The sequence below is a fragment of the Leuresthes tenuis genome, unplaced genomic scaffold, assembly GCF_036924035.1.
Source record: "Leuresthes tenuis unplaced genomic scaffold, fLeuTen1.0.hap1 SCAF_11, whole genome shotgun sequence".
Lineage (NCBI taxonomy): Eukaryota > Metazoa > Chordata > Actinopteri > Atheriniformes > Atherinopsidae > Leuresthes > Leuresthes tenuis.
In genome coordinates, this window is record NW_027325365.1 from 32,994,236 (window position 1) to 33,138,414 (window position 144,179).

Sequence of the window (144,179 nt, forward strand, 5' to 3'; positions counted from 1 at the left end):
TATGGCCTTCCTGCAGCCAAACACCTCTGATCTCGCTTTTGATGATGTAAGGTTTGGCATTCAGACCTTGCTTCACCTGCTTTTCACCAAATATAGTCGGACATTCACACCTTCTTGCAGCCGAACAACTCCGCTCCCTTATTTGATTGTGTACAGTCGGGTATCTTAACCTTTTCTTACCCGCTTTTTACCAACTATGGTCGGACATTCACACCTACTTACAGCGGAAAACCTCCGCTCCCTCTTTTGATGGTGTATGTTCGGGCATTCGAACCTTTTCTTACCCGACTTTTACAAACTATGGTCGGACATTCAAACCTTCTTGTAGCCGAACACATCCACTCCTGCTTTTGATGATGTATAGTTGGGCATTCGAACCTTTTCTTACCCGCTTTTTACAAACTATGGTCGGACATTCAAACCTTCTTGTAGCCGAAAACCTCCGCTCCCTCTTTTTGATCATACATTGTCGGGCATTCGCACCTTTTCTTACGCGCTTTTTACAAACCATGGTCGGAATATCACACCTTCTTGTAGCCGAACACCTCCACTCCCGCTATTGATTGTGTACAGTCCGGTATTTTAACGTTTTCTTACCCGCTTTTTACCAACTATGGTCGCACATTCACACCTTCTTACAGCGGAACACCTCCGCACCCTCTTTTGATGATGTATGGTTGGGCATTAGCACTTTTCTTACCCATTTTTCAGTAATTATGGATGGACATTCAGACCTTCTTGCAGTCGAACACCTCCGCTCCCTCTTTTGATCATACATTGTCATGCATTCGCACCTTGTCTTACCCACTTTTTACAAACTTTAGTCGGACATTCAAACCTTCTTGTAGCCGAACACATCCACTCCTGCTTTTGATGATGTATCGTTGGGCATTCGCACCTTTTCTTACCAGTTTTCCAGTAATTATGGGTGGACATTCACACCTTGCAGCTGAACACCTCCTCTCCCGCTTATGATCATGTGCGGTTTGATATTCGAAAATTTTCTTTCATGTTTTAAAGCAATTATTGATGGACATTCAAACCTTCTTGTAGCCGAACACATCGACTCCTGCTTTTGATGATGTATGGTTGGGCATTCGCACCGTTTTTTTACCCATTTTTCAGGAATTATGGGTGGACATTCAGACCTTCTTGCAGCCGAAAACCTCCGCTCCCTCTTTTGATCATACATTGTCGGGCATTCGCACCTTGTCTTACCCGCTTTTTGGAAACTATAGTCGAAAATTCAAACCTTATTGCAGCTGAACCACCTCCGCTCCCTGTTTTGATCATGTATGGTTTGGCAATACTACCTTTTCTTACCCATTTGTGAGTAATTATGGCTGGACATTCACACCTACTTGCAGCCGAACCCCACCTCTCCCGCTTTTGATGATGTATGGACCGGCATTCTTACCTTTTCTAACACATTTTTCAGCAATTATGGTTGGAGATTCACACCTACTCACAGCCGAACAACTCCGCTCCCGCATTTGATGGTGTATAGTCGGGCATACTCAACCTTTCTCATCACCTTTTTGCAAATTATGATCTGATATTCACACCTACTTGCAGTCGAACAGCTCTGCTCCCGCTTTTGATTATGTTTGGTTGGATATTCGAACCTTTTCTTAACTGCTTTTTACAAACTATGGTCGGACATTCAAACCTTCTTGTAGCCGAAAACCTCCGCTCCCTCTTTTTGATCATACATTGTCGGGCATTCGCACCTTTTCTTATGCGCTTTTTACAAACCATGGTCGGACTATCACACCTTCTTGTAGCCGAACACCTCCGCTCCCGCTATTGATTGTGTACAGTCGGGTATTTTAACGTTTTCTTACCCGCTTTTTACCAACTATGGTCGGACATTCACACCTTCTTACAGCGGAACACCTCCGCTCCCTCTTTTGATGATGTATGGTTGGGCATTAGCACTTTTCTTACCCATTTTTCAGTAATTATGGATGGACATTCAGACCTTCTTGCAGTCGAACACCTCCGCTCCCTCTTTTGATCATACATTGTCATGCATTCGCACCTTGTCTTACCCACTTTTTACAAACTTTAGTTGGACATTCAAACCTTCTTGTAGCCGAACACATCCACTCCTGCTTTTGATGATGTATCGTTGGGCATTCGCACCTTTTCTTACCCATTTTCCAGTAATTATGGGTGGATATTCACACCTTCTTGAAGCTGAACACCTCCTCTCCCGCTTATGGTTATGTGCGGTTTGATATTCGAAAATTTTCTTTCATGTTTTAAAGCAATTATTGATGGACATTCAAACCTTCTTGTAGCCGAACACATCCCCTCCTGCTTTTGATGATGTATGGTTGGGCATTAGCGCCGTTTTTTTATCCATTTTTCAGGAATTATGGGTGGACATTCAGACCTTCTTGCAGCCGAAAACCTCCGCTCCCTCTTTTGATCATACATTGTCGGGCATTCGCACCTTGTCTTACCCGCTTTTTGCAAACTATAGTCGGACATTCACACCTTATTGCAGCTGAACCTCCTCTGCTCCCTGTTTTGATCATGTATGGTCTGGCAATACTACCTTTTCTTACCCATTTGTGAGTAATTATGGCTGGACATTCACACCTACTTGCAGCCGAACCCCACCTCTCCCGCTTTTGATGATGTATGGACTGGCATTCTTACCTTTTCTAACACATTTTTCAGCAATTATGGTTGGAGATTCACACCTACTCACAGCCGAACACTTCCGCTCCCGCATTTGATGGTGTATAGTTGGGCATACTCACCCTTTCTCATCACCTTTTTGCAAATTATGATCTGATATTCACACCTACTTGCAGTCGAACAGCTCTGCTCTCGCTATTGATTATGTTTGGTTGGATATTCGAACCTTTTCTTAACTGCTTTTTACAAACTTTGGTCGGACGTTCACACCTTCTTGCAGCCGAACACCTCCGCTTCCGCTTTTGATGATATATATTCGGGCATTCAAACCTTTTCTTACCCGCTTTTTACAAACTATGGTCGGACTATCACACCTTCTTGTAGCCGAACACCTCCGCTCCCGCTATTGATTGTGTACAGTCGGGTATTTTAACGTTTTCTTACCCGCTTTTTACCAACTATGGTCGGACATTCACACCTTCTTACAGCGGAACACCTCCGCTCCCTCTTTTGATGATGTATGGTTGGGCATTAGCACTTTTCTTACCCATTTTTCAGTAATTATGGATGGACATTCAGACCTTCTTGCAGTCGAACACCTCCGCTCCCTCTTTTGATCATACATTGTCATGCATTCGCACCTTGTCTTACCCACTTTTTACAAACTTTAGTCGGACATTCAAACCTTCTTGTAGCCGAACACATCCACTCCTGCTTTTGATGATGTATCGTTGGGCATTCGCACCTGTTCTTATCCATTTTCCAGTAATTATGGGTGGATATTCACACCTTCTTGCAGCTGAACACCTCCTCTCCCGCTTATGATCATGTGCGGTTTGATATTCGAAAATTTTCTTTCATGTTTTAAAGCAATTATTGATGGACATTCAAACCTTCTTGTAGCCGAACACATCGACTCCTGCTTTTGATGATGTATGGTTGGGTATTCGCACAGTTTTTTTACCCATTTTTCAGGAATTATGGGTGGACATTCAGAACTTCTTGCAGCCGAAAACCTCCGCTCCCTCTTTTGATCATACATTGTCGGGCATTCGCACCTTGTCTTACCCGCTTTTTGCAAACTATAGTCGAAAATTCAAACCTTATTGCAGCTGAACCACCTCCGCTCCCTGTTTTGATCATGTATGGTCTGGCAATACTACCTTTTCTTACCCATTTGTGAGTAATTATGGCTGGACATTCACACCTACTTGCAGCCGAACCCCACCTCTCCCGCTTTTGATGATGTATGGACCGGCATTCTTACCTTTTCTAACACATTTTTCAGCAATTATGGTTGGAGATTCACACCTACTCACAGCCGAACAACTCCGCTCCCGCATTTGATGGTGTATAGTCGGGCATACTCAACCTTTCTCATCACCTTTTTTGCAAATTATGATCTGATATTCACACCTACTTGCAGTCGAACAGCTCTGCTCCCGCTTTTGATTATGTTTGGTTGGATATTCGAACCTTTTCTTAACTGCTTTTTACAAACTATGGTCGGACATTCAAACCTTCTTGTGGCCAAACACATCCACTCCTGCTTTTGATGATGTATAGTTGGGCATTCGAACCTTTTCTTACCCGCTTTTTACAAACCATGGTCGGACTATCACACCTTCTTGTAGCCGAACACCTCCGCTCCCGCTATTGATTGTGTACAATCGGGTATTTTAACGTTTTCTTACCCGCTTTTTACCAACTATGGTCGGACATTCACACCTTCTTACAGCGGAACACCTCCACTCCCTCTTTTGATGATGTATGGTTGGGCATTAGCACTTTTCTTACCCATTTTTCAGTAATTATGGATGGACATTCAGACCTTCTTGCAGTCGAACACCTCCGCTCCCTCTTTTGATCATACATTGTCATGCATTCGCACCTTGTCTTACCCACTTTTTACAAACTTTAGTCGGACATTCAAACCTTCTTGTAGCCGAACACATCCACTCCTGCTTTTGATGATGTATCGTTGGGCATTCGCACCTTTTCTTACCCATTTTCCAGTAATTATGGGTGGATATTCACACCTTCTTGAAGCTGAATACCTCCTCTCCCGCTTATGATTATGTGCGGATTGATATTCGAAAATTTTCTTTCATGTTTTAAAGCAATTATTGATGGACATTCAAACCTTCTTGTAGCCGAACACATCCCCTCCTGCTTTTGATGATGTATGGTTGGGCATTAGCGCCGTTTTTTTATCCATTTTTCAGGAATTATGGGTGGACATTCAGACCTTCTTGCAGCCGAAAACCTCTGCTCCCTCTTTTGATCATACATTGTCGGGCATTCGCACCTTGTCTTACCCGCTTTTTGCAAAGTATAGTCGGACATTCACACCTTATTGCAGCTGAACCTCCTCTGCTCCCTGTTTTGATCATGTATTGTCTGGCAATACTACCTTTTCTTACCCATTTGTGAGTAATTATGGCTGGACATTCACACCTACTTGCAGCCGAACCCCACCTCTCCCGCTTTTGATGATGTATGGACTGGCATTCTTACCTTTTCTAACACATTTTTCAGCAATTATGGTTGGAGATTCACACCTACTCACAGCCGAACACTTCTGCTCCCGCATTTGATGGTGTATAGTTGGGCATACTCACCCTTTCTCATCACCTTTTTGCAAATTATGATCTGATATTCACACCTACTTGCAGTCGAACAGCTCTGCTCTCGCTATTGATTATGTTTGGTTGGATATTCGAACCTTTTCTTAACTGCTTTTTACAAACTTTGGTCGGACGTTCACACCTTCTTGCAGCCGAACACCTCCGCTTCCGCTTTTGATGGTATATATTCGGGCATTCAAACCTTTTCTTACCCGCTTTTTACAAACTATGGTCGGACTATCACACCTTCTTGTAGCCGAACACCTCCGCTCCCGCTATTGATTGTGTACAGTCGGGTATTTTAACGTTTTCTTACCCGCTTTTTACCAACTATGGTCGGACATTCACACCTTCTTACAGCGGAACACCTCCGCTCCCTCTTTTGATGATGTATGGTTGGGCATTAGCACTTTTCTTACCCATTTTTCAGTAATTATGGATGAACATTCAGACCTTCTTGCAGTCGAACACCTCCGCTCCCTCTTTTGATCATACATTGTCATGCATTCGCACCTTGTCTTACCCACTTTTTACAAACTTTAGTCGGACATTCAAACCTTCTTGTAGCCTAACACATCCACTCCTGCTTTTGATGATGTATCGTTGGGCATTCGCACCTTTTCTTACCCATTTTCCAGTAATTATGGGTTGATATTCACACCTTCTTGAAGCTGAACACCTCCTCTCCCGCTTATGATCATGTGCGGTTTGATATTCGAAAATTTTCTTTCATGTTTTAAAGCAATTATTGATGGACATTCAAACCTTCTTGTAGCCGAACACATCCCCTCCTGCTTTTGATGATGTATGGTTGGGCACTAGCGCCGTTTTTTTACCCATTTTTCAGGAATTATGGTTGGACATTCAGACCTTCTTGCAGCCGAAAACCTCCGCTCCCTCTTTTGATCATACATTGTCGGGCATTCGCACCTTGTCTTACCCGCTTTTTGCAAACTGTAGTCGGACATTCACACCTTATTGCAGCTGAACCTCCTCTGCTCCCTGTTTTGATCATGTATGGTCTGGCAATACTACCTTTTCTTACCCATTTGTGAGTAATTATGGCTGGACATTCACACCTACTTGCAGCCGAACCCCACCTCTCCCGCTTTTGATGATGTATGGACTGGCATTCTTACCTTTTCTAACACATTTTTCAGCAATTATGGTTGGAGATTCACACCTACTCACAGCCGAACACTCCCGCTCCCGCATTTGATGGTGTATAGTTGGGCATACTCACCCTTTCTCATCACCTTTTTGCAAATTATGATCTGATATTCACACCTACTTGCAGTCGAACAGCTCTGCTCTCGCTATTGATTATGTTTGGTTGGATATTCGAACCTTTTCTTAACTGCTTTTTACAAACTTTGGTCGGACGTTCACACCTTCTTGAAGCCGAACACCTCCGCTTCCGCTTTTGATGGTATATATTCGGGCATTCAAACCTTTTCTTACCCGCTTTTTACAAACTATGGTCGGACTATCACACCTTCTTGTAGCCGAACACCTCCGCTCCCGCTATTGATTGTGTACAGTTGGGTATTTTAACGTTTTCTTACCCGCTTTTTACCAACTATGGTCGGACATTCACATCTTCTTACAGCCGAAAACCTCCGCTCCCTCTTTTTGATCATACATTGTCGAGCATTCGCACCTTTTCTTATGCGCTTTTTACAAACCATGGTCGGACTATCACACCTTCTTGTAGCCGAACACCTCCGCTCCCGCTATTGATTGTGTACAATCGGGTATTTTAACGTTTTCTTACCCGCTTTTTACCAACTATGGTCGGACATTCACACCTTCTTACAGCGGAACACCTCCACTCCCTCTTTTGATGATGTATGGTTGGGCATTAGCACTTTTCTTACCCATTTTTCAGTAATTATGGATGGACATTCAGACCTTCTTGCAGTCGAACACCTCCGCTCCCTCTTTTGATCATACATTGTCATGCATTCGTACCTTGTCTTACCCAATTTTTACAAACTTTAGTCGGACATTCAAACCTTCTTGTAGCCGAACACATCCACTCCTGCTTTTGATGATGTATCGTTGGGCATTCGCACCTTTTCTTACCCATTTTCCAGTAATTATGGGTGGATATTCACACCTTCTTGAAGCTGAACACCTCCTCTCCCGCTTATGATCATGTGCGGTTTGATATTCGAAAATTTTCTTTCATGTTTTAAAGCAATTATTGATGGACATTCAAACCTTCTTGTAGCCGAACACATCCCCTCCTGCTTTTGATAATGTATGGTTGGGCACTAGCGCCGTTTTTTTACCCATTTTTCAGGAATTATGGGTGGACATTCAGACCTTCTTGCAGCCGAAAACCTCCGCTCCCTCTTTTGATCATACATTGTCGGGCATTCGCACCTTGTCTTACCCGCTTTTTGCAAACTATGGTCGGACACTCAAACCTTCTTGTAGCCGAACACATCCACTCCCTCTTTTGATGATGCATGTTCGGGCATTCGAACCTTTTCTTACCCGCTTTTTACAAACTATGGTCGGACACTCAAACCTTCTTGTAGCCGAACACATCCACTCCTGCTTTTGATGATGTATGGTTGGGCATTCACACCTTTTCTTAACCATTTTTCAGTAATTATTGGTGGACATTCAGACCTTCTTGCAGCTGAACACCTCTGCTCCCGCTTTTGATGGTGTATAGTCGGGCTTTCGAGCCTTTTCATCCCCGGTTTTTACAAATTATGGTTGGACATTCAGACCTTGCAGCCGAAAATCTCCGCTTCCTCTTTTGATCATACATTGTCGGGCATTCGCATCTTGTCTTACCCGCTTTTACAAACTTTATTCAGAAATTCACACCTTACAGCTGAACCACCTCCGCTCCCTGTTTTGATCATGTATGGTCTGGCAATAATACCTTTTCTTATCCGTTTGTGAGTAATTATGGCTGGACATTCACACCTACTCCCAGCCGTACACCACTTCTCCCGCTTTTGATGATGTATGGTCCGGCATTCTAGTCTTTTCTAACACATTTTTCAGCAATTATCGTCAGACATTCACACCTACTCACAGCCGAACACTTCCGCTTCCGCATTTGATGGTGTATAGTCGGGCATTCTCACCCTTTCTCTTCAGCTTTCTGCAAATTATGATCTGACATTTACACCTACTTGCAGTCAAACAGCTCTGCTCCCGCTTTTGATTATGTTTGGTTGGATATTCGAAACTTTTCTTTACTGCTTTTTACAATCTTTGGTCGGACGTTCACACCTTCTTGCAGCCGAACACCTCCGCTTCCGCTTTTGATGGTATATATCCGGGCATTCGAACCTTTTCTTACCCGCTTTTTACAAACTATGGTCGGACATTCAAACCTTCTTTTAGCCGAACACATCCACTCCTGCTTTTGATGATGTATCGTTGGGAATTCGCACCTTTTCTTACCCATTTTTCAGTAATTATGGTTTGACATTCACACCTTCTTGCAGCTGAACACCTCCTCTCTCGCTTATGATCATGTGCGGTTTGATATTCGAAAATTTTCTTTCATGTTTTAAAGCAATTATTTATGGACATTCAAACCTTCTTGTAGCCGAACACATCCACTCCTGCTTTTGATGATGTATGGTTGGGCATTCGCACCGTTTTTTTTACCCATTTTTCAGGAATTATGGATGGACATTCAGACTTTCTTGCAGCCGAAAACCTCCTCTCCCTCTTTTTATCATACATTGTCGGGCATTCGCATCTTGTCTTACCCGCTTTTTGCAAACTATAGTCGGACATTCACACCTTATTGCAGCTGAACCTCCTCTGCTCCCTGTTTTGATCATGTATGGTCTGGCAATACTACCTTTTCTTACCCATTTGTGAGTAATTATGGCTGGACATTCACACCTACTTGCAGCCGAACCCCACCTCTCCCGCTTTTGATGATGTATGGACTGGCATTCTTACCTTTTCTAACACATTTTTCAGCAATTATGGTTGGAGATTCACACCTACTCACAGCCGAACACTTCCGCTCCCGCATTTGATGGTGTATAGTTGGGCATACTCACCCTTTCTCATCACCTTTTTGCAAATTATGATCTGATATTCACACCTACTTGCAGTCGAACAGCTCTGCTCTCGCTATTGATTATGTTTGGTTGGATATTCGAACCTTTTCTTAACTGCTTTTTACAAACTTTGGTCGGACGTTCACACCTTCTTGCAGCCGAACACCTCCGCTTCCGCTTTTGATGGTATATATTCGGGCATTCAAACCTTTTCTTACCCGCTTTTTACAAACTATGGTCGGACATTCAAACCTTCTTGTAGCCGAACACATCCCCTCCTGCTTTTGATGATGTATGGTTGGGCATTAGCACTTTTCTTACCCATTTTTCAGTAATTATGGATGGACATTCAGACCTTCTTGCAGTCGAACACCTCCGCTCCCTCTTTTGATCATACATTGTCATGCATTCGCACCTTGTCTTACCCACTTTTTACAAACTTTAGTCGGACATTCAAACCTTCTTGTAGCCGAACACATCCACTCCTGCTTTTGATGATGTATGGTTGGGCATTCGCACCTTTTCTTACCCATTTTCCAGTAATTATGGGTGGACATTCACACCTTCTTGAAGCCGAACACCTCCTCTCCCGCTTTTGATGGTGTATATTCGGGCATACGAACCTTTTCTTACCCGTTTTATACAAACAATTGTCGGACTTTCACACCTTCTCTTAGCTGAACATCTCCGCTCCCTCTTTTGATTGTGTACAGTCGGGTATTTTCACCTTTTCTTACCCGCTTTTTACCAACTATGGTCGGACATTCACACCTTCTTACAGCGGAACACCTCCGCTCCCTCTTTTGATGATGCATGTTCGGGCATTCGAACCTTTTCTTACCCGCTTTTTACAAACTATGGTCGGACACTCAAACCTTCTTGTAGCCGAACACATCCACTCCTGCTTTTGATGATGTATCGTTGGGCATTCGCACCTTTTCTTACCCATTTTCCAGTAATTATGGGTGGACATTCACACCTACTTGCAGCCGAACACCACCTCTCCCGCTTTAGAGAATGTATGGACCGGCATTCTTACCTTTTCTAACACATTTTTCAGCAATTATGGTTGGAGATTCACACCTACTCACAGCCGAACACTTCCGCTCCCGCATTTGATGGTGTATAATCGGGCTTTCTCACCCTTTCTCATCATCTTTTTGCAAATTATGATCTGACATTCACACCTACTTGCAGTCAAACACCTTCTCTCCCGCTTATGATCATGTGCGGTTTGATTTTCGAAAATTTTCTTTCATGTTTTATAGTAATTATTGATGGACATTCAGACCGTCTTACAGCGTAGCTCCTCCGCTCCCTCTTTTGATGGTGTATGTTCGGGCATCCGAACCTTTCCCTACGCGCTTTTTACAAACTATAGTCGGACATTCAAACCTTCTTGTAGCCGAACACATCCACTCCTGCTTTTGATGATGTATGGTTGGGCATTCGCACCTTTTCTTACCCATTTTTCAGTAATTATGGGTGGACATTCAGACCTTCTTACAGCCGCACACCTCCTCTGCCGCTTTTGATGGTGTATAGTCTGGCTTTCGAGCCTTTTCTTCCCCGGTTTTTACGAATTATGGTTGGACATTCAGACCTTCTTGCAGCCGAAAACCTCCGCTCCCTCTTTTGATCATACATTGTCGGGCATTCGCACCTTGTCTTACCCGCTTTTTACAAACTTTAGTCGGTCATTCGCACCTTACCCGCTTTTGGCAAACTATGGCCTTCTTGCAGCCAAACACCTCTGATCTCGCTTTTGATGATGTAAGGTTGGGCATTCAGACCTTGCTTCACCTGCTTTTCACCAAATATAGTTGGACATTCACACCTTCTTGCAGCCGAAAACTTCCGCTCCACCTTTTAGTGTTCTATCACACCTTTTTTTTCACCGCATTTTATAGATTATGGTTTCTAAATTCTCAACCACTCTCATCCGAAGACCTCTCCTCCCGCTTTTGTTAATATATTTCAACTTTAGTCGGACATTCACACCTTCTTGCAGCTGAACCACCTCCGCTCCCTGTTTTGATAATCTATGGTCTGGCAATACTACCTTTTCTTACCCGTTTGTGAGTAATTATGGCTGGACATTCACACCTACTTGCAGCCGATCACCACCTCTCTTGCTTTTGATGATGTATGGACCAGCATTCTTACATTTTCTAACACATTTTTCAGCAATAATGGTCGGACATTCACACCTACTCACAGCCGAACAACTCCGCTCCCGCATTTGATGGTGTATAGTCGGGCATTCTCACCCTTTCTCATCAGCTTTTTGCAAATTATGATCTGACATTCACACCTACTTGCAGTCGAACAGCTCTGCTCCCGCTTTTGATTATGTTTGGTTGGATATTCGAACCTTTTCTTAACTGCTTTTTACAAACTTTGGTCGGACATTCACACCTTCTTGCAGCCAAACACCTCCGCTTCCGCTTTTGATGGTATATATTCGGGCATTCGAACCTTTTCTTACCCGCTTTTTACAAACTATGGTCGGACATTCAAACTTTCTTGTAGCCGAACACATCCACTCCTGCTTTTGATGATGTATGGTTGGGCATTCGAACCTACTTGTTGCCCGCTTTTCATTAATTTTGGGTGGACATTCACACCTTGTCGCAGCCAAACACCTCCGCTCCCTGTTTTGATCATGTATGGTTTGAAATTCGCACCTTTTCTCACCCGCTTTTTGCAAACTATGGTCGGCCATTCACAGCTTCCTCTCCACCATACTTGTATGGTGGGATATTCACACCCACTTGCATCCGAAGACCTCTGCCCCCACTTTTGTTGATATTTAGTCAGTCATTCGCACCTTACCCGCTTTTGGCAAACTATGGCCTTCTTGCAGCCAAACACCTCTGATCTCGCTTTTGATGATGTAAGGTTGCGCTATCAGACCTTGCTTCACCTGCTTTTCACCAAATATAGTCGGACATTCACACCTTCTTGCAGCCGAATACTTCCGCTCCACCTTTTAGTGTTCTATAACACCTTTTTTTTCACCGCATTTTATAGATTATGGTTGGAAATTCTAAACCACTCTCATCCGAAGACCTCTCCTCCCGCTTTTGTTAATATATTTGAACTTAAGTCGGACATTCAGACCTTCTTGCAGCTGAACACCTCTGCTCCTGCTTTTGATGGTATATAGTCAGGCTTTCGAGCCTTTTCATCCCCGGTTTTTACAAATTATGGTTGGGTATTCAGACCTTGCAGCCGAAAACCTCCGCTCCCTCTTTTGATCATACATTGTTGGGCATTCGCACCTTGTCTTACCCGCTTTTTACTAACTTTAGTCAGAAATTCACACCTTATAGCTGAACCACCTCCGCTCCCTGTTTTGATCATGTATGGTCTGGCAATACTACCTTTTCTTACCCGTTTGTGGGTAATTATGGCTTGACATTCACACCTACTTGCAGCCGAACACCACTTCTCCCGCTTTTGATGATGTATGGTGCAGCATTCTAGTCTTTTCTAACACATTTTTCAGCCATTACGGTCGGACATTCACACCTACTCACAGCCGAACACTTCCGCTCCTGCATTTGATGGTGTATAGTCAGGCATTCTCACCTTTTCTCATCAGCTTTTTGCATATTATGATCTGACATTCACACCTACTTGCAGTCGAACAGCTCTGCTCCCGCTTTTAATTATGTTTGGTTGGATATTCGAACCTTTTCTTAACTGCTTTTTACCAACTATGGTCGGACATTCACACCGTCTTACAGCGGAACACCTCCGCTCCAGCTTTTGATGGTGTATAGTCGGGCATTCTAACCTTTTCTTACCCTCTTTTTGTACTGATTGCTGAAGATTAAGTTGTTCTTTCTCAAACTACAAAATTTTTTTAATTGTTGAAATTTGATTGGAAGTGGATAAATAAGGAGGACAAACAGTTTTAAGTCAGGCTGATAGAAGGAATTAATTTTATAGCAAAATCTGTACTTCGTCATATGTCGAGAGATGCTTATTGCTGAAGAAGTTCTATCTCATTCTACAAAGTACAACGTTGTTTATCGTTGAAACTTGATTAGACATGAATAAATATGAAGGACAAAGCAGTCTTAACTTGGTTTGAGTTAAGGAATTCGTTTTATAGGAGAATCCGAATTCGTGCATAACTCGTAAAATAGAGCTTTTTTTCGGATTCCTGAAGAATGAGTCTGGTTCTTTCTCATAATACAAAGTATGTTGTTTATTGTTGAAACTTCATCAGAAGTGAAGAAATAAATGAATGCCTATCAACAAATGTGGGATCTAAACTCTAGTGCTTCCTCTAAAATAATTTCCTTTCTCAATTCAGAAATGTGTGTGTAAGTCACAACACCCGTGACACCAAAACGGCTTTCTTTGCTCTCTTTTCTCTACACTCTGCACTGTTAGCACACATACCAAATCAGAAAGGCTTTTTTCTCTCTTTTCTACATTATGGACTGTGGTGACACAAAACCGCTCTCTCTTTTTTTTTTTTTGATTGTGTGCCAGGGCGTTGTCTCACGTATTAGATTATGCTTAAGATACGAATGGGTTTATCAGTCACATCAGAATCCATACATACTGATCCTCCCGTAATAAAATGGTCGGATCTTATCAAACACACTTTGTTTCTTGTGACAATCAAGTCAGCGAAACAGCGTATACACGTCAAGACACTGAATCAAGTTTGCCACAAGAACTCATAAGTTTGGCAGTATGGCTCTGCCGTCAGCAATCATACACCCATTTTATTTTCGTGAGACATGTGCAGGCACCTGTTCATCTACTGTTCTATCACTATGAATTAGTTTATCTACTATCAATAAGGATACTTCTACAACTACTATCAAAGTATGTCCGGACTTCTTATGTTGTCAGTTGCTATATATGAATAAGTGGGTAGCTACTGACAAGCATTAAGCATGTCACACAGCCCAAATAAATAACATTTCAGGACACACCACACAGTTAACAACCACAGTGAAGCGTGTCAAAGCCCAAACATGTAACATTCAACAGGACACTTACACAACACATTCAAATCAAACAGTCAGACAACATACAAGAACATATACCCCAGCCGGCATTGCTCCCTGCCTACTTTCCTACAGCTCACTATATGTGCGCACACCTTTATTCACAAACTCTTCAACTTATACTCTTTTACCGAAGCTGCTACAGCTTGATTGGCCGAATACCCTTAGATCCTATTTCGGTGAATTTGACATCTGCCTTACATGTAACAGATTAGCGGTTTAGAAGTTTTAATTTAGTTTGAGAGAAGGAATTAATTTTATAGCAAAATCCGAAATCGTGAAGATCTCATGAAAGTAAGCTTATTCTCGGATTCCTGAAACTTTAGATTTGCTCTTTCTTTTACTGCAAAGTACAACGTTGTTTTTTTTGTTTAAATCTTTCTAGACATGGTAAATATGAAGGACAAAGCAGTTTTAACATAGTTTGAGTGAAGGAATTCATTTTATAGATAAAATCCCAAGAGTCTGCTGAGAAAAGAGAGTGAATGCGAAGTAGACTTTAAGACGGCTCTGGGAGCGAGCCGAGTATGGGCTAACCGGGAGAATTGCTTGAAAGAAACGCAACACCGAATGAGCGGTCAGAACAAAGCCTCAATAAGGCAAGGCAGCCATCGAATAGGGCCCGATTGTTCCTACTTGGTCAGCCGAGGAGCAAGGGGGGGGAGCAAGCGTCTCAACCAAGCACAGCTTACCATGGGGAAGGTGGCTATTCCAACTAGCCTGATGCCCTGCTCCCGCAGTGACGGATAATCGTACTCTGGTTTCTCTTCATAACGTACAAGTCTTTTGCCTTTTACTAAAAACTTCTGTGGAGAGCAGCACTAATGAGTTGTTTCTATTTTTGGCAGGCTTTACCTATGCGGGTGAAGCCCTTTCTGTCTGTGCAAAAGAAATCTTTTTACTGTGCAGAGTGACTTCTCTGAGTAGAGTCGCCTTACTTGTTGCGACTGTGCCGATGTTGCTTGAATGGTGCTCGCTTGAGCGTGCGGGAGTGCAAAGTTATATCAGTTAAAAGGGCTGAAGAGTGCTCAGTGCAGCGGGTGGGCGGAGGTGCAAAGTGACACTCTGGCCACCTATGGCCATAAAAAGAACACCGCTACAAGTGCGCAATGTGCCAGGAAGGGCCCTCGGATGTGAACCATTGGACAGTTATCGCTTCTCGGCCTTTTGGCTAAGATCAAGTGTAGTATCTGTTCTTATCAGTTTAATATCTGATATGTCCTATATACGAGGACTACATATTAAATGTATTTTTAGCAATAGGATTTGAAATTGGAGCTTGCTCAGTGCAGCGGGTGGGCGGAGATGCAAAGTGACACTCTGGCCACCTCGAAAACCGAGGTTACATCCACTACCAGGGGCAGCCCAAGCTCTGCCGCAAGTGCAGTGAGCATGGGCACCTGGTTGAGGCTTGTACCAAGGTGATATGTGGGAAGTGCAGAGAAATTGGGCACACTTTTGGAGAGTGTCCAAATGGCAGGAAATGTAATCTCTGTGGAGAATTAAATCACCTCTTCAGAGATTGCCCTAAATCTTTTGCCAACAAATTAAAGACGCTAAAGCCACAGTCAAGCCAACAAAGAGAAGGACCAGAGGTGGCAGTTGGTGAACAAAGTGAAGAGGTTGACCCAATAGATTCAAACTTGCCGCAAAAAGCTTGGGTTGGAAGTGAGGAGCATAAAGGGGTAGGGCCTGTAGAGGCCTCACCACTCAGTGCTTAAGTCTGTGAGAATTCACAGGCAGAGGGTGGAGATACGCTAAATGAGGAGGAAGAGCAGACAGGTGAGTCTAGTGAAGATACTCACCTCCTCGAAGGTCAACAGCCGAAGAGGACGGCATCTGAGTTGTCCTCTGATTCCCCAGTGTTATCAGAGAAGAGGGGAAGGGTTAGGTCCCTTTCAGACAGTTCTTCAGTGGAAGAACCTAGAGTCTTCCCCTCCGACTCACAAAATGAGGTCTCCTTTTTAACTTTAGCTCTGCAATCAACCCCCAGGGACTCAAAGTTAAATGCAACATTGCGTCAGAGGCCAACACTGAGAGTCCGAAAAGGAAATATAGATCACCCTACTCACTTTTCACCTAAAGAAATGAAGGAAGAGATAGTTTCCCAAGAAATAACCTGAGTGTGTAATTTGTTTTGATAACTTAGAAAAACAAAAATGACATATCTACTTTCCTTTATCCTTTTAATGGTTCTCACCTTCTCAACACTAAATGTGAGAAGTGTGAAATCAAAGACAAGAGCCCAGAGTATTTTATCCTTCTTAGACTCCATAAAATCAGATGTGTTTTTAATACAAGAATGTGGACTACCTTTTTTAAAAAACCAGAGACAATGGGAGGAAATGTGGCCCCATTTATCGATATGGAGTGGCTCAAATCAAAATAAAAATGATGGTGTGGCCATTCTAATTAAAAATCTGCATGTTCTGGTGAAAGGTAGCACAGTGGTGAGAGACGGACGGGCACTTTTAGCACACTTGAATTTTATGGGGCAAGACTTTAACCTCTTAAATATTTATGGTTTCAATGGAAAAAATGACAGGTATGACATTTTAGAAGATATACAGCTTTACATGCTAGGGCAAGTACCTTTAGTTGTAGGAGGGGATTTTAACTTTATCTTGAGCAGAAAAGATAGAAAAAGAGCAGGGGGAGATTTTTAAATGGATAAGACTTCGATTTTACTTCAGGGCATGTGCAGGGATTTTAAGCTTACTGACTGTTTTAAAACCATGCATCCCAGAGAGGAGGGCTTCACCTGGTTTAGTCATGATGGCACCAGAGCCTCTCGCATTGATTATTTCTTTACTAGAGATTGCCCACCCACTGATGTTAGATTAACCCCTGTTTTCTTTTCAGACCACCTTATGCTCTCCTGCACCCTTTCACCCCCTTCTGGTGTGACGGTAGGAAGTGGTCTGTGGAAACTCAACTGTTCCCTGTTGGAGGATGAAATCATAGTCAGTCAGTACAGGGAATGTTATAAAGAGTGGCAAACCCTTCAAGACCTCTACGAAACACATGCACAATGGTGGGAAATGGTGAAGGAAACGACCCAGACTTTTTTTAAACAGCAAGGTAAACATAAAAAAAGGAAAGAGAACAGATGTATGATGGGACTACAGAAACGCTTACAGCGCTACTTTAAACTAAATCAGTGTGGCATAGACTTTAATGAAGAAATCAAAGATGTCAAATAGGAAATGTCAGTTTTAGCAGAAATAAAGAGTAAAGGAATTTTTGTAAGAAGCAGGGAGCAGGAAATTGAGGAAGGAGAAACATGCACATGGTACTTTTTTAAGAAAGTTATAAATAAAAAGGAGTGTATTCAAAATCTAAAGAGAGAAGATGGGTTTTTAACAAAATCCACACAAGAGATGATTGAAACTCTACATACCTTTTATAGTAACGTGTACAAAGAGAAAGCAGTGCACTTGGAAACATCGGCAGAAATTTTAAAATTCGTTGACAAAACCGTAAAAGAGAATGCACACTTGACACAGGATTTTACTGCTTTAGAGTTAAAAAAAATGCCTAACAGGTTTTAAGAGAAGTCGAGCTCCGGGTTTAGACGGGCTTCCTGCAGAATTCTATCTGACCTTTTGGGACCTTTTATCATCAGATATTTTAGATGTTTTTAAAGATTTTGAAAAACTCGACCGACTTCCTGACAATTTTAGAGTGGGAATAGTGACTCTACTTTATAAAAAAAATGATAAGACTGACCTAAAGAATTGGAGGCCCATCACACTTTTAAACTCTGACTGTAAACTTTTTAGCAAGGTTTTAGCGACACGGATGTCCTCTAGTTTAGAGGAGGTAATTCACCCAGACCAGGCTTGTGCCATCTCAGGGAAACAACTCACCGACAGCCTCGTACTGATTCCAGACATCATTGATTAAGCTAGAGACAGAAACACCCGGCTTGTCATCTTAAATTTAGACTTTGAAAAAGCTTTTGATCGGGTCTCGCATCAATATCTCTTTCAGGTGTTGCAGCCATCGAATAGGGCCCGATTGTTCCTACTTGGTCAGCCGAGGAGCAAGGGGGGGGAACAAGCGTCTCAACCAAGCAAAGCTCACCATGGGGAAGGTGGCTATGCCAACTAGCCTGATGCCCTGCTCCCGCAGTGACGGATAATCGTACTCTGGTTTCTCTTCATAACGTACAAGTCTTTCACCTTTTACTAAAGACTTCCGTGGAGAGCAGCACTAATGAGTTGTTTCTATTTTTGGCAGGCTTTACCTTTGCGGGTGAAGCCCTTTCTGTCTGTGCAAAAGAAATCTTGTTACTGTGCAGAGTGACTTCTCTGAGTAGAGTCGCCTTACTTGTTGCGACTGTGCCGATGTTCAAAGCGGGAGTGCAAAGTTGTTGCTTGAATGGTGCTTGCTGGAGCGTGTGGGAGTGCAAAGTTATACCATTTAAAAGGGCTGAAGAGTGCTCAGTGCAGCGGGTGGGCGGAGGTGCAAAGTGACACTCTGGCCACCTATGGCCATAAAAAGAACACCGCGACAAGTGCGCAATGTGCCAGGAAGGAACCTCCGACGTGACCCAGTGGACAGTTATCGCTTCTCGGCCTTTTGGCTGAGATCAAGTGTACCGAAAATAAGCTCTGTTTTACGAGTTATGCACGAATTCGGATTCCTTAACTCAAACCAAGTTAAGACTGCTTTGTCCTTCATATTTATTCATGTCTAATCAAGTTTCAATGATAAACAACGTTATACTTTGTAGAATGAGAAAGAACTTCTTCAGCAATAAGCATCTCTCGACATATGACGAAATACAGATTTTGCAATAAAATTAATTCCTTCTATCAGCCTGACTTAAAACTGTTTGTCCTCCTTATTTATCCACTTCAAATCAAGTTTCAACAATTAAAAAAAATTTGTAGTTTGAGAAAGAACAACTTAATCTTCAGCAATCAGTATAAAAAGAGGGTAAGAAAAGGTGGAAATGCCAACCCTACATCACTAAAAGGTGGAGCGGAAGTATTCGGCTGCAAGTAGGTGTGAATGTTCGACCATAATTTGTAAAAAGCGGGTAAGAAAAGGTTCGAATGCCCGACATTATATTAACAAAATCGGGAGGAGAGGTATTCGGATGAGAGTGGGTTAGAATTTCCAACCATAATCTATAAAATGCGGTGGAAAAAAGGTGTGAATACCCCATAGAACACTAAAAGGTGGAGCGGAAGTGTTCGGCTGCAAGAAGGTGTGAATGTCCGACTATATTTGGTGAAAAGTAGGTGAAGCAAGGTCTGAATGCCCAACCTTACATCATCAAAAGCAAGATCAGAGGTGTTTGGCTGCAAGAAGGCCATAGTTTGCCAAAAGCGGGTAAGGTGCGAATGGCCGACTAAATATCAACAAAAGTGGGGGCGTAGGTCTTCGGATGCAAGTGGGTGTGAATATCCCACCATACAAGTATGGTGGAGAGGAAGCTGTGAATGGGCGATCATAGTTTGGAAAAAGCGGGTGAGAAAAGGTGCGAATGTCAAACCATACATGATCAAAACAGGGAGCGGAGGTGTTTGGCTGTGACAAGGTGTGAATGTCCACCCAAAATTAATGAAAAGCGGGAAATAAGTAGGTTTGAATGCCCAACCATACATCATCAAAAGCAGGAGTGGATGTGTTCGGCTACAAGAAGGTTTGAATGTCCGACCATAGTTTGTAAAAAGCGGGTAAGAAAAGGTTCGAACACCCGAACATACACCATCAAAAGAGGGAGCGGAGGTGTTCCGCTGTAAGAAGGTGTGAATGTCCGACCATAGTTTGTAAAAAGCGGGTAAGAAAAGATGAAAATACCTGACTGTACACAATCAATAGCGGGAGCGGAGTTGTTTGGCTACTAAAAGGTGTGAAAGTCCGACCATGGCTTGTAAAAAGCGGGTAAGAAAAGGTGCGAATGCCCGACAATGTATGATCAAAAGAGGGAGCGGAGGTTTTCGGCTGCAAGAAGGTCTGAATGTCCAACCATAATTTGTAAAAACCAGGGAAGAAAGGGCTCGAAAGCCCGACTATACACCATCAAAAGCGGGAGCGGAGGTGTTCAGCTGCAAGAAGGTCTGAATGTCTGAATTATGGGTGGTCTGAATGTCCACCCATAATTACTGAAAAATGGGTAAGGAAAGGTGCGAATGCCCAACCATACACCATCAAAAGCAGGAGTGGATGTGTTTGGCGACAAGAAGGTTTGAATGCCCGACCATAGTTTGTAAAAAGCGGGTAAGAAAAGGTTTGAATGCCCGAACATACACCATCAAAAGAGGGAGCGGCGGTGGTTCACCTGCAAGAAGGTGTGAATGTCCGACTAAAGTTTGTAAAAAGCGGGTAAGACAATGTGCGAATGCCCGACAATGTATGATCAAAAGAGGGAGCGGAGGTTTTCGGCTGCAAGAAGGTCTGAATGTCCAACCATAATTTGTAAAAACCGGGGAAGAAAAGGCTCGAAAGCCAGACTATACACCATCAAAAGTGGCAGAGGAGGTGTTCGGCTGTAAGAAGGTCTGAATGTCCACCCATAATTACTGAAAAATGGGTAAGAAAAGGTGCGAATGCCCAACCATACATCATCAAAAGCAGGTGCGAACCTTCTTCTCAAACAAGAAGGTTTGAATGTCCGACTATACTTTGTAAAAAGCGGGTAGGGAAAGGTTCGAATGCCCGAACATACACTATCAAAAGAGGGAGCGGAGGAGCTCCGCTGTAAGACGGTCTGAATGTCCATTAATAATTGCTAGAAAACATGAAAGAAAATTTTCGAATATCAAACCGCACATGATCATAAGCGGGAGAGGAAGGTGTTCGACTGCAAGTGGGTGTGAATGTCAGATCATAATTTGTAAAAAGCGGGTAAGAAAAGGTAAGAATGCCCAACCATAAATTATCAAAAGTGGCAGCAGAGATGTTCGGCTGGTATTTATCAATGTCCAGATAGATTTCAACAAAAAACAACGATGTACTTTGCAGTAAAAGAAAGAGCAAATCAAAAGTTTTAGGAATCCGAGAATAAGCTTATTTTAATGAGTTCTGCACGATTTCGGATTTTACTATAAAAATAATTCCTTCCCTCAAACCAGGTGAAAACTGCTTTGTCCTTCAAGCAACATTGTATTTTGCAGTAGAAGAAAGAGCAACACTGGAGGATCAGGAATCCGAGAATAAGCTTCTTTTCATACGTTCTGCATGATTTGGGATTTTATGTATAAAATGAATTCCTTCACTCAAACCAAGTGAAAACTGCTTTGTCCTTCATATGTACCCATTTCTACATATATTTCAAGCATAAACGTCCTCATATTACCCTGAATGAGAAAGAACCACAATTGTGATTAAGCCACACGCCCCTTTTGAGGAGTTCTGCATGATTTGGGATTTTATCTATAAAATGAATTCCTTCACTCAAACTATGTTAAAACAGCTTTTATCTTCATATTTATCAATGTCTAGATAGATTTAAACAAAAAAAAAAACAACGTTGTACTTTGCAATAAAAGAAAGATTAAATCAAAAGTTTTCGGAATCCGGGAATAAGCTTATTTTCATGAGTTCTGCATGATTTGGGATTTTATGTATAAAATGAATTCCTTCACTCAAACCAAGTGAAAACTACTTTGTCCTTCATATTTATCAATGTCTAGATCGACTTCAACAAAGAGCAACATTGTATTTTGCAGTAGAAGAAAGAGCAACACTGAAGGATCAGGAATCCGAGAATAAGCTTATAGTCATACGTTCTGCATGATTTGGGATTTTGCTATAAAATGAATTCTTTCACTCAAACCAAGTTAAAACTGCTTTGTCCTTCATATTTATCAATGTCTAGATCGATTTCAACAAAGAACAACATTGGATTTCGCAGTAGAGGAAAGAGCAACACTGAAAGATCAGGAATCCGAGAATAAGCTTATCTTCATACATTCTGCATGATTTGGGATTTTATGTATAAAATGAATTCCTTCACTCAAACCAAGTGAAAACTGCCTTGTCCTTCAAATTTATCAATGTCTAGATCGACTTCAACAAAGAGCAACATTGTATTTTGCAGTAGAAGAAAGAGCAACACTGAAGGATCAGGAATCCGAGAATAAGCTTTTTTTCATACGTTCTGCATGATTTCGGATTTTATGTATAAAATGAATTCCTTCACTCAAACCAAGTTAAAACTGCTTTGTCCTTCATATTTATCAATGTCTAGATCGATTTCAACTTCTACTGCAAAGTCCAATATTGTTCTTTGTTGTAGTAAATTTTTCAGTAATTGGTGGACATTCAGACCTTTTTGCAGCTGATCACCTCCACTCCCGCTTTTGATCATGTATGGTCTGGCAATACTACCTTTTCTTACCCGTTTGTGGGTAATTATGGCTTGACATTCACACCTACTTGCAGCCGAACACCACTTCTCCCGCTTTTGATTATGTATGGTCCAGCATTCTAGTCTTTTCTAACACATTTTTCAGCCATTACGATCGGACGTTTACACCTTCTTGCAGCCGAACACCTCCGCTTCCGCTTTTGATGGTATATATTCGGGCATTCGAACCTTTTCTTACCCGCTTTTTACAAACAATGGGTGGACTTTCCCACCTTCTTGTAGCTGAACAACTCTGCTTCCGCTATTGATTGTGTACAGTCGGGTATTTTAACCTTTTCTTACCCGCTTTTTACCAACTATGGTTGGACATTCACACCTTCTTGTAGCGGAACACATCCCCTCCTGCTGTTGATGATGTATAGTTGGGCATTCGAACCTTTTCTTACCCGCTTTTTACAAACCATGGGTGGACTTTCCCACCTTCTTGTAGCTGAACAACTCCGCTCCAGCTTTTGATGGTGTATAGTCGAGCATTCTAACCTTTTCTTACCCGCTTTTTACAAACTATGCTTGGACATTCAAACCTTCATGTAGCCAAACACATCCCCTCCTGCTGTTGATGATGTATAGTTGGGCATTCGAACCTACTTGTTGCCCGCTTTTCATTAATTATGAGTGGACATTCACACCTTGTCGCAGCCAAACACCTCCGCTCCCTTTTTTGATCATGTATGGTTGGACATTCGCACCTTTTCTCACCCGCTTTTTGCAAACTATGGTCGGCCATTCACACCTTCATCTCCACCATACTTGTATGGTGGGATATTCACACCCACTTGCATCCGAAGACCTCTGCCCCCACTTTTGTTGATATTTAGTCGGTCATTCGCACCTTACCTGCTTTTGGCAAACTATGGCCTTCTTGCAGCCAAACACCTCTGATCTCGCTTTTGATGATGTAAGGTTGGGCATTCAGACCTTGCTTCACCTGCTTTTCACCAAATATAGTCGGACATTCACACCTTCTTGCAGCTGAACCACCTCCGCTCCCTGTTTTTGCAATACTACCTTTTCTTACCCATTTGTGAGTAATTATGGCTGGACAATCACACCTACTTGCAGCCGAACCCCACCTCTCCCGCTTTTGATGATGTATGGACCGGCATTCTTACCTTTTCTAACACATTTTTCAGCAATTATGGTTGGAGATTCACACCTACTCACAGCCGAACAACTCCGCTTCCGCATTTGATGGTGTATAGTCAGGCATACTCACCCTTTCTCATCAGCTTTTTGCAAATTATGATCTGATATTCACACCTACTTGCAGTCGAACAGCTCTGCTCTCGCTATTGATTATGTTTGGTTGGATATTCGAACCTTTTCTTAACTGCTTTTTACAAACTTTGGTCGGACGTTCACACCTTCTTGCAGCCGAACACCTCCGCTTCCGCTTTTGATGGTGTATATTCGGGCATACGAACCTTTTCTTACCCGTTTTTTACAAACCATTGTCGGACTTTCAAACCTTCTCTTAGCTGAACAACTCCGCTCCCTCTTTTGATTGTGTACAGTCGGGTATTTTCACCTTTTCTTACCCGCTTTTACCAACTATGGTCGGACATTCACACCTTCTTACAGCGGAACACCTCCGCTCCCTCTTTTGATGATGTATGTTCGGGCATTCTAACCTTTTCTTACCCGCCTTTTACAAACTATGGTTGGACATTCAAACCTTCTTGTAGCCGAACACATCCACTCCTGCTTTTGATGATGTATGGTTGGGCATTCGCACCTTTTCTTAACCATTTTTCAGTAATTATTGGAGGACATTCAGACCTTCTTGCAGCTGAACACCTCCGCTCCCGCTTTTGATGGTGTATAGTCGGGCTTTCGAGCCTTTTCATCCCCGGTTTTTACAAATTATGGTTGGACATTCAGACCTTGCAGCCGAAAATCTCCGCTCACTCTTTTGATCATACATTGTCATGCATTCGCACCTTGTCTTACCCACTTTTTACAAACTTTAGTCGGACATTAAAACCTTCTTGTAGCCGAACACAACCACTCCTGCTTTTGATGATGTATCGTTGGGCATTCGCACCTTTTCTTACCCATTTTCCAGTAATTATGGGTGGACATTCCCACCTTCTTGCAGCTGAACACCTCCTCTCCCGCTTATGATCATGTGCGGTTTGATATTCGAAAATTTTCTTTCATGTTTTAAAGCAATTATTGATGGACATTCAAACCTTCTTGTAGCCGAACACATCCACTCCTGCTTTTGATGATGTATGGTTGGGCATTCGCACCGTTTTTTTACCCATTATTCAGGAATTATGGGTGGACATTCAGACCTTCTTGCAGCTGAACACCTCCGCTCCCGCTTTTGATGGTGTATAGTCGGGCTTTCGAGCCTTTTCATCCCCGGTTTTTACAAATTATGGTTGGACATTCAGACCTTGCAGCCGAAAATCTCCGCTTCCTCTTTTGATCATACATTGTCGGGCATTCGCATCTTGTCTTACCCGCTTTTTACAAACTTTAGTCAGAAATTCACACCTTGCAGCTGAACCACCTCCGCTCCCTGTTTTGATCATGTATGGTCTGGCAATACTATCTTTTCTTACCCATTTGTGAGTAATTATGGCTGGACATTCACACCTACTCACAGCCGAACACTTCTGCTCCCGCATTTGATGGTGTATAATCGGGCTTTCTCACCCTTTCTCATCATATTTTTGCAAATTATGATCTGACATTCACACCTACTTGCAGTCAAACACCTTCTCTCCCGCTTATGATCATGTGCAGTTTGATATTCGAAAATTTTCTTTCATGTTTTATACTAATTATTGATGGACATTCAGACTGTCTTACAGCGGAGCTCCTCCGCTCCCTCTTTTGATGCTGTATGTTCGGGCATCCGAATCTTTCCCTACCCGCTTTTTACAAACTATAGTCGGACATTCAAACCTTCTTGTAGCCGAACACATCCACTCCTGCTTTTGATGGTGTATGGTTGGGCATTCGCACCTTTCCTTACCCATTTTTCAGTAATTAAGGGTGGACATTCAGACCACCCATAATTCAGACATTCAGACCTTCTTGCAGCTGAACACCTCCGCTCCCGCTTTTGATGGTGTATAGTCGTACTTTCGAGCCTTTTCTTCCCTGGTTTTTACAAATTATGGTTGGACATTCAGACCTTCTTGCAGCCGAAAACCTCCGCTCCCTCTTTTGATCATACATTGTCGGGCATTCGCACCTTTTCTTACCCGCTTTTTACAAACTAGGGTCGGACTTTCACACTGTTTAGTAGCCGAACAACTCCGCTCCCGCTAATGATTGTGTAGAGTCGGGTATTTTCACCTTTTCTTATCCGCTTTTTACAAACTATGGTCGGACATTCACACCTTCTTACAGCGGAACACGTCCGCTGCCTCTTTTGATGGTGTATGTTCAGGCATTCGAACCTTTCCTTACCCGCTTTTTACAAATTGTGGTCAGACATTCAAACCTTCTTGTAGCCGAAGACATCCACTCCTGCTTTTGATGATGTATGGTTGGGCATTCGAACCTTTCCTTACCCGCTTTTTACAAATTGTGGTCAGACATTCAAACCTTCTTGTAGCCGAAGACATCCACTCCTGCTTTTGATGATGTATGGTTGGGCATTCGCACTTACCCATTTTTCAGTAATTATGGGTGGACATTCACACCTTCTTGCAGCTGAACACTTTCTCTCCCGCTTATGATCATATGCGGTTTGATATTCGAAAATTTTCTTTAATGTTTTCTGGCAATTATTGATGGACATTCAGACCTTCTTGCAGCTGAACAACTCCGCTCCAGCTGTTGATGGTGTATAGTCGGGTTTTTCGAGCCTTTTCTTACCCGGTTTTTCAAATTATGGTTGGACATTCAGATCTTCTTTCAGCCGAAAACCTCAGCTCCCTCTTTTGATCATACATTGTCGGGCATTCGCACGTTTTCTTACCCGCTTTTTACAAGCCATGGTCGGACTTTCACACCTTTTAGTAGCCAAACAACTCCGCTCCCGCTATTTATTGTGTACAGTCAGGTATTTTCATCTTTTCTTACCCGCTTTTTACAAACTATGGTCGGACATTCACACCTTCTTACAGCGGAACACCTCCGCTCCCTCTTTTCATGGTGTATGTTCGGGTGTTCGAACCTTTTCTTACCCGCTTTTTACAAACTATGGTCGGACATTCAAACCTTCTTGTAGCCGAACACATCCACTCCTGCTTTTGATGATGTATGGTTGGGCATTCAAACCTACTTATTGCCCGCTTTTCATTCATTTTGGGTGGACATTCACACCTTGTCGCAGCCAAACACCTCCGCTCCCTGTTTTGATCATGTATGGTTTGACATTCGCACCTTTTCTCACCCGCTTTTTGCAAACTATGATCGCCCATTCACAGCTTCCTCTCCACCATACTTGTATGGTGGGATATTCACACCCACTTGCATCCGAAGACCTACGCCCCCACTTTTGTTGATATTTAGTCGATCATTCGCAGCTTACCCGCTTTTGGCAAACTATGGCCTTCTTGCAGCCAAACACCTCTGATCTTGCTTTTGATGATGTAAGGTTGGGCATTCAGACCTTGCTTCACCTACTTTTCACCAAATATAGTCGGACATTCACACCTTCTTGCAGCCGAACACTTCCGCTCCACCTTTTAGTGTTCTATGGGGTATTCACACCTTTTTTCCACCGCATTTTATAGATTATGGTTGGAAATTCTAACCCACTCTCATCCGAATACCTCTCCTCCCGATTTTGTTAATATATAGTCGGGCATTCGAACCTTTTCTTACCCACTTTTTACAAATTATGGTCGAACATTCACACCTACTTGCAGCCGAATACTTTCGCTCCACCTTTTAGTGATGTAGGGTTGGCATTTCCACCTTTTCTTACCCTCTTTTTATACTGATTGCTGAAGATTAAGTTGTTCTTTCTCAAACTACAAATTTTTTTTAATTGTTGAAACTTGATTTGAAGTGGATAAATAAGGAGGACAAACAGTTTTAAGTCAGGCTGATAGAAGGAATTAATTTTATTGCAAAATCTGTATTTCGTCATATGTCGAGAGATGCTTATTGCTGAAGAAGTTCTTTCTCATTCTAAAAAGTATAACGTTGTTTATCATTGAAACTTGATTAGACATGAATAAATATGAAGGACAAAGCAGTCTTAACTTGGTTTGAGTTAAGGAATCCGAATTCGTGCATAACTCGTAAAATAGAGCTTATTTTCGGTACACTTGATCTCAGCCAAAAGGCCGAGAAGCGATAACTGTCCACTGGGTCACGTCGGAGGTTCCTTCCTGGCACATTGCGCACTTGTCGCGGTGTTCTTTTTATGGCCATAGGTGGCCAGAGTGTCACTTTGCACCTCCGCCCACCCGCTGCACTGAGCACTCTTCAGCCCTTTTAAATGGTATAACTTTGCACTCCCGCACGCTCCAGCAAGCACCATTCAAGCAACATCGGCACAGTCGCAACAAGTAAGGCGACTCTACTCAGAGAAGTCACTCTGCACAGTAACAAGATTTCTTTTGCACAGACAGAAAGGGCTTCACCCGCAAAGGTAAAGCCTGCCAAAAATAGAAACAACTCATTAGTGCTGCTCTCCACGGAAGTCTTTAGTAAAAGGCGAAAGACTTGTACGTTATGAAGAGAAACCAGGGTACAATTATCCGTCACTGCGGGAGCAGGGCATCAGGCTAGTTGGCATAGCCACCTTCCCCATGGTGAGCTTTGCTTGGTTGAGACGCTTGTTCCCCCCCCTTGCTCCTCGGCTGACCAAGTAGGAACAATCGGGCCGTATTCGATGGCTGCAACACCTGAAAGAGATATTGATGCGAGACCCGATCAAAAGCTTTTTCAAAGTCTAAATTTAAGATGACAAGCCGGGTGTTTCTGTCTCTAGCTTAATCAATGATGTCTGGAATCAGTACGAGGCTGTCGGTGAGTTGTTTCCCTGAGATGGCACAAGCCTGGTCTGGGTGAATTACCTCCTCTAAACTAGAGGACATCCGTGTCGCTAAAACCTTGCTAAAAAGTTTACAGTCAGAGTTTAAAAGTGTGATGGGCCTCCAATTCTTTAGGTCAGTCTTATCATTTTTTTTATAAAGTAGAGTCACTATTCCCACTCTAAAATTGTCAGGAAGTCGGTCGAGTTTTTCAAAATCTTTAAAAACATCTAAAATATCTGATGATAAAAGGTCCCAAAAGGTCAGATAGAATTCTGCAGGAAGCCCGTCTAAACCCGGAGCTCGACTTCTCTTAAAACCTGTTAGGCATTTTTTTAACTCTAAAGCAGTAAAATCCTGTGTCAAGTGTGCATTCTCTTTTACAGTTTTGTCAACGAATTTTAAAATTTCTGCCGATGTTTCCAAGTGCACTGCTTTCTCTTTGTACATGTTACTATAAAAGGTATGTAGAGTTTCAATCATCTCTTGTGTGGATTTTGTTAAAAACCCATCTTCTCTCTTTAGATTTTGAATACACTCCTTTTTATTTATAACTTTCTTAAAAAAGTACCATGTGCATGTTTCACCTTCCTCAATTTCCTGCTCCCTGCTTCTTACAAAAATTCCTTTACTCTTTATTTCTGCTAAAACTGACATTTCCTTTTTGACATCTTTGATTTCTTCATTAAAGTCTATGCCACACTGATTTAGTTTAAAGTAGCGCTGTAAGCGTTTCTGTAGTCCCATCATACATCTGTTCTCTTTCCTTTTTTTATGTTTACCTTGCTGTTTAAAAAAAGTCTGGGTCGTTTCCTTCACCATTTCCCACCATTGTGCATGTGTTTCGTAGAGGTCTTGAAGGGTTTGCTACTCTTTATAACATTCCCTGTACTGACTGACTATGATTTCATCCTCCAACAGGGAACAGTTGAGTTTCCACAGACCACTTCCTACCGTCACACCAGAAGGGGGTGAAAGGGTGCAGGAGAGCATAAGGTGGTCTGAAAAGAAAACAGGGGTTAATCTAACATCAGTGGGTGGGCAATCTCTAGTAAAGAAATAATCAATGCGAGAGTCTCTGGTGCCATCATGACTAAACCAGGTGAAGCCCTCCTCTCTGGGATGCATGGTTTTAAAACAGTCAGTAAGCTTAAAATCCCTGCACATGCCCTGAAGTAAAATCGAAGTCTTATCCATTTAAAAATCTCCCCCTGCTCTTTTTCTATCTTTTCTGCTCAAGATAAAGTTAAAATCCCCTCCTACAACTAAAGGTACTTGCCCTAGCATGTAAAGCTGTATATCTTCTAAAATGTCATACCTGTCATTTTTTCCATTGAAACCATAAATATTTAAGAGGTTAAAGTCTTGCCCCATAAAATTCAAGTGTGCTAAAAGTGCCCGTCCGTCTCTCACCACTGTGCTACCTTTCACCAGAACATGCGGATTTTTAAATAGAATGGCCACACCATCATTTTTATTTTGATTTGAGCCACTCCATATCGATAAATGGGGCCACGTTTCCTCACATTGTCTCTGGTTTTTTAAAAAAGGTAGTCCACATTCTTGTATTAAAAACACATCTGATTTTATGGAGTCTAAGAAGGATAAAATACTCTGGGCTCTTGTCTTTGATTTCACACTTCTCACATTTAGTGTTGAGAAGGTGAGAACCATTAAAAGGATAAAGGAAAGTAGGTATGTCATTTTCGTTTTTCTAAGTTATCAAAACAAATTACACACTCAGGTTATTTCTTGGGAAGCTATCTCTTCCTTCATGTCTTTAGGTGAAAAGTGAGTAGGGTGATCTATATTTCCTTTTCGGACTCTCGGTGTTGGCCTCTGACGCAATGTTGCATTTAACTTTGAGTCCCTGGGGGTTGATTGCAGAGCTAAAGTTAAAAAGGAGACCTCATTTTGTGAGTCGGAGGGGAAGACTCTAGGTTCTTCCACTGAAGAACTGTCTGAAAGGGACCTAACCCTTCCCCTCTTCTCTGATAACACTGGGGAATCAGAGGACAACTCAGATGCCGTCCTCTTCGGCTGTTGACCTTCGGGGAGGTGAGTATCTTCACTAGACTCACCTGTCTGCTCTTCCTCCTCATTTAGCGTTGCTCCACCCTCTGCCTGTGAATTCTCACAGACTTAAGCACTGAGTGGTGAGGCCTCTACAGGCCCTACCCCTTTTTGCTCCTCACTTCCAACCCAATCTTTTGGCGGGAAGTTTGAATTTATTGGGTCAACCTCTTCACTTTGTTCACCAACTGCCACCTCTGTTCCTTCTCTTTGTTGGCTTGACTGTGGCTTTAGCGTCTTTAATTTGTTGGCAAAAGATTTAGGGCAATCTCTGAAGAGGTGATTTAATTCTCCACAGAGATTACATTTCCTGCCATTTGGACACTCTCCAAAAGTGTGCCCAATTTCTCTGCACTTCCCACATATCACCTTGGTACAAGCCTCAACCAGGTGCCCATGCTCACCGCACTTGCGGCAGAGCTTGGGCTGCCCCTGGTAGTGGATGTAACCTCGGTTTTCGAGGTGGCCAGAGTGTCACTTTGCATCTCCGCCCACCCGCTGCACTGAGCAAGCTCCAATTTCAACTCCTATTGCTAAAAATACATTTAATATGTAGTCCTCGTATATAGGACATATCAGATATTAAACTGATAAGAACAGATACTACACTTGATCTTAGCCAAAAGGCCGAGAAGCGATAACTGTCCAATGGTTCACGTCCGAGGGCCCTTCCTGGCACATTGCGCACTTGTAGCGGTGTTCTTTTTATGGCCATAGGTGGCCAGAGTGTCACTTTGCACCTCCGCCCACCCGCTGCACTGAGCACTCTTCAGCCCTTTTAACTGATATAACTTTGCACTCCCGCACGCTCAAGCGAGCACCATTCAAGCAACATCGGCAGAGTCGCAACAAGTAAGGCGACTCTACTCAGAGAAGTCACTCTGCACAGTAACAAGATTTCTTTTGCACAGACAGAAAGGGCTTCACCCGCATAGGTAAAGCCTGCCAAAAATAGAAACAACTCATTAGTGCTGCTCTCCACAGAAGTTTTTAGTAAAAGGCAAAAGACTTGTACGTTATGAAGAGAAACCAGAGTACGATTATCCGTCACTGCGGGAGCAGGGCATCAGGCTAGTTGGAATAGCCACCTTCCCCATGGTGAGCTGTGCTTGGTTATTGCCTTATTGAGGCTTTGTTCTGACCGCTCATTCGGTGTTGCGTTTCTTTCAAGCAATTCTCCCGGTTAGCCCATACTCGGCTCGCTCCCAGAGCCGTCTTAAAGTCTACTTCGCATTCACTCTCTTTTCTCAGCAGACTCTTGGGATTTTATCTATAAAATGAATTCCTTCACTCAAACTATGTTAAAACAGCTTTGTCCTTCATATTTACCATGTCTAGAAAGATTTAAACAAAAAAACAACGTTGTACTTTGCAGTAAAAGAAAGAGCAAATCTAAAGTTTCAGGAATCCGAGAATAAGCTTACTTTCATGAGTTCTTCACGATTTCGGATTTTGCTATAAAATGAATTCCTTCACTCAAACTAAATTAAAACTGCTAAACTACTAATCTGTTACATGTAAGGCAGATTTCAAATTCACCGAAATAGGATCTAAGGGTATTCGGCCAATCAAGCTGTAGCAGCTTCGGTAAAAGCGTATAAGTTGAAGAGTTTGTGAATAAAGGTGTGCGCACACATAGTGAGCTGTAGGAAAGTAGGCAGGGGGCAATGCTGGCTGGGGTATATGTTCTTGTATGTTGTCTGACTGTTTGATTTGAATGTGTTGTGTAAGTGTCCTGTTGAATGTTACATGTTTGGGCTTTGACACGCTTCACTGTGGTTGTTAACTGTGTGGTGTGTCCTGAAATGTTATATGTTTGGGCTGTGTGACATGCTTAATGCTTGTCAGTAGCTACCCACTTATTCATATATAGCCACTGACAACATAAGAAGTCCGGACATACTTTGATAGTAGTTGTAGAAGTATCCTTATTGATAATAGATAAACTAATTCATAGTGATAGAACAGTAGATGAACAGGTGCCTGCACATGTCTCACGAAAATAAAATGGGTGTATGATTGCTGACGGCAGAGCCATACTGCCAAACTTATGAGTTCTTGTGGCAAACTTGATTCAGTGTCTTGACGTGTATACGCTGTTTCGCTGACTTGATTGTCACAAGAAACAAAGTGTGTTTGATAAGATCCGACGATTTTATTACGGGAGGATCAGTATGTATGGATTCTGATGTGACTGATAAACCCATTCGTATCTTAAGCATAATCTAATACGTGAGACAACGCCCTGGCACACAATCAAAAAAAAAAAAGAGAGAGCGGTTTTGTGTCACCACAGTCCATAATGTAGAAAAGAGAGAAAAAAGCCTTTCTGATTTGGTATGTGTGCTAACAGTGCAGAGTGTAGAGAAAAGAGAGCAAAGAAAGCCGTTTTGGTGTCACGGGTGTTGTGACTTACACACACATTTCTGAATTGAGAAAGGAAATTATTTTAGAGGAAGCACTAGAGTTTAGATCCCACATTTGTTGATAGGCATTCATTTATTTCTTCACTTCTGATGAAGTTTCAACAATAAACAACATACTTTGTATTATGAGAAAGAACCAGACTCATTCTTCAGGAATCCGAAAAAAAGCTCTATTTTACGAGTTATGCACGAGTTCGGATTCTCCTATAAAACGAATTCCTTAACTCAAACCAAGTTAAGACTGCTTTGTCCTTCATATTTATTCATGTCTAATCAAGTTTCAACGATAAACAACGTTGTACTTTGTAGAATGAGAGAGAACTTCTTCAGCAATAAGCATCTCTCGACATATGACGAAGTACAGATTTTGCTATAAAATTAATTCCTTCTATCAGCCTGACTTAAAACTGTTTGTCCTCCTTATTTATCCACTTCAAATCAAATTTCAACAATTAAAAAAATTTTGTAGTTTGAGAAAGAACAACTTAATCTTCAGCAATCAGTAAAAAAAGAGGGTAAGAAAAGGTGCAAATGCCAACCATACATCACTAAAAGGTGGAGCGGAAGTATTCGGCTGCAAGTAGATGTGAATGTCCGACCATAATTTGTAAAAAGCGGGTAAGAAAAGGTTCGAATGCCCGACTATACACCATCAAAAGCTGGAGCGGAGGTGTTCCGCTGTAAGACGGTGTTAATGTCCGACCATAGTTGGTAAAAAGCAGTTAAGAAAAGGTTCGAATATCCAACCAAACATAATCAAAAGCGGGAGCAGAGCTGTTCGACTGCAAGTAGGTGTGAATGTCAGATCATAATTTGCAAAAAGCTGATGAGAAAGGGTGAGAATGCCCGACTATACACCATCAAATGCGGGAGCGGAAGTGTTCAGTTCTGAGTAGGTGTGAATGTCCGACCATAATTGCTGAAAAATATGTTAAAAAAGGTAAGAATGCCGGTCCATACATCATCAAAAGCGGGAGAAGTGGTGTTCGGCTGCAAGTAGGTGTGAATGTCCAGCCATAATTACTCACAAACGGGTAAGAAAAGGTAGTATTGCCAGACCATACATGATCAAAACAGGGAGCGGAGGTGGTTCAGCTGCAAGAAGGGGTGAATGTCCGACTAAAGTTCAAATATATTAACAAAAGTGGGAGGAGAGGTCTTTGGATGAGAGTGGTTGAGAATTTCCAACCATAATCTACAAAATGCGGTGAAAAAAAAGGTGTGATAGAACACTAAAAGGTGGAGCGGAAGTGTTCGGCTGCAAGAAGGTGTGAATGTCCGACTATATTTGGTGAAAAGCAGGTGAAGCAAGGTCTGAATGCCCAACCTTACATCATCAAAAGCGAGATCAGAGGTGTTTGGCTGCAAGAAGGCCATAGTTTGCCAAAAGCGGGTAAGGTGCGAATGACCGACTAAATATCAACAAAAGTGGGGGCGGAGGTCTTCGGATGCAAGTGGGTGTGAATATCCCACCATACAAGTATGGTGGAGAGGAAGCTGTGAATGGCCGACCATAGTTTGCAAAAAGCGAGTGAGAAAAGGTGCAAATGTCCAACCACACATGATCAAAAAAGGGAGCGGAGGTGTTTGGCTGCGACAAGGTGTGAATTTCCACTCATAATTAATGAAAAGCGGGCAACGAGTAGGTTCGAATGCCCAACCATACATCATCAACAGCAGGAGGGGATGTGTTCGGCTACAAGAAGGTTTGAATGTCCAAGCATAGTTTGTAAAAAGCGGGTAAGAAAAGGTTAGAATGCTCGACTATACACCATCAAAAGAGGGAGCGGAGGTGTTCCGCTGTAAGAAGGTGTGAATGTCCGACCATAGTTTGTAAAAAGCGGATAAGAAAAGGTGAAAATACCCGACTCTACACAATCAATAGCTGTAGCGGAGGTGTTCCGCTGTAAGACGGTGTGAATGTCCGACCATAGTTGGTAAAAAGCGGGTAAGAAAAGGTTAAAATACCCGACTGTACACAATCAATAGCGGGAGCGGAGTTGTTCAGCTACAAGAAGGTGTGAAAGTCCACCCATGTTTTGTAAAAAGCGGGTAACAAAAGGTTCGAATGCCCGAATATATACCATCAAAAGCGGAAGCGGAGGTGTTCGGCTGCAAGAAGGTGTGAACGTCCGACCAAAGTTTGTAAAAAGCAGTTAAGAAAAAGTTCGAATATCCAACCAAACATAATTATAAGCGGGAGCAGAGCTGTTCGACTGCAAGTAGGTGTGAATGTCAGATCATAATATGCAAAAAGCTGATGAGAAAGGGTGAGAATTCGGGAACGGAAGTCTTCGGCTGTGAGTAGGTGTGAATGTCCGACCATAATTGCTGAAAAATGTGTTAGAAAAGACTAGAATGCTGGACCATACATCATCAAAAGCGGGAGAATTGGTGATCAGCTGCAAGAAGGTCTGAATGTCCACCAATTACTGAAAAATCGACTACAACAAAGAACAACATTGGACTTTGCAGTAGAAGAAGTTGAAATCGATCTAGACATTGATAAATATGAAGGACAAAGCAGTTTTAACTTGGTTTGAGTGAAGGAATTCATTTTATACATAAAATCCCAAATCATGCAGAATGTATGAAAATAAACTTATTCTCGGATTCCTGATCCTTCAGTGTTGCTCTTTCCTCTACTGCGAAATCCAATGTTGTTCTTTGTTGAAATAAATCTAGACATTGATAGATATGAAGGACAAAGCAGTTTTAAAATGGTTTGAGTGAAGTAATTCATTTTATAGCAAAATCCCAAATCATGCAGAACGTATGAAAATAAGCTTATTCTCGGATTCCTGATCCTTCAGTGTTGCTCTTTCTTCTACTGCAAAATACAATGTTGCTCTTTGGTGAAGTCGATCTAGACATAGATAAATATGAAGGACAATGCAGTTTTCACTTGGTTTGAGTGAAGGAATTCATTTTATACATAAAATCCCAAATCATGCAGAACTCATGAAAATAAGCTTATTCTCGGATTCCGAAAACTTTTGATTTAATCTTTCTTTTACTGCAAAGTACAACGTTGTTTTTTGTTTAAATCTATCTGGACATTGATAAATACCAGCCGAACATCTCTGCTGCCACTTTTGATAATTTATGGTTGGGCATTCTTACCTTATCTTACCCGCTTTTTACAAATTATGATCTGACATTCACACCCACTTGCAGTCGAACACCTTCTCTCCCGCTTATGATCATGTGCGGTTTGATATTCGAAAATCTTCTTTCATGTTTTCTAGCAATTATTAATGGACATTCAGACCGTATTACAGCGGAGTTCATCCGCTCCCTCTTTTGATAGTGTATGTTCGGGCATTTGAACCTTTCCCTATCCGCTTTTTACAAACTTAAGTCGAACATTCATACCTTCTTTCAGCTGAACACATCCTCTCCTGCTTTTGTTGATGTATGATTGGGCATTCGCACCTTTTTTTACCCATTTTCAGGAATTATGGGTGGACATTCAGACATCCGCTCCCTCTTTCGATCATACATTGTTGGGCATTCGCACCTTGTCTTGCCCGCTTTTTACAAACCATGGTCGGACTTTCACACCTTTTAGTAGCCGAACAACTCCGCTCCCGCTATTGATTGTGTACAGTCGGGTATTTTAACCTTTTCTTACCCGCTTTTTACCAACTATGGTCGGACATTCACACCTTCTTACAGCGGAACTCCTCCGCTCCCTCTTTTGATGGTGTATGTTCGGTCATTCGAACCTTTTCTTACCCGCTTTTTACAAACTACGGTCGGATATTCAAACCTTCTTGTAGCCGAACACATCCATTCCTGCTTTTGATGATGTATGGTTGGGCATTCGAACCTACTTGTTGCCCGCTTTTAATTAATTATGGGTGGATATTCACACCTTGTTGCTGCCAAACACCTCCGCTCCCTTTTTTGATCATGTATGCTTTCACATTCGCACCTTCTCTCACCCGCTTTTTACTATGGTCGGCCATTCACAACTTCCTCTCCACCATACCTGTATGGTGGGATATTCACACCCACTTGCGTCCAAAGACCTCCGCCCCCACTTTTGTTGATATTTAGTCGGTCATTCGCACGGTCATTTTGGCAAACTCCCGCTATTGATTGTGTACAGTCGGGTATTTTAACGTTTTCTTACCCGCTTTTTACAAACTATGGTCGGACATTCAAACCTTCTTGTAGCCAAACACATCCACTCCTGCTTTTGATGAAGTATGGTTGGGCATTCGAACCTACTTGTTGCCCGCTTTTCATTAATTATGGGTGGACATTCACACCTTGTCGCAGCCAAACACCTCCGCTCCCTGTTTTGATAATGTATGGTTTGACATTCGCACCTTTTCTCACCCGCTTTTTGCAAACTATGGTCGGCCATTCACAGCTTCCTCTCCACCATACTTGTATGGTGGGATATTCACACCCACTTGCATCCGAAGACCTTTGCCCCCACTTTTGTTGATATTTAGTCGGACATTCGCACCTTACCCGCTTTTGGCAAACTATGGCCTTCTTGCAGCCAAACACCTCTGATCTCGCTTTTGATGATGTAAGGTTGGGCATTCAAACCTTGCTTAACCTGCTTTTCACCAAATATAGTCGGACATTCACAACTTCTTGCAGCCGAACACTTCCGCTCCACCTTTTAGTGTTCTATGACACCTTTTTTTTCACCGCATTTTATAGATTATGGTTGGAAATTCTCAACCACTCTCATCCGAAGACCTCTCCTCCCGCTTTTGTTAATATATTTGAACTTAAGTCGGACATTCAGACCTTCTTGCAGCTGAACCCCTCTGCTCCCGCTTTTGATGATGTATAGTCGGGCTTCCGAGCCTTTTCTTCCCGGTTTTTACAAACTATGATTGGACATTCAGACCTTCTTGCAGCCGAAAACCTCCGCTCCTTCTTTTGATCATAAATTGTCGGGCATTCGCACCTTTTCTTACCCGCTTTTTACAAACCATGGTCGGACTTTCACACCTTTTAGTAGCTGAACAACTCCGCTCCCGCTATTGATTGTGTACAGTCGGGTATTTTAACCTTTTCTTACCCGCTTTTTACCAACTATGGTCGGACATTCACACCTTCTTACAGCGGAAAACCTCCGCTCCCTCTTTTGATGGTGTATGTTCGGGCATTCGAACCTTTTCTTAACCGCTTTTTACAAACTATGGTCGGACATTCAAACCTTCGTGTAGCCAAACACATCCACTCCTTCTTTTGATGATGTATGGTTTGGCATTCGAACCTACTTGTTGCCCGCTTTTCATTAATTATGGGTGGACATTCACACCTTGTCGCAGCCAAACACCTCCGCTCCCTGTTTTGATCATGTATGTTTTGAAATTCGCGCCTTTTCTCACCCGCTTTTTGCAAACTATGGTCGGCCATTCACAGCTTCCTCTCCACCATACTTGTATGGTGGGATATTCACACCCACTTGCATCCGAAGACCTCTGCCCCCACTTTTGTTGATATTTAGTCGGTCATTCGCACCTTACCCGCTTTTGGCAAACTATGGCCTTCTTGCAGCCAAACACCTCTGATCTCGCTTTTGATGATGTAAGGTTGGGCTATCAGACCTTGCTTCACCTGCTTTTCACCAAATATAGTCGGACATTCACACCTTCTTGCAGCCGAACACTTCCGCTCCACCTTTTAGTGTTCTATGACACCTTTTTTTTCACCGCATTTTATAGATTATGGTTGGAAATTCTAAACCACTCTCATCCGAAGACCTCTCCTCCCGCTTTTGTTAATATATTTGAACTTAAGTCGGACATTCAGACCTTCTTGCAGCTGAACACCTCTGCTCCTGCTTTTGATGGTATATAGTCAGGCTTTCGAGCCTTTTCTCATCAGCTTTTTGCCTCCGCTCCCTCTTTTGATCATACATTGTTGGGCATTCGCACCTTGTCTTACCCGCTTTTTACTAACTTTAGTCAGAAATTCACACCTTGCAGCTGAACCACCTCCGCTCCCTGTTTTGATCATGTATGGTCTGGCAATACTACCTTTTCTTACCCGTTTGTGGGTAATTATGGCTTGACATTCACACCTACTTGCAGCCGAACACCACTTCTCCCGCTTTTGATGATGTATGGTCCAGCATTCTAGTCTTTTCTAACACATTTTTCAGCCATTACGGTCGGACATTCACACCTACTCACAGCCGAACACTTCCGCTCCTGCATTTGATGGTGTATAGTCAGGCATTCTCACCCTTTCTCATCAGCTTTTTGCATATTATGATCTGACATTCACACCTACTTGCAGTCGAACAGCTCTGCTCCCGCTTTTAATTATGTTTGGTTGGATATTCGAACCTTTTCTTAACTGCTTTTTACCAACTATGGTCGGACATTCACACCGTCTTACAGCGGAACACCTCCGCTCCAGCTTTTGATGGTGTATAGTCGGGCATTCTAACCTTTTCTTACCCTCTTTTTGTACTGATTGCTGAAGATTAAGTTGTTCTTTCTCAAACTACAAAATTTTTTTAATTGTTGAAATTTGATTTGAAGTGGATAAATAAGGAGGACAAACAGTTTTAAGTCAGGCTGATAGAAGGAATTAATTGTATAGCAAAATCTGTACTTCGTCATATGTCGAGAGATGCTTATTGCTGAAGAAGTTCTATCTCATTCTACAAAGTACAACGTTGTTTATCGTTGAAACTTGATTAGACATGAATAAATATGAAGGACAAAGCAGTCTTAACTTGGTTTGAGTTAAGGAATTCGTTTTATAGGAGAATCCGAATTCGTGCATAACTCGTAAAATAGAGCTTTTTTTCGGATTCCTGAAGAATGAGTCTGGTTCTTTCTCATAATACAAAGTATGTTGTTTGTTGTTGAAACTTCATCAGAAGTGAAGAAATAAATGAATGCCTATCAACAAATGTGGGATCTAAACTCTAGTGCTTCCTCTAAAATAATTTCCTTTCTCAATTCAGAAATGTGTGTGTAAGTCACAACACCCGTGACACCAAAACGGCTTTCTTTGCTCTCTTTTCTCTACACTCTGCACTGTTAGCACACATACCAAATCAGAAAGGCTTTTTTCTCTCTTTTCTACATTATGGACTGTGGTGACACAAAACCGCTCTCTCTTTTTTTTTTTTGATTGTGTGCCAGGGCGTTGTCTCACGTATTAGATTATGCTTAAGATACGAATGGGTTTATCAGTCACATCAGAATCCATACATACTGATCCTCCCGTAATAAAATCGTCGGATCTTATCAAACACACTTTGTTTCTTGTGACAATCAAGTCAGCGAAACAGCGTATACACGTCAAGACACTGAATCAAGTTTGCCACAAGAACTCATAAGTTTGGCAGTATGGCTCTGCCGTCAGCAATCATACACCCATTTTATTTTCGTGAGACATGTGCAGGCACCTGTTCATCTACTGTTCTATCACTATGAATTAGTTTATCTATTATCAATAAGGATACTTCTACAACTACTATCAAAGTATGTCCGGACTTCTTATGTTGTCAGTTGCTATATATGAATAAGTGGGTAGCTACTGACAAGCATTAAGCATGTCACACAGCCCAAATATATAACATTTCAGGACACACCACACAGTTAACAACCACAGTGAAGCGTGTCAAAGCCCAAACATGTAACATTCAACAGGACACTTACACAACACATTCAAATCAAACAGTCAGACAACATACAAGAACATATACCCCAGCCGGCAATGCTCCCTGCCTACTTTCCTACAGCTCACTATGTGTGCGCACACCTTTATTCACAAACTCTTCAACTTATACGCTTTTACCGAAGCTGCTACAGCTTGATTGGCCGAATACCCTTAGATCCTATTTCGGTGAATTTGACATCTGCCTTACATGTAACAGATTAGCAGTTTAGCAGTTTTAATTTAGTTTGAGTGAAGGAATTCATTTTATAGCAAAATCCGAAATCGTGAAGAACTCATGAAAGTAAGCTTATTCTCGGATTCCTGAAACTTTAGATTTGCTCTTTCTTTTACTGCAAAGTACAATGTTGTTTTTTTGTTTAAATCTTTCTAGACATGGTAAATATGAAGGACAAAGCAGTTTTAACATAGTTTGAGTGAAGGAATTCATTTTATAGATAAAATCCCAAGAGTCTGCTGAGAAAAGAGAGTGAATGCGAAGTAGACTTTAAGATGGCTCTGGGAGCGAGCCGAGTATGGGCTAACCGGGAGAATTGCTTGAAAGAAACGCAACACCGAATGAGCGGTCAGAACAAAGCCTCAATAAGGCAAGGCAGCCATCGAATAGGGCCCGATTGTTCCTACTTGGTCAGCCGAGGAGCAAGGGGGGGGGGGCAAGCGTCTCAACCAAGCACAGCTCACCATGGGGAAGGTGGCTATTCCAACTAGCCTGATGCCCTGCTCCCGCAGTGACGGATAATCGTACTCTGGTTTCTCTTCATAACGTCTTTTGCCTTTTACTAAAAACTTCTGTGGAGAGCAGCACTAATGAGTTGTTTCTATTTTTGGCAGGCTTTACCTATGCGGGTGAAGCCCTTTCTGTCTGTGCAAAAGAAATCTTGTTACTGTGCAGAGTGACTTCTCTGAGTAGAGTCGCCTTACTTGTTGCGACTGTGCCAATGTTCGAAGCTGAAGTGCAAAGTTGTTCCTTGAATGGTGCTCGCTTGAGCGTGCGGGAGTGCAAAGTTATACCAGTTAAAAGGGCTGAAGAGTGCTCAGTGCAGCGGGTGGGCGGAGGTGCAAAGTGACACTCTGGCCACCTATGGCCATAAAAAGAATACTGCTACAAGTGCGCATTGTGCCAGGAAGGGCCCTCGGACGTGAACCAGTGGACAGTTATCGCTTCTCGTCCTTTTGGCTGAGCTCAAGTGTAGTATCTGTTCTTATCAGTTTAATGTCTGATATGTCCTCTATACGAGGACTACATGTTAAATGGATTGTTTGCAATAGGAGTTGAAAAAGGAGCTTGCTCCGTTCACTTCAAGCATCGACCCATTACTGCAGTGCCGCTGGGAACGGTGCGCTCTTCTCTGCTCTTGTGAAAAAGCAAACAGCGGTGCAGGATGGAAGTTTCAGGGAGCCCAAGATGAAACTTTCTTTTAGTCTGCTGAGAAAAGAGAGTGAATGCGAAGTAGACTTTAACACGGCTCTGGGAGCAAGCCGAGTGCGGGCTAACCGGGAGAATTGCTTGAAAGAAACGCGACACCGAATGAGCGGTCAGAACAAAGCCTCAATACGGTGTTCCCGTGGTGTTTTTGTTGCTGCCTTGTCTTTTGCACAGAGTAAAAGACAAGGCAATTTTGTAGTTTGAGAAAGAACAACTTAATCTTCAGCAATCAGTATAAAAAGAGGGTAAGAAAAGGTGCAAATGCCAACAATACATCACTAAAAGGTGGAGCGGAAGTATTCGGCTGCAAGTAGGTGTGAATGTCCGACCATAATTTGTAAAAAGCGGGTAAGACAAGGTTCGAATGCCCGACTATATATTACCAAAAGCGAGAGGAGAGGTCTTCGGATGAGAGTGGGTGAGAATTTCCAACCATAATCTATAAAATGCGGTGAAAAAAAGGTGTGAATGCCCCATAGAACACTAAAAGGTAGAGCGGAAGTGTTCGGCTGCAAGAAGGTGTGAATGTCCGACTATATTTGGTGAAAAGCAGGTGAAGCAAGGTCTGAATGCCCAACCTTACATCATCAAAAGCGAGATCAGAGGTGTTTGGCTGCAAGAAGGCCATAGTTTGCCAAAATGACCGTGCGAATGACCGACTAAATATCAACAAAAGTGGGGGCGGAGGTCTTCGGACGCAAGTGGGTGTGAATATCCCACCATACAGGTATGGTGGAGAGGAAGCTGTGAATGGCCGACCATAGTAAAAAGAGGGTGAGAGAAGGTGCGAATGTCAAACCATACATGATCAAAACAGGGAGCGGAGGTGTTTGGCAGCGACAAGGTGTGAATATCCACCCATAATTAATTAAAAGCGGGCAACAAGTAGGTTCGAATGCCCAACCATACATCATCAAAAGCAGGAATGGATGTGTTCGGCTACAAGAAGGTTTGAATATCCGACCGTAGTTTGTAAAAAGCGGGTAAGAAAAGGTTCGAAAGCCCGAACATACACCATCAAAAGAGGGAGCGGAGGAGTTCCGCTGTAAGAAGGTTAGAATGTCCGACCATAGTTGGTAAAAAGCGGGTAAGAAAAGGTTAAAATACCCGACTGTACACAATCAATAGCGGGAGAGGAGTTGTTCGGCTACGAAAAGGTGTGAAAGTCCGACCATGGTTTTTAAAAAGCGGGTAAGAAAAGGTGCGAATGCCCGACAATGTATGATCAAAAGAGGGAGCGGAGGTTTTCGGCTGCAAAGTCTGAATGTCCAACCATAATTTGTAAAAACCGGGGATGAAAAGGCTCGAAAGCCCGACTATATACCATCAAATGCGGGAGCGGAAGTGTTCAGCTGCAAGAAGGTCTGAATGTCCGACTTAAGTTCAAATATATTAACAAAAGCGGGAGGAGAGGTATTTGGATGAGAGTGGTTGAGAATTTCCAACCATAATCTATAAAATGCGGTGAAAAAAAAGGTGTTATAGAACACTAAAAGTTGGAGCGGAAGTGTTCGGCTGCAAGAAGGTGTGAATGTCCGATTATATTTGGTGAAAAGCAGGTGAAGCAAGGTCTGATAGCCCAACCTTACGTCATCAAAAGCGAGATCAGAGGTGTTTGGCTGCAAGAAGGCCATAGTTTGCCAAAAGCGGGTAAGGTGCGAATGACCGACTAAATATCAACAAAAGTGGGGGCGGAGGTCTTCGGATGCAAGTGGGTGTGAAAATCCCACCATACAAGTATGGTGGAGAGGAAGCTGTGAATGGCCGACCATAGCTTGCAAAAAGCGGGTGAGAGAAGGTGCGAATGTCCAACCATATATGATCAAAACAGGGAGCGGAGGTGTTTGGCTGCGACAAGGTGTGAATAACCACCCATAATTAATGAAAAGCGGGCAACAAGTAGGTTCGAATGCCCAACCATACATCATCAAAAGCAGGAGTGGATGTGTTTGGCTACAAGAAGGTTTTAATGTCCGAGCATAGTTTGTAAAAAGCGGTTAAGAAAAGGTTCAAATGCCCGAACATACACCATCAAAAGAGGGAGCGGAGGTGTTCCGCTGTAAGAAGGTGTGAATGTCCGATCATAGTTGGTAAAAAGCAGGTAAGAAAACGTTAAAATACCCGACTGTACACAACCAATTGCGGGAGCAGAGTTGTTCGGCTACAAGAAGGTGTGATAGTCCGACCATGGTTTGTAAAAAGCGGGTAAGAAAAGTTGCGAATGCCCGACAATGTATGATCAAAAAGAGGGAGCGGAGGTTTTCGGCTACAAGAAGGTTTGAATGTCCGACCATAGTTTGTAAAAAGCGGGTAAGAAAAGGTTCGAATGCCCAACTATACACCATCAAAAGCGGGAGCGGAGGTGTTCCGCTGCAAGAAGGTGTGAACGTCCGACCAAAGTTTGTAAAAAGCAGTTAAGAAAAGGTTCGAATATCCAACCAAACACAATCAAAAGCGGGAGCAGAGCTGTTCGACTGCAAGTAGGTGTGAATGTCAGATCATAATTTGCAAAAAGCTGATGAGAAAGGGTGAGAATGCCCGACTATACACCATCAAATGCGGGAGCGGAAGTGTTCGGCTGTGAGTAGGTGTGAATGTCCGACCATAATTGCTGAAAAATGTGTTAGAAAAGACTAGAATGCCGGACCATACATCATCAAAAGCGGGAGAAGTGGTGTTCGGCTGCAAGTAGGTGTGATTGTCCAGCCATAATTACTCACAAACGGGTAAGAAAAGGTAGTATTGCCAGACCATACATGATCAAATCAGGGAGCAGTGGTGGTTCAGCTGCAAGGTGTGAATTTCTGACTAAAGTTTGTAAAAAGCGGGTAAGACAAGATGCGAATGCCCGACAATGTATGATCAAAAGAGGGAGCGGAGGTTTTCGGCTGCAAGGTCTGAATGTCCAACCATAATTTGTAAAAACTGGGGATGAAAAGGCTCGAAAGCCCGACTATATACCATCAAAAGCGGGAGCGGAGGTGTTCAGCTGCAAGAAGGTCTGAATGTCCGACTTAAGTTCAAATATATTAACAAAAGCTGGAGGAGAGGTCTTTGGATGAGAGTGGTTAAGAATTTCCAACCATAATCTATAAAATGCGGTGAAAAAAAAGGTGTTATAGAACACTAAAAGGTGGAGCAGAAGTGTTCGGCTGCAAGAAGGTGTGAATGTCCGACTATATTTGGTGAAAAGCAGGTGAAGCAAGGTCTGATAGCCCAACCTTACGTCATCAAAAGCGAGATCAGAGGTGTTTGGCTGCAAGAAGGCCATAGTTTGCCAAAAGCGGGTAAGGTGCGAATGACTGACTAAATATCAACAAAAGTGGGGGCAGAGGTCTTCGGATGCAAGTGGGTGTGAAAATTTCACCATACAAGTATGGTGGAGAGGAAGCTGTGAATGGCCGACCATAGCTTGCAAAAAGCGGGTGAGAGAAGGTGCGAATGTCCAACCATATATGATCAAAACAGGGAGCGGAGGTGTTTGGCTGCGACAAGGTGTGAATAACCACCCATAATTAATGAAAAGCGGGCAAAAAGTAGGTTCGAATGCCCAACCATACATCATCAAAAGCAGGAGTGGATGTGTTTGGCTACAAGAAGGTTTTAATGTCCGAGCATAGTTTGTAAAAAGCGGTTAAGAAAAGGTTCAAATGCCCGAACATACACCATCAAAAGAGGGAGCGGAGGTGTTCCGCTGTAAGACGGTGTGAATGTCCGACCATAGTTGGTAAAAAGCGGGTAAGAAAAGGTTAAAATACCCGACTGTACACAATCAATAGCGGGAGCGGAGTTGTTCAGCTACTAGAAGGTGTGAAAGTCCACACATGGTTTGTAAAAAGCGGGTAAAAAAAGGTACGAAAGCCCGAATATATACCATCAAAAGCGGAAGCGGAGGTGTTCGGCTGCAAGAAGGTGTGAACGTCCGACCAAAGTTTGTAAAAAGCAGTTAAGAAAAGGTTCGAATATCCAACCAAACATAATTAAAAGCGGGAGCAGAGCTGTTCGACTGCAAGTAGGTGTGAATGTCAGATCATAATATGCAAAAAGCTGATGAGAAAGGGTGAGAATGCCCGACTATACACCATCAAATGCGGGAGCGGAAGTGTTCGGCTGTGAGTAGGTGTGAATGTCAGATCATAATTTGCAAAAAGCTAATGAGAAAGGGTGAGAATGCCCGACTATACACCATCAAATGCGGGAGCGGAGTTGTTCGGCTGTGAGTAGGTGTGAATGTCCGACCATAATTGCTGAAAAATGTGTTAGAAAAGGTAAGAATGCCAGTCCATACATCATCAAAAGCAAGAGAGGTGGTGTTCGGCTGCAAGTAGGTGTGAATGTCCAGCCATAATTACTCACAAACGGGTAAGAAAAGGTAGTATTGCCAGACCATACATGATCAAAAGCGGGAGTGGAGGTGATCAGCTGCAAGAAGGTCTGAATGTCCACCAATTACTGAAAAATTTACTACAACAAAGAACAATATTGGACTTTGCAGTAGAAGTTGGAATCGATCTAGACATTGATAAATATGAAGGACAAAGCAGTTTAAACTTGGTTTGAGTGAAGGAATTCATTTTATACATAAAATCCGAAATCATGCAGAACGTATGAAAAAAAGCTTATTCTCGGATTCCTGATCTTTCAGTGTTGCTCTTTCTTCTACTGCAAAATACAATGTTGCTCTTTGTTGAAGTTGATCTAGACATTGATAAATATGAAGGACAAAGCAGTTTTCACTTGGTTTGAGTGAAGGAATTCATTTTATACATAAAATCCCAAATCATGCAGAATGTATGAAGATAAGCTTATTCTCGGATTCCTGATCTTTCAGTGTTGCTCTTTCCTCTACTGCGAAATCCAATGTTGTTCTTTGTTGAAATCGATCTAGACATTGATAAATATGAAGGACAAAGCAGGTTTAACTTGGTTTGAGTGAAAGAATTCATTTTATAGCAAAATCCCAAATCATGCAGAACGTATGACAATAAGCTTATTCTCGGATTCCTGATCCTTCAGTGTTGCTCTTTCTTCTACTGCAAAATACAATGTTGCTCTTTGTTGAAGTCGATCTAGACATTGATAAATATGAAGGACAAAGTAGTTTTCACTTGGTTTGAGTGAAGGAATTCATTTTATACATAAAATCCCAAATCATGCAGAACTCATGAAAATAAGCTTATTCTCGGATTCCGAAAACTTTTGATTTAATCTTTCTTTTATTGCAAAGTACAACGTTGTTTTTTTTTTGTTTAAATCTATCTAGACATTGATAAATATGAAGATAAAAGCTGTTTTAACATAGTTTGGGTGAAGGAATTCATTTTATAGATAAAATCCCAAATCATGCAGAACTCCTCAAAAGGGGCGTGTGGCTTAATCACAATTGTGGTTCTTTCTCATTCAGGGTAATATGAGGACGTTTATGCTTGAAATATATGTAGAAATGGGTACATATGAAGGACAAAGCAGTTTTCACTTGGTTTGAGTGAAGGAATTCATTTTATACATAAAATCCCAAATCATGCAGAACGTATGAAAAGAAGCTTATTCTCGGATTCCTGATCTTTCAGTGTTGCTCTTTCCTCTACTGCGAAATCCAATGTTGTTCTTTGTTGAAATCGATCTAGACATTGATAAATATGAAGGACAAAGTAGTTTTAACTTGGTTTGAGTGAAAGAATTCATTTTATAGCAAAATCCCAAATCATGCAGAACGTATGACAATAAGCTTATTCTCGGATTCCTGATCCTTCAGTGTTGCTCTTTCTTCTACTGCAAAATACAATGTTGCTCTTTGTTGAAGTCGATCTAGACATTGATAAATATGAAGGACAAAGCAGTTTTCACTTGGTTTGAGTGAAGGAATTCATTTTATACATAAAATCCCAAATCATGCAGAATGTATGAAGATAAGCTTATTCTCGGATTCCGAAAACTTTTGATTTAATCTTTCTTTTATTGCAAAGTACAACGTTGTTTTTTTTTGTTTAAATCTATCTAGACATTGATAAATATGAAGATAAAAGCTGTTTTAACATAGTTTGAGTGAAGGAATTCATTTTATAGATAAAATCCCAAATCATGCAGAACTCCTCAAAAGGGGCGTGTGGCTTAATCACAATTGTGGTTCTTTCTCATTCAGGGTAATATGAGGACGTTTATGCTTGAAATATATGTAGAAATGGGTACATATGAAGGACAAAGCAGTTTTCACTTGGTTTGAGTGAAGGAATTCATTTTATACATAAAATCCCAAATCATGCAGAACGTATGAAAAGAAGCTTATTCTCGGATTCCTGATCCTCCAGTGTTGGTCTTTCTTCTACTGCAAAATACAATGTTGCTCGAAGGACAAAGCAGTTTTCACCTGGTTTGAGGGAAGGAATTATTTTTATAGTAAAATCCGACATCGTGCAGAACTCATGAAAATAAGCTTATTCTCGGATTCCTAAAACTTTTGATTTGCTCTTTCTTTTACTGCAAAGTACATCGTTGTTTTTTGTTGAAATCTATCTGGACATTGATAAATACCAGCCGAACATCTCTGCTGCCACTTTTGATAAATTATGGTTGGGCATTCTTACCTTTTCTTACCCGCTTTTTACAAATTATGATCTGACATTCACACCCACTTGCAGTCGAACACCTTCTCTCCCGCTTATGATCATCTGCGGTTTGATATTCGAAAATTTTCTTTCATGTTTTCTAGCAATTATTAATGGACATTCAGACCGTCTTACAGCGGAGCTCCTCCGCTCCCTCTTTTGATAGTGTATGTTCGGGCATTCGAACCTTTCCCTACCCGCTTTTTACAAAGTATAGTCGGACATTCAAACCTTCTTGTTTGAGAAGAAGGTTCGCACCTGCTTTTGATGATGTATGGTTGGGCATTCGCACCTTTTCTTACCCATTTTTCAGTAATTATGGGTGGACATTCAGACCTTCTTACAGCCAAACACCTCCTCTGCCACTTTTGATGGTGTATAGTCTGGCTTTCGAGCCTTTTCTTCCCCGGTTTTTACAAATTATGGTTGGACATTCAGACCTTCTTGCAGCCGAAAACCTCCGCTCCCTCTTTTGATCATACATTGTCGGGCATTCGCACATTGTCTTACCCGCTTTTTAAAAACTTTAGTCGGACATTCACACCTTCTTGCAGGTGAACCACCGCCGCTCCCTCTTTTGATGGTGTATGTTCGGGCATTCAAACCTTTTCTTACCCGCTTTTTACAAACTATGGTCAGACATTCAAACCTTCTTGTAGCCGAAAACCTCCACTCCCTCTTTTTGATCATACATTGTCGGGCATTCGCAACTTTTCTTACCCGCTTTTTACAAACCATGGTCGGACATTCACACCTTCTTGTATCCAAACAACTCCGCTCCCGCTATTGATTGTGTACAGTCGGGTATTTTAACGTTTTCTTACCCGCTTTTTACCAACTATGGTCGGACATTCACACCTTCTTACAGCGGAAAACCTCCGCTCCCTCTTTTGATGGTGTATGTTCGGGCATTCGAACCTTTTCTTAACCGCTTTTTACAAACTATGGTCGGACATTCAAACCTTCTTGTAGCCAAACACATCCACTCCTGCTTTTGATGATGTATGGTTGGGCATTCGAACCTACTTGTTGCCCGCTTTTCATTAATTATGGGTGGACATTCACACCTTGTCGCAGCCAAACACCTCCGCTCCCTGTTTTGATAATGTATGGTTTGACATTCGCACCTTTTCTCACCCGCTTTTTGCAAACTATGGTCGGCCATTCACAGCTTCCTCTCCACCATTCTTGTATGGTGGGATATTCACACCCACTTGCATCCGAAGACCTTTGCCCCCACTTTTGTTGATATTTAGTCGGTCATTCGCACCTTACCCGCTTTTGGCAAACTATGGCCTTCTTGCAGCCAAACACCTCTGATCTCGCTTTTGATGATGTAAGGTTGGGCTATCAGACCTTGCTTCACCTGCTTTTCACCAAATATAGTCGGACATTCACAACTTCTTGCAGCCGAACACCTCCGCTCCACCTTTTAGTGTTCTATGACAACTTTTTTTTCACCGCATTTTATAGATTATGGTTGGAAATTCTCAACCACTCTCATCTGAAGACCTCTCCTCCCGCTTTTGTTAATATATTTGAACTTAAGTCGGACATTCAGACCTTCTTGCAGCTGAACCCCTCTGCTCCCGCTTTTGATGATGTATAGTCGGGCTTCCGAGCCTTTTCTTCCCGGTTTTTATAAACTATGATTGGACATTCAGACCTTCTTGCAGCCGAAAACCTCCGCTCCTTCTTTTGATCATACATTGTCGGGCATTCGCACCTTTTCTTACCCGCTTTTTACAAACCATGGTCGGACTTTCACACCTTTTAGTAGCCGAACAACTCCGCTCCCGCTATTGATTGTGTACAGTCGGGTATTTTAACCTTTTCTTACCCGCTTTTTACCAACTATGGTCGGACATTCACACCTTCTTACAGCGGAACTCCTCCGCTCCCTCTTTTGATGGTGTATGTTCGGTCATTCGAACCTTTTCTTACCCGCTTTTTACAAACTACGGTCGGATATTCAAACCTTCTTGTAGCCGAACACATCCATTCCTGCTTTTGATGATGTATGGTTGGCTATTCGAACCTACTTGTTGCCCGCTTTTAATTAATTATGGGTGGATATTCACACCATGTCGCTGCCAAACACCTCCGCTCCCTGTTTTGATCATGTATGCTTTCACATTCGCACCTTCTCTCACCCGCTTTTTACTATGGTCGGCCATTCACAGCTTCCTCTCCACCATACCTGTATGGTGGGATATTAACACCCACTTGCGTCCAAAGACCTCCGCCCCCACTTTTGTTGATATTTAGTCGGTCATTCGCACGGTCATTTTGGCAAACTCCCGCTATTGATTGTGTACAGTCGGGTATTTTAACGTTTTCTTACCCGCTTTTTACCAACTATGGTCGGACATTCACACCTTCTTACAGCGGAACTCCTCCGCTCCCTCTTTTGATGGTGTATGTTCGGGCATTCGAACCTTTTCTTAACCGCTTTTTACAAACTATGGTCGGACATTCAAACCTTCTTGTAGCCAAACACATCCACTCCTGCTTTTGATGATGTATGGTTGGGCATTCGAACCTACTTGTTGCCCGCTTTTCATTAATTATGGGTGGACATTCACACCTTGTCGCAGCCAAACACCTCCGCTCCCTGTTTTGATAATGTATGGTTTTACATTCGCACCTTTTCTCACCCGCTTTTTGCAAACTATGGTCGGCCATTCACAGCTTCCTCTCCACCATACTTGTATGGTGGGATATTCACACCCACTTGCATCCGAAGACCTTTGCCCCCACTTTTGTTGATATTTAGTCGGTCATTCGCACCCTGCTTTTGGTAAACTATGGCCTTCTTGCAGCCAAACACCTCTGATCTCGCTTTTGATGATGTAAGGTTGGGCATTCAAACCTTGCTTCACCTGCTTTTCACCAAATATAGTCGGACATTCACACCTTCTTGCAGCCGAACACTTCCGCTCCACCTTTTAGTGTTCTATGACACCTTATTTTTCACCGCATTTTATAGATTATGGTTGGAAATTCTCAACCACTCTCATCCGAAGACCTCTCCTCCCGCTTTTGTTAATATATTTGAACTTAAGTCGGACATTCAGACCTTCTTGCAGCTGAACCCCTCTGCTCCCGCTTTTGATGATGTATAGTCGGGCTTCCGAGCCTTTTCTTCCCGGTTTTTACAAACTATGATTGGACATTCAGACCTTCTTGCAGCCGAAAACCTCCGCTCCTTCTTTTGATCATACATTGTCGGGCATTCGCACCTTTTCTTACCCGCTTTTTACAAACCATGGTCGGACTTTCACACCTTTTAGTAGCCGAACAACTCCGCTCCCGCTATTGATTGTGTACAGTCGGGTATTTTAACCTTTTCTTACCCGCTTTTTACCAACTATGGTCGGACATTCACACCTTCTTACAGCGGAACTCCTCCGCTCCCTCTTTTGATGGTGTATGTTCGGTCATTCGAACCTTTTCTTACCCGCTTTTTACAAACTACGGTCGGATATTCAAACCTTCTTGTAGCCGAACACATCCATTCCTGCTTTTGATGATGTATGGTTGGGCATTCGAACCTACTTGTTGCCCGCTTTTAATTAATTATGGGTGGATATTCACACCTTGTCGCTGCCAAACACCTCCGCTCCCTGTTTTGATCATGTATGCTTTCACATTCGCACCTTCTCTCACCCGCATTTTACTATGGTCGGCCATTCACAGCTTCCTCTCCACCATACCTGTATGGTGGGATATTCACACCCACTTGCGTCCAAAGACCTCCGCCCCCACTTTTGTTGATATTTAGTCGGTCATTCGCACGGTCATTTTGGCAAACTTTGGCCTTCTTGCAGCCAAACACCTCTGATCTCGCTTTTGATTATGTAAGGTTGGGCATTCAAACCTTGCTTCACCTGCTTTTCACCAAATATTGTCGGACATTCACACCTTCTTGCAGCCGAACACTTCCGCTTCACCTTTTAGTGTTCTATGGGGCATTCACACCTTTTTTTCACCGCATTTTATAGATTATGGTTGGAAATTCTCACCCACTCTCATCCGAAGACCTCTCCTCTTGATTTTGGTAATATATAGTCGGGCATTCGAACCTTGTCTTACCCGCTTTTTACAAATTATGGTCGGACATTCACACCTACTTGCAGCCGAATACTTCCGCTCCACCTTTTAGTGATGTAGGGTTGGCATTTGCACCTTTTCTTACCCTCTTTTTATACTGATTGCTGAAGATTAAGTTGTTCTTTCTCAAACTACAAAATTGCCTTGTCTTTTACTCTGTGCAAAAGACAAGGCAGCAACAAAAACACCACGGGAACACCGTATTGAGGCTTTGTTCTGACCGCTCATTCGGTGTCGCGTTTCTTTCAAGCAATTCTCCTGGTTAGCCCACACTCGGCTTGCTCCCAGAGCCGTGTTAAAGTCTACTTCGCATTCACTCTCTTTTCTCAGCAGACTAAAAGAAACTTTCGTCTTGGGCTCCCTGAAACTTCCATCCTGCACTGCTGTTTGCTTTTTCACAAGGGCAGAGAAGAGCGCACCGTTCCCAGCGGCACTGCAGTACTGGGTCGATGCTTGAAGTGAACGGAGCAAGCTCCTTTTTCAACTCCTATTGCAAAAAATCCATTTAACATCTAGTCCTTGTATAGAGGACATATCAGACATTAAACTGATAAGAACAGATACTACACTTGAGCTCAGCCAAAAGGCTGAGAAGCGATAACTGTCCACTGGTTCAGGTCCCAGGGCCCTTCCTGGCACAATGCGCACTTGTAGCGGTATTCTTTTTATGGCCATAGGTGGCCAGAGTGTCACTTTGCACCTCCGCCCACCCGCTGCACTGAGCACTCTTCAGCCCTTTTAAATGGTATAACTTTGCACTCCCGCACGCTCCAGCGAGCACCATTCAAGCAACAACTTTGCACTCCAGCTTCGAACATCGGCACAGTCGCAACAAGTAAGGCGTCTCTACTCAGAGAAGTCATTCTGCACAGTAACAAGATTTCTTTTGCACAGAGACAAAGGGCTTCACCCGCAAAAGTAAAGCCTGCCAAAAATAGAAACAACTCATTAGTGCTGCTCTCCACAGAAGTTTTTAGTAAAAGGCGAAAGACTTGTACGTTATGAAGAGAAACCAGAGTACGATTATCCGTCACTGCGGGAGCAGGGCATCAGGCTAGTTGGCATAGCCACCTTCCCCATGGTGAGCTGTGCTTGGTTGAGACGCTTGCTCCCCCCCCTTGCTCCTCGGCTGACCAAGTAGGAACAATCGGGCCCTATTCGATGGCTGCCTTGTCTTTTACTCTGTGCAAAAGACAAGGCAGCAACTAAAACACCACGGGAACACCGTATTGAGGCTTTGTTCTGACCGCTCATTCGGTGTTGCGTTTCTTTCAAGCAATTCTCCCGGTTAGCCCATACTCGGCTCGCTCCCAGAGCCGTGTTAAAGTCTACTTCGCATTCACTCTCTTTTCTCAGCAGGCTCTTGGGATTTTATCTATAAAATGAATTCCTTCACTCAAACTATGTTAAAACTGCTTTGTCCTTCATATTTACCATGTCTAGAAAGATTTAAACAAAAAAAACAACGTTGTACTTTGCAGTAAAAGAAAGAGTAAATCTAAAGTTTCAGGAATCCGAGAATAAGCTTACTTTCATGAGTTCTTCACGATTTCGGATTTTGCTATAAAATGAATTCCTTCACTCAAACTAAATTAAAACTGCTAAACCGCTAATCTGTTACATGTAAGGCAGATGTCAAATTCACCGAAATAGGATCTAAGGGTATTCGGCCAATCAAGCTGTAGTAGCTTCGGTAAAAGAGTATAAGTTGAAGAGTTTGTGAATAAAGGTGTGCGCACACATAGTGAGCTGTAGGAAAATAGGCAGGGAGCAATGCTGGCTGGGGTATATGTTCTTGTATGTTGTCTGACTGTTTGATTTGAATGTGTTGTGTAAGTGTCCTGTTGAATGTTACATGTTTGGGCTTTGACACGCTTCACTGTGGTTGTTAACTGTGTGGTTTGTCCTGAAATGTTATATGTTTGGGCTGTGTGACATGCTTAATGCTTGTCAGTAGCTACCCACTTATTCATATATAGCAACTGACAACATAAGAAGTCCGGACATACTTTGATAGTAGTTGTAGAAGTATCCTTATTGATAATAGATAAAATGGGTGTATGATTGCTGACGGCAGAGCCCTACTGCCAAACTTATGAGTTCTTGTGGCAAACTTGATTCAGTGTCTTGACGTGTATACGCTGTTTCGCTGACTTGATTGTCACAAGAAACAAAGTGTGTTTGATAAGATCCGACCATTTTATTACGGGAGGATCAGTATGTATGGATTCTGATGTGACTGATAAACCCATTCGTATCTTAAGCATAATCTAATACGTGAGACAACGCCCTGGCACACAATCAAAAAAAAAAAAGAGAGAGCGGTTTTGTGTCACCACAGTCCATAATGTAGAAAAGAGAGAAAAAAGCCTTTCTGATTTGGTGTGTGTGCTAACAGTGCAGAGTGTAGAGAAAAGAGAGAAAAGAAAGCCGTTTTGGTGTCACGGGTGTTGTGACTTACACACACATTTCTGAATTGAGAAAGGAAATTATTTTAGAGGAAGCACTAGAGTTTAGATCCCACATTTGTTGATAGGCATTCATTTATTTCTTCACTTCTGATGAAGTTTCAACAATAAACAACATACTTTGTATTATGAGAAAGAACCAGACTCATTCTTCAGGAATCCGAAAATAAGCTCTATTTTACGAGTTATGCACGAATTCGGATTCTCCTATAAAACGAATTCCTTAACTCAAACCAAGTTAAAACTGCTTTGTCCTTCATATTTATTCATGTCTAATCATGTTTCAACGATAAACAACGTTGTACTTTGTGGAATGAGAAAGAACTTCTTTAGCAATAAGCATCTCTCGACATATGACGAAGTACAGATTTTGCTATAAAATTAATTCCTTTTATCAGCCTGACTTAAAACTGTTTGTCCTCCTTATTTATCCACTTCAAATCAAATTTCAACAATTAAAAAAATTTTGTAGTTTGAGAAAGAACAACTTAATCTTCAGCAATCAGTAAAAAAAAGAGGGTAAGAAAAGGTGCAAATGCCAACCATACATCACTAAAAGGTGGAGCGGAAGTATTCGGCTGCAAGTAGATGTGAATGTCCGACCATAATTTGTAAAAAGCGGGTAAGAAAAGGTTCGAATGCCCGACAATATATTAACAAAAGCGGGAGGAGAGGTCTTCGGATGAGAGTGGGTGAGAATTTCCAACCATAATCTATAAAATACGGTGAAAAAAAAGGTGTGAATGCCCCATAGAACATTAAAAGGTGGAGCGGAAGTGTTCGGCTGCAAGAAGGTGTGAATGTCCGACTATATTTGGTGAAAAGCAGGTGAAGCAAGGTCTGAATGCCCAACCTTACATCAACAAAAGCGAGATCAGAGGTGTTTGGCTGCAGGAAGGCCATAGTTTGCCAAAAGCGGGTGCGAATGACCGACTAAATATCAACAAAAGTGGGGGCGGAGGTCTTCGGATGCAAGTGGGTGTGAATAACCCACTACACAAGTATGGTGGAGAGGAAGCTGTGAATGGGCGATCATAGTTTGCAAAAAGCGGGTGAGAAAAGGTGCGAATGTCAAACCATACATTATCAAAACAGGGAGCGGAGGTGCAAGGTGTGAATTTCCGACTAAAGTTTGTAAAAAGCGGGTAAGACAAGGTGAGAATGCCCGACAATGTATGATCAAAAGAGGGAGCGGAGGTTTTTCGGCTGCAAGGTCTGAATGTCCAACCATAATTTGTAAAAACCGGGGATGAAAAGACTCGAAAGCATGACTATACACCATCAAAAGCGGGAGCGGAGGTGTTCAGCTGCAAGAAGGTCTGAATGTCCACCAATAATTACTGAAAAATGGTTAAGAAAAGGTGTGAATGCCCAACCATACATCATCAAAAGCAGGAGTGGATGTGTTCGGCTACAAGAAGGTTTGAATGTCCGACAATAGTTTGTAAAAGGCGGGCAAGAAAAGGTTCGAATGCCCGAACATACACCATCAAAAGAGGGAGCGGAGGTGTTCCGCTGTAAGAAGGTGTGAATGTCCGTCCATAGTTGGTAAAAAGGGGGTAAGAAAAGGTTAGAATTCCCGACTGTACACAATCAAAAGAGGGAGCGGAGTTGTTCAGCTAAGAGAAGGTGTGAAAGTCCAACCATGGTTTGTAAAAAGCGGTTAAGAAAAGGTCCGAATATCTAACCAAACATAATCAAAAGCGGGAGCAGAGCTGTTTGACTGCAAGTAGGTGTGAATGTCAGATCATAATTTGCAAAAAGCTGATGAGAAAGGATGAGAATGCCCGACTATACACCATCAAATGCGGTAGCGGAGTTGTTCGGCTGTTAGTAGGTGTGAATGTCCGACCATAATTGCTGAAAAATATGTTAAAAAAGGTAAGAATGCCGGTCCATACATCATCAAAAGTGGGAGAAGTGGTGTTCGGCTGCAAGTAGGTGTGAATGTCCAGCCATAATTACTCACAAACGGGTAAGAAAAAGTAGTATTGCCAGACCATACATGATCAAATCAGGGAGCGGAGGTGGTTCAGCTGCAAGAAGGTGTGAATGTCCGACTAAAGTTTGTAAAATGTTGGTAAGACAAGGTGCGAATGCCTGACAATGTATGATCAAAAGAGGGAGCGGAGGTGTTCCGCTGCAAGAAGGTCTGAATGTCCAACCATAATTTGTAAAAACCGGGAAGAAAAGGCTCGAAAGCCCGACTATACACCATCAAAAGCGGGAGAGGAGGTGTTCAGCTGCAAGAAGGTTTGAATGTCCGTCAATACTTGCTAGAAAACATGAAAGAAAATTTTCCAATATCAAACCGCACATGATCATAAGCGGGAGAGGAGGTGTTCAGCTGCAAGAAGGTGTGAATGTCCACCCATAATTCCTGAAAAATGGGTAAGAAAAGGTGCGAATGCCCAACCATACATCATCAAAAGCAGGAGTTGATGTGTTTGGCGAAGAGAAGGTTTGACTGCCCGACCATAGTTTGTAAAAAGCGGGTAAGAAAAGGTTCTAATACCCGAAGATACACCATCAAAAGAGGGAGCGGAGGTGTTCCGGTGTAAGACTGTCTGAATGTCCGACCATAGTTGGTAAAAAGCGGGTAAAAAAAGGTTAAAATACCCGACTGTACACAATCAATAGCGGTAGCGGAGTTGTTCAGCTACAAGAAGGTGTGAAAGTCCACCCATGGTTTGTAAAAAGCGGGTAACAAAAGGTTCGAATGCCCGAATATATACCATCAAAAGCGGAAGTGGAGGTGTTCGGCTGCAAGAAAGTGTGAACGTCCGACCAAAGCTTGTAAAAAGTAGTTAAGAAAAGGTTCGAATATCCAACCAAACATAATTAAACGCGGGAGCAGAGCTGTTCGACTGCAAGTAGGTGTGAATGTCAGATCATAATATGCAAAAAGCTGATGAGAAAGGGTGAGAATGCCTGACTATACACCATCAAATGCGGGAGTGGAAGTGTTCGGCTGTAAGTAGGTGTGAATGTCGAACCGTAATGGCTGAAAAATGTGTTAGAAAAGACTAGAATGCTGGACCATACATGATCAAAAGCTGGAGTGGAGGTGATCAGCTGCAAGAAGGTCTGAATGTCCACCAATTACTGAAAAATCGACTACAACAAAGAACAACATTGGACTTTGCAGTAGAAGAAGTTTAAATCGATCTAGACATTGATAAATATGAAGGACAAAGCTGTTTTAACTTGGTTTGAGTGAAGGAATTCATTTTATACATAAAATCCCAAATCATGCAGAACTCATGAAAATAAGCTTATCCTCGGATTCCGAAAACTTTTGATTTAATCTTTCTTTTACTGCAAAGTACAACGTTGGTTTTTTTGTTTAAATCTATCTAGACATTGATAAATATGAAGGTAAAAGCTGTTTTAACATAGTTTGAGTGAAGGAATTCATTTTATAGATAAAATCCCAAATCATGCAGAACTCCTCAAAAGGGGCGTGTGGCTTAATCACAATTGTGGTTCTTTCTCATTCAGAGCAATATGAGGAAGTTTATGCTTGAAATATATGTAGAAATGGGTACATATGAAGGACAGAGCAGTTTTCACTTGTATTGAGTGAAGGAATTCATTTTATAGATAAAATCCCAAATCATGCAAAACTCATGAAAATAAGCTTATTCTCGGATTCCTAAAACTTTTGATTTGCTCTTTCTTTTACTGCAAAGTACATCGTTGTTTTTTGTTGAAATCTATCTGGACATTGATAAATACCAGCCAAACATCTCTGCTGCCACTTTTGATAATTTATGGTTGGGCATTCTTACCTTTTCTTACCCGCTTTTTACAAATTATGATCTGACATTCACACCCACTTGCAGTCGAACACCTTCTCTCCTGCTTATGATCATGTGCGGTTTGATATTCGAAAATTTTCTTTCATGATTTATAGAAATTATTAATGGACATTCAGACCATCTTACAGCGGAGCTCCTTTCCTCCCTCTTTTGATGGTGTATAGTCGGGCATTCAAACCTTTCCCTACCCGCTTTTTACAAACTATAGTCGGACAATCAAACCTTCTTGTAGCCGAACACATCCACTCCTGCTTTTGATGATGTATGTTTGGGCATTCGCACCTTTTCTTACCCATTTTTCAGTAATTATGGGTGGACATTCAGACCTTCTTACAGCCGAACACCTTCTCTGCCGCTTTTGATGGTGTATAGTCTGGCTTTCGAGCCTTTTCTTCCCCGGTTTTTACAAATTATGGTTGGACATTCAGACCTTCTTGCAGCTGAACCACCTCCGCTTCCTGTTTTGATCATGTATGGTCTGGCAATACTACCTTTTCTTACCTGTTTGTGAGTAACTATGGCTGGACATTCACACCTACTTGCAGCCGAACATCAACTCTCCCGCTTTTGATGATGTATGGTCCGGCATTCTTACCTTTTCTAACACATTTTTCAGCAATAATGGTTGGACATTCACACCTACTCACAGACGAACACCTCCGCTCCCGCATTTGATGGTGTATAGTTGGGCATTCTCACCCTTTCTCATCAGCTTTTTGCAAATTATCATCTGACATTCACACCTACTTGCAGTCGAACAGCTCTTCTCCCGCTTTTGATTATGTTTGGTTGGATATTCGAACCTTTTCTTAACTGCTTTTTACAAACTTTGGTCGGACGTTCACACCTTCTTGCAGCCGAACACCACCTCTCCCGCTTTTGATGATGTATGGTCCGGCATTCTTACCTTTTCTAACAGATTTTTCAGCAATTATGGTTGGACATTCACACCTACTTAAAGACGAACACCTCCGCTCCCGCATTTGATGGTGTATAGTCGGGCATTCTCACCCTTTCTCATCAGCTTTTTGCAAATTATGATCTGATATTCACACCTACTTGCAGTCGAACATCTCTGCTCCCGCTTTTGATTATGTTTGGTTGGATATTCTTACCTTTTCTTAACTGCTTTTTACAAACTTTGGTCGGACGTTCACACCTTCTTGACGCCGATCACCTCCGCTTCCGCTTTTGATGGTATATATTCGGGCATTCGAACCTTTTCTTAACCGCTTTTTACAAACCATGGCTGGACTTTCACACTTTGTTGCTGAACAACTACGCTCCCTCTTTTGATTGTGTACAGTCGGGTATTTTAACCTTTTCTTACCCGCATTTTACCAACTTTGGTCGGACGTTCACACCTTCTTACAACGGAACACCTCCGCTCCCTCTTTTGATGGCGTATCTTCGGGCATTCGAACCTTTTCTTACCCGCTTTTTACAAACTATGGTCGGGCATTCAAACATTTTGTCGCCAAACACATCCACTCCTGCTTTTGATGATGCATGGTTGGGCATTCGCACCTTTTCTTACCCATTTTTCAGTAATTATGGGTGGACATTCACACCTTCTTGCAGCTGAACACCTCCTCTCCCACTTATGATCATGTGCGGTTTGATATTGGAAAATTTTCTTTCATGTTTTCTAGCAAGTATTGACGGACATTCAGACCTTCTTGCAGCTGAACACCTCCGCTCCCGCTTTTGATGGTGTACAGTCGGGTATTTTAACCTTTTCTTACCCGCTTTTTGCCAACTATGGTCGGACATTCACACCCTCTTACACCGGAACACCTCCGCTCCCTCTTTTGATGGTGTATGTTTGGGAATTCAAACCTTTTCTTATCCGCTTTTTACAAACCATGGTCGGACTTTCCCACCTTCCTGTAGCCGAACAACTCCGCTCCCTCTTTTGATCATACATTGTCAGGCATTCGCACCTTGTCTTACCAACATTTTACAAACTTTAGTCGGACATTCACACCTTCTTGCAGCTGAACCACCTCCGCTCCCTGTTTTGATCATGTATGGTCTGGCAATACTACCTTTTCTTACCCGTTTGTGAGTAATTATGGCTGGACATTCACACCTACTTGCAGCCGAACACCACTTCTCCCGCTTTTGATGATGTATGGACCGGCATTCTTACCTTTTCTAACATATTTTTCAGCAATTATTGTCGGAGATTCACACCTACTCACAGCCGAACAACTCCGCTACCGCATTTGATGGTGTATAGTCGGGCATTCTCACCCTTTCTCATCAGCTTTTTGCAAATTATGATCTGACATTCACACCTACTTGCAGCCGAACACCACTTCTCCCGCTTTTGATGATGTATGGACCGGCATTCTTACCTTTTCTAACATATTTTTCAGCAATTATGGTCGCAGATTCACACCTACTCACAGCCGAACAACTCCGCTCCCTCTTTTGATTGTTTACAGTCGGGTATTTGAACCTTTTCTTACCCCCTTTTTACCAACTACGGTCGGACATTCACACCTTCTTACAGCGGAACACCTCCGCTCCCTCTTTTGATGGTGTATGTTCGGGCATTCGAACCTTTTCTTACCCACCTTTTACAAACTATTGTCGGACATTCAAACCTTCTTGTAGCCGAACACATCCACTCCTGCTTTTGATGATGTATGGTTGGGCATTCACACCTTTTCTTAACCATTTTTCAGTAATCATTGGTGGACATTCACACCTTCTTGCAGCTGAACACCTCCGCTCCCGCTTTTGATGGTGTATAGTCGTGCTTTCGAGCCTTTTCATCCCCGGTTTTTACAAATTATGGTTGGACATTCAGACCTTGCAGCCGAAAAACCTCCGCTCCCTCTTTTGATCATACATTGTCTGGCATTCGCACCTTGTCTTACCCCATTTTTACAAACTTTAGTCAGAAATTCACACCTTGCAGCTGAACCACCTTCGCTCCCTGTTTTGATCATGTATGGTCTGGCAATACTACCGTTTCTTACCCGTTTGTGAGTAATTACGGCTGGATATTAACACCTACTTGCTGCCCAACACCACCTCTCCCGCTTTTGATGATGTATGATCCGGCATTCTAGTCTTTTCTAACACATTTTTCAGCAATTATGGTCAGACATTCACACCTACTCACAGCCGAACACTTCCGCTCCCGCATTTGATGGTGTATAGTCGGGCATTCTCACCCGTTCTCATCAGCTTTTTGCAAATTATGATCTGACATTCACACCTACTTGCAGTCGAACAGCTCTGCTCCCGCTTTTGATTATGTTTGGTTGGATATTCGAACCTTTTCTTAAGTGCTTTTTACAAACTTTGGTCGGACGTTCACACCTTCTTGCAGCCGAACACCTCCGCTTCCGCTTTTGATGGTATATATTCGGGCATTTGAACCTTTTCTTACCCGCTTTTTACAAACTATGGTCGGACATTCAAACCTTCTTGTAGCCGAATACATCCACTCCTGCTTTTAATGATGAATGGTTGGGCATTCGAACCTACTTGTTGCCCGCTTTTCATTAATTTTGGGTGGACATTCACACCTTGTCGCAGCCAAACACCTCCGCTCCCTGTGTTGATCATGTATGGTTTGACATTCGCACCTTTTCTCACCCGCTTTTTTCAAACTATGATCGCCCATTCACAGCTTCCTCTCCACCATACTTGTATAGTGGGTTATTCACACCCTCTTACACCGGAACACCTCCGCTCCCTCTTTTGATGGTGTATGTTTGGGAATTCAAACCTTTTCTTATCCGCTTTTTACAAACCATGGTCGGACTTTCCCACCTTCCTGTAGCCGAACAACTCCGCTCCCTCTTTTGATCATACATTGTCAGGCATTCGCACCTTGTCTTACCAACATTTTACAAACTTTAGTCGGACATTCACACCTTCTTGCAGCTGAACCACCTCCGCTCCCTGTTTTGATCATGTATGGTCTGGCAATACTACCTTTTCTTACCTGTTTGTGAGTAACTATGGCTGGACATTCACACCTACTTGCAGCCGAACACCAACTCTCCCGCTTTTGATGATGTATGGTCCGGCATTCTTACCTTTTCTAACACATTTTTCAGCAATAATGGTTGGACATTCACACCTACTCACAGACGAACACCTCCGCTCCCGCATTTGATGGTGTATAGTTGGGCATTCTCACCCTTTCTCATCAGCTTTTTGCAAATTATCATCTGACATTCACACCTACTTGCAGTCGAACAGCTCTTCTCCCGCTTTTGATTATGTTTGGTTGGATATTCGAACCTTTTCTTAACTGCTTTTTACAAACTTTGGTCGGACGTTCACACCTTCTTGCAGCCGAACACCACCTCTCCCGCTTTTGATGATGTATGGTCCGGCATTCTTACCTTTTCTAACACATTTTTCAGCAATTATGGTTGGACATTCACACCTACTTAAAGACGAACACCTCCGCTCCCGCATTTGATGGTGTATAGTCGGGCATTCTCACCCTTTCTCATCAGCTTTTTGCAAATTATGATCTGATATTCACACCTACTTGCAGTCGAACATCTCTGCTCCCGCTTTTGATTATGTTTGGTTGGATATTCTTACCTTTTCTTAACTGCTTTTTACAAACTTTGGTCGGACGTTCACACCTTCTTGACGCCGATCACCTCCGCTTCCGCTTTTGATGGTATATATTCGGGCATTCGAACCTTTTCTTAACCGCTTTTTACAAACCATGGCTGGACTTTCACACTTTGTTGCTGAACAACTACGCTCCCTCTTTTGATTGTGTACAGTCGGGTATTTTAACCTTTTCTTACCCGCATTTTACCAACTTTGGTCGGACGTTCACACCTTCTTACAACGGAACACCTCCGCTCCCTCTTTTGATGGCGTATCTTCGGGCATTCGAACCTTTTCTTACCCGCTTTTTACAAACTATGGTCGGACATTCAAACATTTTGTCGCCAAACACATCCACTCCTGCTTTTGATGATGCATGGTTGGGCATTCGCACCTTTTCTTACCCATTTTTCAGTAATTATGGGTGGACATTCACACCTTCTTGCAGCTGAACACCTCCTCTCCCGCTTATGATCATGTGCGGTTTGATATTGGAAAATTTTCTTTCATGTTTTCTAGCAAGTATTGACGGACATTCAGACCTTCTTGCAGCTGAACACCTCCGCTCCCGCTTTTGATGGTGTACAGTCGGGTATTTTAACCTTTTCTTACCCGCTTTTTGCCAACTATGGTCGGACATTCACACCCTCTTACACCGGAACACCTCCGCTCCCTCTTTTGATGGTGTATGTTTGGGAATTCAAACCTTTTCTTATCCGCTTTTTACAAACCATGGTCGGACTTTCCCACCTTCCTGTAGCCGAACAACTCCGCTCCCTCTTTTGATCATACATTGTCAGGCATTCGCACCTTGTCTTACCAACATTTTACAAACTTTAGTCGGACATTCACACCTTCTTGCAGCTGAACCACCTCCGCTCCCTGTTTTGATCATGTATGGTCTGGCAATACTACCTTTTCTTACCCGTTTGTGAGTAATTATGGCTGGACATTCACACCTACTTGCAGCCGAACACCACCTCTCCCGCTTTTGATGATGTATGGACGGGCATTCTTACCTTTTCTAACATATTTTTCAGCAATTATTGTCGGAGATTCACACCTACTCACAGCCGAACAACTCCGCTACCGCATTTGATGGTGTATAGTCGGGCATTCTCACCCTTTCTCATCAGCTTTTTGCAAATTATGATCTGACATTCACACCTACTTGCAGCCGAACACCACTTCTCCCGCTTTTGATGATGTATGGACCGGCATTCTTACCTTTTCTAACATATTTTTCAGCAATTATGGTCGCAGATTCACACCTACTCACAGCCGAACAACTCCGCTCCCTCTTTTGATTGTTTACAGTCGGGTATTTGAACCTTTTCTTACCCCCTTTTTACCAACTACGGTCGGACATTCACACCTTCTTACAGCGGAACACCTCCGCTCCCTCTTTTGATGGTGTATGTTCGGGCATTCGAACCTTTTCTTACCCACCTTTTACAAACTATTGTCGGACATTCAAACCTTCTTGTAGCCGAACACATCCACTCCTGCTTTTGATGATGTATGGTTGGGCATTCACACCTTTTCTTAACCATTTTTCAGTAATCATTGGTGGACATTCACACCTTCTTGCAGCTGAACACCTCCGCTCCCGCTTTTGATGGTGTATAGTCGTGCTTTCGAGCCTTTTCATCCCCGGTTTTTACAAATTATGGTTGGACATTCAGACCTTGCAGCCGAAAAACCTCCGCTCCCTCTTTTGATCATACATTGTCTGGCATTCGCACCTTGTCTTACCCCATTTTTACAAACTTTAGTCAGAAATTCACACCTTGCAGCTGAACCACCTTCGCTCCCTGTTTTGATCATGTATGGTCTGGCAATACTACCGTTTCTTACCCGTTTGTGAGTAATTACGGCTGGATATTAACACCTACTTGCTGCCCAACACCACCTCTCCCGCTTTTGATGATGTATGATCCGGCATTCTAGTCTTTTCTAACACATTTTTCAGCAATTATGGTCAGACATTCACACCTACTCACAGCCGAACACTTCCGCTCCCGCATTTGATGGTGTATAGTCGGGCATTCTCACCCGTTCTCATCAGCTTTTTGCAAATTATGATCTGACATTCACACCTACTTGCAGTCGAACAGCTCTGCTCCCGCTTTTGATTATGTTTGGTTGGATATTCGAACCTTTTCTTAAGTGCTTTTTACAAACTTTGGTCGGACGTTCACACCTTCTTGCAGCCGAACACCTCCGCTTCCGCTTTTGATGGTATATATTCGGGCATTTGAACCTTTTCTTACCCGCTTTTTACAAACTATGGTCGGACATTCAAACCTTCTTGTAGCCGAATACATCCACTCCTGCTTTTAATGATGAATGGTTGGGCATTCGAACCTACTTGTTGCCCGCTTTTCATTAATTTTGGGTGGACATTCACACCTTGTCGCAGCCAAACACCTCCGCTCCCTGTGTTGATCATGTATGGTTTGACATTCGCACCTTTTCTCACCCGCTTTTTTCAAACTATGATCGCCCATTCACAGCTTCCTCTCCACCATACTTGTATAGTGGGTTATTCACACCCTCTTACACCGGAACACCTCCGCTCCCTCTTTTGATGGTGTATGTTTGGGAATTCAAACCTTTTCTTATCCGCTTTTTACAAACCATGGTCGGACTTTCCCACCTTCCTGTAGCCGAACAACTCCGCTCCCTCTTTTGATCATACATTGTCAGGCATTCGCACCTTGTCTTACCAACATTTTACAAACTTTAGTCGGACATTCACACCTTCTTGCAGCTGAACCACCTCCGCTCCCTGTTTTGATCATGTATGGTCTGGCAATACTACCTTTTCTTACCCGTTTGTCAGTAATTATGGCTGGACATTCACACCTACTTGCAGCCGAACACCACTTCTCCCGCTTTTGATGATGTATGGACCGGCATTCTTACCTTTTCTAACATATTTTTCAGCAATTATTGTCGGAGATTCACACCTACTCACAGTCGAGCAGCTCTGCTCCCGCTTTTGATTATGTTTGGTTGGATATTCGAACCTTTTCTTAACTGCTTTTTACAAACTTTGGTCGGACGTTCACACCTTCTTGCAGCCGAACACCTCCGCTTCCGCTTTTGATGGTATATATTCGGGCATTCGAACCTTTTCTTACCCGCTTTTTACAAACTATGGTCGGACATTCAAACCTTCTTGTAGCCGAACACATCCACTCCTGCTTTTTATGATGTATGGTTTGGCATTCGAACCTACTTGTTGCCCCTTTTCATTAATTTTGGGTGGACATTCACACCTTGTCGCAGCCAAACACCTCCGCTCCCTGTTTTGATCATGTATGGTTTGACATTAGCACCTTTTCTCACCCGCTTTTTGCAAACTATGATCGCCCATTCACAGCTTCCTCTCCACCATACTTGTGTAGTGGGTTATTGACACCCACTTGCATCCGAAGACCTCCGCCCCCACTTTTGTTGATATTTAGTCGGTCATTCGCACCCTGCTTTTGGTAAACTATGGCCTTCCTGCAGCCAAACACCTCTTATCTCGCTTTTGATGATGTAAGGTTGGGCATTCAGACCTTGCTTCACCTGCTTTTCACCAAATATAGTCGGACATTCACACCTTCTTGTAGCCGAACACTTCCGCTCCACCTTTTAGTGTTCTATGGGGCATTCACACCTTTTTTTTCACCGCATTTTATAGATTATGGTTGGAAATTCTCACCCACTCTCATCCGAAGACCTCTCCTCCCGCTTTTTTTAATATATTGTCGGGCATTCGAACCTTTTCTTACCCGCTTTTTACAAATTATGGTCGGACATTCACATCTACTTGCAGCCGAATACTTCCGCTCCACCTTTTATTGATGTATGGTTGGCATTTGCACCTTTTCTTACCCTCTTTTCTTACTGATTGCTGAAGATTAAGTTGTTCTTTCTCAAACTACAACATTTTTTTAATTGTTGAAATTTGATTTGAAGTGGATAAATAAGGAGGACAAACAGTTTTAAGGCAGGCTGATAGAAGGAATTAATTTTATAGCAAAATCTATACTTCGTCATATGTCGAGAGATGCTTATTGCTAAAGAAGTTCTTTCTCATTCTACAAAGTACAACGTTGTTTATCGTTGAAACTTGATTAGACATGAATAAATATGAAGGACAAAGCAGTTTTAACTTGGTTTGAGTTAAGGAATTCGTTTTATAGGAGAATCCGAATTCGTGCATAACTCGTAAAATAGAGCTTATTTTCGGATTATTGAAGAATGAGTCTGGTTCTTTCTCATAATACGAAGTATGTTGTTTATTGTTGAAATTTCATCAGAAGTGAAGAAATAAATGAATGCCTATCAACAAATGTGGGATCTAAACTCTAGTGCTTCCTCTAAAATAATTTCCTTTCTCAATTCAGAAATGTGTGTGTAAGTCACAACACCCGTGACACCAAAACGGCTTTCTTTTCTCTCTTTTCTCTACACTCTGCACTGTTAGCACACACACCAAATCAGAAAGGCTTTTTTCTCTCTTTTCTACATTATGGACTGTGGTGACACAAAACCGCTCTCTCTTTTTTTTTTTTTGATTGTGTGCCAGGGCGTTGTCTCACGTATTAGATTATGCTTAAGATACGAATGGGTTTATCAGTCACATCAGAATCCATACATACTGATCTTCCCCTAATAAAATGGTCGGATCTTATCAAACACACTTTGTTTCTTGTGACAATCAAGTCAGCGAAACAGCGTATACACGTCAAGACACTGAATCAAGTTTGCCACAAGAGCTCATAAGTTTGGCAGTATGGCTCTGCCATCAGCAATCATACACCCATTTTATTTTCGTGAGACATGTGCAGGCACCTGTTCATCTACTGTTCTATCACTATGAATTAGTTTATCCATTATCAATAAGGATACTTCTACAACTACTATCAAAGTATGTCCGGACTTCTTATGTTGTCAGTGTCTATATATGAATAAGTGGGTAGCTACTGACAAGCATTAAGCATGTCACACAGCCCAAACATATAACATTTCAGGACACACCACACAGTTAACAACCACAGTGAAGCGTGTCAAAGCCCAAACATGTAACATTCAACAGGACACTTACACAACACATTCAAATCAAACAGTCAGACAACATACAAGAACATATACCCCAGCCGGCATTGCTCCCTGCCTATTTTCCTACAGCTCACTATGTGTGCGCACACCTTTATTCACAAACTCTTCAACTTATACTCTTTTACCGAAGCTGCTACAGCTTGATTGGCCGAATACCCTTAGATCCTATTTCGGTGAATTTAACATCTACCTTACATGTAACAGATTAGCGGTTTAACAGTTTTAATTTAGTTTGAGTGAAGGAATTCATTTTATAGCAAAATCCGAAATCGTGAAGAACTCATGAAAGTAAGCTTATTCTCGGATTCCTGAAACTTTAGATTTGCTCTTTCTTTTACTGCAAAGTACAACGTTGTTTTTTTTGTTTAAATCTTTCTAGACATGGTAAATATGAAGGACAAAGCAGTTTTAACATAGTTTGAGTGAAGGAATTCATTTTATAGATAAAATCCCAAGAGTCTGCTGAGAAAAGAGAGTGAATGCGAAGTAGACTTTAACACGGCTCTAGGAGCGAGCCGAGTGTGGGCTAACCGGGAGAATTGCTTGAAAGAAACGCAACACCGAATGAGCGGTCAGAACAAAGCCTCAATACGGTGTTCCCGTGGTGTTTTAGTTGCTGCCTTGTCTTTTGCACAGAGTAAAAGACAAGGCAGCCATCGAATAGGGCCCGATTGTTCGTACTTGGTCAGCCGAGGAGCAAGGGGGGGGAGCAAGCGTCTCAACCAAGCACAGCTCACCATGGGGAAGGTGGCTATGCCAACTAGCCTGATGCCCTGCTCCCGCAGTGATGGATAATTGTACTCTGGTTTCTCTTCATAACGTACAAGTCTTTCGCCTTTTACTAATGATTTCCGTGGAGAGCAGCACTAATGAGTTGTTTCTATTTTTGGCAGGCTTTACCTATGCGGGTGAAGCCCTTTCTGTCTGTGCAAAAGAAATCTTGTTACTGTGCAGAGTGACTTCTCTGAGTAGAGACGCCTTACTTGTTGCGACTGTGCCGATGTTCGAAGCTGGAGTGCAAAGTTGTTGCTTGAATGGTGCTCGCTTGAGCGTGCGGGAGTGCAAAGTTATACCAGTTAAAAGGGCTGAAGAGTGCTCAGTGCAGCGGGTGGGCGGAGGTGCAAAGTGACACTCTGGCCACCTATGGCCATAAAAAGAACACCGCTACAAGTGCGCAATGTGCCAGGACGGGCCCTCGGACGTGAACCAGTGGACAGTTATCGCTTCTCTGCCTTTTGGCTAAGATCAAGTTCAGTATCTGTTCTTATCAGTTTAATATCTGATATGTCCTATATACGAGGACTACATATTAAATTGATTTTTTAGCAATAGGAGTTGAAATTGGAGCTTGCTCAATGCAGCGGGTGGGCGGAGATGCAAAGTGACACTCTGGCCACCTCGAAAACCGAGGTTACATCCACTACCAGGGGCAGCCCAAGCTCTGCCGCAAGTGCGGTGAGCATGGGCACCTGGTTGAGGCTTGTACCAAGGTGATATGTGGGAAGTGCAGAGAAATTGAGCACACTTTTGGATAGTGTCCAAATGGCAGGAAATGTAATCTCTGTGGAGAATTAAATCACCTCTTCAGAGATTGCCCTAAATCTTTTGCCAACAAATTAAAGACGCTAAAGCCACAGTCAAGCCAACAAAGAGAAGGACCAGAGGTGGCAGTTGGTGAACAAAGTGAAGAGGTTGACCCAATAAATTCAAACTTCCCGCCAAAAGCTTGGGTTTGAAGTGAGGAGCAAAAAGGGGTAGGGCCTGTAGAGGCCTCACCACTCAGTGCTTAAGTCTGTGAGAATTCACAGGCAGAGGGTGGAGATACGCTAAATGAGGAGGAAGAGCAGACAGGTGAGTCTAGTGAAGATACTCACCTCCCCGAAGGTCAACAGCCGAAGAGGACGGCATCTGAGTTGTCCTATGATTCCCCAGTGGTATCAGAGAAGAGGGGAAGGGTTAGGTCCCTTTCAGACAGTTCTTCAGTGGAAGAACCTAGAGTCTTCCCCTCCGACTCACAAAATGAGGTCTCCTTTTTAACTTTAGCTCTGCAATCAACCCCCAGGGACTCAAAGTTAAATGCAACATTGCGTCAGAGGCCAACACCGAGAGTCCGAAAAGGAAATATAGATCACCCTACTCACTTTTCACCTAAAGAAATGAAGGAAGAGCTAGTTTCCCAAGAAATAACCTGAGTGTGTAATTTGTTTTGATAACTTAGAAAAACGAAAATGACATACCTACTTTCCTTTATCCTTTTAATGGTTCTCACCTTCTCAACACTAAATGTGAGAAGTGTGAAATCAAAGACAAGAGCCCAGAGTATTTTATCCTTCTTAGACTCCATAAAATCAGATGTGTTTTTAATACAAGAATGTGGACTACCTTTTTTTAAAAAACCAGAGACAATGGGAGGAAATGTGGCCCCATTTATCGATATGGAGTGGCTCAAATCAAAATAAAAATGATGGTGTGGCCATTCTAATTAAAAATCCGCATGTTCTGGTGAAAGGTAGCACAGTGGTGAGAGACAGACGGGCACTTTTAGCACACTTGAATTTTATGGGGCAAGACTTTAACCTCTTAAATATTTATGGTTTCAATGGACAAAATGACAGGTATGACATTTTAGAAGATATACAGCTTTACATGCTAGGGCAAGTACCTTTAGTTGTAGGAGGGGATTTTAACTTTATCTTGAGCAGAAAAGATAGAAAAAGAGCAGGGGGAGATTTTAAAATGGATAAGACTTCGATTTTACTTCAGGGCATGTGCAGGGATTTTAAGCTTACTGACTGTTTTAAAACCATGCATCCCAGAGAGGAGGGCTTCACCTGGTTTAGTCATGATGGCACCAGAGCCTCTCGCATTGATTATTTCTTTACTAGAGATTGCCCACCCACTGATGTTAGATTAACCCCTGTTTTCTTTTCAGACTACCTTATGCTCTCCTGCACCCTTTCACCCCCTTCTGGTGTGACGGTAGGAAGTGGTCTGTGGAAACTCAACTGTTCCCTGTTGGAGGATGAAAATCATAGTCAGTCAGTACAGGGAATGTTATAAAGAGTGGCAGACCCTTCAAGACCTCTACCAAATACATGCACAATGGTGGGAAATGGTGAAGGAAACGACCCAGACTTTTTTTAAACAGCAAGGTAAACGTAAAAATAGAATAGATGTATGATGGGACTACAGAAACGCTTACAGCGCTACTTTAAACTAAATCAGTGTGGCATAGACTTTAATGAAGAAATCAAAGATGTCAAAAAGGAAATGTCAGTTTTAGCAGAAATAAAGAGTAAAGGAATTTTTGTAAGAAGCAGGGAGCAGGAAATTGAGGAAGGTGAAACATGCACATGGTACTTTTTTAAGAAAGTTATAAATAAAAAGGAGTGTATTCAAAATCTAAAGAGAGAAGATGGGTTTTTAACAAAATCCACACAAGAGATGATTTAAACTCTACATACCTTTTATAGTAACATGTACAAAGAGAAAGCAGTGCACTTGGAAACATCGGCAGAAATTTTAAAATTCGTTGACAAAACCGTAAAAGAGAATGCACACTTGACACAGGATTTTACTGCTTTAGAGTTAAGCGTCTTTTGAGAGCAAGCGTCTCAACCAAGCAAAGCTCACCATGGGGAAGGTGGCTATGCCAACTAGCCCGATGCCCTGCTCCCGCAGTGACGGATAATCGTACTCTGGTTTCTCCTCATAACGTACAAGTCTTTCGCCTTTTACTAATGATTTCCGTGGAGAGCAGCACTAATGAGTTGTTTCTATTTTTGGCAGGCTTTACTTTTGCGGGTCTTTTGTCTCTGTGCAAAAGAAATCTTGTTACTGTGCAGAATGACTTCTCTGAGTAGAGACGCCTTACTTGTTGCGACTGTGCCGATGTTCGAAGCTGGAGTGCAAAGTTGTTGCTTGAATGGTGCTCTCCGGAGCGTGCGGGACTGCAAAGTTATACCATTTAAAAGGGCTGAAGAGTGCTCAGTGCAGCGGGTGGGCGGAGGTGCAAAGTGACACTCTGGTCACCTATGGCCATAAAAAGAATACCGCTACAAGTGCGCATTGTGCCAGGAAGGGCCCTCGGACGTGAACCAGTGGACAGTTATCGCTTCTCGGCCCTTTGGCTTAGCTCAAGTGTAGTATCTGTTCTTATCAGTTTAATGTCTGATATGTCCTCTATATGAGGACTACATGTTAAATGGATTTTTTGCAATAGGAGTTGAAAAAGGAGCTTGCTCCGTTCACTTCAAGCATCGACCCAGTACTGCAGTGCCGCTGGGAACGGTAGGCTCTTCTCTGCTCTTGTGAAAAAGCAAACAGCGGTGCAGGATGGAAGTTTCTTTTAGTCTGCTGAGAAAAGAGAGTGAATGCGAAGTAGACTTTAACACGGCTCTGGGAGCAAGCCGAGTGCGGGCTAACCGGGAGAATTGCTTGAAAGAAACGCGACACCGAATGAGCGGTCAGAACAAAGCCTCAATATGGTGTTCCCGTGGTGTTTTTGTTGCTGCCTTGTCTTTTGCACAGAGTAAAAGACAAGGCAATTTTGTAGTTTGAGAAAGAACAACTTAATCTTCAGCAATCAGTATAAAAAGAGGGTAAGAAAAGGTGCAAATGCCAACCATACATCACTAAAAGGTGGAGCGGAAGTATTCGGCTGCAAGTAGGTGTGCATGTCCGACCATAATTTGTAAAAAGCGGGTAAGACAAGGTTCGAATGCCCGACTTTATATTACCAAAAGCGAGAGGAGAGGTCTTCGGATGGGAGTGGGTGAGAATTTCCAACCATAATCTATGAAATGCGGTGAAAAAAAGGTGTGAATGCCCCATAGAACACTAAAAGGTGGAGCGGAAGTGTTCGGCTGCAAGAAGGTGTGAATGTCCGACTATATTTGGTGAAAAGCAAGTGAAGCAAGGTCTGATAGCCCAACCTTACATCATCAAAAGCGAGATCAGAGGTGTTTGGCTGCAAGAAGGCCATAGTTTGCCAAAATGACCGTGCGAATGACCGACTAAATATCAACAAAAGTGGGGGCGGAGGTCTTCGGATGCAAGTGGGTGTGAAGTATGTGAAGTATGTGAAGTATGGTGGAGAGAAAGCTGTGAATGGCCGACCATAGTTTGCAAAAAGCGGGTGAGAAAAGGTGCGAATGTCCAACCACACATGATCAAAACAGGGAGCGGAGGTGTTTGGCAGCGACAAGGTGTGAATATCCACCCATAATTAATTAAAAGCGGGCAACAAGTAGGTTCGAATGCCCAACCATACATCATCAAAAGCAGGAATGGATGTGTTCGGCTACAAGAAGGTTTGAATATCCGACCGTAGTTTGTAAAAAGCGGGTAAGAAAAGGTTCGAATGCCCGAACATACACCATCAAAAGAAGGAGCGGAGGTTTTCGGCTGCAAGAAGGTCTGAATGTCCAATCATAATTTGTAAAAACCGGGAAGAAAATGCTCGGAAGCCGAACAATACATCATCAAAAGCGGGAGCAGAGGGGTTCAGCTGCAAGAAGGTCTGAATGTCCATCAATAATTGCTTTAAAACATGAAAGAAAATTTTCGAATATCAAACTGCACATGATCATAAGCGGGAGAGGAGGTGTTCAGCTGCAAGAAGGTGTGAATGTCCACCCATAATTACTGAAAAATGGGTAAGAAAAGGTGTGAATGCCAAACCATACATCATCAAAAGAGGGAGCAGAGGTGTTCCGCTGTAAGACGGTGTGAATGTCCGAACATAGTTGTTAAAAAGCGGGTAAGAAAAGGTTAAAATACCCGACTGTACACAATCAATAGCGGGAGCGGAGTTGTTCGGCTACAAGAAGGTGTGAAAGTCTGACCATGGTTTGTAAAAAGCTGGTAAGAAAAGGTTCGTATGCCCGAATATATACCATCAAAAGCGGAAGCAGAGGTGTTCGGCTGCAAAAAGGTGTGAACGTCCGACCAAAGTTTGTAAAAATCGGGTAAGAAAAGGTTCGTATGACCGAATATACACCATCAAAAGTGGAAGCGGAGGTGTTCAGCTGCAAGAAGGTTTGAATGTCCATCAATAATTGCTTTCAAACATGAAAGAAAATTTTCAAATATCAAACCGCACATGATCATAAGCGGGAGAGGAGGTTTTCAGCTGCAAGAAGGTGTGAATGTCCACCCATAATTACTGAAAAATGGGTAAGAAAAGGTGCGAATGCCCAACCATAAATCATCAAAAGCAGGAGTGGATGTGTTCGGCTACAAGAAGGTTTGAATGTCCGACCATAGTTTGTAAAAAGCGGGTAAGAAAAGGTTCAAATGCCCGAATATATACCATCAAAAGCGGAAGCGGAGGTGGTCGGCTGCAAGAAGGTGTGAACGTCTGACAAAAGTTTGTAAAAAGCAGTTAAGTAAAGGTTATAATATCCAACCAAACATAATCGAAAGCGGGAGCAGAGCTGTTCAACTTCAAGTAGGTGTGAATGTCAGATCATAATTGGCAAAAAGCTGATGAGAAAGGGTGAGATTGCCCGACTATACACCATCAAATGCGGGAGCGGAAGTGTTCGGCTGCAAGTAGGTGTGAATGTCCGACCATAATTGCTGAAAAATGTGTTAGAAAAGACTAGAATGCCGGACCATACATCATCAAAAGCGGGAGAAGTGGTGTTCGGCTGCAAGTAGGTGTGAATGTCCAGCCATAATTACTCACAAACGGGTTAGAAAAGGTAGTATTGCCAGACCATACATGATCAAAACAGGGAGCGGAGGTGGTTCAGCTGCAAGGTGTGAATTTCCGACTAAAGTTTGTAAAAAGCGGGTAAGACAAGGTGCGAATGCCCGACAATGTATGATCAAAAGAGGGAGCGGAGGTGTTCGGCTGCAAGAAGGTCTGAATGTCCAACCATAATTTGTAAAAACCGGGAAGAAAAGGCTCGAAAGCCCGACTATACACCATCAAAAGCGGGAGCAGAGGGGTTCAGCTGCAAGAAGGTCTGAATGTCCATCAATAATTGCTTTAAAACATGAAAAAAAAATTTCGAATATCAAACTGCACATGATCATAAGCGGGAGAGGAGGTGTTCAGCTGCAAGAAGGTGTGAATGTCCACCCATAATTACTGAAAAATGGGTAAGAAAAGGTGCGAATGCCAAACCATACATCATCAAAAGAGGGAGCAGAGGTGTTCCGCTGTAAGACGGTGTGAATGTCCGACCATAGTTGTTAAAAAGCGGGTAAGAAAAGGTTAACATACCCGACTGTACACAATCAATAGAGGGAGCGGAGTTGTTCGGCTACAAGAAGGTGTGAAAGTCTGATCATGGTTTGTAAAAAGCTTGTAAGAAAAGGTTCCTATCCCCGAATAAACACCATCAAAAGTGGAAGCGGAGGTGTTCAGCTGCAAGAAGGTCTGAATGTCCACCCATAATTCCTGAAAAATGGGTAAGAAAAGGTGCGAATGCCCAACGATACATCATCAAAAGCAGGAGTGGATGTGTTCGGCTACAAGACGGTTTGAATGTCCGACCATAATTGCTGAAAAATGTGTTAGAAAAGACTAGAATGCCGGACCATACATCATCAAAAGCGGGAGAAGTGGTGTTCGGCTGCAAGTAGGTGTGAATGTCCAGCCATAATTACTCACAAACGGGTAAGAAAAGGTACTATTGCCAGACCATACATGATCAAAACAGGGAGCGGAGGTGGTTCAGCTGCAAGGTGTGAATTTCCGATTAAAGTTTGTAAAAAGCGGGTAAGACAAGGTGCGAATGCCCGACAATGTATGATCAAAAGAGGGAGCGGAGGTGTTCGGCTGCAAGAAGGTCTGAATGTCCAACCATAATTTGTAAAAACGGGAAGAAAAGGCTCGAAAGCCCGACTATACACCATCAAAAGCGGGAGCAGAGGGGTTCAGCTGCAAGAAGGTCTGAATGTCCATCAATAATTGCTTTAAAACATGAAAAAAAAATTTCGAATATCAAACTGCACATGATCATAAGCGGGAGAGGAAGTGTTCAGCTGCAAGAAGGTGTGAATGTCCACCCATAATTACTGAAAAATGGGTAAGAAAAGGTGCGAATGCCAAACCATACATCATCAAAAGAGGGAGCAGAGGTGTTCCGCTGTAAGACGGTGTGAATGTCCGACCATAGTTGTTAAAAAGCGGGTAAGAAAAGGTGAACATACCCGACTGTACACAATCAATAGAGGGAGCGGAGTTGTTCGGCTACAAGAAGGTATGAACGTCCGACCAAAGTTTGTAAAAATCGGGTAAGAAAAGGTTCGTATCCCCGAATATACACCATCAAAAGTGGAAGCGGAGGTGTTCAGCTGCAAGAAGGTCTGAATGTCCACCCATAATTCCTGAAAAATGGGTAAAAAAACGGTGCGAATGCCCAACCATACATCATCAAAAGCGGGAGTGGATCTGTTTGGCTACAAGAAGGTTTGAATGTCCATCAATAATTGCTTTAAAACATGAAAGAAAATTTTCGAATATCAAACCGCACATGATCATAAGCGGGAGAGGAGGTGTTCAGCTGCAAGATGGTCTGAATGTCCACCCATAATTACTGAAAAATGGGTAAGAAAAGGTGCGAATGCCCAACAATACATCATCAAAAGCAGGAGTGGATGTGTTCGGCTACAAGACGGTTTGAATGTCCGACCATAGTTTGTAAAAAAGTGGGTAAGACAAGGTGCGAATGCATGACGATGTATGATCAAAAGAGGGAGCGGAGGTGTTCGACTGCAAGAAGGTTTGAATGTCCATCCATAATTACTGAAAAATGGGTAAGAAAAGTGCGAATGCCCAACCATACATCATCAAAAGAGGGAGCGGAGGTGTTCCGCTGTAAGAAGGTGTGAATGTCCGACCATAGTTGGTAAAAAGCGGGTAAGAAAATGTTAAAATACCCGACTCTACACAATCAATAGCGGGAGCGGAGGTGTTCGGCTACAAGAAGGTGTGATAGTCCGACCATGGTTTGTAAAAAGCGCGTAAGAAAAGGTGCGAATGCCCGACAATGTATGATCAAAAAGAGGGAGCGGAGGTTTTCGGCTACAAGAAGGTTTGAATGTCCGACCATAGTTTGTAAAAAGCGGGTAAGAAAAGGTTCGAATGCCCAACTATACATCATCAAAAGCAGGAGTGGATGTGTTCGGCTACAAGAAGGTTTGAATGTCCGACCATAGTTTGTAAAAAGGCGGGTAAGAAAAGGTTCGAATGCCCGAACATACACCATCAAAAGAGGGAGCAGAAGTGTTCCGCTGTAAGACGGTGTGAATGTCCGACCATAGTTGGTAAAAAGCAGGTCAGAAAAGGTTAAAATACCCGACTGTACACGATCAAAAGAGGGAGCGGAGATGTTCAGCTAAGAGAAGGTGTGAAAGTCCGACAATGGTTTGTAAAAAGCGGGTAAGAAAAGGTTCGTATGCCCAAATATACACCATCAAAAGCGGAAGCGGAGGTGTTCGGCTGCAAGAAGGTGTGAATGTCAGATCATAATTTGCAAAAAGCTGATGAGAAAGGGTGAGAATGCCCGACTATACACCATCAAATGCGGGAGCGGAAGTGTTCGGCTGTGAGTAGGTGTAAATGTCCGACCATAATTGCTGAAAAATGTGTTAGAAAAGACTAGAATGCCGGACCATACATCATCAAAAGCGGGAGAAGTGGTGTACGGCTTCAAGTAGGTGTGATTGTCCAGCCATAATTACTCACAAACGGATAAGAAAAGGTAGTATTGCCATACCTTACATGATCAAAACAGGGAGCGGAGGTGGTTCAGCTGCAAGGTGTGAATTTCTGACTAAAGTTTGTAAAAAGCGGGTAAGACAAGGTGCGAATGCCCGACAATGTATGATCAAAATAGGGAGCGGAGGTTTTCGGCTGCAAGGTCATAATGTCCAACCATAATTTGTAAAAACCGGGGATGAAAAGGCTCGAAAGCCCGACTATATACCATCAAAAGCGGGAGCGGAGGTGTTCAGCTGCAAGAAGGTCTGAATGTCCGACTTAAGTTCAAATATATTAACAAAAGCAGGAGGAGAGGTCTTCGGATGAGAGTGGTTGAGAATTTCCAACCATAATCTATAAAATGCGGTGAAAAAAAAGGTGTTATAGAACACTAAAAGGTGGAGCGGATGTGTTCGGCTGCAAGAAGGTGTGAATGTCCGACTATATTTGGTGAAAAGCAGGTGAAGTAAGGTATGAATGCCCAACCTTACATCATCAAAAGCGAGATCAGAGGTGTTTGGCTGCAAGAAGGCCATAGTTTGCCAAAAGCGGGTAAGGTGCGAATGACCGACTACATATCAACAAAAGTGGGGGTGGAGGTCTTCGGATGCAAGTTGGTGTGAATATCCCACCATACAAGTATGGTGGAGAGGAAGCTGTGAATGGCCGACCATAGTTTGCAAAAAGCGGGTGAGAAAAGGTGCGAATGTCCAACCATACATGATCAAAAAAGGGAGCGGAGGTGTTTGGCTGCGACAAGGTGTGAATGTCCACTCATAATTAAAGAAAAGTGGGCAACAAGTAGGTTTGAATGTCCAACTATACATCATCAACAGCAGGAGGGGATGTGTTCGGCTACAAGAAGGTTTGAATGTCCAAGCGTAGTTTGTAAAAAGCGGGTAAGAAAAGGTTCGAATGCTCGACTATGCACCATCAAAAGGTGGAGCGGAGGTGTTCCGCTGTAAGACGGTGTGAATGTCCAACCATAGTTGGTAAAAAGCGGGTAAGAAAAGGTTAAAATACCCGACTGTACACAATCAATAGCGGGAGCGGAGTTGTTCGGCTGCAAGAAGGTGTGAACATCCGACCAAAGTTTGTAAAAAGCAGTTAAGAAAAGGTTCGAATATCCAACCAAACATAATTAAAAGCGGGAGCAGAGCTGTTCGACTGCAAGTAGGTGTGAATGTCAGATCATAATATGCAAAAAGCTGATGAGAAAGGGTGAGAATGCCCGACTATACACCATCAAATGCGGGAGCGGAGTAGGTGTGAATGTCCGACCATAATTGCTGAAAAATGTGTTAGAAAAGACTAGAATGCCGGACCATACATCATCAAAAGCGGGAGAAGTGGTGATCAGCTGCAAGAAGGTCTGAATGTCCACCAATTACTGAAAAATCGACTTCAACAAAGAACAACATTGGACTTTGCAGTAGAAGAAGTTGAAATCGATCTAGACATTGATAAATATGAAGGACAAAGCAGTTTTAACTTGGTTTGAGTGAAGGAATTCATTTTATACATAAAATCCCAAATCATGCAGAATGTATGAAAATAAGCTTATTCTCGGATTCCTGATCCTTCAGTGTTGCTCTTTCCTCTACTGCGAAATCCAATGTTGTTCTTTGTTGAAATCAATCTAGACATTGATAAATATGAAGGACAAAGCAGTTTTAAAATGGTTTGAGTGAAGGAATTCATTTTATAGCAAAATCCCAAATCATGCAGAACGTATGAAAATAAGCTTATTCTCGGATTCCTGATCCTTCAGTGTTGCTCTTTCTTCTACTGCAAAATACAATGTTGCTCTTTGTTGAAGTCGATCTAGACATAGATAAATATGAAGGACAAAGCAGTTTTCACTTGGTTTGAGTGAAGGAATTCATTTTATACATAAAATCCCAAATCATGCAGAACTCATGAAAATAAGCTTATTCTCGGATTCTCGAACTTTTGATTTAATCTTTCTTTTACTGCAAAGTACAACGTTGTTTTTTTTTGTTTAAATCTATCTAGACATTGATAAATATGAAGGTAAAAACCGTTTTAACATAGTTTGAGTGAAGGAATTCATTTTATAGATAAAATCCCAAATCATGCAGAACTCCTCAAAAGGGGTGTGTGGCTTAATCACAATTGTGGTTCTTTCTCATTCAGGGTAATATGAGGAAGTTTATGCTTGAAATATATGTAGAAATGGGTACATATGAAGTACAAAGCAGTTTTCACTTGGTTTGAGTGAAGGAATTCATTTTATAGATAAAATCCCAAATCATGCAGAACTCGTGAAAATAAGATTATTCTCGGATTCTCGAACTTTTGATTTAATCTTTCTTTTACTGCAAAGTACAACGTTGTTTTTTTTTGTTTAAATCTATCTAGACATTGATAAATATGAAGGTAAAAACCGTTTTAACATAGTTTGAGTGAAGGAATTCATTTTATAGATAAAATCCCAAATCATGCAGAACTCCTCAAAAGGGGTGTGTGGCTTAATCACAATTGTGGTTCTTTCTCATTCAGGGTAATATGAGGAAGTTTATGCTTGAAATATATGTAGAAATGGGTACATATGAAGGACAAACCAGTTTTAACTTGGTTTGAGTGAAGGAATTCATTTTATACATAAAATCCCAAATCATGCAGAACGTATGAAAAGAAGCTTATTCTTGTATTCCTGATCCTTCAGTGTTGCTCTTTCTTCTACTGCAAAATCCAATGTTGTTCTTTGTTGAAATCGATCTAGACATTGATAAATATGAAGTTAAAAGCAGTTTTAACATAGTTTAAGGGAAGGAAATCATTTTATAGTAAAATCCGAAATCGTACAGAACTCATGAAAATAAGCATATTCTCGGATTCCTAAAACTTTTGATTTGCTCTTTCTTTTACTGCAAAGTACAACGTTGTTTTTTGTTGAAATCTATCTGGACATTGATAAATACCAGCCGAACATCTCTGCTGCCACTTTTGATAATTTATGGTTGGGCATTCTTACCTTTTCTTACCCGCTTTTTACAAATTATGATCTGACATTCACACCCACTTGCAGTCAAACACCTTCTCTCCCGCTTATGATCATGTGCGGTTTGATATTCGAAAATTTTCTTTCATGTTTTCTAGCAATTATTAATGGACATTTAGACCGTCTTACAGCGGAGCTCCTCCGCTCCCTCTTTTGATAGTGTATGTTCGGGCATTTGAACCTTTCCCTACCCGCTTTTTACAAACTTTAGTCGGACATTCATACCTTCTTGCAGCTGAACACATCCTATCCTGCTTTTGATGATGTATGATTGGGCATTCGCACTTTTTTTACCCATTTTCAGGAATTATGGGTGGACATTCAGACCACCCATAATTCAGACATTCAGACACTCTTGCTGCTGAACACCTCCGCTCCTGCTTTGGATCATACATTGTCGGGCATTCGCACCTTGTCTTACCCGCTTTTTACAAACTTTAGTCGGACATTCACACCTTCTTGCAGCTGAACCACCTCCGCTCCCTCTTTTGATGGTGTATGTTCGGCCATTCAAACCTTTTCTTACCCGCTTTTTAAAACAAGGTGCGAATGCCCAATCATACAAACCTTTTCTTATCCGCTTTTTACAAACCATGGTCGGACTTTCACACCTTCCTGTAGCCGAACAACTCCACTCCCGCTATTGATTGTGTACAGTCGGGTATTTTAACCTTTTCTTACCCTCTTTTTGCCAACCATGGTCGGACATTCAGACCGTCTTACACCGGAACACCTCCGCTCCCTCTTTTGATGGTGTATCTTCGGGCATTAGAACCTTTTCTTACCCACTTTTTACAAACTATGGTCGGGCATTCAAACCTTCTCTTCGCCAAACACATCAACTCCTGCTTTTGATGATGTATGGTTGGGCATTCGCACCTTTTCTTACCCATTTTTCAGGAATTATGGGTGGACATTCAAACCTTCTTGCAGCTGAACACCTCCTCTCCCACTTATGATCATGTGCGGTTTGAAATTCGAAAATTTTCTTTATTTTTTTAAAGCAATTATTGATGTACATTCAGACCTTCTTGCAGTTGAACCCCTCTGCTCCCGCTTTTGATGGTGTATAGTCGGGCTTTCGAGCCTTTTCTTCCCGGTTTTTACAAATTATGGTTGGACATTCAGACCTTCTTGCAGCGGAAAACCTCCGCTCCCTCTTTTGATCATACATTGTCAGGCATTCGCACCTTGTCTTACCAACATTTTACAAACTTTAGTCGGACATTCACACCTTGCAGCTCAACCACCTCCGCTCCCTGTTTTGATCATGTATGGTCTGGCAATACTACCTTTTCTTACCCGTTTGTGAGTAATTATGGCTTGACATTCACACCTACTTGCAGCCGAACACCACTTCTCACGCTTTTGATGATGTATGGACTGGCATTCTAGTCTTTTCTAACATATTTTTCAGCAATTATGGTCGGACATTCACACCTACTCACAGCCGAACAACTCCGCTCCCGCATTTGATGGTGTATAGTCGGGCATTCTCACGCTTTCTCATCAGCTTTTTGCAAATTATGATCTGACATTCACACCTACTTGCAGTCGAAAAGCTGTGCTCCCGCTTTTGATTATGTTTGGTTAGATATTCGGAACTTTTCTTAACCGCTTTTTACAAACCATGGTCGGACTTTCACACCTTCTCTTAGCTGAACAACTCCGCTCCCTCTTTTGATTGTTTACAGTCGGGTATTTTAACCTTTTCTTACCCCCTTTTTACCAACTATGGTCGGATATTCACACCTTCTTACAGCGGAACACCTCCGCTCCCTCTTTTGATGGTGTATGTTCTGGCATTCGAACCTTTTCTTGCCCGCCTTTTACAAACTATTGTCGGACATTCAAACCTTCTTGTAGCCGAACACATCCACTCCTGCTTTTGATGATGTATGGTTGGGCATTCACACCTTTTCTTAACCATTTTTCAGTAATTATTGGTGGACATTCAGACCTTCTTGCAGCTGAACACCTCCGCTCCCGCTTTTGATGGTGTATAGTCGTGCTTTCGAGCCTTTTCATCCCCGGTTTTTACAAATTATGGTTGGACATTCAGACCTTGCAGCCGAAAACCTCCGCTCCCTCTTTTGATCATACATTGTCGGGCATCCGCACCTTGTCTTACCCGCTTTTTACAAACTTTAGTCAGAAATTCACACCTTGCAGCTGAACCACCTCCGCTCCCTGTTTTGATCATGTATGGTCTGGCAATACTACCTTTTCTTACCCGTTTGTGAGTAATTATGGCTGGACAATCACACCTACTTGCAGCCGAACACCACTTCTCCCGCTTTTGATGATGTATGGTCCGGCATTCTAGTCTTTTCTAACACATTTTTCAGTAATTATGGTCGGACATTCACACCTACTCACAGCCGAACACTTCCGCTCCCACATTTGATGGTGTATAGTCGGGCATTCTCACCCTTTCTCATCAGCTTTTTGCAAATTATGATCTGACATTCACACCTACTTGCAGTCGAACAGCTCTGCTCCCGCTTTTGATTGTGTTTGGTTGGATATTGGAACCTTTTCTTAACTGCTTTTTAGAAACTTTGGTCGGACGTTCACACCTTCTTACAGCGGAACACCTCTGCTCCCGCTTTTGATGGTGTATAGTTGGGCATTCGAACCTTTTCTTACCCGCTTTTTACAAACTATGGTCGGACATTCAAACCTTCTTGTAGCCGAAAACCTCCGCTCCCTCTTTTTGAACATACATTGTCGGGCATTCGCAACTTTTCTTGCCCGCTTTTTACAAACCATGGTCGGACTATCACACCTTCTTGTAGCCAAACAACTCCGCTCCCGCTATTGATTGTGTACAGTCGGGTATTTTAACGTTTTCTTACCAGCTTTTTACCAACTATGGTCGGACATTCACACCTTCTTACAGCGGAAAACCTCCGCTCCCTCTTTTGATGGTGTATGTTCGGGCATTCGAACCTTTTCTTACCCGCTTTTTACAAACTACGGTCGGATATTCACACCTTCTTGCAGCCGAACACCTCCGCTTCCGCTTTTGATGGTGTATATTCGGGCATACCAACCTTTTCTTACCCGCTTTTTACAAACCATTGTCGGACTTTCACACCTTCTCTTAACTGAACAACTCCGCTCCCTCTTTTGATTGTGTACAGTCAGGTATTTTAACCTTTTCTTACCCGCCTTTTACCAACTATGGTCGGACATTCACACCTTCCTACAGCAGAACACCTTCGCTCCCTCTTTTGATGGTGTATGTTCGGGCATTCAAACTTTTTCTTACCCGCCTTTTACAAACTATGGTCGGACATTCAAACCTTCTTGTAGCCGAACACATCCACTCCTGCTTTTGATGATGTATAGTTGGGCATTCGAACCTTTTCTTACCCGCTTTTTAAAAAACTATGGTCGGACATTCAAACCTTCTTGTAGCCAAAAACCTCCGCTCCCTCGTTTTGATCATACATTGTCGGGCATTCGCACCTTTTCTTACGTGCTTTTTACAAACCATGGTCGGACTATCACACCTTCTTGTAGCCGAAAAACTCCGCTCCCGCTATTGATTGTGTACAGTCGGGTATTTTAACGTTTTCTTACCCGCTTTTTACCAACTATGGTCGGACATTCACACCTTCTTACAGCGGAACACCTCCGCTCACTCTTTTGATGATGTATGGTTTGGCATTCGCACTTTTCTTACCCATTTTTCAGTAATTATGGATGGACATTCAGACCTTCTTGCAGTCGAACACCTCCGCTCCCTCTTTTGATCATACATCGTCATGCATTCGCAACTTGTCTTACCCACTTTTTTACAAACTATTGTCGGACATTCAAACCGTCTTGTAGCCGAACACATCCACTCCTGCTTTTGATGATGTATCGTTAGGCATTCGCACCTTTTCTTACCCATTTTTCAGTAATTATGGGTGGAAATTCACACCTTCTTGCAGCTGAACACCTCCTCTCCCGCTTATGATCATGTGCGGTTTGATATTCGAAAATTTTCTTTCATGTTTTAAAGCAATTATTGATGGACATTCAAACCTTCTTGTAGCCGAACAGATCCACTCTCGCTTTTGATGATGTGTGGTTGGGCATTCGCACCATTTTTTTACCCATTTTTCAGGAATTATGAGTGGACATTCAGACCTTCTTGCAGCTGAACACCTCCGCTTCCACTTTTGATGGTGTATATTCGGGGATACGAACCTTTTCTTACCCGCTTTTTACAAACTTTGGTCGGACGTTCACACCTTCTTGCAGCCGAACACCTCCGCTTCCGCTTTTGATGGTATATATTCGGGCATACGAACCTTTTCTTACAAGCTTTTTACAAACCATGGTAAGACTTTCACACCTTCTTGTAGCCGAACAACTCCGCTCCCTCTATTGATTGTGTACAGTCGGGTATTTTAACCTTTTCTTACCCGCTTTTTAACAACTATGGTCGGACATTCACACCGTCTTACAGCGGAACACCTCTGCTCCCTCTTTTGATGATGTATGGTTTGGCATTTGCACCTTTTCTTACCCATTTTTCAGTAATTATGGGTGGACATTCACACCTTCTTGCAGCTGAACACCTCCTCTCCCGCTTATGATCATGTCCAGTTTGATATTCGAAATTTTTCTTTCTTGTTTTAAAGCAATTATTGATGGACATTCGCTCCCTCTTTTGATCATACATTGTCGGGCATTCGCACCTTGTCTTACCCGCTTTTTACAAACTTTAGTCGGAAATTCACACCTTTCAGCTGAACCACCTCCGCTCCCTGTTTTGACAATGTATGGTCTGGCAATACTACCTTTTCTTACCCGTTTGTGAGTAATTATGGCTGGACATTCACACCTACTTGCAGCCGAACACCACTTCTCCCGCTCCCGCTATTAATTGTGTACAGTCGGGTATTTTAACCTTTTCTTACCCGCTTTTTACCAACTATGGTCGGACATTCACACCTTCTTACAGCGGAACTCCTCCGCTCCCTCTTTTGATGGTGTATGTTCGGGCATTCGAACCTTTTCTTACCCGCTTTTTACAAACTACGGTCGGATATTCAAACCTTCTTGTAGCCGAACACATCCATTCCTGCTTTTGATGATGTATGGTTGGGCATTCGAACCTACTTGTTGCCCGCTTTTAATTAATTATGGGTGGATATTCACACCTTGTCGCTGCCAAACACCTCCGCTCCCTGTTTTGATCATGTATGCTTTCACATTCGCACCTTCTCTCACCCACTTTTTACTATGGTCGGCCATTCACAGCTTCCTCTCCACCATACCTGTATGGTGTGATATTCACACCCACTTGCGTCCGAAGACCTCCGCCCCCACTTTTGTTGATATTTAGTCGGTCATTCGCACGGTCATTTTGGCAAACTATGGCCTTCTTGCAGCCAAACACCTCTGATCTCGCTTTTGATGATGTAAGGTTGGGCTATCAGACCTTGCTTCACTTGCTTTTCACCAAATATAGTCGGACATTCACACCTTCTTGCAGCCGAACACTTCCGCTCCACCTTTTAGTGTTCTATGGGGCATTCACACCTTTTTTTCACCGCATTTCATAGATTATGGTTGGAAATTCTCACCCACTCCCATCCGAAGACCTCTCCTCTCGCTTTTGGTAATATAAAGTCGGGCATTCGAACCTTGTCTTACCCGCTTTTTACAAATTATGGTCGGACATTCACACCTACTTGCAGCCGAATACTTCCGCTCCACCTTTTAGTGATGTATGGTTGGCATTTGCACCTTTTCTTACCCTCTTTTTATACTGATTGCTGAAGATTAAGTTGTTCTTTCTCAAACTACAAAATGTTTTTGTTGCTGCCTTGTCTTTTGCACAGAGTAAAAGACAAGGCAGCAACAAAAACACCACGGGAACACCATATTGAGGCTTTGTTCTGACCGCTCATTCGGTGTCGCGTTTCTTTCAAGCAATTCTCCTGGTTAGCCCACACTCGGCTTGCTCCCAGAGCCGTGTTAAAGTCTACTTCGCATTCACTCTCTTTTCTCAGCAGACTAAAAGAAACTTTCGTCTTGGGCTCCCTGAAACTTCCATCCTGCACCGCTGTTTGCTTTTTCACAAGAGCAGAGAAGAGCGCACCGTTCCCAGCGGCACTGCAGTACTGGGTCGATGCTTGAAGTGAACGGAGCAAGCTCCTTTTTCAACTCCTATTGCTAAAAATCCATTTAACATGTAGTCCTCGTATAGAGGACATATCAGACATTAAACTGATAAGAACAGATACTACACTTGAGCTCAGCCAAAAGGCCGAGAAGCGATAACTGTCCACTGGTTCACGTCCCAGGGCCCTTCCTGGCACAATGCGCACTTGTAGCGGTATTCTTTTTATGGCCATAGGTGGCCAGAGTGTCACTTTGCACCTCCGCCCACCCGCTGCACTGAGCACTCTTCAGCCCTTTTAAATGGTATAACTTTGCAGTCCCGCACGCTCCGGCGAGCACCATTCAAGCAACATCGGCACAGTCGCAACAAGTAAGGCGTCTCTACTCAGAGAAGTCATTTTGCAGAGTAACAAGATTTCTTTTGCACAGAGACAAAGGGCTTCACCCGCAAAAGTAAAGCCTGCCAAAAATAGAAACAACTCATTAGTGCTGCTCTCCACGGAAATCATTAGTAAAAGGCGAAAGACTTGTACGTTATGAAGAGAAACCAGAGTACGATTATCCGTCACTGCGGGAGCAGGGCATCAGGCTAGTTGGCATAGCCACCTTCCCCATGGTGAGCTTTGCTTGGTTGAGACGCTTGTTCCCCCCCTTGCTCCTCGGCTGACCAAGTAGGAACAATCGGGCCCTATTCCATGGCTGCAACACCTGAAAGAGATATTGATGCGAGACCCGATCAAAAGCTTTTTCAAAGTCTAAATTTAAGATGACAAGCCGGGTGTTTCTGTCTCTAGCGTAATCAATGATGTCTGGAATCAGTACGAGGCTGTCGGTGAGTTGTCTCCCTGAGATGGCACAAGCCTGGTCTGGGTGAATTACCTCCTCTAAACTAGAGGACATCCGTGTCGCTAAAACCTTGCTAAAAAGTTTACAGTCAAAGTTTAAAAATGTGATGGGCCTCCAATTCTTTAGGTCAGTCTTATCATTTTTTATATAAAGTAGAGTCACTATTCCCACTCTAAAATTGTCAGGAAGTCGGTCGAGTTTTTCAAAATCTTTAAAACCATCTAAAATATCTGATGATAAAAGGTCCCAAAAGGTCAGATAGAATTCTGCAGGAAGCCCGTCTAAACCCGGAGCTCGACTTCTCTTAAAACCTGTTAGGCATTTTTTTAACTCTAAAGCAGTAAAATCCTGTGTCAAGTGTGCATTCTCTTTTACGGTTTTGTCAACGAATTTTTAAATTTCTGCCGATGTTTCCAAGTGCACTGCTTTCTCTTTGTACATGTTACTATAAAAGGTATATAGAGTTTCAATCATCTCTTGTGTGGGTTTTGTTAAAATCCCATCTTCTCTCTTTAGATTTTGAATACACTCCTTTTTATTTATAACTTTCTTAAAAAAGTACTATGTGCATGTTTCACCTTCTTCAATTTCCTGCTCCCTGCTTCTTACAAAAATTCCTTTACTCTTTATTTCTGCTAAAACTGACATTTCCTTTTTGACATCTTTGATTTCTTCATTAAAGTCTATGCCACACTGATTTAGTTTAAAGTAGCGCTGTAAGCGTTTCTGTAGTCCCATCATACATCTATTCTCTTTCCTTTTTTTACGTTTACCTTGCTGTTTAAAAAAAGTCTGGGTCGTTTCCTTCACCATTTCCCACCATTGTGCATGTGTTTCGTAGAGGTCTTGAAGGGTCTGCCACTCTTTATAACATTCCCTGTACTGACTGCTTATGATTTCATCCTCCAACAGGGAACAGTTGAGTTTCCACAGACCACTTCCTACCGTAACACCAGAAGGGGGTTAAAGGGTGCAGGAGAGCATAAGGTGGTCTGAAAAGAAAACAGGGGTTAATCTAACATCAGTGGGTGGGCAATCTCTAGTAAAGAAATAATCAATGCGAGAGGCTCTGGTGCCATCATGACTAAACCAGGTGAAGCCCTCCTCTCTGGGATGCATGGTTTTAAAAAAGTCAGTAAGCTTAAAATCCCTGCACATGCCCTGAAGTAAAATCGAAGTCTTATCCATTTTAAAATCTCCCCCTGCTCTTTTTCTATCTTTTCTGCTCAAGATAAAGTTAAAATCCCCTCCTACAACTTAAGGTACTTGCCCTAGCATTTAAAGCTGTATATCTTCTAAAATGTCATACCTGTCATTTTTTCCAATGAAACCATAAATATTTAAGAGGTTAAAGTCTTGCCCCATAAAATTCAAGTGTGCTAAAAGTGCCCGTCCGTCTCTCACCACTGTGCTACCTTTCACCAGAACATGCGGATTTTTAATTAGAATGGCCACACCATCATTTTTATTTTGATTTGAGCCACTCCATATCAATAAATTGGGCCACATTTCCTCCCATTGTCTCTGTTTTTTTAAAAAAGGTAGTCCACATTCTTGTATTAAAAACACATCTGATTTTATGGAGTCTAGGAAGGATAAAATACTCTGGGCTCTTGTCTTTGATTTCACACTTCTCACATTTAGTGTTGAGAAGGTGAGAACCATTAAAAGGATAAAGGAAAGTAGGTATGTCATTTTCGTTTTTCTAAGTTATCAAAACAAATTACACACTCAGGTTATTTCTTGGGAAACTATCTCTTCCTTCATTTCTTTAGGTGAAAAGTGAGTAGGGTGATCTATATTTCCTTTTCGGACTCTCGGTGTTGGCCTCTGACGCAATGTTGCATTTAACTTTGAGTCCCTGGGGGTTGATTGCAGAGCTAAAGTTAAAAAGGAGACCTCATTTTGTGAGTCGGAGGGGAAGACTCTAGGTTCTTCCACTGAAGAACTGTCTGAAAGGGACCTAACCCTTCCCCTCTTCTCTGATAACACTGGGGAATCAGAGGACAACTCAAATGCCGTCCTCTTCGGCTGTTGACCTTCGGGGAGGTGAGTATCTTCACTAGACTCACCTGTCTGCTCTTCCTCCTCATTTAGCGTATCTCCACCCTCTGCCTGTGAATTCTCACAGACTTAAGCACTGAGTGGTGAGGCCTCTACAGGCCCTACCCCTTTTTGCTCCTCACTTCCAACCCAAGCTTTTGGCGGGAAGTTTGAATTTATTGAGTCAACCTCTTCACTTTGTTCACCAACTGCCACCTCTGGTCCTTCTCTTTGTTGGCTTGACTGTGGCTTTAGCGTCTTTAATTTGTTGGCAAAAGATTTAGGGCAATCTCTGAAGAGGTGATTTAATTCTCCACAGAGATTACATTTCCTGCCATTTGGACACTCTCCAAAAGTGTGCCCAATTTCTCTGCACTTCCCACATATCACCTTGGTACAAGCCTCAACCAGGTGCCCATGCTCACCGCACTTGCGGCAGAGCTTGGGCTGCCCCTGGTAGTGGATGTAACCTCGGTTTTCGAGGTGGCCAGAGTGTCACTTTGCATCTCCGCCCACCCGCTGCACTGAGCAAGCTCCAATTTCAACTCCTATTGCTAAAAATCCATTTAATATGTAGTCCTCGTATATAGGATATATCAGATATTAAACTGATAAGAACAGATACTTCACTTGATCTTAGCCAAAAGGCCGAGAAGCGATAACTGTCCACTGGTTCACGTCCGAGGGCCCTTCCTGGCACATTGCGCACTTGTAGCGGTGTTCTTTTTATGGCCATAGGTGGCCAGAGTGTCACTTTGCACCTCCGCCCACCCGCTGCACTGAGCACTCTTCAGCCCTTTTAACTGGTATAACTTTGCACTCCCGCACGCTCAAGCGAGCACCATTCAAGCAACAACTTTGCACTCCAGCTTCGAACATCGGCACAGTCGCAACAAGTAAGGCGACTCTACTCAGAGAAGTCACTCTGCAAAGTAACAAGATTTCTTTTGCACAGACAGAAAGGGCTTCACCCGCATAGGTAAAGCCTGCCAAAAATAGAAACAACTCATTAGTGCTGCTCTCCACAGAAGTTTTTAGTAAAAGGCGAAAGACTTGTACGTTATGAAGAGAAACCAGAGTACGATTATCCGTCACTGCGGGAGCAGGGCATCAGGCTAGTTGGCATAGCCACCTTCCCCTAAAACACCACGGGAACACCGTATTGAGGCTTTGTTCTGACCGCTCATTCGGTGTTGCGTTTCTTTCAAGCAATTCTCCCGGTTAGCCCATACTCGGCTCGCTCCCAGAGCGTGTTAAAGTCTACTTGTAAAGTCTAAGTCTCTACCTCTTTTCTCAGCAGACTCTTGGGATTTTATCTATAAAATGAATTCCTTCACTCAAACTATGTTAAAACTGCTTTGTCCTTCATATTTACCATGTCTAGAAAGATTTAAACAAAAAAAACAACGTTGTACTTTGCAGTAAAAGAAAGAGCAAATCTAAAGTTTCAGGAATCCGAGAATAAGCTTACTTTCATGAGTTCTTCACGATTTCGGATTTTGCTATAAAATGAATTCCTTCACTCAAACTAAATTAAAACTGCTAAACCGCTAATCTGTTACATGTAAGGCAGATGTCAAATTCACCGAAATAAGATCTAAGGGTATTCGGCCAATCGAGCTGTAGCAGCTTCGGTAAAAGAGTATAAGTTGAAGAGTTTGTGAATAAAGGTGTGCGCACACATAGTGAGCTGTAGGAAAATAGGCAGGGAGCAATGCCGGCTGGGGTATATGTTCTTTTATGTTGTCTGACTGTTTGATTTGAATGTGTTGTGTAAGTGTCCTGTTGAATGTTACATGTTTGGGCTTTGACATGCTTCACTGGGGTTGTTAACTGTGTGGTGTGTCCTGAAATGTTATATGTTTGGGCTGTGTGACATGCTTAATGCTTGTCAGTAGCTACCCACTTATTCATATATAGCAACTGACAACATAAGAAGTCCGGACATACTTTGATAGTAGTTGTAGAAGTATCCTTATTGATAATAGATAAAATGGGTGTATGATTGCTGACGGCAGAGCCATACTGCCAAACTTATGAGTTCTTGTGGCAAACTTGATTCAGTGTCTTGACGTGTATACGCTGTTTTGCTGACTTGATTGTCACAAGAAACAAAGTGTGTTTGATAAGATCCGACCATTTTATTACGGGAGGATCAGTATGTATGGATTCTGATGTGACTGATAAACCCATTCGTATCTTAAGCATAATCTAATACGTGAGACAACGCCCTGTGTTGTGACTTACACACACATTTCTGAATTGAGAAAGGAAATTATTTTAGAGGAAGCACTAGAGTTTAGATCCCACATTTGTTGATAGGCATTCATTTATTTCTTCACTTCTGATGAAGTTTCAACAATAAACAACATACTTTGTATTATGAGAAAGAACCAGACTCATTCTTCAGGAATCCGAAAATAAGCTCTATTTTACGAGTTATGCACGAATTCGGATTCTCCTATAAAACGAATTCCTTAACTCAAACCAAGTTAAAACTGCTTTGTCCTTCATATTTATTCATGTCTAATCAAGTTTCAACGATAAACAACGTTATACTTTGTAGAATGAGAAAGAACTTCTTTAGCAATAAGCATCTCTCGACATATGACGAAGTACAAAATTTGCTATAAAATTAATTCCTTCTATCAGCCTGACTTAAAACTGTTTGTCCTCCTTATTTATCCACTTCAAATCAAATTTCAACAATTAAAAAAATTTTGTAGTTTGAGAAAGAACAACTTAATCTTCAGCAATCAGTAAAAAAAGAGGGTAAGAAAAGGTGCAAATGCCAACCATACATCACTAAAAGGTGGAGCGGAAGTATTCGGCTGCAAGTAGATGTGAATGTCCGACCATAATTTGTAAAAAGCGGGTAAGAAAAGGTTCGAATGCCCGACAATATATTAACAAAAGCGGGAGGAGAGGTCTTCGGATGAGAGTGGGTGAGAATTTCCAACCATAATCTATAAAATGCAGTGAAAAAAAAGGTGTGAATGCCCCATAGAACATTAAAAGGTGGAGCGGAAGTGTTCGGCTGCAAGAAGGTGTGAATGTCCGACTATATTTGGTGAAAAGCAGGTGAAGCAAGGTCTGAATGCCCAACCTTACATCATCAAAAGCGAGATCAGAGGTGTTTGGCTGCAGGAAGGCCATAGTTTTTCAAAAGCGGGTGCGAATGACCGACTAAATATCAACAAAAGTGGGGGCGGAGGTCTTCAGATGCAAGTGGGTGTGAATAACCCACTATACAAGTATGGTGGAGAGGAAGCTGTGAATGGGCGATCATAGTTTGCAAAAAGCGGGTGAGAAAAGATGCGAATGTCAAACCATACATTATCAAAACAGGGAGCGGAGGTTTTTCGGCTGCAAGGTCTGAATGTCCAACCATAATTTGTAAAAACCGGGGATGAAAAGGCTCGAAAGCACGACTATACACCATCAAAAGCGGGAGCGGAGGTGTTCAGCTGCAAGAAGGTCTGAATGTCCACCAATAATTACTGAAAAATGGTTAAGAAAAGGTGTGAATGCCCAACCATACATCATCAAAAGCAGGAGTGGATGTGTTCGGCTACAAGAAGGTGTGAATGTCCGACCATAGTTGGTAAAAAGGGGGTAAGAAAAGGTTAAAATACCCGACTGTAAACAATCAAAAGAGGGAGCGGAGCTGTTCAGCTAAGAGAAGGTGTGAAAGTCCGACCATGGTTTGTAAAAAGCGGTTAAGAAAAGGTCCGAATATCTAACCAAACATAATCAAAAGCGGGAGCAGAGCTGTTCGACTGCAAGTAGGTGTGAATGTCAGATCATAATTTGCATAAAGCTGATGAGAAAGGGTGAGAATGCCCAACTATACACCATCAAATGCGGGAGCGGAAGTGTTCGGCTGTGAGTAGGTGTGAATGTCTGACCATAATTGCTGAAAAATGTGTTAGAAAAGACTAGAATGCCGGACCATACATCATCAAAAGCGGGAGAAGTGGTGTTCGGCTGCAAGTAGGTGTGATTGTCCAGCCATAATTACTCACAAACGGGTAAGAAAAGGTAGTATTGCCAGACCATAGATGATCAAAACAGGGCGCGGAGGTGGTTCAGCTGCAAGAAGGTGTGAATGTCCGACTAAAGTTGAAATATATTAACAAAAGCGGGAGGAGAGGTCTTCGGATGCAAGTGGGTGTAAATAACCCACCATACAAGTAAGGTGGAGAGGAAGCTGTGAATGGGCGATGATAGTTTGCAAAAAGCGGGTGAAAAAAGGTGCGAATGTCAAACCATACATGATCAAAACATTGAGCGGAGGTGTTTGGCTGCGACAAGGTGTGAATGTCCACCCAAAATTAATGAAAAGCGGGCAACAAGTAGGTTCGAATGCCCAACCATACATCATCAAAAGCAGGAGTGGATGTGTTCGGCTACAAGAAAGTTTGAATGTCCGACCATAGTTTGTAAAAAGCGGGTAAGAAAAGGTTCGAATGCCCAAATATATACCATCAAAAGCGGAAGCGGAGGTGTTCGGCTGCAAGAAGGTGTGAACGTCCGACCAAAGTTTGTAAAAAGCAGTTAAGAAAAGGTTCGAATATCCAACCAAACATAATCAAAAGCGGGAGCAGAGCTGTTCGACTGCAAGTAGGTGTGAATGTCAGATCATAATTTGCAAAAAGCTGATGAGAAAGGGTGAGAATGCCCGACTATACACCATCAAATGCGGGAGCGGAGTTGTTCGGCTGTGAGTAGGTGTGAATGTCCGACCAATATTGCTGAAAAATGTGTTAGAAAAGGTAAGAATGCTGGTCCATACATCATCAAAAACAAGAGAGGTGGTGTTCGGCTGCAAGTAGGTGTGAATGTCCAGCCATAATTACTCACAAACGGGTAAGAAAAGGTAGTATTGCCAGACCATAGATGATCAAAACAGGGCGCGGAGGTGGTTCAGCTGCAAGAAGGTGTGAATGTCCGACTAAAGTTGAAATATATTAACAAAAGCGGGAGGAGAGGTCTTCGGATGAGAGTGGTTGATAATTTAGAAACCATAATCTATAAAATGCGGTGAAAAAAAAGGTGTGATAGAACACTAAATAGTGGAGCGGAAGTGTTCGGCTGCAAGAAGGTGTGTATGTCCGACTATATTAGGTGAAAAGCAGGTGAAGCAAGGTCTGAATGCCCAACCTTACATCATCAAAAGCGAGATCAGGGGTGTTTGGCTGCAAGAAGGCCATAGTTTGCCAAAAGCGGGTAAGGTGCGAATGACCGACTAAAGTTTTTAAAAAGCGGGTAAGACAAGGTGCGAATGCCCGACAATGTATGATCAAAAGAGGGAGCGGAGGTTTTCGGCTGCATGAATGTCTGAATGTCCAACCATAATTTGTAAAAACCGGGGAAGAAAAGGCTCGAAAGCCAGACTATACACCATCAAAAGCGGCAGAGGAGGTGTTCGGCTGTAAGAAGGTCTTAATGTCCACCCATAATTACTGAAAAATGGGTAAGAAAAGGTGCGAAAGCCCAACCATACATCATCAAAAGCAGGAGTGGATGTCTTTGGCTACAAGAAGGTTTGAATGTCTGACCACAATTTGTAAAAAGCGGGTAAGGAAAGGTTCGAATGCCTGAACATACACCATCAAAAGAGGGAGCGGAGGAGCTCCGCTGTAAGACGGTCTGAATGTCCATAAATAATTAGTATAAAACATGAAAGAAAATTTTCGAAAATCAAACCGCACATGATCATAAGCGGGAGAGAAGGTGTTTGACTGCAAGTAGGTGTGAATGTCAGATCATAGTTTGCAAAAAGATGATGAGAAAGGGTGAGAAAGCCGGATTATACACCATCAAATGCGGGAGCGGAAGTGTTCGGCTGTGAGTAGGTGTGAATGTCCACCCATAATTCCTGAAAAATGGGTAAAAAAACGGTGCGAACGCCCAACCATACATCATCAAAAGCAGGAGTGGATGTGTTCGGCTACAAGAAGGTTTGAATGTCCATCAATAATTGCTTTAAAACATGAAAGAAAATTTTCGAATATCAAACCGCACATGATCATAAGCGGGAGAGGAGGTGTTCAGCTGCAAGAAGGTGTGAATGTCCACCCATAATTACTGGAAAATGGGTAAGAAAAGGTGCGAATGCCCAACGATACATCATCAAAAGCAGGAGTGGATGTGTTCGGCTACAAGAAGGTTTGAATGTCCGACTAAAGTTTGTAAAAAGTGGGTAAGACAAGGTGCGAATGCATGACAATGTATGATCAAAAGAGGGAGCGGAGGTGTTCGACTGCAAGAAGGTCTGAATGTTCATCCATAATTACTGAAAAATGGGTAAGAAAAGTGCTAATGCCCAACCATACATCATCAAAAGAGGGAGCGGAGGTGTTCCGCTTTAAGAAGGTGTGAATGTCCGACCATAGTTGGTAAAAAGCGGGTAAGAAAACGTTAAAAAACCCGACTATACGCAAACAATAGCGGGAGCGGAGGTGTTCGGCTACAAGAAGGTGTAATAGTCCGACCATGGTTTGTAAAAAGCGCGTAAGAAAAGTTGCGAATGCCCGACAATGTATGTTCAAAAAGAGGGAGCGGAGGTTTTCGGCTACAAGAAGGTTTGAATGTCCGACCATAGTTTGTAAAAAGCGGGTAAGAAAAGGTTAGAATGCCCAACTATACACCATCAAAAGCGGGAGCGGAGGTGTTCCGCTGTAAGACGGTGTGAATGTCAGACCATAGTTGGTAAAAAGCGGGTAAGAACAGGTTAAAATACCCGACTGTACACAATCAATAGAGGGAGCGGAGTTGTTCAGCTACAACAAGGTGTGAAAGTCCACCCATGGTTTGTAAAAAGCGGGTAACAATAGGTACGAATGTCCGAATATATACTATCAAAAGCGGAAGCGGAGGTGTTCGGCTGCAAGAAGGTGTGAACGTCCGACCAAAGTTTGTAAAAAGCAGTTAAGAAAAGTTTCGAATATCCAACCAAACATAATCAAAAGCGGGAGCAGAGCTGTTCGACTGCAAGTAGGTGTGAATGTCAGATCATAATTTTTAAAAACCTGATGAGAAAGGGTGAGAATGCCCGACTATACACCATCAAATGCGGGAGCGGAGTTGTTCGGCTGTGAGTAGGTGTGAATGTCCGACCATAATTGCTGAAAAATGTGTTAGAAAAGGTAAGAATGCCGGTCCATACATCATCAAAAGCAAGAGAGTTGGTGTTCGGCTGCAAGTAGGTGTGAATGTCCAGCCATAATTACTCACAAACGGGTAAGTAAAGGTAGTATTGCCAGACCATACATGATCAAAACAGGGAGCGGAGGTGGTTCAGCTGCAAGAAGGGGTGAATGTCCGACTAAAGTTCAAATATATTAACAAAAGCGGGAGGAGAGGTCTTTGGATGAGAGTGGTTGAGAATTTCCAACCATAATCTATAAAATGCGGTGAAAAAAAAGGTGTGATAGAACACTAAAAGGTGGAGCGGAAGTGTTTGGATGCAAGAAGGTGTGAATGTCCGACAATATTTGGTGAAAAGCAGGTGAAGCAAGGTCTGAATGCCCAACCTTACATCATCAAAAGCAAGATCAGAAGTGTTTGGCTGCAAGAATGCCATAGTTTGCCAAAAGCGGGTAAGGTGCGAATGACCGACTAAATATCAACAAAAGTGGGGGTGGAGGTCTTCGGATTCAAGTGGGTGTGAATATCCCATCATACAAGTATGGTGGAGAGGAAGCTTTGAATGGCCGACCATAGTTTGCAAAAAGCGGGTGAGAAAAGGTGCAAATGTCCAACCACACATGATCAAAACAGGGAGCGGAGGTGTTTGGCTGCGACAAGGTCTGAATGTCCACTCATAATTAATGAAAAGCGGGCAACAAGTAGGTTCGAATGCCCAACCATACATCATCAACAGCAGGAGGGGATGTGTTCGGCTACAAGAAGGTTTGAATGTCCAAGCATAGTTTGTAAAAAGCGGGTAAGAAAAGGTTAGAATGCTCGACTATACACCATCAAAAGCTGGAGCAGAGGTGTTCCGCTGTAAGACGGTGTGAATGTCCGACCATAGTTGGTAAAAAGCGGGTAAGAAAAGGTTAAAATACCCGACTGTACACAATCAATAGCGGGAGCGGAGTTGTTCAGCTACAAGAAGGTGTGAAAGTCCACCCATGGTTTGTAAAAAGCGGGTAACAAAAGGTTAGAATGCCCAACTATACACCATCAAAAGCGGGAGCGGAGGTGTTCCGCTGTAAGACGGTGTGAATGTCAGACCATAGTTGGTAAAAAGCGGGTAAGAACAGGTTAAAATACCCGACTGTACACAATCAATAGCGGGAGCGGAGTTGTTCAGCTACAACAAGGTGTGAAAGTCCACCTATGGTTTGTAAAAAGCGGGTAACAAAAGGTACGAATGTCCGAATATATATGATCAAAAGCGGAAGCGGAGGTGTTCGGCTGCAAGAAGGTGTGAACGTCCGACCAAAGTTTGTAAAAAGCAGTTAAGAAAAGTTTCGAATATCCAACCAAACATAATCAAAAGCGGGAGCAGAGCTGTTCGACTGCAAGTAGGTGTGAATGTCAGATCATAATTTTTAAAAACCTGATGAGAAAGGGTGAGAATGCCCGACTATACACCATCAAATGCGGGAGCGGAGTTGTTCGGCTGTGAGTAGGTGTGAATGTCCGACCATAATTGCTGAAAAATGTGTTAGAAAAGGTAAGAATGCCGGTCCATACATCATCAAAAGCAAGAGAGTTGGTGTTCGGCTGCAAGTAGGTGTGAATGTCCAGCCATAATTACTCACAAACGGGTAAGTAAAGGTAGTATTGCCAGACCATACATGATCAAAACAGGGAGCGGAGGTGGTTCAGCTGCAAGAAGGGGTGAATGTCCGACTAAAGTTCAAATATATTAACAAAAGCGGGAGGAGAGGTCTTTGGATGAGAGTGGTTGAGAATTTCCAACCATAATCTATAAAATGCGGTGAAAAAAAAGGTGTGATAGAACACTAAAAGGTGGAGCGGAAGTGTTTGGCTGCAAGAAGGTGTGAATGTCCGACTATATTTGGTGAAAAGCAGGTGAAGCAAGGTCTGAATGCCCAACCTTACATCATCAAAAGCAAGATCAGAAGTGTTTGGCTGCAAGAATGCCATAGTTTGCCAAAAGCGGGTAAGGTGCGAATGACCGACTAAATATCAACAAAAGTGGGGGTGGAGGTCTTCGGATTCAAGTGGGTGTGAATATCCCATCATACAAGTATGGTGGAGAGGAAGCTTTGAATGGCCGACCATAGTTTGCAAAAAGCGGGTGAGAAAAGGTGCAAATGTCCAACCACACATGATCAAAACAGGGAGCGGAGGTGTTTGGCTGCGACAAGGTCTGAATGTCCACTCATAATTAATGAAAAGCGGGCAACAAGTAGGTTCGAATGCCCAACCATACATCATCAACAGCAGGAGGGGATGTGTTCGGCTACAAGAAGGTTTGAATGTCCAAGCATAGTTTGTAAAAAGCGGGTAAGAAAAGGTTAGAATGCTCGACTATACACCATCAAAAGCTGGAGCGGAGGTGTTCCGCTGTAAGACGGTGTGAATGTCCGACCATAGTTGGTAAAAAGCGGGTAAGAAAAGGTTAAAATACCCGACTGTACACAATCAATAGCGGGAGCGGAGTTGTTCAGCTACAAGAAGGTGTGAAAGTCCACCCATGGTTTGTAAAAAGCGGGTAACAAAAGGTTCGAATGCCAGAATATATACCATCAAAAGCGGAAGCGGAGGTGTTCGGCTGCAAGTAGGTGTGAATGTCCAGCCATAATTACCCACAAACGGGTAAGAAAAGGTAGTATTGCCAGACCATACATGATCAAAAGCTGGAGTGGAGGTGATCAGCTGCAAGAAGATCTGAATGTCCACCAATTACTGAAAAATCGACTACAACAAAGAACAACATTGGACTTTGCAGTAGAAGAAGTTGAAATCGATTTTGACATTGATAAGTATGAAGGAAAAAGCGGTTTTAACTTGGTTTGAGTGAAGGAATTAATTTTATACATAAAATCCCAAATCATGCAGAATGTATGAAAATAAGCTTATTCTTGGATTCCTGATACTTCAGTGTTGCTCTTTCCTCTACTGCGAAATCCAATGTTGTTCTTTGTTGAAATCGATCTAGACATTGATACATATGAAGGACAAAGCAGTTTTAACTTAGTTTGAGTGAAGGAATTCATTTTATAGCAAAATCCCAAATCATGCAGAACGTATGAAAATAAGCTTATTCTCGGATTCCTGATCCTTCAGTGTTGCTCTTTCTTCTACTGCAAAATACAATGTTGCTCTTTGTTGAAGTCGATCTAGACATTGATAAATATGAAGGACAAAGCAGTTTTCACTTGGTTTGAGTGAAGGAATTCATTTTATAGATAAAATCCCAAATCATGCAGAACTCATGAAAATAAGCTTATTCTCGGATTCCGAAAACTTTTGATTTAATCTTTCTTGTACTGCAGAGTACAACGTTGTTGTTTTTTTTGTTTAAATCTATCTAGACATTGATAAATATGAAGGTAAAAGCTGTTTTAACATAGTTTGAGTGGAGGAATTCATTTTATAGATAAAATCCCAAATCATGTAGAACTCCTCAAAAGGGGCGTATAGCTTAATCACAAGCGTGGTTCTTTCTCATTCAGGGTAATATGAGGAAGTTTATGGTTGAAATATATGTAGAAATGGGTACAAATGAAGGACAAACCAGTTTTAACTTGGTTTGAGTGAAGGAATAAATTTTATACATAAAATCCCAAATCATGCAGAACGTATGAAAATAAGCTTATTCTTGGATTCCTGATCCTTCAGTGTTGCTCTTTCTTCTACTGCAAAATCCAATGTTGTTCTTTGTTGAAATCGATCTAGACATTGATAAATATGAAGGACAAAGCAGTTTTAACTTGGTTTGAGTGAAAGAATTCATTTTATAGCAAAATCCAAAATCATGCAGAACGTATGAAAATAAGCTTATTCTTGGATTCCTGATCCTTCAGTGTTGCTCTTTCTTCTACTGCAAAATACAATGTTGCTCTTTGTTGAAGTCAAACATTCACACCTTCTTGCAGCTGAACACATCCTCTCCTGCTTTTGATGATGTATGGTTGGGCATTTGCACCTTTTTTTACCCATTTTTCAGGAATTATGGGTGGACATTCAGACCACCCATATTTCAGACATTTAGACCTTCTTGCAGCTGAACACCTCCGCTCCCGCTTTGGATGATACATTGTCGGACATTCGCACCTTGTCTTACCCGCTTTTTACAAACTTTAGTCGAACATTCACACCTTCTTGCAGCTGAACCACCTCCGCTCCCTGTTTTGATGGTGTATATTCGGGCATTCAAACCTTTTCTTACCCGCTTTTTACAAACTATGGTCGGGCATTCAAACCTTCTTGTCGCCAAACACATCCACTCCTGCTTTTGATGGTGTATGGTTGTGCATTCGCACCTTTTCTTACCCATTTTTCAGTAATTATTGATGGACATTCAGACCTTCTTGCAGCTGAACACCTCCGCTCCCACTTTTGATGGTGTATAGTCGGGCTTTCGAGCCTTTTCTTCACTGGTTTTTACAAATTATGGTTGGACATTCAGACCTTCTTGCAGCAGAAAACCTCCGCTCCCTCTTTTGATCATACATTGTCGGGCATTCGCACTTTTCTTACCCGCTTTTTACAAACTAGGGTCGGACTTTAACACTTTTTAGTAGCCGAACAACTCCGCTCCCGCTATTGATTGTGTAGAGTCGGGTATTTTCACGTTTTTTTACCCGCTTTTTACAAACTATGGCTGGACATTCACACCTTCTTACAGCAGAACACCTCCGCTTCCTCTTTTGATGGTGTATGTTCAGGCATTCGAACCTTTCCTTACCCGCTTTTTACAAACTGTGGTCAGACATTCAAACCTTCTTGTAGCCGAAGACATCCACTCCTGCTTTTGATGATGTATGGTTGGGCATTCTCACCTTTTCTTACCCATTTTTCAGTAATTATGTGTGGACATTCACACCTTCTTGCAACTGAACACTTTCTCTCCCGCTTATGATCATGTGCGGTTTGATATTCGAAAATTTTCTTTAACTTTTTGTGGCAATTATTGATGGACATTCAGACCTTCTTGCAGCTGAACAGCTCCGCTCCAGCTGTTGATGGTGTATAGTCGGGCTTTCGACCCTTTTCTGCACTAGTTTTTACAAATTATGGTTGGACATTCAGACCTTCTTGCAGCCGAAAACCTCCGCTCCCTCTTTTGATCATACATTGTCGGGCATTCGCACTTTTCTTACCCGCTTTTTACAAACTAGGGTCGGACTTTAACACTTTTTAGTAGCCGAACAACTCCGCTCCCGCTATTGATTGTGTAGAGTCGGGTATTTTCACGTTTTCCTACCCGCTTTTTACAAACTATGGCTGGACATTCACACCTTCTTACAGCGGAACACCTCCGCTCCCTCTTTTGATGGTGTATGTTCGGGCATTCGAACCTTTTCTTAACCGCTTTTTACAAACTATGGTCGGACATTCAAACCTTCTTGTAGCCAAACACATCCACTCCTGCTTTTGATGATGTATGGTTGGGCATTCGAGCCTACTTGTTGCCCGCTTTTCATTAATTATGGGTGGACATTCACACCTTGTCGCAGCCAAACACCTCCGCTCCCTGTTTTGATCATGTATGGTTTGACATTCGCACCTTTTCTCACGCGCTTTTTGCAAACTATGATCGCCCATTCACAGCTTCCTCTCCACCATACTTGTATGGTGGGATATTCACACCCACCTGCATCCGAAGACCTACGCCCCCACTTTTGTTGATATTTAGTCGGTCATTCGCACCTTACCCGCTTTTGGCAAACTATGGCCAGCCAGCCAAACACCCCTGATCTCGCTTTTGATGATGTAAGGTTGGGCATTCAGACCTTGCTTCACCTGCTTTTCACCAAATATAGTCTGACATTCACACCTTCTTGCAGCCGAACACTTCCGCTCCACCTTTTAGTGTTCTATGGGGTATTCACACCTTTTTTTTCACCGCATTTTATAGATTATGGTTGGAAATTCTAACCCACTCTCATCCGAAGACCTCTCCTCCCGATTATGTTAATATATAGTCGGGCATTCGAACCTTTTCTTACCCGCTTTTTACAAATTATGGTCGAACATTCACACCTACTTGCAGCCGAATACTTCCGTTCCACCTTTTAGTGATATAGGGTTGGCATTTCCACCTTTTCTTACCCTCTTTTTATACTGATTGCTGAAGATTAAGTTGTTCTTTCTCAAACTACAAATTTTTTTTAATTGTTGAAACTTGATTTGAAGTGGATAAATAAGGAGAACAAACAGTTTTAAGTCAGGCTGATAGAAGGAATTAATTTTATTGCAAAATCTGTATTTCGTCATATGTCGAGAGATGCTTATTGCTGAAGAAGTTCTTTCTCATTCTACAAAGTATAATGTTGTTTATCATTGAAACTTGATTAGACTTGAATAGATATGAAGGACAAAGCAGTCTTAACTTGGTTTGAGTTAAGGAATCCGAATTCGTGCATAACTCGTAAAATAGAGCTTATTTTCGGTACACTTGATCTCAGCCAAAAGGCCGAGAAGCGATAACTGTCCACTGGGTCACGTTGGAGGTTCCTTCCTGGCACATTGCGCACTTGTCGCGGTGTTCTTTTTATGGCCATAGGTGGCCAGAGTGTCACTTTGCACCTCCGCCCACCCGCTGCACTGAGCACTCTTCAGCCCTTTTAACTGGTATAACTTTGCACTCCCGCATGCTCCAGCAAGCACCATTCAAGCAACAACTTTGCAGTCCAGCTTAGAACATCGGCACAGTCGCAACAAGTAAGGCGACTCTACTCAGAGAAGTCCCTCTGCACAGTAACAAGATTTCTTTTGCACAGAGACAAAGGGCTTCACCCGCAAAAGTAAAGCCTGCCAAAAATAGAAACAACTCATTAGTGCTGCTCTCCACAGAAGTCTTTAGTAAAAGGCGAAAGACTTGTAAGTTATGAGGAGAAACCAGAGTACGATTATCCGTCACTGCGGGAGCAGGCCATCAGGCTAGTTGGCATAGCCACCTTCCCCATGGTGAGCTTTGCTTGGTTGAGACGCTTGTTCCCCCCCCTTGCTCCTCGGCTGACCAAGTAGGAACAATCGGGCCCTATTCGATGGCTGCAACACCTGAAAGAGATATTGATGCGAGACCCGATCAAAAGCTTTTTCAAAGTCTAAATTTAAGATGACAAGCCGGGTGTTTCTGTCTCTAGCTTAATCAATGATGTCTGGAATCAGTACGAGGCTGTTGGTGAGTTGTTTCCCTGAGATGGCACAAGCCTGGTCTGGGTGAATTACCTCCTCTAACCTAGAGGACATCCGTGTCGCTAAAACCTTGCTAAAAAGTTTACAGTCCAAGTTTAAAAGTGTGATGGGCCTCCAATTCTTTAGGTCAGTCTTATCATTTTTTTTATAAAGTAGAGTCACTATTCCCACTCTAAAATTGTCAGGAAGTCGGTCGAGTTTTTCAAAATCTTTAAAAACATCTAAAATCCTGTGTCAAGTGTGCATTCTCTTTTACGGTTTTGTCAACGAATTTTAAAATTTCTGCCGATGTTTCCAAGTGCACTGCTTTCTCTTTGTACATGTTACTATAAACGGTATGTAGAGTTTCAATCATCTCTTGTGTGGATTTTGTTAAAAACCCATCTTCTCTCTTTAGATTTTGAATACACTCCTTTTTATTTATAACTTTCTTAAAAAAGTACCATGTGCATGTTTCACCTTCCTCAATTTCCTGCTCCCTGCTTCTTACAAAAATTCCTTTACTCTTTATTTCTGCTAAAACTCACATTTCCTTTTTGACATCTTTGATTTCTTCATTAAAGTCTATGCCACACTGATTTAGTTTAAAGTAGCGCTGTAAGCGTTTCTGTAGTCCCATCATACATCTATTCTCTTTTGTTTTTTTACGTTTACCTTGCTGTTTAAAAAAAGTCTGGGTCGTTTCCTTCACCATTTCCCACCATTGTGCATGTGTTTCGTAGAGGTCTTGAAGGGTCTGCCACTCTTTATAACATTCCCTGTACTGACTGACTATGATTTCATCCTCCAACAGGGAACAGTTGAGTTTCCACAGACCACTTCCTACCGTCACACCAGAAGGGGGTGAAAGGGTGCAGGAGAGCATAAGGTGGTCTGAAAAGAAAACAGGGGTTAATCTAACATCAGTGGGTGGGCAATCTCTAGTAAAGAAATAATCAATGCGAGAGGCTCTGGTGCCATCACGACTAAACCAGGTGAAGCCCTCCTCTCTGGGATGCATGGTTTTAAAACAGTCAGTAAGCTTAAAATCCCTGCACATGCCCTGAAGTAAAATCGAAGTCTTATCCATTTTAAAATCTCCCCCTGCTCTTTTTCTATCTTTTCTGCTCAAGATAAAGTTAAAATCCCCTCCTACAACTAAATGTACTTGCCCTAGCATGTAAAGCTGTATATCTTCTAAAATGTCATACCTGTCATTTTTTCCATTGAAACCATAAATATTTAAGAGGTTAAAGTCTTGCCCCATAAAATTCAAGTGTGCTAAAAGTGCCCGTCCGTCTCTCACCACTGTGCTACCTTTCACCAGAACATGCGGATTTTTAATTAGAATGGCCACACCATCATTTTTTTTTTTATTTGAGCCACTCCATATCGATAAATGGGGCCACATTTCCTCCCATTGTCTATGGTTTTTTAAAAAAGGTAGTCCACATTCTTGTATAAAAACACATCTGATTTTATGGAGTCTAAGAAGGATAAAATACTCTGGGCTCTTGTCTTTGATTTCACACTTCTCACATTTAGTGTTGAGAAGGTGAGAACCATTAAAAGGATAAAGGAAAGTAGGTATGTCATTTTCGTTTTTCTAAGTTATCAAAACAAATTACACACTCAGGTTATTTCTTGCGAAACTATCTCTTCCTTAATTTCTTTAGGTGAAAAGTGAGTAGGGTGATCTATATTTCCTTTTCAGACTCTCGGTTTTGGCCTCTGACGCAATGTTGCATTTAACTTTGAGTCCCTGGGGGTTGATTGCAGAGCTAAAGTTAAAAAGGAGACCTCATTTTGTGAGTCGTAGGGGAAGACTCTAGGTTCTTCCACTGAAGAACTGTCTGAAAGGGACCTAACCCTTCCCCTCTTCTCTGATAACACTGGAGAATCAGAGGACAACTCAGATGCCGTCCTCTTCGGCTGTTGACCTTCGAGGAGGTGAGTATCTTCACTAGACTCACCTGTCTGCTCTTCCTCCTCATTTAGCGTATCTCCACCCTCTGCCTGTGAATTCTCACAGACTTAAGCACTGAGTGGTGAGGCCTCTACAGGACCTACCCCTTTTTGCTCCTCACTTCCAACCCAAGCTTTTGGCGGGAAGTTTGAATTTATTGGGTCAACCTCTTCACTTTGTTCACCAACTGCCACCTCTGGTCCTTCTCTTTGTTGGCTTGACTGTGGCTTTAGCGTCTTTAATTTGTTGGCAAAAGATTTAGGGCAATCTCTGAAGAGGTGATTTAATTCTCCACACAGATTACATTTCCTGCCATTTGGACACTCTCCAAAAGTGTGCCCAATTTCTCTGCACTTCCCACATATCACCTTGGTACAAGCCTCAATCAGGTGCCCATGCTCACCGCACTTGCGGCAGAGCTTGGGCTCTCCCTGGTAATGGATGTAACCTCGGTTTTCGAGGTGGCCACAGTGTCACTTTTGCATCTCCGCCCACCCGCTGCACTGAGCAAGCTCCAATTTCAACTTCTATTGCTAAAAATCCATTTAATATGTAGTCCTCGTATATAGGAAATATCAGATATTAAACTGATAAGAACAGATACTTCACTTGATCTTAGCCAAAAGGCCGAGAAGCGATAACTGTCCACTGGTTCACGTCCGAGGGCCCTTCCTGGCACATTGCGCACTTGTAGCGGTGTTCTTTTTATGGCCATAGGTGGCCAGAGTGTCACTTTGCACCCCCGCCCACCCGCTGCACTGAGCACTCTTCAGCCCTTTTAACTGGTATAACTTTGCACTCCCGCACGCTCAAGCGAGCACCATTCAAGCAACAACTTTGCACTCCAGCTTCGAATATCGGCACAGTCGCAACAAGTAAGGCGACTCTACTCAGAGAAGTCACTCTGCACAGTAACAAGATTTCTTTTGCACAGACAGAAAGGGCTTCACTGTCTTTTACTCTGTGCAAAAGACAAGGCAGCAACTAAAACACAGTCTTTGTTCTGACCGCTCATTCGGTGTTGCGTTTCTTTCAAGCAATTCTCCCGGTTAGCCCATACTCGGCTCGCTCCCAGAGCCGTGTTAAAGTCTGCTTCGCATTCACTCTCTTTTCTCAGCAGACTCTTGGGATTTTATCTATAAAATGAATTCCTTCACTCAAACTATGTTAAAACTGCTTTGTCCTTCATATTTACCATGTCTAGAAAGATTTAAACAAAAAAAACAACGTTGTACTTTGCAGTAACAGAAAGAGCAAATCTAAAGTTTCAGGAATTCGAGAATAAGCTTACTTTCATGAGTTCTTCACGATTTCGGATTTTGCTATAAAATGAATTCCTTCACTCAAACTAAATTAAAACTGCTAAACTGCTAATCTGTTACATGTAAGGCAGATGTCAAATTCACCGAAATAGGATCTAAGGGTATTCGGCCAATCAAGCTGTAGCAGCTTCGGTAAAAGAGTATATGTTGAAGAGTTTGTGAATAAAGGTGTGCGCACACATAGTGAGCTGTAGGAAAATAGGCAGGGAGCAATGCCGGCTGGGGTATATGTTCTTGTATGTTGTCTGACTGTTTGATTTGAATGTGTTGTGTAAGTGTCCTGTTGAATATTACATGTTTGGGCTTTGACATGCTTCACTGTGGTTGTTAACTGTGTGGTGTGTCCTGAAATGTTATATGTTTGGGCTGTGTGACATGCTTAATGCTTGTCAGTAGCTACCCACTTATTCATATATAGCAACTGACAACATAAGAAGTCTGGACATACTTTGATAGTAGTTGTAGAAGTATCCTTATTGATAATAGATAAACTAATTCATAGTGATAGAACAGTAGATGAACAGGTGCCTGCACATGTCTCACGAAAATAAAATGGGTGTATGATTGCTGACGGCAGAGCCATACTGCCAAACTTATGAGTTCTTGTGGCAAACTTGATTCAGTGTCTTGACGTGTATACGCTGTTTCGCTGACTTGATTGTCACAAGAAACAAAGTGTGTTTGATAAGATCCGACCATTTTATTATGGGAGGATCAGTATGTATGGATTCTGATGTGACTGATAAACCCATTCGTATCTTAAGCATAATCTAATACGTGAGACAACGCTCTGGCACACAATCAAAAAAAAAAAAGAGAGAGCGGTTTTGTGTCACCACAGTCCATAATGTAGAAAAGAGAGAAAAAATCCTTTCTGATTTGGTGTTTGTGCTAACAGTGCAGAGTGTAGAGAAAAGAGAGACAAGAAAGCCGTTTTGGTGTCACGGGTGTTGTGACTTACACACACATTTCTGAATTGAGAAAGGAAATTATTTTAGAGGAAGCACTAGATTTTAGATCCCACATTTGTTGATAGGCAATCATTTATTTCTTCACTTCTGATGAAGTTTCAACAATAAACAACATACTTTGTATTATGAGAAAGAACCAGACTCATTCTTCAGGAATCCGAAAATAAGCTCTATTTTACGAGTTATTCACGAATTCGGATTCTCCTATAAAACGAATTCCTTAACTCAAACCAAGTTAAGACTGCTTTGTCCTTCATATTTATTCATGTCTACTCAAGTTTCAACGATAAACAACGTTGTACTTTGTAGAATGAGGAAGAACTTCTTTAGCACTAAGCATCTCTCGACATATGACAAAGTACAGATTTTGCTATAAAATTAATTCCTTCTATCACCCTGACTTAAAACTGTTTGTCCTCCTTATTTATCCACTTCAAATCAAATTTCAACAATTAAAAAAATTTTGTAGTTTGAGAAAGAATAACTTAATCTTCAGCAATCAGTAAAAAAAGAGGGTAAGAAAAGGTTAGAATGCCCGACTATACACCATCAAAAGAGGGAGCGGAGGTGTTCCGCTGTAAGACGGTGTGAATGTCCGACCATAATTTGTAAAAAGCGGGTAAGAAAAGTTTCGAATGCCCGACAATATATTAACAAAAGCGGGAGGAGAGGTCTTCGGATGAGAGTGGGTTAGAATTTCCAACCATAATCTATAAAATGCGGTGAAAAAAAAGGTGTGAATGCCCCATAGAACACTAAAAGGTGGAGCGGAAGTGTTCGGCTGCAAGAAGGTGTGAATGTCCGACTATATTTGGTGAAAAGCAGGTAAAGCAAGGTCTGAATGCCCAACCTTACGTCATCAAAAGCGAGATCAGAGGTGTTTGGCTGCAGGAAGGCCATAGTTTGCCAAAAGCGGGTGCGAATGACCGACTAAATATCAACAAAAGTGGGGGCAGATGTCTTCGGATGCAAGTGGGTGTGAATAACCCACTATACAAGTAAGGTGGAGAGGAAGCTGTGAATGGGCGATCATAGTTTGCAAAAAGCGGGTGAAAAAAGGTGCGAATGTCAAACCATACATGATCAAAACAGGGAGCGGAGGTGTTTGGCTGCGACAAGGTGTGAATGTCCACCCAAAATTAATGAAAAGCGGGCAACAAGTAGGTTCGAATGCCCAACCATACATCATCAAAAGCAGGAGTGGATGTGTTCGGCTACAAGAAAGTTTGAATGTCCGACCATAGTTTGTAAAAAGTGGGTAAGACAAGGTGCGAATGCATGACAATGTATGATCAAAAGAGGGAGCGGAGGTGTTCGACTGTGAGTAGGTGTAAATCTCCAACCATAATTGCTGAAAAATGTGTTAGAAAAGGTAAGAATGCCAGTCCATACATCATCTAAAGCGGGAGAGGTGGTGTTCGGCTGCAAGTAGGTGTGAATGTCCAACCATAATTACTCACAAATGGGTAAGAAAAGGTTGTATTGCCAGACCATACATGATCAAAACAGGGAGCGGAGGAGGTTCAGCTGTAAGACGGTGTGAATGTCCGACTAAAGTTTGCAAAAAGCGGGTAAGACAAGGTGCGAATGCCCGACAATGTATGATCAAAAGAGGGAGCGGAGGTTTTCGGCTGCAAGAAGGTAAAAAGCTTGTAAGAAAAGGTTCGTATGCCCGAATATATACCATCAAAAGCGGAAGCAGAGGTGTTCAGCTGCAAGAAGGTCTGAATGTCCACCCATAATTCCTGAAAAATGGGTAAAAAAACGGTGCGAATGCCCAACCATACATCATCAAAAGCGGGAGTGGATCTGTTCGGCTACAAGAAGGTTTGAATGTCCATCAATAATTGCTTTAAAACATGAAAGAAAATTTTCGAATATCAAACCGCACATGATCATAAGCGGGAGAGGAGGTGTTCAGCTGCAAGAAGGTGTGAATGTCCATCCATAATTACTGAAAAATGGGTAAGAAAAGTGCTAATTCCCAACCATACATCATCATTCACACCCACTTGCAGTCGAACACCTTCTCTCCCGCTTATGATCATGTGCGGTTTGATATTCGAAAATTTTCTTTCATGTTTTATAGAAATTATTCATGGACATTCAGACCATCTTACAGCGGAGCTCCTTTGCTCCCTCTTTTGATGGTGTATAGTCGGGCATTCAAACCTTTCCCTACCCGCTTTTTACAAACTATAGTCGGACATTCAAACCTTCTTGTAGCCGAACACATCCACTCCTGCTTTTGATGATGTATGGTTGGGCATTCGCACCTTTTCTTACACATTTTTCAGTCATTATGGGTGGACATTCAGACCTTCTTACAGCCGAACACCTTCTCTGCCGCTTTTGATGGTGTATAGTCTGGCTTTCGAGCCTTTTCTTCCCCGGTTTTTACAAATTATGGTTGGACATTCAGACCTTCTTGCAGCTGAACCACCTCCGCTCCCTGTTTTGATCATGTATGGTCTGGCAATACTACCTTTTCTTACCCGTTTGTGAGTAATTATGGCTGGACATTCACACCTACTTGCAGCCGAACACCACTTCTCCCGCTGTTGATGATGTATGGACCGGCATTCTTACCTTTTCTAACATATTTTTCAGCAATTATGGTCGGAGATTCACACCTACTCACAGCCGAACAACTCCGCTACCGCATTTGATGGTGTATAGTCGGGCATTCTCACCCTTTCTCATCAGCTTTTTGCAAATTATGATCTGACATTCACACCTACTTGCAGTCGAACAGCTCTGCTCCCGCTATTGATTATGTTTGGTTAGATATTCGGAGCTTTTCTTAACCGCTTTTTACAAACCATGGTCGGACTTTCACACCTTCTCTTAGCTGAACAACTCCGCTCCCTCTTTTGATTGTTTACAGTCGGGTATTTTAACCTTTTCTTACCCGCTTTTTACAAACTATGGTCGGATATTCACACCTTCTTACAGCTGAACACCTCCGCTCCCGCTTTTGATGGTTTATAGTCGTGCTTTCGAGATTTTTCATCCCCGGTTTTTACAAATTATGGTTGGACATTCACACCTTGCAGCCGAAAAACCTCCGCTCCCTCTTTTGATCATACATTGTCTGGCATTCGCACCTTGTCTTACCCCATTTTTACAAACTTTAGTCAGAAATTCACACCTTGCAGCTGAACCACCTTCGCTCCCTGTTTTGATCATGTATGGTCTGGCAATACTACCGTTTCCTACCCATTTTTGAGTAATTATGGCTGGACAATCACACCTATTGCAGCCCAATACCACCTCTCCCGCTTTTGATGATGTATGATCCGGCATTCTAGTCTTTTCTAACACATTTTTCAGCAATTATGGTCAGACATTCACACCTACTCACAGCCGAACACTTCCGCTCCCGCATTTGATGGTGTATAGTCGGGCATTCTCACCCTTTCTCATCAGCTTTTTACAAATTATGATCTGACATTCACACCTACTTGCAGTCGAACAGCTCTGCTTCCGCTTTTGATTATGTTTGGCTGGATATTTGAACCTTTTCTTAACTGCTTTTTACAAACTTTGGTCGGACGTTCACACCTTCTTGCAGCCGAACACCTCCGCTTCCGCTTTTGATGGTATATATTCGGGCATTCGAACCTTTTCTTACCCGCTTTTTACAAACTATGGTCGGACATTCAAACCTTCTTGTAGCCGAACACATCCACTCCTGCTTTTAATGATGTATGGTTGGGCATTCGAACCTACTTGTTGCCCGCTTTTCATTAATTTTGGGTGGACATTCACACCTTGTCGCAGCCAAACACCTCCGCTCCCTGTTTTGATCATGTATGGTTTTACATTTGCACCTTTTCTCACCCGCTTTTTGCAAACTATGATCGCCCATTCACAGCTTCCTCTCCACCATACTTGTATAGTGGGTTATTCACACCCACTTGCATCCGAAGACCTCCGCCCCCACTTTTGTTGATATTTAGTCGGTCACTCGCACCCTGCTTTTGGCAAACTATGGCCTTCCTGCAGCCAAACACCTCTTATCTCGCTTTTGATGATGTAAGGTTGGGCATTCAGACCTTGCTTCACCTGCTTTTCACCAAATATAGTCGGACATTCACACCTTCTTGCAGCCGAACACTTCCGCTCCACCTTTTAGTGTTCTATGGGGCATTCACACCTTTTTTTTCACCGCATTTTATAGATTATGGTTGGAAATTCTCACCCACTCTCATCCGAAGACCTCTCCTCCCGCTTTTGTTAATATATTGTCGGGCATTCGAACCTTTTCTTACCCGCTTTTTACAAATTATGGTCGGACATTCACATCTACTTGCAGCCGAATACTTCCGCTCCACCTTTTAGTGATGTATGGTTGGCATTTGCACCTTTTCTTACCCTCTTTTTTACTGATTGCTGAAGAGTAAGTTGTTTTTTCTCAAACTACAAATTTTTTTTAATTGTTGAAATTTGATTTGAAGTGGATAAATAAGGAGGACAAACAGTTTTAAGTCAGGCTGATAGAAGGAATTCATTTTATAGCAAAATCTGTACTTCGTCATATGTCGAGAGATGCTTATTGCTAAAGAAGTTCTTTCTCATTCTACAAAGTACAACGTTGTTTATCGTTGAAACTTGATTAGACATGAATAAATATGAAGGACAAAGCAGTTTTAACTTGGTTTGAGATAAGGAATTCGTTTTATAGGAGAATCCGAATTCGTGCATAACTCGTAAAATAGAGCTTTTTTTCGGATTATTGAAGAATGAGTCTGGTTCTTTCTCATAATACAAAGTATGTTGTTTATTGTTGAAACTTCATCAGAAGTGAAGAAATAAATGAATGCCTATCAACAAATGTGGGATCTAAACTCTAGTGCTTCCTCTAAAAAAATTTCCTTTCTCAATTCAGAAATGTGTGTGTAAGTCACAACACCCGTGACACCAAAACGGCTTTCTTTTCTCTCTTTTCTCTACACTCTGCACTGTTAGCACACACACCAAATCAGAAAGGCTTTTTTCTCTCTTTTCTACTTTATGGACTGTGGTGACACAAAACCGCTCTCTTTTTTTTTTTTTGATTGTGTGCCAGGGCGTTGTCTCACGTATTAGATTATGCTTAAGATACGAATGGGTTTATCAGTCACATCAGAATCCATACATATTGATCCTCCCCTAATAAAATGGTCGGATCTTATCAAACACACTTTGTTTCTTGTGACAATCAAGTCAGCGAAACAGCGTATACACGTCAAGACACTGAATCAAGTTTGCCACAAGAACTCATAAGTTTGGCAGTATGGCTCTGCCATCAGCAATCATACACCCATTTTATTTTCGTGAGACATGTGCAGGCACCTGTTCATCTACTGTTCTATCACTATGAATTAGTTTATCTATTATCAATAAGGATACTTCTACAACTACTATCAAAGTATGTCCGGACTTCTTATGTTGTCAGTTGCTATATATGAATAAGTGGGTAGCTACTCACAAGCATTAAGCATGTCACACCCAAACATATAACATTTCAGTACACACCACACAGTTAACAACCACAGTGAAGCGTGTCAAAGCCCAAACATGTAACATTCAACAGGACACTTACACAACACATTCAAATCAAACAGTCAGACAACATACAAGAACATATACCCCAGCCGGCATTGCTCCCTGCCTATTTTCCTACAGCTCACTATGTGTGCGCACACCTTTATTCACAAACTCTTCAACTTATACTCTTTTACCGAAGCTGCTACAGCTTGATTGGCCGAATACCCTTAGATCCTATTTCGGTGAATTTGACATCTACCTTACATGTAACAGATTAGCGGTTTAGCAGTTTTAATTTAGTTTGAGTGAAGGAATTCATTTTATAGCAAAATCCAAAATCGTGAAGAACTCATGAAAGTAAGCTTATTCTCGGATTCCTGAAACTTTAGATTTGCTCTTACTTTTACTGCAAAGTACAACGTTGTTTTTTTTGTTTAAATCTTTCTAGACATGGTAAATATGAAGGACAAAGCAGTTTTAACATAGTTTGAGTGAAGGAATTCATTTTATAGATAAAATCCCAAGAGTCTGCTGAGAAAAGAGAGTGAATGCGAAGTAGACTTTAACACGGCTCTGGGAGCGAGCCGAGTATGGGCTAACCGGGAGAATTGCTTGAAAGAAACGCAACACCGAATGAGCGGTCAGAACAAAGCCTCAATACGGTGTTCCCGTGGTGTTTTAGTTGCTGCCTTGTCTTTTGCACAGAGTAAAAGACAAGGCAGCCATCGAATAGGGCCCGATTGTTCCTACTTGGTCAGCCGAGGAGCAAGGGGGGGGAGCAAGCGTCTCAACCAAGCACAGCTCACCATGGGGAAGGTGGCTATGCCAACTAGCCTGATGCCCTGCTCCCGCAGTGACGGATAATCGTACTCTGGTTTCTCTTCATAACGTACAAGTCTTTCGCCTTTTACTAAAAACTTCTGTGGAGAGCAGCACTAATGAGTTGTTTCTATTTTTGGCAGGCTTTACCTATGCGGGTGAAGCCCTTTCTGTCTGTGCAAAAGAAATCTTGTTACTGTGCAGAGTGACTTCTCAGAGTAGAGTCGCCTTACATGTTGCGACTGTGCCGATGTTCGAAGCTGGAGTGCAAAGTTGTTGCTTGAATGGTGCTCGCTTAAGCGTGCGGGAGTGCAAAGTTATACCAGTTAAAAGGGCTGAAGAGTGCTCAGTGCAGCGGGTGGGCGGAGGTGCAAAGTGACACTCTGGCCACCTCGAAAACCGAGGTTACATCCACTACCAGGGGCAGCCCAAGCTCTGCCGCAAGTGCGGTGAGCGTGGGCACCTGGTTGAGGCTTGTACCAAGGTGATATGTGGGAAGTGCAGAGAAATTGGGCACACTTTTGGAGAGTGTCCAAATGGCAGGAAATGTAATCTCTGTGGAGAATTAAATCACCTCTTCAGAGATTGCCCTAAATCTTTTGCCAACAAATTAAAGACGCTAAAGCCACAGTCAAGCCAACAAAGAGAAGGAACAGAGGTGGCAGTTGGTGAACAAAGTGAAGAGGTTGACCCAATAAATTCAAACTTCCCGCCAAAAGATTGGGTTGGAAGTGAGGAGCAAAAAGGGGTAGGGCCTGTAGAGGCCTCACCACTCAGTGCTTAAGTCTGTGAGAATTCACAGGCAGAGGGTGGAGATACGCTAAATGAGGAGGAAGAGCAGACAGGTGAGTCTAGTGAAGATACTCACCTCCCCGAAGGTCAACAGCCGAAGAGGACGGCATCTGAGTTGTCCTCTGATTCCCCAGTGTTATCAGAGAAGAGGGGAAGGGTTAGGTCCCTTTCAGACAGTTCTTCAGTGGAAGAACCTAGAGTCTTCCCCTCCGACTCACAAAATGAGGTCTCCTTTTTAACTTTAGCTCTGCAATCAACCCCCAGGGACTCAAAGTTAAATGCAACAATGCGTCAGAGGCCAACACCGAGAGTCTGAAAAGGAAATATAGATCACCCTACTCACTTTTCACCTAAAGAAATGAAGGAAGAGCTAGTTTCCAATAAATAACCTGAGTGTGTAATTTGTTTTGATAACTTAGAAAAACGAAAATGACATACCTACTTTCCTTTATCCTTTTAATGGTTCTCACCTTCTCAACACTAAATGTGAGAAGTGTGAAATCAAAGACAAGAGCCCAGAGTATTTTATCTTTCTTAGACTCCATAAAATCAGATGTGTTTTTAATACAAGAATGTGGACTACCTTTTTTAAAAAACCATAGACAATGGGCGGAAATGTGGCCCCATTTATCGATATGGAGTGGCTCAAATCAAAATAAAAATGATGGTGTGGCCATTCTAATTAAAAATCCGCATATTCTGGTGAAAGGTAGCACAGTGGTGAGAGACAGACGGGCACTTTTAGCACACTTGAATTTTATGGGGCAAGACTTTAACCTCTTAAATATTTATGGTTTCAATGGAAAAAATGACAGGTATGACATTTTAGAAGATATACAGCTTTACATGCTAGGGCAAGTACCTTTAGTTGTAGGAAGGGATTTTAACTTTATCTTGAGCAGAAAAGATAGAAAAAGAGCAGGGGGAGATTTTAAAATGGATAAGACTTCGATTTTACTTCAGGGCATGTGCAGGGATTTTAAGCTTACTGACTGTTTTAAAACCATGCATCCCAGAGAGGAGGGCTTCACCTGGTTTAGTCATGATGGCACCAGAGCCTCTCGCATTGATTATTTCTTTACTAGAGATTGCCCACCCACTGATGTTAGATTAACCCCTGTTTTCTTTTCAGACCACCTTATGCTCTCCTGCACCCTTTCACCCCCTTCTGGTGTGACGGTAGGAAGTGGTCTGTGGAAACTCAACTGTTCCCTGTTGGAGGATGAAATCATAGTCAGTCAGTACAGGGAATGTTATAAAGAGTGGCAGACCCTTCAAGACCTCTACCAAACACATGCACAATGGTGGGAAATGGTGAAGGAAACGACCTAGACTTTTTTTAAACAGCAAGGTAAACGTAAAAAAAGGAAAGAGAATAGATGTATGATGGGACTACAGAAACGCTTACAGCGCTACTTTAAACTAAATCAGTGTGGCATAGACTTTAATGAAGAAATCAAAGATGTCAAAAAGGAAATGTCAGTTTTAGCAGAAATAAAGAGTAAAGGAATTTTTGTAAGAAGCAGGGAGCAGGAAATTGAGGAAGGTGAAACATGCACATGGTACTTTTTTAAGAAAGTTATAAATAAAAAGGAGTGTATTCAAAATCTAAAGAGAGAAGATGGGTTTTTAACAAAATCCACACAAGAGATGATTGAAACTCTACATACCTTTTATAGTAATATGTACAAAGAGAAAGCAGTGCACTTGGAAACATCTGCAGAAATTTAAAAATTCGTTGACAAAACCGAAAAAGAGAATGCACACTTGACACAGGATTTTACTGCTTTAGAGTTAAAAAAATGCCTAACAGGTTTTAAGAGAAGTCGAGCTCCGGGTTTAGACGGGCTTCCTGCAGAATTCTATCTGACCTTTTGGGACCTTTTATCATCAGATATTTTAGATGTTTTTAAAGATTTTGAAAAACTCAACCGACTTCCTGACAATTTTAGAGTGGGAATAGTGACTCTACTTTATAAAAGAAATGATAAGACTGACCTAAAGAATTGGAGGCCCATCACACTTTTAAACTTTGACTGTAAACTTTTTAGCAAGGTTTTAGCGACACGGATGTCCTCTAGTTTAGAGGAGGTAATTCACCCAGACCAGGCTTGTGCCATCTCAGGGAAACAACTCACCAACAGCCTCGTACTGATTCCAGACATCATTGATTACGCTAGAGACAGAAACACCCGGCTTGTCATCTTAAATTTAGACTTTGAAAAAGCTTTTGATCGGGTCTCGCATCAATATCTCTTTCAGGTGTTGCAGCCATCGAATAGGGCCCGATTGTTCCTACTTGGTCAGCGGAGGAGCAAGGGGGGAGAGCAAGCGTCTCAACCAAGCAAAGCTCACCATGGGGAAGGTGGCTATGCCAACTAGCCTGATGCCCTGCTCCCGCAGTGACGGATAATCGTACTCTGGTTTCTCCTCATAACGTACAAGTCTTTCGCCTTTTACTAATGATTTCCGTGGAGAGCAGCACTAATGAGTGTTTCTATTTTTGGCAGGCTTTACTTTTGCGGGTGAAGCCCTTTGTCTCTGTGCAAAAGAAATCTTGTTACTGTGCAGAATGACTTCTCTGAGTAGAGACGCCTTACTTGTTGCGACTGTGCCGATGTTCGAAGCTGGAGTGCAAAGTTGTTGCTTGAATGGTGCTCGCTGGAGCGTGCGGGAGGGCAAAGTTATGCCATTTAAAAGTGATGAAGAGTGCTCAGTGCAGCGGGTGGGCGGAGGTGCAAAGTGACACTCTGGCCACCTATGGCCATAAAAAGAATACCGCTACAAGTGCGCATTGTGCCAGGAAGGGCCCTCGGACGTGAACCAGTGGACAGTTATCGCTTCTCGGCCTTTTGGCTGAGCTCAAGTGTAGTATCTGTTCTTATCAGTTTAATGTCTGATATGTCCTCTATATGAGGACTACATGTTAAATGGATTTTTTGCAATAGGAGTTGAAAAAGGAGCTTGCTCCGTTCACTTCAAGCATCGACCCAGTACTGCAGTGCCGCTGGGAACGGTAGGCTCCTCTCTGCTCTTGTGAAAAAGCAAACAGCGGTGCAGGATGGAAGTTTCAGGGAGCCCATGATGATTTCTTTTAGTCTGCTGAGAAAAGAGAGTGAATGCGAAGTAGACTTTAACACGGCTCTGGGAGCAAGCCGAGTGCGGGCTAACCGGGAGAATTGCTTGAAAGAAACGCGACACCGAATGAGCGGTCAGAACAAAGCCTCAATATAGTGTTCCCGTGGTGTTTTTGTTGCTGCCTTGTCTTTTGCACAGAGTAAAAGACAAGGCAATTTTTTAGTTTGAGAAAGAACAACTTAATCTTCAGCAATCAGTTAAAAAGAGGGTAAGAAAAGGTGCAAATGCCAACCATACATCACTAAAAGGTGGAGCGGAAGTATTCGGCTGCAAGTAGGTGTGAATGTCCGACCATAATTTGTAAAAAGCGGGTAAGACAAGGTTCGAATGCCTGACTATATATTACCAAAAGCGAGAGGAGTGGTCTTCGGATGGGAGTGGGTGAGAATTTCCCACCATAATCTATGAAATGCGGTGAAAAAAAGGTGTGAATGACCCATAGAACACTAAAAGGTGGAGCGGAAGTTTTCGGCTGCAAGAAGGTGTGAATGTCCGACTATATTTGGTGAAAAGCAGGTGAAGCAAGGTCAGATAGCCCAACCTTACATCATCAAAAGCGAGATCAGAGGTGTTTGGCTGCAAGAAGGCCATAGTTTGCCAAAATGACCGTGCGAATGACCGACTAAATATCAACAAAAGTGGGGGCGGAGGTCTTCGGATGCAAGTGGGTGTGAATATCCCACCATACAGGTATGGTGGAGAGGAAGCTGTGAATGGCCGACCATAGTAAAAAGCGGGTGAGAGAAGGTACGAATGTCAAAGCATACATTATCAAAAAAGGGAGCGGAGGTGTTTGGCAGCGACAAGGTGTGAATATCCACCCATAATTAATTAAAAGCGGGCAACAAGTAGGTTCGAATGCCCAACCATACATCATCAAAAGCAGGAATGGATGTGTTCGGCTACAAGAAGGTTTGAATATCCGACCGTAGTTTGTAAAAAGCGGGTAAGAAAAGGTTCGAATGCCCGAACATACACCATCAAAAGAGGGAGCAGAGGAGTTCCGCTGTAAGAAGGTGTGAATGTCCGACCATAGTTGGTAAAAAGCGGGTAAGAAAAGGTTAAAATACCCGACTGTACACAATCAAAAGAGGGAGCGGAGTTGTTCGGCTACAAGAAGGTGTGAAAGTCTGACCATGGTTTGTAAAAAGCTGGTAAGAAAAGGTTCGTATGCCCGAATATATACCATCAAAAGCGGAAGCGGAGGTGTTCGGCTGCAAGGTGTGAACGTCCGACCAAAGTTTGTAAAAAGCAGTTAAGAAAAGGTTCGAATATCCAACCAAACATAATCAATAGCGAGAGCAGAGCTGTTCGACTGCAAGTAGGTGTGAATATCAGATCATAATTTGCAAAAAGGTGATGAGTAAGGGTGAGTATGCCCGACTATACACCATCAAATGCGGGAGCGGAGTTGTTCGGCTGTGAGTAGGTGTGAATCTCCAACCATAATTGCTAAAAAATGTGTTAGAAAAGGTAAGAATGCCAGTCCATACATAATCAAAAGCGGGAGAGGTGGGGTTCGGCTGCAAGTAGGTGTGAATGTCCAGCCATAATTACTCACAAATGGGTAAGAAAAGTTAGTATTGCCAGACCATACATGATCAAAACAGGGAGCGGAGGTGGTTCAGCTGCAATAAGTTGTGAATGTCCGACTATAGTTTGCAAAAAGCGGGTAAGACAAGGTGCGAATGCCCGACAATGTATGATCAAAAGAGGGAGCGGAGGTTTTCGGCTGCAAGAAGGTCTGAATGTCCACCCATAATTCCTGAAAAATGGGTAAAAAAACGGCGCGAACGCCCAACCATACATCATCAAAAGCAGGAGTGGATGTGTTCGGCTACAAGAAGGTTTGAATGTCCATCAATAATTGCTTTAAAACATGAAAGAAAATTTTCGAATATCAAACCGCACATGATCATAAGCGGGAGAGGAGGTGTTCAGCTGCAAGAAGGTGTGAATGTCCACCCATAATTACTGGAAAATGGGTAAGAAAAGGTGCGAATGCCCAACGATACATCATCAAAAGCAGGAGTGGATGTGTTCGGCTACAAGAAGGTTTGAATGTCCGACTAAAGTTTGTAAAAAGTGGGTAAGACAAGGTGCGAATGCATGACAATGTATGATCAAAAGAGGGAGCGGAGGTGTTCGACTGCAAGAAGGTCTGAATGTCCATCCATAATTACTGAAAAATGGGTAAGAAAAGTGCTAATGCCCAGCCATACATCATCAAAAGAGGGAGTGGAGGTGTTCCGCTGTATGAAGGTGTGAATGTCTGACCATAGTTGGTAAAAAGCGGGAAAGAAAAGGTTAAAATACCCGACTGTACACAATCAATATCAAGAGCGGAGGTGTTCGGCTACAAGAAGGTGTGATAGTCCGACCATGGTTTGTAAAAAGCGCGTAAGAAAAGTTGCGAATGCCCGACAATGTATGATCAAAAAGAGGGAGCGGAGGTTTTCGGCTACAAGATGGTTTGAATGTCCGACCATAGTTTGTAAAAAGCGGGTAAGAAAAGGTTTGAATGCCCAACTATACACTATCAAAAGCGGGAGCGGAGGTGTTCCGCTGTAAGACGGTGTGAATGTCCGACCATAGTTGGTAAAAAGCGGGTAAGAACAGGTTAAAATACTCGACTGTACACAATCAATAGCGGGAGCGGAGTTGTTCAGCTACAAGAAGGTGTGAAAGTCCACCCATGGTTTGTAAAAAGCGGGTAACAAAAGGTACGAATGCCCGAATATATACCATCAAAAGCGGAAGCGGAGGTGTTCGGCTGCAAGAAGGTGTGAACGTCCGACCAAAGTTTGTAAAATGCAGTTAAGAAAAGGTTCGAATATCCAACCAAACATAATCAAAAGCGGGAGCAGAGCTGTTCGACTGCAAGTAGGTGTGAATGTCAGATCATAATTTGCAAAAAGCTGATGAGAAAGGGTGAGAATGCCCAACTATACACCATCAAATGCGGGAGCGGAGTTGTTCGGCTGTGAGTAGGTGTGAATGTCCGACCATTATTGCTGAAAAATGTGTTAGAAAAGGTCAGAATGCTGGTCCCTACATCATCAAAAGCAAGAGAGGTGGTGTTCGGCTGCAAGTAGGTGTGAATGTCCAGCCATAATTACTCACAAACGGGTAAGAAAAGGTAGTATTGCCAGACCATAGATGATCAAAACAGGGAGCGGAGGTGGTTCAGCTGCAAGAAGGTGTGAATGTCCGACTAAAGTTGAAATATATTAACAAAAGCGGGAGGAGAGGTCTTCGGATGAGAGTGGTTGAGAATTTAGAAACCATAATCTATAAAATGCGGTGAAAAAAAAGGTGTGATAGAACACTAAAAGGTGGAGCGGAAGTGTTCGGCTGCAAGAAGGTGTGAATGTCCGACTATATTTGGTGAAAAGCAGGTGAAGCAAGGTCTGATAGCCCAACCTTAATTCATCAAAAGCGAGATCAGAGGTGTTTGGCTGCAAGAAGGCCATAGTTCGTCAAAAGCGGGTAAGGTGCGAATGACCGACTAAAGTTTGTAAAAAGCGGGTAAGACAAGGTGCGAATGCCCGACAATGTATGATCAAAAGAGGGAGCGGAGGTTTTCGGCTGCAAGAAGGTCTGAATGTCCAACCATAATTTGTAAAAACCGGGGAAGAAAACGCTCGAAAGCCAGACTATACACCATCAAAAGCGGCAGAGGAGGTGTGCGGCTGTAATAAGGTCTGAATGTCCACCCATAATTACTGAAAAATGGGTAAGAAAAGGTGCGAATGCCCAACCATACATCATCAAAAGCAGGAGTGGATGTGTTCGGCTACAAGAAGGTTTGAATGTCCGACTATAGTTTGTAAAAAGCGGGTAAGGAAAGGTTCGGATGCCCGAACATACACCATCAAAAGAGGGAGCGGAGGAGCTCCGCTGTAAGACGGTCTGAATGTCCATCAATAATTAGTATAAAACATGAAAGAAAATTTTCGAAAATCAAACCGCACATGATCATAAGCGGGAGAGAAGGTGTTTGACTGCAAGTAGGTGTGAATGTCAGATCATAATTTGCAAAAAGATGATGAGTAAGGGTGAGATAGCCCGATTATACACCATCAAATGCGGGAGCGGAAGTGTTCGGCTGTGAGTAGGTGTGAATCTCCAACCATAATTGCTGAAAAATGTGTTAGAAAAGGTAAGAATGCCGGTCCATACATCATCTAAAGCGGGAGAGGTGGTGTTCGGCTGCAAGTAGGTGGGAATGTCCAGCCATAATTACTCACAAATGGGTAAGAAAAGGTAGTATTGCAAAAACAGGGAGCGGAGGTGGTTCAGCTGCAAGAAGGTGTGAATGTCCGACTAAAGTTTGCAAAAAGCGGGTAAGACAAGGTGCGAATGCCCGACAATGTATGATCAAAAGAGGGAGCGGAGGTTTTCGGCTGCAAGAAGGTCTGAATGTCCACCCATAATTCCTGAAAAATGGGTAAAAAAAACGGTGCGAATGCCCAACCATACATCATCAAAAGCAGGAGTGGATGTGTTCGGCTACAAGAAGGTTTGAATGTCCGACTATAGTTTGTAAAAAGCGGGTAGGGAAAGGTTCGGATGCCCGAACATACACCATCAAAAGAGGGAGCGGAGGAGCTACGCTGTAAGACGGTCTGAATGTCAATCAATAATTAGTATAAAACATGAAAGAAAATTTTTGAAAATCAAACCGCACATGATCATAAGCGGGAGAGAAGGTGTTTGACTGCAAGTAGGTGTGAATGTCAGATCATAATTTGCAAAAAGATGATGAGAAAGGGTGAGAAAGCCCGATTATACACCATCAAATGCTGGAGCGGAGTTGTTCGGCTGTGAGTAGGTGTGAATGTCCGACCATAATTGCTGAAAAATGTGTTAAAAGGTAAGAATGCCGGTCCATACATCATCTAAAGCGGGAGAGGTGGTGTTCGGCTGCAAGTAGGTGTGAATGTCCGACCATAATTGCTGAAAAATGTGTTAAAAGGTAAGAATGCCGGTCCATACATCATCAAAAGCAAGAGAGGTGGTGTTCGGCTGCAAGTAGGTGTGAATGTCCAGCCATAATTACTCACAAACGGGTAAGAAAAGGTAGTATTGCCAGACCATACATGATCAAAAGCTGGAGTGGAGGTGATCAGCTGCAAGAAGGTCTGAATGTCCACCAATTACTGAAAAATCGACTACAACAAAGAACAACATTGGACTTTGCAGTAGAAGAAGTTGAAATCGATCTAGACATTGATAAATATGAAGGACAAAGCAGTTTTAACTTGGTTTGAGTGAAGGAATTCATTTTATACATAAAATCCCAAATCATGCAGAATGTATGAAAATAAGCTTATTCTCGGATACCTGATCCTTCAGTGTTGCTCTTTCCTCTACTGCGAAATCCAATGTTGTTCTTTGTTGAAATCAATCTAGACATTGATAAATATGAAGGACAAAGCAGTTTTTACTTGGTTTGAGTGAAGGAATTCATTTTATAGCAAAATCCCAAATCCTGCAGAACGTATGAAAATAAGCTTATTCTCGGATTCCTGATCCTTCAGTGATGCTCTTTCTTCTACTGCAAAATACAATGTTGCTCTTTGTTGAAGTCGATCTACACATAGATAAATATGAAGGACAAAGCAGTTTTCACTTGGTTTGAGTGAAGGAATTCATTTTATACATAAAATCCCAAATCATGCAGAACTCATGAAAATAAGCTTATTCTCGGATTCCGAAACCTTTTGATTTAATCTTTCTTTTACTGCAAAGTACAACGTTGGTTTTTTTTGTTTAAATCTATCTAGACATTGATAAATATGAAGGTAAAAGCTGTTTTAACATAGTTTGAGTGAAGGAATTCATTTTATAGATAAAATCCCAAATCATGCAGAACTCGTCAAAAGGGGCGTGTGGCTTAATCACAATTGTGGTTCTTTCTCATTCAGGGTAATATGAGGAAGTTTATGCTTGAAATATATGTAGAAATGGGTACATATGAAGGACAAAGCAGTTTTCACTTGGTTTGAGTGAAGTAATTCATTTTATAGATAAAATCCCAAATCATGCAGAACTCATGAAAATAAGCTTATTCTCGGATTCCGAAAACTTTTGATTTAATCTTTCTTGTACTGCAGAGTACAACGTTGGGGTTTTTTTTGTTTAAATCTATCTAGACATTGATAAATATGAAGGTAAAAGCTGTTTTAACATAGTTTGAGGGAAGGAATTCATTTTATAGTAAAATCCGAAATCGTACAGAACTCATGAAAATAAGCTTTTTCTCGGATTCCTAAAACTTTTGATATGCTCTTTCTTTTACTGCAAAGTACAACGTTTTTTTTTGTTGAAATCTATCTGGACATTGATAAATACCAGCCGAACATCTCTGCTGCCACTTTTGATAATTTATGGTTGGGCATTCTTACCTTTTCTTACCCGCTTTTTACTAATTATGATCTGACATTCACACCCACTTGCAGTCGAACACCTTCTCTCCCGCTTATGATCATGTGCAGTTTGATATTCGAACATTTTCTTTCATGTTTTTTAGCAATTATTAATGGACATTCAGACCGTCTTACAGTGTAGCTCCTCCGCTCCCTCTTTTGATAGTGTATGTTCGGGCATTTGAACCTTTCCCTACCCGCTTTTTACAAACTTTAGTTGAACATTCATACCTTCTTGCAGCTGAACACATCCTCTCCTGCTTTTGATGATGTATGATTGGGCATTCGCACCTTTTTTTACCCATTTTTCAGGAATTATGGGTGGACATTCAGACCACCCATAATTCAGACATTCAGACCTTCTTGCAGCTGAACACCTCCGCTCCCTCTTTTGATGGTGTATGTTCGGGCATTCAAACCTTTTCTTACACGCTTTTTACAAACTATGGTCGGGCATTCAAACCTTGTCGCCAAACATATCCACTCCTGCTTTTGATGGTGTATGGTTGGGCATTCGCACCTTTTCTTACCCATTTTTCAGTAATTATGGGTGGACATTCACACCTTCTTGCAGCTGAAAACCTCCTCTCCCGCTTATGATCATGTGTGGTTAGATATTCGAAAATTTTCTTTCATGTTTTCATGTTTCTTTCATAATTGCTAGAAAAGCAATTATCGATGGACATTCAGACCTTCTTGCAGCTGAACACCTCCGCTCCCGCTTTTGATCATACAATGTCGGAAATTCGCACCTAGTCTTACCCGCTTTTTACAAACTTTAGTCGAACATTCACACCTTCTTGAAGCTGAACACATTCTCTACTGCTTTTGATGATGTATGGTTGGGCATTCGCACCTTTTTTTACCCATTTTTCAGGAATTATGGGTGGACATTCAGACCACCCATAAGTCAGACATTCAGACTTTCTTGCAGCCGAAAACCTCGTGAAAATCTCATACATTGTCGGGCATTCGCACCTTGTCTTACCCGCTTTTTACAAACTTTAGTCGGACATTCACACCTTCTTGCAAATGAACCACCTCCGCTCCCTGTTTTGATCATGTATGGTCTGGCAATACTACCTTTTCTTACCCGTTTTTGAGTAATTATGGCTGGACATTCACACCTACTTGCAGCCGAACACCACTTCTCCCACTTTTGATGATGAATGGTCCGGCATTCGTACCTTTTCTAACACATTTTTCAGCAATTATGGTCGGATATTCACACCTACTCACAGCCGAACACCTCCGCTCCCGCATTTGATGGTGTATAGTCGGGCATTCTCACCCTTTCTCATCACCTTTTTGCAAATTATGATCTGACATTCACACCTACTTGCAGTCGAACAGCTCTGCTCCCGCTTTTGATTATGTTTGGTTAGGTATTCGAACGTTTTCTTAACTGCTTTTTACAAACCATGGTCGGACTTTCACACCTTCCTGTAGCCGAACAACTCCGCTCCCGCTATTGATTGTGTACAGTCGGGTATTTTAACCTTTTCTTACCCGCTTTTTGCCAACTATGGTCGGACATTCACACCGTCTTACACCGGAACACCTCCGCTCCCTCTTTTGATGGTGTATCTTCGGGCATTAGAACCTTTTCTTACCCGCTTTTTTCAAACTATGGTCGGGCATTCAAACCTTCTCTTCGCCAAACACATCAACTCCTGCTTTCGATTATGTATGGTTGGGCATTCGCACCTTTTCTTACCAATTTTTCAGGAATTATGGGTGGACATTCAAACCTTCTTGCAGCTGAACACCTCCTCTCCCACTTATGATCATGTGCGGTTTGAAATTCGAAAATTTTCTTTATTTTTTTAAAGCAATTATTGATGGACATTCAGACCTTCTTGCAGTTGAACCCTTTTGCTCCCGCTTTTGATGGTGTATAGTCGGGCTTTCGAGCCTTTTCTTCCTGGTTTTTACAAATTATGGGTGGACATTCAGACCTTCTTGCAGCGGAACACCTCCGCTCCCTCTTTTGATCATACATGGTCAGGCATTCGCACCTTGTCTTACCAACATTTTACAAACTTTAGTCGGACATTCACCCCTTCTTGCAGCTGAACCACCTCCGCTCCCTGTTTTGATCATGTATGGTCTGGCAATACTACCTTTTCTTACCCGTTTGTGAGTAATTATGGCTGGACATTCACACCTACTTGCAGCCGAACACCACTTCTCCTGCTTTTGATGATGTATGGACCGGCATTCTTACCTTTTCTAACATATTTTTCAGCAATTATGGTCGGAGATTCACACCTACTCACAGCCGAACAACTCCGCTACCGCATTTGATGGTGTATAGTCGGGCATTCTCACCCTTTCTCATCAGCTTTTTGCAAATTATGATCTGACATTCACACCTACTTGCAGTCGAACAGCTCTGCTCCCGCTTTTGATTATGTTTGGTTAGATATTCGGACCTTTTCTTAACCGCTTTTTACAAACCATGGTCGGACTTTCACACCTTCTCTTAGCTGAACAACTCCGCTCCCTCTTTTGATTGTTTACAGTCGGGTATTTTAACCTTTTCTTACCCCCTTTTTACCAACTATGGTCGGACATTCACACCTTCTTACACCGGAACACCTCCGCTCCCTCTTTTGATGGTGTATGTTCGGGCATTCGAACCTTTTCTTGCCCGCCTTTTACAAACTATTGTCGGACATTCAAACCTTCTTGTAGCCGAACACATCCACTCCTGCTTTTGATGATGTATGGTTGGGCATTCACATCTTTTCTTAACCATTTTTCAGTAATTATTGGTGGACATTCAGACCTTCTTGCAGCTGAACACCTCCGCTCCCGCTTTTGATGGTGAATAGTCGTGCTTTCGAGCCTTTTCATCCCCGGTTTTTACAAATTATGGTTGGACATTCAGACCTTGCAGCCGAAAAACCTCCGCTCCCTCTTTTGATCATACATTGTCGGGCATTCGCACCTTGTCTTACCCGCTTTTTACAAACTTTAGTCGGAAATTCACACCTTGCAGCTGAACCACTTCCGCTCCCTGTTTTGATAATGTATGGTTTGACATTCGCACCTTTTCTCACCCGCTTTTTGCAAACTATGATCGCCCATTCACAGCTTCCTCTCGTCCATACTTGTATAGTGGGTTATTCACACCCACTTGCATCCGAAGACCTCCGCCCCCACTTTTGTTGATATTTAGTCGGTCATTCGCATCCGCTTTTGGCAAACTATGGCCTTCCTGCAGCCAAACACCTCTGATGTAAGGTTGGGCATTCAGACCTTGCTTCACCTGCTTTTCACCAAATATAGTCGGACATTCACACCTTCTTGCAGCCGAACACTTCCGCTCCACCTTTTAATGTTCTATGGGGCATTCACACCTTTTTTTTCACCGCATTTTATAGATTATGGTTGGAAATTCTCACCCACTCTCATCCGAAGACCTCTCCTCCCGCTTTTGTTAATATATTGTCGGGCATTAGAACCTTTTCTTACCCGCTTTTTACAAATTATGGTCGGACATTCACATCTACTTGCAGCCGAATACTTCCGCTCCACCTTTTAGTGATGTATGGTTGGCATTTGCACCTTTTCTTACCCTCTTTTTTTTACTGATTGCTGAAGATTAAGATGTTCTTTCTCAAACTACAAAATTTTTTTAATTGTTGAAATTTGATTTGAAGTGGATAAATAAGGAGGACAAACAGTTTTAAGTCAGGCTGATAGAAGGAATTAATTTTATAGCAAAATCTGTACTTCGTCATATGTCGAGAGATGCTTATTGCTAAAGAAGTTCTTTCTCATTCTACAAAGTACAACGTTGTTTTTCGTTGAAACTTGATTAGACATGAATAAATATGAAGGACAAAGCAGTTTTAACTTGGTTTGAGTTAAGGAATTCGTTTTATAGGAGAATCCGAATTCGTGCATAACTCGTAAAATAGAGCTTATTTTCGGATTCCTGAAGAATGAGTCTGGTTCTTTCTCATAATACAAAGTATGTTGTTTATTGTTGAAACTTCATCAGAAGTGAAGAAATAAATGAATGCCTATCAACAAATGTGGGATCTAAACTCTAGTGCTTCCTCTAAAATAATTTCCTTTCTCAATTCAGAAATGTGTGTGTAAGTCACAACACCCGTGACACCAAAACGGCTTTCTTTTCTCTCTTTTCTCTACACTCTGCACTGTTAGCACACACACCAAATCAGAAAGGCTTTTTTCTCTCTTTTCTACATTATGGACTGTGGTGACACAAAACCGCTCTCTCATTTTTTTTTTTGATTGCGTGCCAGGGCGTTGTCTCACGTATTAGATTATGCTTAAGATACGAATGGGTTTATCAGTCACATCAGAATCCATACATACTGATCCTCCCGTAATAAAATGGTCGGATCTTATCAAACACACTTTGTTTCTTGTGACAATCAAGTCAGCAAAACAGCGTATACACGTCAAGACACTGAATCAAGTTTGCCACAAGAACTCATAAGTTTGGCAGTATGGCTCTGCCGTCAGCAATCATACACCCATTTTATCTATTATCAATAAGGATACTTCTACAACTACTATCAAAGTATGTCCGGACTTCTTATGTTGTCAGTTGCTATATATGAATAAGTGGGTAGCTACTGACAAGCATTAAGCATGTCACACAGCCCAAACATATAACATTTCAGGACACACCACACAGTTAACAACCACAGTGAAGCGTGTCAAAGCCCAAACATGTAACATTCAACAGGACACTTACACAACACATTCAAATCAAACAGTCAGACAACATACAAGAACATATACCCCAGCCGGCATTGCTCCCTGCCTATTTTCCTACAGCTCACTATGTGTGCGCACACCTTTATTCACAAACTCTTCAACTTATACTCTTTTACCGAAGCTGCTACAGCTTGATTGGCCGAATACCCTTAGATCCTATTTCAGTGAATTTGACATCTGCCTTACATGTAACAGATTAGCGGTTTAGCAGTTTTAATTTAGTTTGAGTGAAGGAATTCATTTTATAGCAAAATCCGAAATCGTGAAGAACTCATGAAAGTAAGCTTATTCTCGGATTCCTGAAACTTTAGATTTGCTCTTTCTTTTACTGCAAAGTACAACGTTGTTTTTCTGTTTAAATCTTTCTAGACATGGTAAATATGAAGGACAAAGCAGTTTTAACATAGTTTGAGTGAAGGAATTCATTTTATAGATAAAATCCCAAGAGTCTGCTGAGAAAAGAGAGTGAATGCGAAGTAGACTTTAACACGGCTCTGGGAGCGAGCCGAGTATGGGCTAACCGGGAGAATTGCTTGAAAGAAACGCAATACCGAATGAGCGGTCAGAACAAAGCCTCAATACGGTGTTCCTGTGGTGTTTTAGTTGCTGCCTTGTCTTTTGCACAGAGTAAAAGACAAGGCAGCCATCGAATAGGGCCCGATTGTTCCTACTTGGTCAGCCGAGGAGCAAGGGGGGGGAGCAAGCGTCTCAACCAAGCACAGCTCACCATGGGGAAGGTGGCTATGCCAACTAGCCTGATGCCCTGCTCCCGCAGTGACGGATAATCGTACTCTGGTTTCTCTTCATAACGTACAAGTCTTTCGCCTTTTACTAAAAACTTCTGTGGAGAGCAGCACTAATGAGTTGTACCTATGCGGGTGAAGCCCTTTCTGTCTGTGCAAAAGAAATCTTATTACTGTGCAGAGTGACTTCTCTGAGTAGAGTCGCCTTACTTGTTGCGACTGTGCCGATGTTCGAAGCTGGAGTGCAAAGTTGTTGCTTGAATGGTGCTCGCTTGAGCGTGCAGAAGTGCAAAGTTATACCAGTTAAAAGGGCTGAAGAGTGCTCAGTGCAGCGGGTGGGCGGAGGTGCAAAGTGACACTCTGGCCACCTATGGCCATAAAAAGAACACCGCTACAAGTGCGCAATGTGCCAGGAAGGGCCCTCGGACGTGAACCAGTGGACAGTTATCGCTTCTCTGCCTTTTGGCTAAGATCAAGTGAAGTATCTGTTCTTATCAGTTTAATATCTTATATGTCCTATATACGAGGACTACATATTAAATGGATTTTTAGCAATAGGAGTTGAAATTGGAGCTTGCTCAGTGCAGCGGGTGGGCGGAGATGCAAAGTGACACTCTGGCCACCTCGAAAACCGAGGTTACATCCACTACCAGGGGCAGCCCAAGCTCTGCCGCAAGTGCGGTGAGCATGGGCACCTGGTTGAGGCTTGTACCAAGGTGATATGTGGGAAGTGCAGAGAAATTGGGCACACTTTTGGAGAGTGTCCAAATGGCAGGAAATGTAATCTCTGTGGAGAATTAAATCACCTCTTCAGAGATTGCCCTAAATCTTTTGCCAACAAATTAAAGACGCTAAAGCCACAGTCAAGCCAACAAAGAGAAGGACCAGAGGTGGCAGTTGGTGAACAAAGTGAAGAGGTTGACTCAATAAATTCAAACTTCCCGCCAAAAGCTTGGGTTGGAAGTGAGGAGCAAAAAGGGGTAGGGCCTGTAGAGGCCTCACCACTCAGTGCTTAAGTCTGTGAGAATTCACAGGCAGAGGGTGGAGATACGCTAAATGAGGAGGAAGAGCAGACAGGTGAGTCTAGTGAAGATACTCACCTCCCCGAAGGTCAACAGCCGAAGAGGACGGCATCTGAGTTGTCCTATGATTCCCCAGTGGTATCAGAGAAGAGGGGAAGGGTTAGGTCCCTTTCAGACAGTTCTTCAGTGGAAGAACCTAGAGTCTTCCCCCTCCGACTCACAAAATGAGGTCTCCTTTTTAACTTTAGCTCTGCAATCAACCCCCAGGGACTCAAAGTTAAATGAAACATTGCGTCAGAGGCCAACACCGAGAGTCCGAAAAGGAAATATAGATCACCCTACTCACTTTTCACCTAAAGAAATGAAGGAAGAAATAGTTTCCCAAGAAATAACCTGAGTGTGTAATTTGTTTTGATAACTTAGAAAAACGATAATGACATACCTACTTTCCTTTATCCTTTTAATGGTTCTCACCTTCTCAACACTAAATGTGAGAAGTGTGAAATCAAAGACAAGAGCCCAGAGTATTTTATCCTTCCTAGACTCCATAAAATCAGATGTGTTTTTAATACAAGAATGTGGACTACCTTTTTTAAAAAACCATAGACAATGGGAGGAAATGTTGCCCCATTTATCGATATGGAGTGGCTCAAATCAAAATAAAAATGATGGTGTGGCCATTCTAATTAAAAATCCGCATGTTCTGGTGAAAGGTAGCACAGTGGTGAGAGACGGACGGGCACTTTTAGCACACTTGAATTTTATGGGGCAAGACTTTAACCTCTTAAATATTTATGGTTTCAATGGAAAAAATGACAGGTATGACATTTTAGAAGATATACAGCTTTACATGCTAGGGCAAGTACCTTAAGTTGTAGGAGGGGATTTTAACTTTATCTTGAGCAGAAAAGATAGAAAAAGAGCAGGGGGATATTTTAAAATGGATAAGACTTCGATTTTACTTCAGGGCATGTGCAGGGATTTTAAGCTTACTGACTGTTTTAAAACCATGCATCCCAGAGAGGAGGGCTTCACCTGGTTTAGTCATGATGGCACCAGAGCCTCTCGCATTGATTATTTCTTTACTAGAGATTGCCCACCCACTGATGTTAGATTAACCCCTGTTTTCTTTTCAGACCACCTTATGCTCTCCTGCACCCTTTCACCCCCTTCTGGTGTGACGGTAGGAAGTGGTCTGTGGAAACTCAACTGTTCCCTGTTGGAGGATGAAATCATAGTCAGTCAGTACAGGGAATGTTATAAAGAGTGGCAGAACCTTCAAGACCTCTACGAAACACATGCACAATGGTGGGAAATGGTGAAGGAAATGACCCAGACTTTTTTTAAACAGCAAGGTAAACGTAAAAAAAGGAAAGAGAATAGATGTATGATGGGACTACAGCGCTACTTTAAACTAAATCAGTGTGGCATAGACTTTAATGAAGAAATCAAAGATGTCAAAAAGGAAATGTCAGTTTTAGCAGAAATAAAGAGTAAAGGAATTTTTGTAAGAAGCAGGGAGCAGGAAATTGAGGAAGGTGAAACATGCACATGGTACTTTTTTAAGAAAGTTATAAATAAAAAGGAGTGTATTCAAAATCTAAAGAGAGAAGATGGGTTTTTAACAAAATCCACACAAGAGATGATTGAAACTCTATATACCTTTTATAGTAACATGTACAAAGAGAAAGCAGTGCACTTGGAAACATCGGCAGAAATTTTAAAATTCGTTGACAAAACCGTAAAAGAGAATGCACACTTGACACAGGATTTTACTGCTTTAGAGTTAAAAAAATGCCTAACAGGTTTTAAGAGAAGTCGAGCTCCGGGTTTAGACGGGCTTCCTGCAGAATTCTATCTGACCTTTTGGGACCTTTTATTATCAGATATTTTAGATGGTTTTAAAGATTTTGAAAAACTCGACCGACTTCCTGACAATTTTAGAGTGGGAATAGTGACTCTACTTTATAAAAAAAATGATAAGACTGACCTAAAGAATTGGAGGCCCATCACAATTTTAAACTTTGACTGTAAACTTTTTAGCAAGGTTTTAGCGACACGGATGTCCTCTAGTTTAGAGGAGGTAATTCACCCAGACCAGGCTTGTGCCATCTCAGGGAGACAACTCACCGACAGCCTCATACTGATTCCAGACATCATTGATTACGCTAGAGACAGAGACACCCGGCTTGTCATCTTAAATTTAGACTTTGAAAAAGCTTTTGATCGGGTCTCGCATCAATATCTCTTTCAGGTGTTGCAGCCATCGAATAGGGCCCGATTGTTCCTACTTGGTCAGCCGAGGAGCAAGGGGGGGAACAAGAATCTCAACCAAGCAAAGCTCACCATGGGGAAGGTGGCTATGCCAACTAGCCTGATGCCCTGCTCCCGCAGTGACGGATAATCGTACTCTGGTTTCTCCTCATAACGTACAAGTCTTTCGCCTTTTACTAATGATTTAAGTGGAGAGCAGCACTAATGAGTTGTTTCTATTTTTGGCAGGCTTTACTTTTGCGGGTGAAGCCCTTTGTCTCTGTGCAAAAGAAATCTTGTTACTGTGCAGAATGACTTCTCTGAGTAGAGACGCCTTACTTGTTGCGACTGTGCCGATGTTCAAAGCTGGAGTACAAAGTTGTTGCTTGAATGGTGCTCGCTGGAGCGTGCGGGAGTGCAAAGTTATACCATTTAAAAGGGCTGAAGAGTGCTCAGTGCAGCGGGTGGGCGGAGGTGGAAAGTGACACTCTGGCCACCTATGGCCATAAAAAGAATACCGCTACAAGTGCGCATTGTGCCAGGAAGGGCCCTGGGACCTGAACCAGTGGACAGTTATCGCTTCTCGGCCTTTTGGCTGAGCTCAAGTGTAGTATCTGTTCTTATCAGTTTAATGTCTGATATGTCCTCTATACGAGGACTACATGTTAAATGGATTTTTTGCAATAGGAGTTGAAAAAGAAGCTTGCTCCGTTCACTTCAAGCATCGACCCAGTACTGCAGTGCCGCTGGGAACGGTGCGCTCTTCTCTGCTCTTGTGAAAAAGCAAACAGCGGTGCAGGATGGAAGTTTCAGGGAGCCCAAGACGAAAGTTTCTTTTAGTCTGCTGAGAAAAGAGAGTGAATGCGAAGTAGACTTTAACACGGCTCTGGGAGCAAGCCGAGTGTGGGCTAACCAGGAGAATTGATTGAAAGAAACGCGACACCGAATGAGCGGTCAGAACAAAGCCTCAATACGGTGTTCCCGTGGTGTTTTTGTTGCTGCCTTGTCTTTTGCACAGAGTAAAAGACAAGGCAATTTTGTAGTTTGAGAAAGAACAACTTAATCTTCAGCAATCAGTATAAAAAGAGGGTAAGAAAAGGTGCAAATGCCAACCATACATCACTAAAAGGTGGAGCGGAAGTATTCGGCTGCAAGTAGGTGTGAATGTCCGACCATAATTTGTAAAAAGCGGGTAAGACAAGGTTCGAATGCTCGACTATATATTACCAAAAGCGAGAGGAGAGGTCTTCGGATGAGAGTGGGTGAGAATTTCCAACCATAATCTATAAAATGCGGTAAAAAAAAGGTGTGAATGCCCCATAGAACACTAAAAGGTGGAGCGAAAGTGTTCGGCTGCAAGAAGGTGTGAATGTCCGACTATATTTGGTGAAAAGCAGGTGAAGCAAGGTTTGAATGCCCAACCTTACATCATCAAAAGCGAGATCAGAGGTGTTTGGCTGCAAGAAGGCCATAGTTTGCCAAAATGACCGTGCGAATGACCGACTAAATATCAACAAAAGTGGGGGCGGAGGTCTTCGGACGCAAGTGGGTATGAATATCCCACCATACAGGTATGGTGGAGAGGAAGCTGTGAATGGCCGACCATAGTAAAAAGCGGGTGAGAGAAAGTGCGAATGTGAAAGCATACATGATCAAAACAGGGAGCGGAGGTGTTTGGCAGCGACAAGGTGTGAATATCCACCCATAATTAATTAAAAGCGGGCAACAAGTAGGTTCGAATGCCCAACCATACATCATCAAAAGCAGGAATGGATGTGTTCGGCTAAAAGAAGGTTTGAATATCCGACCGTAGTTTGTAAAAAGCGGGTAAGAAAAGGTTCGAATGCCCGAACATACACCATCAAAAGAGGGAGCGGAGGAGTTCCGCTGTAAGAAGGTGTGAATGTCCGACCATAGTTGGTAAAAAGCGGGTAAGAAAAGGTTAAAATACCCGACTGTACACAATCAATAGCGGGAGCGGAGTTGTTCGGCTACTAAAAGGTGTGAAAGTCCGACCATGGTTTGTAAAAAGCGGGTAAGAAAAGGTTCGAATGCCCGACAATGTATGATCAAAAGAAGGAGCGGAGGTTTTCGGCTGCAAGAAGGTCATAATGTCCAATCATAGTTTGTAAAAACCGGGAAGAAAAGGCTCGGAAGCCCGAGTATACATCATCAAAAGCGGGAGCAGAGGGGTTCAGCTGCAAGAAGGTCTGAATGTCCATCAATAATTGCTTTAAAACATGAAAGAAAATTTTCGAATATCAAACTGCACATGATCATAAGCGGGAGAGCAGGTGTTCAGCTGCAAGAAGGTGTGAATGTCCAGCCATAATTACTGAAAAATGGGTAAGAAAAGGTGCGAATGCCAAACCATACATCATCAAAAGAGGGAGCAGAGGTGTTCCGCTGTAAGACGGTGTGATTGTCCTACCATAGTTGTTAAAAAGCGGGTAAGAAAAGGTTAAAATACCCGACTGTACACAATCAATAGCGGAAGCGGAGTTGTTCGGATACTAAAAGGTGTGAAAGTCCGACCATGGTTTGTAAAAAGCGGGTAAGAGGTGCGAATGCCCGACAATGTCTGGTCAAAAGAAGGAGCGGAGGTTTTCGGCTGCAAGAAGGTCTGAATGTCCAATCATAATTTGTAAAAACCGGGAAGAAAAGGCTCGGAAGCCCGACTATACGTCATCAAAAGCGGGAGCAGAGGGGTTCAGCTGCAAGAAGGTCTGAATGTCCATCAATAATTGCTTTAAAACATGAAAGAAAATTTTCGAATATCAAACTGCACATGATCATAAGCGGGAGAGGAGGTGTTCAGCTGCAAGAAGGTGTGAATGTCCACCCATAATTACTGAAAAATGGGTAAGAAAAGGTGCGAATGCCAAACCATACATCATCAAAAGAGGGAGCAGAGGTGTTCCGCTGTAAGACGGTGTGAATGTCCGACCATAGTTGTTAAAAAGCGGGTAAGAAAAGGTTAAAATACCCGACTGTACACAATCAATAGCGGGAGCGGAGTTGTTCGGCTACAAGAAGGTGTGAAAGTCTGACCATGGTTTGTAAAAAGCTGGTAAGAAAAGGTTCGTATGCCCAAATATATACCATCAAAAGCGGAAGAGGAGGTGTTCGGCTGCAAGAAGGCGTGAACGTCCGACCAAAGTTTGTAAAAAGCGGGTAAGAAAAGGTTCGTATGACCGAATATACACCATCAAAAGTGGAAGCGAAGGTGTTCAGCTGCAAGAAGGTTTGAATGTCCGACCATAGTTTGTAAAAAGCGGTTAAGAAAAGGTTTGAATACCCGAACATACACCATCAAAAGAGGGAGCGGAGGTTTTCCGCTGTAAGAAGGTGTGAATGTCCGACCATAGTTGGTAAAAAGCGGGTAAGAAAACGTTAAAATACCCGACTGTACACAATCAATAGCGGGAGCGGAGTTGTTCGGCTACAAGAAGGTGTGATAGTCCGACCATGGTTTGTAAAATGCGGGTAAGAAAAGTTACGAATGCCCGACAATGTATGATCAAAAAGAGGGAGCGGAGGTTTTCGGCTACAAGAAGGTTTGAATGTCCGACCATAGTTTGTAAAAAGTGGGTAAGAAAAGGTTCGAATGCCCAACTATACACCATCAAAAGCGGGAGCGGAGGTGTTCCGCTGTAAGAAGGTGTGAACGTCCGACCAAAGTTTGTAAAAAGCAGTTAAGAAAAGGTTCGAATATCCAACCAAACACAATCAAAAGCGGGAGCAGAGCTGTTCGACTGCAAGTGGGTGTGAATGTCAGATCATAATTTGCAAAAAGCTGATGACAAAGGGTGAGAATGCCCGACTATACACCATCAAATGCGGGAGCGGAAGTGTTCGGCTGTGAGTAGGTGTGAATGTCCGACCATAAATGCTGAAAAATGTGTTAGAAAAGACTAGAATGCCGGACCATACATCATCAAAAGCGGGAGAAGTGGTGTTCGGCTGCAAGTAGGTGTGATTGTCCAGCCATAATTACTCACAAACGGGTAAGAAAAGGTAGTATTGCCAGACCATACATGATCAAAACAGGGAGCGGAGGTGGTTCAGCTGCAAGGTGTGAATTTCTGACTAAAGTTTGTAAAAAGCGGGTAAGACAAGGTGCGAATGCCCAACAATGTATGATCAAAAGAGGGAGCGGAGGTTTTCGGCTGCAAGGTCTGAATGTCCAACCATAATTTGTAAAAACCGGGGATGAAAAGACTCGAAAGCCCGACTATATACCATCAAAAGCAGGAGCGAAGGTGTTCAGCTGCAAGAAGGTCTGAATGTCCGACTTAAGTTCAAATATATTAACATAAGCGGGAGGAGAGGTCTTCGGATGAGAGTGGTTGAGAATTTCCAACCATAATCTATAAAATGCAGTGAAAAAAAAGGTGTTATAGAACACCAAAAGGTGGAGCGGAAGTGTTCGGCTGCAAAAAGGTGTGAATGTCCGACTATATTTGGTGAAAAGCATGTGAAGCAAGGTCTGATAGCCCAACCTTACATCATCAAAAGCGAGATCAGAGGTGTTTGGCTGCAAGAAGGCCATAGTTTGCTAAAAGCGGGTAAGGTGAGAATGACCGACTAAATATCAACAAAAGTGGGGGCAGAGGTCTTCGGATGCAAGTGGGTGTGAATATCCCACCATACAAGTATGGTGGAGAGGAAGCTGTGAATGGCCGACCATAGTTTGCAAAAAGCGGGTGAGAAAAGGTGCGAATGTCAAACCATACATTATCAAAACAGGGAGCGGAGGTGTTTGGCTGCGACAAGGTTTGAATGTCCACCCATAATTAATGAAAAGCGGGCAACAAGTAGGTTCGAATGCCCAACCATACATCATCAAAAGCAGGAGTGGATGTGTTTGGCTACAAGAAGGTTTGAATGTCCGACCATAGTTTGTAAAAAGCGGTTAAGAAAAGGTTCGAATGCCCGAACATACACCATCAAAAGAGGGAGCGGAGGTTTTCCGCTGTAAGAAGGTGTGAATGTCTGACCATAGTTGGTAAAAAGTGGGTAAGAAAACGTTAAAATACCCGACTGTACACAATCAATAGCGGGAGCGGAGTTGTTCGGCTACAAGAAGGTGTGATAGTCCGACCATGGTTTGTAAAAAGCGGGTAAGAAAAGTTACGAATGCCCGACAATGTATGATCAAAAAGAGGGAGCGGAGGTTTTCGGCTACAAGAAGGTTTGAATGTCCGACCATAGTTTGTAAAAAGTGGGTAAGAAAAGGTTCGAATGCCCAACTATACACCATCAAAAGCGGGAGCGGAGGTGTTCCGCTGTAAGAAGGTGTGAACGTCCGACCAAAGTTTGTAAAAAGCAGTTAAGAAAAGGTTCGAATATCCAACCAAACACAATCAAAAGCGGGAGCAGAGCTGTTCGACTGCAAGTGGGTGTGAATGTCAGATCATAATTTGCAAAAAGCTGATGACAAAGGGTGAGAATGCCCGACTATACACCATCAAATGCGGGAGCGGAAGTGTTCGGCTGTGAGTAGGTGTGAATGTCCGACCATAAATGCTGAAAAATGTGTTAGAAAAGACTAGAATGCCGGACCATACATCATCAAAAGCGGGAGAAGTGGTGTTCGGCTGCAAGTAGGTGTGATTGTCCAGCCATAATTACTCACAAACGGGTAAGAAAAGGTAGTATTGCCAGACCATACATGATCAAAACAGGGAGCGGAGGTGGTTCAGCTGCAAGGTGTGAATTTCTGACTAAAGTTTGTAAAAAGCGGGTAAGACAAGGTGCGAATGCCCAACAATGTATGATCAAAAGAGGGAGCGGAGGTTTTCGGCTGCAAGGTCTGAATGTCCAACCATAATTTGTAAAAACCGGGGATGAAAAGACTCGAAAGCCCGACTATATACCATCAAAAGCAGGAGCGAAGGTGTTCAGCTGCAAGAAGGTCTGAATGTCCGACTTAAGTTCAAATATATTAACATAAGCGGGAGGAGAGGTCTTCGGATGAGAGTGGTTGAGAATTTCCAACCATAATCTATAAAATGCAGTGAAAAAAAAGGTGTTATAGAACACCAAAAGGTGGAGCGGAAGTGTTCGGCTGCAAAAAGGTGTGAATGTCCGACTATATTTGGTGAAAAGCATGTGAAGCAAGGTCTGATAGCCCAACCTTACATCATCAAAAGCGAGATCAGAGGTGTTTGGCTGCAAGAAGGCCATAGTTTGCTAAAAGCGGGTAAGGTGAGAATGACCGACTAAATATCAACAAAAGTGGGGGCAGAGGTCTTCGGATGCAAGTGGGTGTGAATATCCCACCATACAAGTATGGTGGAGAGGAAGCTGTGAATGGCCGACCATAGTTTGCAAAAAGCGGGTGAGAAAAGGTGCGAATGTCAAACCATACATTATCAAAACAGGGAGCGGAGGTGTTTGGCTGCGACAAGGTTTGAATGTCCACCCATAATTAATGAAAAGCGGGCAACAAGTAGGTTCGAATGCCCAACCATACATCATCAAAAGCAGGAGTGGATGTGTTTGGCTACAAGAAGGTTTGAATGTCCGACCATAGTTTGTAAAAAGCGGTTAAGAAAAGGTTCGAATGCCCGAACATACACCATCAAAAGAGGGAGCGGAGGTTTTCCGCTGTAAGAAGGTGTGAATGTCCGACCATAGTTGGTAAAAAGTGGGTAAGAAAACGTTAAAATACCCGACTGTACACAATCAATAGCGGGAGCGGAGTTGTTCGGCTACAAGAAGGTGTGATAGTCCGACCATGGTTTGTAAAAAGCGGGAAAGAAAAGTTGCGAATGCCCGACAATATATGATCAAAAAGAGGGAGCGGAGGTTTTCGGCTACAAGAAGGTTTGAATGTCAGATCATAATTTGCAAAAAGCTGATGAGAAAGGGTGAGAATGCCCGACTATAAACCATCAAATGCGGGAGCGGAAGTGTTCGGCTGTGAGTAGGTGTGAATGTCCGACCGTAATGGCTGAAAAATGTGTTAGAAAAGACTAGAATGCTGGACCATACATCATCAAAAGCGGGAGAAGTGGTGTTCGGCTGCAAGTAGGTGGGATTGTCCAGCCATAATTACTCACAAACGGGTAAGAAAAGGTAGTATTGCCAGACCATACATGATCAAAACAGGGAGCGGAGGTGGTTCAGCTGCAAGAAGGTGTGAACGTCCGACCAAAGTTTGTAAAAAGCAGTTAAGAAAAGGTTCGAATATCCAACCAAACATAATTAAAAATGGGAGCAGAGCTGTTCGACCCCAAGTAGGTGTGAATGTCAGATGATAATATGCAAAAAGCTGATGAGAAAGGGTGAGAATGCCCGATTATACACCATCAAATGCGGGAGCGGAAGTGTTCGGCTGTGAGTAGGTGTGAATGTCCGACCGTAATGGCTGAAAAATGTGTTAGAAAAGACTAGAATGCTGGACCATACATCATCAAAAGCGGGAGAAGTGGTGTTCGGCTGCAAGTAGGTGTGAATGTCAAGCCATAATTACCCACAAACGGGTAAGAAAAGGTAGTATTGCCAGACCATACATGATCAAAAGCGGGAGTCGAGGTGATCAGCTGCAAGAAGATCTGAATGTCCACCAATTACTGAAAAATTTACTACAACAAAGAACATCATTGGACTTTGCAGTAGAAGAAGTTGAAATCGATGTAGACATTGATAAATATGAAGGACAAAGCAGTTTTAACTTGGTTTGAGTGAAGGAATTCATTTTATACATAAAATCCGAAATCATGCAGAATGTATGAAAATAAGTTTATTCTCGGATTCCTGATCCTTCAGTGTTGCTCTTTCCTCTACTGCGAAATCCAATGTTGTTCTTTGTTGAAATCGATCTAGACATTGATAAATATGAAGGACAAAGCAGTTTTAACTTGGTTTGAGTGAAGGAATTCATTTTATAGCAAAATCCCAAATCATGCAGAACGTATGAAAATAAGCTTATTCTCGGATTCCTGATCCTTCAGTGTTGCTCTTTCTTCTACTGCAAAATACAATGTTGCTCTTTGTTGAAGTCGATCTAGACATTGATAAATATGAAGGACAAAGTAGTTTTTACTTGGTTTGAGTGAAGGAATTCATTTTATACATAAAATCCCAAATCATGCAGAACTCATCAAAATAAGCTTATTCTCGGACTCCGAAAACTTTTGATTTGCTCTTTCTTTTACTGCAAAGTACAACGTTGTTTTTTTTGTTTGAATCTATCTAGACATTGATAAATAATGAAGGTAAAAGCTGTTTTAACATAGTTTGAGTGAAGGAATTAATTTTATAGATAAAATCCCAAATCATGCAGAACTCTTCAAAAGGGACGTGTGGCTTAATCACAATTGTGGTTCTTTCTCATTCAGGGTAATATGAGGAAGTTTATGCTTGAAATATATGTAGAAATGGGTACATATGAAGGACAAAGCAGTTTTAACTTGGTTTGAGTGAAGGAATTCATTTTATACATAAAATCCCAAATCATGCAGAACGTATGAAAAGAAGCTTATTCTCGGATTCCTGATCCTCCAGTGTTGCGCTTTCTTCTACTGCAAAATACAATGTTGCTCGAAGGACAAAGCAGTTTTCACGTGGTTTGAGGGAAGGAATTATTTTTATCGTAAAATCCGAAATCGTGCAGAACTCATGAAAATAAGCTTACTCTCGGATTCCTAAAACTTTTGATTTGCTCTTTCTTTTACTGCAAAGTACATCGTTGTTTTTTGTTGAAATCTATCTGCACATTGATAAATACCAGCTGAACATCTCTGCTGCCACTTTTGATAATTTATGGTTGGGCATTCTTACCTTTTCTTACCCGCTTTTTACAAATTATGATCTGACATTCACACCCACTTGCAGTCGAACACCTTCTCTCCCGCTTATGATCACGTGCGGTTTGATATTCGAAAATTTTCTTTCATGTTTTCTAGCAATTATTAATGGACATTCAGACCGTCTTACAGCGGAGCTCCTCCGCTCCCTCTTTTGATAGTGTATGTTCGGGCATTCGAACCTTTCCCTACCCGCTTTTTACAAAGTATAGTCGGACATTCAAACCTTCTTGTAGCCGAACACTGCTTTTGATGATGTATGGTTGGGCATTCGCACCTTTTCTTAAACATTTTTCAGTAATTATGGGTGGACATTCAGACTTTCTTACAGCCGAACACCTCCTCTGCCACTTTTGATGGTGTATAGTCTGGCTTTCGAGCCTTTTCTTCCCCGGTTTTTACAAATTATGGTTGGACATTCAGACCTTCTTGCAGCCGAAAACCTCTGCTGCCTCTTTTGATTATACATTGTCGGGCATTCGCACCTTGTCTTAACCGCT

General features: G+C 42.4%; 25 non-coding genes and 2 pseudogenes across 25 annotated transcripts; 16 read left to right on the forward strand and 11 right to left on the reverse strand.

The window, feature by feature from the left end:
• Positions 1-15,113: 15,113 nt before the first annotated feature.
• LOC140318701 (U5 spliceosomal RNA) lies at positions 15,114-15,227 on the forward strand. Its single transcript, XR_011917854.1, has one exon. It is a non-coding gene; the product is annotated as a U5 spliceosomal RNA (small nuclear RNA).
• A 285-nt stretch (positions 15,228-15,512) lies between these two features.
• Positions 15,513-15,698, forward strand: LOC140318750 (U2 spliceosomal RNA). The gene has a single exon (XR_011917896.1). It is a non-coding gene; the product is annotated as a U2 spliceosomal RNA (small nuclear RNA).
• Positions 15,699-18,507: 2,809 nt separating this feature from the next.
• On the forward strand, positions 18,508-18,621 carry LOC140318779 (U5 spliceosomal RNA). The gene has a single exon (XR_011917924.1). It is a non-coding gene; the product is annotated as a U5 spliceosomal RNA (small nuclear RNA).
• Positions 18,622-28,302: 9,681 nt separating this feature from the next.
• LOC140318778 (U5 spliceosomal RNA) lies at positions 28,303-28,416 on the reverse strand. Its single transcript, XR_011917923.1, has one exon. It is a non-coding gene; the product is annotated as a U5 spliceosomal RNA (small nuclear RNA).
• Positions 28,417-31,224: 2,808 nt separating this feature from the next.
• Positions 31,225-31,410, reverse strand: LOC140318746 (U2 spliceosomal RNA). Its single transcript, XR_011917892.1, has one exon. It is a non-coding gene; the product is annotated as a U2 spliceosomal RNA (small nuclear RNA).
• A 285-nt stretch (positions 31,411-31,695) lies between these two features.
• Positions 31,696-31,809, reverse strand: LOC140318702 (U5 spliceosomal RNA). The gene has a single exon (XR_011917855.1). It is a non-coding gene; the product is annotated as a U5 spliceosomal RNA (small nuclear RNA).
• Positions 31,810-41,612: 9,803 nt separating this feature from the next.
• Positions 41,613-41,720, forward strand: LOC140318731 (U5 spliceosomal RNA; annotated as a pseudogene).
• A 308-nt stretch (positions 41,721-42,028) lies between these two features.
• On the forward strand, positions 42,029-42,219 carry LOC140318741 (U2 spliceosomal RNA). The gene has a single exon (XR_011917887.1). It is a non-coding gene; the product is annotated as a U2 spliceosomal RNA (small nuclear RNA).
• Positions 42,220-53,423: 11,204 nt separating this feature from the next.
• LOC140318724 (U2 spliceosomal RNA) lies at positions 53,424-53,614 on the reverse strand. Its single transcript, XR_011917875.1, has one exon. It is a non-coding gene; the product is annotated as a U2 spliceosomal RNA (small nuclear RNA).
• Positions 53,615-53,922: 308 nt separating this feature from the next.
• Positions 53,923-54,036, reverse strand: LOC140318781 (U5 spliceosomal RNA). The gene has a single exon (XR_011917926.1). It is a non-coding gene; the product is annotated as a U5 spliceosomal RNA (small nuclear RNA).
• Positions 54,037-69,818: 15,782 nt separating this feature from the next.
• On the forward strand, positions 69,819-69,932 carry LOC140318713 (U5 spliceosomal RNA). Its single transcript, XR_011917865.1, has one exon. It is a non-coding gene; the product is annotated as a U5 spliceosomal RNA (small nuclear RNA).
• Positions 69,933-70,240: 308 nt separating this feature from the next.
• LOC140318761 (U2 spliceosomal RNA) lies at positions 70,241-70,427 on the forward strand. The gene has a single exon (XR_011917907.1). It is a non-coding gene; the product is annotated as a U2 spliceosomal RNA (small nuclear RNA).
• A 2,287-nt stretch (positions 70,428-72,714) lies between these two features.
• Positions 72,715-72,829, forward strand: LOC140318715 (U5 spliceosomal RNA). Its single transcript, XR_011917867.1, has one exon. It is a non-coding gene; the product is annotated as a U5 spliceosomal RNA (small nuclear RNA).
• Positions 72,830-73,131: 302 nt separating this feature from the next.
• Positions 73,132-73,322, forward strand: LOC140318739 (U2 spliceosomal RNA). Its single transcript, XR_011917885.1, has one exon. It is a non-coding gene; the product is annotated as a U2 spliceosomal RNA (small nuclear RNA).
• A 14,537-nt stretch (positions 73,323-87,859) lies between these two features.
• Positions 87,860-88,050, reverse strand: LOC140318768 (U2 spliceosomal RNA). The gene has a single exon (XR_011917914.1). It is a non-coding gene; the product is annotated as a U2 spliceosomal RNA (small nuclear RNA).
• A 285-nt stretch (positions 88,051-88,335) lies between these two features.
• LOC140318709 (U5 spliceosomal RNA) lies at positions 88,336-88,449 on the reverse strand. The gene has a single exon (XR_011917861.1). It is a non-coding gene; the product is annotated as a U5 spliceosomal RNA (small nuclear RNA).
• Positions 88,450-91,256: 2,807 nt separating this feature from the next.
• On the reverse strand, positions 91,257-91,442 carry LOC140318758 (U2 spliceosomal RNA). Its single transcript, XR_011917905.1, has one exon. It is a non-coding gene; the product is annotated as a U2 spliceosomal RNA (small nuclear RNA).
• A 308-nt stretch (positions 91,443-91,750) lies between these two features.
• Positions 91,751-91,864, reverse strand: LOC140318696 (U5 spliceosomal RNA). Its single transcript, XR_011917849.1, has one exon. It is a non-coding gene; the product is annotated as a U5 spliceosomal RNA (small nuclear RNA).
• Positions 91,865-104,729: 12,865 nt separating this feature from the next.
• On the reverse strand, positions 104,730-104,843 carry LOC140318708 (U5 spliceosomal RNA). Its single transcript, XR_011917860.1, has one exon. It is a non-coding gene; the product is annotated as a U5 spliceosomal RNA (small nuclear RNA).
• A 2,690-nt stretch (positions 104,844-107,533) lies between these two features.
• Positions 107,534-107,718, reverse strand: LOC140318764 (U2 spliceosomal RNA). The gene has a single exon (XR_011917910.1). It is a non-coding gene; the product is annotated as a U2 spliceosomal RNA (small nuclear RNA).
• An 8,052-nt stretch (positions 107,719-115,770) lies between these two features.
• LOC140318697 (U5 spliceosomal RNA) lies at positions 115,771-115,884 on the forward strand. Its single transcript, XR_011917850.1, has one exon. It is a non-coding gene; the product is annotated as a U5 spliceosomal RNA (small nuclear RNA).
• Positions 115,885-118,930: 3,046 nt separating this feature from the next.
• Positions 118,931-119,043, forward strand: LOC140318723 (U5 spliceosomal RNA). The gene has a single exon (XR_011917874.1). It is a non-coding gene; the product is annotated as a U5 spliceosomal RNA (small nuclear RNA).
• Positions 119,044-119,351: 308 nt separating this feature from the next.
• LOC140318737 (U2 spliceosomal RNA) lies at positions 119,352-119,542 on the forward strand. The gene has a single exon (XR_011917884.1). It is a non-coding gene; the product is annotated as a U2 spliceosomal RNA (small nuclear RNA).
• A 12,090-nt stretch (positions 119,543-131,632) lies between these two features.
• Positions 131,633-131,719, forward strand: LOC140318728 (U5 spliceosomal RNA; annotated as a pseudogene).
• A 315-nt stretch (positions 131,720-132,034) lies between these two features.
• Positions 132,035-132,220, forward strand: LOC140318763 (U2 spliceosomal RNA). Its single transcript, XR_011917909.1, has one exon. It is a non-coding gene; the product is annotated as a U2 spliceosomal RNA (small nuclear RNA).
• Positions 132,221-135,016: 2,796 nt separating this feature from the next.
• Positions 135,017-135,130, forward strand: LOC140318729 (U5 spliceosomal RNA). Its single transcript, XR_011917878.1, has one exon. It is a non-coding gene; the product is annotated as a U5 spliceosomal RNA (small nuclear RNA).
• Positions 135,131-135,438: 308 nt separating this feature from the next.
• Positions 135,439-135,629, forward strand: LOC140318712 (U2 spliceosomal RNA). The gene has a single exon (XR_011917864.1). It is a non-coding gene; the product is annotated as a U2 spliceosomal RNA (small nuclear RNA).
• The last annotated feature ends 8,550 nt before the right edge of the window (positions 135,630-144,179 follow it).